The sequence below is a fragment of the Nomascus leucogenys genome, chromosome 8 (genome assembly GCF_006542625.1).
Source record: "Nomascus leucogenys isolate Asia chromosome 8, Asia_NLE_v1, whole genome shotgun sequence".
Lineage (NCBI taxonomy): Eukaryota > Metazoa > Chordata > Mammalia > Primates > Hylobatidae > Nomascus > Nomascus leucogenys.
The window spans coordinates 3317042-3430530 of NC_044388.1; the positions used below are offsets into that span (position 1 = coordinate 3317042).

A 113489-nucleotide genomic window follows, 5' to 3' on the forward strand; every position below is an offset into this window, starting at 1 on the left:
ACTCTGGGACAGATAGTATGACTGCTGTGTGCATTTGGAGGTTCCTCCTGGTACCCGGGAAGGAGGGGAAGGTGAGAGGGCTGAGGTGATTGGCTTCATGCTCTTGCTGCCCAGAATCCGGCTCAGCCCAGCACATAGTAGGTGCTTGATAATATGTTTCTTTTAGTCTTAGATCCCAGTTTCCCCTCCGGGTCTGCTGATGCACGTGATAGGTGATTCCAGTCTCACAGAATGGATTGCAGTGAGCAATGAGCCTGGAACATGAGTGGAACTCTAGGGCTGCCCCACATGGAGGAAGGGGTATTGATGGCAGGATCTCTAGGGTGGCCAGGGGAATGTGGGCGCTGGCCTAGAATTTACCACCTTCTCTCCTCACTAGAAGCAAGGAACTGCTCTCGCTAAATTCCTAAAGCTTTAGGACTCTGAATCACAGCACAGCCCAAGGGGTCAGTTCAAGTCCTTCCTCCACCCCCACACGTTTACAAGCTTTGTAAACATCAGAGGTTACTCAGGGAAGCTGGGCTGAAAAGAGATGGAGGTGGGGGTTAGGATCCTTGGAAGAGGTTCTGCGATGTTTGACTCAGATTACAGGCACATGTGGTGGGAGTTCTTTGGGGAAAGAGTTCCCCAAGTGGGGGCAGCTGAAACATGCCAGCTGGAGCAGAGAGGACTTGGGCCTTTAGGAGGGTGGGGCTGCTGACAAGAGGCTGAGGGTGGCCTTGAGAAGGTCAGAGCCATGAGGGAAGAGGCTGACCCTGGCATGTACAGCTGGAGGGAGTGGGAGTGAGGCAATGTGTTTGGATTCTTCCTCTCTGCCCCTCTAGCTCTTGGCAGTTTGCGTGTTCCTTTGTCTCACGGGATCCCTGCTCTGAGCCCACATCAGAGACCCTCTCTAAGAAAGAGGTTCCAGTGTCTGGCCTGCAGGCTGGGTACCTTTCTACTAGCTCCCACTAGCCTCTGCCCCACGCTTGACTCCCACCCTTCTCAGTTTAAGGATCTGAGCTGTGGTAGCCATCTCTAGCTCAGGGTGAGGGCATGGTGCCTGCAACCTCCCTGGGAATGAATTATTGAAGACAGCATTGTGCTAGCTGTTCACAGCTGCTGCCCCTTGGGCCCACCATTGCCTCTTACTGTGCTTCTCACTGCTGTAAGGGGTTATGAGTCCTGGGGCCTGGGAAGAGGGTACTGGGGAGAGGCAGGGACTGAATAAGGTTGAGGAAGTGGGCCTTGGAGAGAAGCCTCCTGGGGTGGAGGGAGGTGGGCTGGCAAAGACCTGTGGCCCCTCATCATGGATCAGGAGGGTAGTCATAGGACAGAGGGAGCTGGCAACCACTTGGTTGCAACCAGGTTGGAAAGTGAGACTGGACTTTTGACCAGAGTGGTTTCCCAGGGTTGGAGGTCTGGACTCTCATATGCTTCTGGGGTAACACAGAGCCAGAAGGAGTCTGGGTTTTTCCTTGAATGACCTGAAGTCAGCACCGGTAAGGGTCATTCAGGGATGCTCTGTGCAGACAGGTCTCTGTCCCTTCCCTGCAAATAAGGTCTTGCATGTGTGGTGTGAGGAGTGCAGTTAGTGTCACGGTCCTAGACAGGCCTCATCTGGCACCTTGGAAAGAATGCAGGATTTAGAGCCTGAAGACCAGAGGGCAAGTCCTAATTCTGTCATTTGCTGGTTGTGGGCAAGCCATTTATTATCTCAGAAATTCAGTTTCTTACTTTTATTTTTTACTTAAAAAAATTTTTTTAAGACTAGTTAATTGCAATAGTGAGAAGGGGGGTAGAGTAGAACTAGGAGTTTGATCTGTAACTGACTCTGAACAATCAATTCAGATTGCTTGCTACCTTTGGACTAGCCTCAGTTTCTTTTCTTTTTGTTTCTTGGAGTCTCACTGTGTCTCCCAGGCCGGAGTGCAGTGGCGTGATTTTGGCGCACTACAACCTCCACCTCCTGTGTGCAAGGGATCCTCCTGCCTCAGCCTCCCAAGTAGCTGGGACTACAGGTGCGTTTCACCAAACCTGGCTAATTTTGTGTATTTTTAGTAGAGATGGGGTTTCACCATGTTGGCTGGGCTTGTCTCAAACTCCTGACCTGATCTGCCTGCCTCGGCCTCCCAAAGTGTTGGGATTACAGGTGTGAGCCACCGTGCCCGGCCCCCACAACCTGTTTCTTCTTATTTATTTATTATTATTATTATTATTTTAGAAGGAGTCTTGCTCTGTTGCCCAGGCTGGAGTGTGATCTCAGCTCACCACTGCAAGCTCCGCTTCCCGGGTTCAAGCAATTCTCCTGCCTCAGCCTCCTGAGTAGCTGGGATTACAGGCGTGTGCCACCACGCCCAGCTAATTTTTTTGTATTTTAAGTAGAGATGGTGTTTCACCATGTTGGTCAAGCTGGTCTCGAACTCCTGACCTTGTGATCCGTCTGCCTTGGCCTCCCAAGTTCTTTTAAAACTGGAAAAGAACGATGGTGGCTTAACAAGAGTTTCTGTGAGAACTCGAGAGGAACACTTGCGCTTCATGAGATGTAAATTGCTGTACCAAAGTTAGTTGTTATTGTGGGTAAGAATATCATAAACAGGGAAGCAGCACATAGTGGAAAGAACCTGCACAGGGTCAGTGGCCTAGGTTTTGGCACCTGCCCTGTGACTAACCCATGGAAAGACCTCTTAGGTCCCTTCCACTTCTGAGATTAAATGACTTCTCAAAGGCCACAGTTAGTCAACACTTGGATCTGGATTCAGACCCAGATCTTCAGAATCTACCTCCTGGGTTTTTTTCCATTACAGCCCGTGGGCCGGGTACTCCAGTCCACCCTGACTTTCCATGGGCTCAGCACGCTGGGACCTCCCCTGAAAGTCCCCCACACCCAGATACCACAGTGGTTAGCATTTCATTCCTTTGTATTATGCATGGGAGGCGCATAATACAGGTGGATCCTCCCACCTAAACCTCCCTAGTAGCTAGGGACTATAGGCACATGCCACAATGCCTGGTTAGTTTTTTTTATTTGTTATTTTTTGTAGAGATGGGGTTTTACCATCTTGCCTGGGCAGGTCTCAAACCCCTGGGCTCAAGCAATCCTCCTGTCTCGGCCTCCCAAAGTGTTGGGATTACATTTGTAAGCCACTGTGCCCAGCCAATTTTCATTTCATCTAATCGTAGTCTATATTTAAATCTCCCTGGTTGGCCCCAAAATGTCTTTTTTTTTTTTTTTTTTTTTTGAGACGGAGTCTCGCTCTGTCTGTCACCCAGGCTTGAGTGCAGTGGCGTGATCTCGGCTCACTGCAAGCTCTGCCTCCCAGGTTCACGCCATTCTCCTGCCTCAGCCTCTCGGAGTAGCTGGGACTACAGGCGCCCGCCACCACGCCCGGCTAATTTTTTTTTTTGTATTTTTAGTAGAGATGGGGTTTCACCGTGGTCTCGATCTCCTGACCTCATGATCTGCCCGCCTCGGCCTCCCAAAGTGCGGGGATTACAAGTGTGAGCCACCGCACCCGGCCTAATTTTCATATTTTTAGTAGAGATGGGGTTTCGCCATGTTGGTCAGGCTGGTTTTCAACTCCTGACCTCAGCTGATCCACCCACCTTGGCCTCCCAAGATTTTGAGATTATAGGCATGAGCCACCATGCCGGGCTGGTGGCATTTTTCTTAATCAGGGAGGATGTTACCTTAGAAAGAGGGAGAGAAATGAGGATACCAAAGAGCAGAGGCAGATGTGGTGGCTCATACCTGTAATCCCATCACTTTAGGAGGCTGAGGTGGGAGGATTGCTTGAGCTCAGGGTTTGAGACTAGCCTAGGCAACAGAGCAAAACTCTGTCTCCACAAAAAATTTTAAAAAATTAACCAGGCGGGCTGGGCATGGTGGCTCACGCCTGTAATCCCATCACTTTGGGAGGCCGAGGCGGGTGGATCACGAGGTCAGGAGATCGTGACCATCTTGGCTAACGTGGTGAAACCCCGTCTCTACTAAAATACACACACACACACACACACACACACACACACACACAATTAGCCAGGCATGACGGCGGGCGCCTGTAGTCCCAGCTACTGGGGAGGCTGAGGCAGGAGAATGGTGAGAACCTGGGAGGCGGAGCTTGTAGTGAGCCGAGATCGTGCCACTGCACTCCAGCCTGGGCGACAGAGCGAGACTCCGTCTCAAAAATAAAAAATAGGCCGGGCACAGTGGCTCATGCCTGTAATCCCAGCACTTTGGGAGGCCAAGGCAGGTGGATCACCTGAGGTAGGGGGTTCGAGACCAGCCTGGCCAACATAGGGAAACCCCCTCTCTACTGAAAATACAAATATCAGCCAGGTGTAGTTGCGGGCACCTGTAATCCCAGCTACTTGGGAGGCCGAGTAACAAGAATCGCTTGAACCCAGAAGGCGGACATTGTCGTGAGCTGAGATCGCGCCACTGCACTCCTGCCTGGGCGACAAGAGCGAGAGTCCGTCTCAAAAAAAATAAAAAATAAAAATTAGCCAGGTGGCCAGGCACGGTGGCTCACGCCTGTAATTCCAGCACTTTGGGAGGCCGAGGCAGGCGGATCACCTCAGGTTGGGAGTTCGAGACCAGCCTGACCAACATGGAGAAACACCGTCTCTACTAAAAATACAAAAATTAGCTGGGCGTGGTGGCAAGCGCCTGTAATCCCAGCTACTCGGGAGGCTGAGGCAGAAGACTTGTTTGAATCCGGGAGGCGGAAGTCGCATTGAGCCGAGATCGCGCCATTGCATTCCAGCCTGGGCAACAAGAGGGAAACTCCATCTCAAAAAAAAAAAAAAAAAATTAGGCATGGTGGCACTTGCCTGTAGTTCCAGCTAATTGGGAAACTGAGAGGAGAAGATCGCTGGAGACCAGGAGCTCGAGGCACCTCTGCACTCCAGCCTGGGCAACAGCAATGATACTCTGTCTCTAAACAAACAAACAAACAAACAAACAAACAAACACAAACAAACAAAACAAAGAGGAGAGGCCCAGAAAGGAAAAGCTGTGATTGTTCAGTTTTTCCCGGGGACATGACTGCATGACCTGACTAGGCAATTCCTGCTCCTTGCTGCAAAGGCGGCGAGCCTTGGATCCAGTCTGAAGCAAGCCCAGTAGTAATTGAAAATCTTCCTCTTCTTCGCTTCTCTTTTCCCAAGCTCCGGTCCTAAACTAAGGACTGAGCTCCAACTGACTGAAAACGAAATTAAAAGAGGAGCCTTGCTCCCTTCCTCGTGCTGGGCGTTGAGCCCCTGCCACCGCCTCAGCGGTCGTCCCTGTCCTGTCAGCCCCGGGCTGCACCCCTCAAGGCTCCTGCTGTTGTCCCCGGAGCATGGGAAGCTGCTGGGCATGAGTGGCTTGGTCCTGCAGAAGCTGCGTGGCAGGGAGGGAGTCCATGGCTGCAGCCAACAAGGGCAGCAAGCCCTGAGTCCAGAGTATCCGCTTTGTGACAGTCCACGATGCAGAGGGCTGCCAAAGCCATGTCCACTTTGATGAGAATTTGCAGGACTCGGTGGTCATGGTCATCCAGGAGAGCGACAGCAGCTTTCTGGTCAAGGTTCCTGAAGATCCTGCACAGGTATGAGATTACCTTCGCTCCACCCCAGTGCACAGGCTGAGCAAGGACATCCACCAGGCATTTGTCCCAGCCTGTACCTTCTCAGCGTCCTACCCTTCCCTGAAGGTTATAGTGTCAAGCGCGAGTACTAGGCCCACAAAGAGGGGGTCCTCAAAGAGGGGATGCTGCTAGCCTGGGAAGGTGGCACCGGCACCTGCATGCGTGGGAGGTGCAAGCCTGCATCATGGGCTGACACCACGGCACGTGCATGCTGCTGGACGGTGTCAAATGCGTGGGTGCTGAGCTGGAATACCACTCGGAGCACAGTGACTGGCACGGCTTTGACTGAGGCCCGAGGCCCTGCCTGCCCTGGGCTGCTCAGCCTTAAACCCTGCCTTGTTCTTCCATACCCGACATGCTGCCTGATGGTGTGGCTTCCTTGCCCCTCTCCAGGGTGGGTGGGATGGAGTGGCCTTGCCCACGCCTGTCACCTCTGACTTCATTCGAGCCACCACCCTGCCTCTCCTGCATCCTCCTCTTCCGCTTCCTCCTCTCCGTGTGCCTCAGTCTCCTGCCAGAAGAAATGGCTTGAGCCCTCAAGGAGGCTGTCTGAGGAAGGGAGGGGAGGGCCTGGGGTGGGTACTTCCCCTCCCCACCGCAAGCCATAGGGGCTCCAGCCAGGGTCTGGGAGAGGACGGAGCTAGTTCTCTGAGGTCGTGGCCCGTTACCTCTGCAGCTGCCTTGCTTCAGCCACCTCTCCTGCCCCTCCCTCGTTTGCACTGCTGTCCTCCGTGAGTAGCAGGGAGGTGCAGTCCCCAGCTCGTACCCCTCAGGTCTTTGTTACTTGATTTTTAAGCGACTGGTTGGGATAGAATCCTAAAGAAATAAAACTTCCAGTGGGGGGGTGTGGGGGGGGGGGAGACGACCCTTGTCCCCAGTGTTACTCCCAAACATTTGTGTGATATGCTGGCAAGGATCAGGGAGATAACCGATTTCAGTTATCTGCACTCAGATACAGACCCTTTGAGGCTTGTGAGATGAGAAAGTTTGATATTGTTAATTTTTTCAGTCTCTCTCACCTCTTACACACATATACAGAGCTGGCTTCCTGGACCACTTCTGGAAAGAGCAAAATCTACTTTTTCCATGGCAATTGTTTAGCCAAGGAGACTGGGAGTGAAAGGGAGGATGTCCCTATGACCCCCTCTCCTTACTACTCTAAAATATCTTTTTTTTTTCTTTTGAGATGGAGTATTGCGCTGTTGCCCAGTCTGGAGTGCAGTGGCGTGATCTCGGCTCACTACATCTTCCGTCTCCTGGGTTCAAGCGATTCTCGTGCCTCAGCCTCCTGAGTAGCTGGAGTTACAGGTGTGTACCACCACACCCAGCTAATTTTTATATTTTTCGTAGAGACGGAGTTTCAACATGTTGGCCAGGCTGGTCTTGAACTCCTGCCCTCAAGCCATCCACCCACCTTGGCCTCCCAAAGTGCTGGGATTACAGGTGTGAGCCACCATGCCTGGCCTTTTTTTTTTTTTTCTTTTTTGAGTAAAATATCTTAAAGAAAAGTGTGGGCATCATGATAGTCCACCAAGAAATACTTCAGTAGTATCACTCAGAAAGAACATATTTCAACCACCATATGATCTGGCAATCCCACTATTGGGTATATATCTGAAGAAATAAAACCAGTATGTTGAAGAGATATCTGCACTCCCATATTTATTGCAGCTTTATTCACAATAGCCAAGATATAGTAACTGGGCACAGTAGTTCACATCTATAGTCCCAGCTACTCTGGAAAGCTGAGGCAGGAGGATTGCTTGAGTCCAGGAGTTGGAAGCTGCAGGGCACTATGATCATGCCTGTGAATAGCCACTGCCCTCCAGCCTGGGCAACAAAGCAAGATCTGTCCTTATTTAAAAAAAAAAAAAAAAAAAAAAGGCCAGGCGCAGTGGCTCATGCCTGTAATCTCAACACTTTGGGAGGCCAAGGCAGGCAGATCACAAGGCTAGGAGCTTAAGACCAGCTTGACCAATATGGTGAAACCTCGTCTCTACTAAAAATACAAAAATTAGCCTGGCATGGTGGCGAGCGCCTAGCTACTCGCGAGCCTGAGGCAGGAGAATTGCTTGAACCCAGGAGGCAGAGGTTGCAGTGAGCCAAGGTTGTGCCACTGCACTCCAGCCTGGGCGACAGAGCGAGACTCCATCTCAGAAAAAACAAAAACAAAAACAAAAAACAACACACATAATAGCCAAGATAAGGAATCACCTTGAGTGTCCATCAACAGATAAATGGATGAAGAAAATGCAGTATACAGTATATATACATTATGTAATAATATTCAGCCATAAAAAAAGAGAATGAAATTTTGCAATTTATGGCAACGTGGATGAACCTGGAGGATATTATGCTAAGTGAAATGAGCCCGGCACAGAGAGACAAATGCCACGTGATCTCTCTTTTTTTTTTTTTTTTTTTTTGAGACGGAATCTCTCTCTGTCACCCAGGCTGGAGTGCAATGGTGTGGTCTTGGCTCACTGCAACCTCCACTTCCTGGGTTCAAATGATTCTCCTGCCTCAGCCTCCCTAGTAGCTGGTACTACAGGTGCATGCCACCATACCCAGCTAATTTTTGTATTTTGAGTAGAGACGGGGTTTCACTATGTTGGCCAGGCTGGTCTTGAACTCCTGACCTCATGATCTGCCCGCCTCAGCCTCCCAAAGTGCCGGGATTACAGGCGTGAGCTATGGCACCTGGCCGTGATCTCTTTTATATGTGGAATCTTAGGAAGTTGAACTTGTAGAAAAAGTAGATGGCCGTTACCGGAGGCTGGGGAGTGGGAGGGTTGGGCCGAAATGAAGTTGGCCAAAGGATACAAAATCTGTTAGACAAGAGGAATAAGTTCAAGAGATCTATTGCACAATGTGGTGAATAGAGTTAACAGCAATGCATCTTATACTTGAAATTGCTAAAAGAGTAGATTTTAGGTGTTCTCACCACCAAAAAAAAAAAAAGATAAGCATGTGAAGTGATGCAATGTTAATTAGCTTGATTTAGCCATTTCACAATGTATACATACTTCAAAACATGTTGTACACAATTTATGTGTATATATATATATCATTTTTATTTGTCAATTTAAATAAATAAATAATTGTTAAGATTAGGGGGAATTTCTTAGTGTCAAAATAACATTACCCGGCCGGGCGTGGTGGCTCACGCCTGTAATCCCAGCACTTTGGGAGGCCGAGGTGGGCGGGTCCCGCAGTCAGGAGTTGGAGACCAGCCTGACTAACATAGTGAAACCCCGTCTCTACTAAAAATACAAAAATTAGCCAGTCGTGGTGGCGCACACTTGTAATCCCAGCTACTCAGGAGGCCAAGGCAGGAGAATCGCTTGAACCTGGGAGATGGAGGTTGCAGTGAACTGAGATCGTGCCACTGAACTCCAGCTGGGCGACAGTGTGAGACTCCATCTCAAAAAATATATATATATATTACCCTTCCCTAACACAATTAAATATAATTTCATCTAATATCCAATACACTTTCGAGTTTCATCATTTGTAAGAGGGGTTAACTTTGATGGGTTTGGGTGGGGGAAGAATTTAAAAAGCCCTCAAGAAGGAAGTGGCATTTTGAGGAGTCCTTGAAAGATGACTAACAGCTACCACATTGTGACAGGCAAACCTGAGATGGCCACAAATGATCCCCACCTCTTGGTATTCATGCCCTTGAGTAATCCCCTCCCCTTGACTGTGGGCTGGCCTAGAGACTTACTTCTGATCCATCAGAAAGTGATGGACAGCACTTCTGTAATGAGGCTATAAGAGACCATGACTTCTGTTTGCTAGCGGACTCTCTCCTTGCTGGCTTGGATGAAGACATGCTGCCATGTGGCAGAGGCCTAAGGGAAAGGTGCCTGAGGCCCTCAGTCTAGCAGCCCAGCCCATATGGAACTGAATCCTATCAACGACCACATGAGCTTGGAATTGGATCCTTCCTTATTGCAGCCATAGATGAGACTGAAGCCTCAGCTAACACCTTGCTTGTAGCTTTGTGAGACCTTGAAGTAGAGGACCTCACTGAGCTATGCTCAGTCTCCTGATAGGCAGAAACTATGAAACAGTAAACGTGTGTTGCTTTAAGTGGCTAAATAGGTGGTAATTTGTTATGCAGCAATAGAGAACTAATACCCTTGTTTAATAAAAATGGCCTTGCACGTGGAACTCATTGCTATCCTCCCTTTTTTACTAAGGGGGAAACTAAGGCCCAGAGAGGCTTGATGAATTGCCCAACATACCAGTCATCTTGATTGTAAAAACAGAAACAGACTCCAACTAATGTGAGCAGAAATGACATTTGTTGGAAGGATAGTGAATAACTTGCTCACAGAACTGATAGAAAGGCAAGAGTATCAGGTGTGAAAAACAGGCAGGAACAAAGAGAAATTAGGCAGCAGGAATGCTAGGAGGGTCAAGTTCGGGCTTCTGACACCGCTGCTGAAAGCAGAATGAATTCTAAACCGCTCTTGCTTCTTCACACCCCCCAGCTCCAGTCTCTGAGCTTTTGGTGGGAGTGGCCAGTCATCTGAGCTTGGGTCAGCTAAGCACATGTTAGTGACTGGGATCGGTTCACAGTAGGTGCTCAAACATGGTTAATTCAACTCATAAAAGACGAATCTGGCATTGCGTATAAAACTAGATAGAGGGTTAGCTCATCTCTCCAACACCCAGAGACCAGCGTTCCAGCCCTTCCCTGATTTCCAGAATTTCCCATACTGCCCCTAGGAGCTGTGAGCCAGAGAAGACTATAGATTGAGTAGTGAAAAGTTGGGGATTAACTATGGGCTGCAGTGCCATGATTGTGCCACCAGAGGGCATACAAGACCCAGACATTTACTAAGGTGGGGACGGGGGAATAGGTGCCGGCGGAATGGGATAGTGAAGACTGAGGAAGTCTGGGCTCTGGAAACCCAGAGAAGGACTAGCAGTGGTGTGGGCACCAAGAGTTGCCTCATCCTCATGGCCCTAGCTGTACTCCCTCTCCACTCTGGAAGCTTTGGGCTCTCCTGGTCTTTGCTCTGAGACCTTTAAGAGGACTTTGGACTCTTCTTTTTATGGCATCAATTCTCCAACTGTAAACACTGCCCCCACCCCATCAATTCCAGATCGGCATTGGAATAGAGTGCAGGGGTGGGTAGGGTGGGGTAACGGATGTGCCTCTGGCCCTGCAAATGGGGTGGGGTTGGGATGGGCAGTAGCTTCCTCAAACGATCGCTCCTATGGCAGTAGGGCAGAAGGAGGTGGAGTGGGCCTTCTCCTCTGGGCTGTAACTTCCAGGGCGTAGCACAGTGCCTGGGACGTGGTAGGAACTCAATAAATATTTGTCGATTGTTGATAATTATTTGATATGCATAAACCATGCAGAGAGAGCCAAGGCAGGTCATTAGGGTACTCCAACTCCAAAACATTTCCTGAGTCCTCCCACTTCTCAACAGCCCCGCCCTCTATCACCATCCTTGTCCAAGCCACTGTTTCCACCTGGACCACTATAATAGCTTTCTAAGTGGTTTCCCTTGCATCCCTTGATCCCACAATTTATTCTTCACTCAGCAGCTACCATGATCCTTTAAAACCATGAATCAGATCATGCCACTTCCGAGCTTAACACCTTCCAAAGTCTTCTCGTTACACTTTGAATGAAATCCAAACTCCTTTCACTGGCCTAAGAGCTTCTCCACTAGCTAGGGCATGCCTCCCTTTCTGACCTCATCTTATACTTTCTTCCTTCAACACATGGGCTTCAGCCTCACTGACTTTCTGTTTCTTAAGCACCGTGAGCTTTGCTATTGCCTTAGGGCTTTTGCATTAGCTGTTCCCTCTGACTGGAATGCTCTTTACCCAGATTCTTTGCATGGCTGACTCCTTGTCATTCAGGTCTGCATGTACATAGCACTTCCTTATAGGGACCTGTCTTGACAGCTGTACCTAGGTTTCTCCCGCAGTCACTTCCTATTGATCCTGGGTTCTACTTGTCATCATAGCACTTATCATCAACTATCTTCTCATCTATTCTTTTTTTTTTTTTCCCCGAGATGGAGTCTTGCTCTGTCACCCAGGCTGGAGTGCAGTGGCGGGATCTCAGCTCACTGCAACCTCTGCCTCCAGGGTTCAAGCAATTATCCTGCCTCAGCCTGCTGAGTAGCTGGGATTACACACACCAGGCTAATTTTCGTATTTTTAGTAGAGACGGGGTTTCACCATGTTGGCCAGGCTGGTCTTGAACTCCTGACCTTGCGATCCACCTGCCTCGGCCTCCCAAAGTGCTGGGATTACAGGCATGAGCCACCGTGCCCAGCTTATTCTTTTTTTTTTTTTTTTTTTTTTGAGGTAGTGTCTCGGTCTGTCACCCAGGCTGGAGTGCAGTGGTGCAATCACGGCTCACTGCAACCTTGCCCTCCTGGGCTCAAGTGATCCCCCTGCCTCAGCCTCCTGAGTAAGCTGGAACCACAGGTGCACAGCACCACACTTGGCTAATTTTTTAAATTTTTTAGTCAAGATGAGGTCTCGCTATGTTGACCAGGCTGGTCTCAAACTCCTGAGCTCAAGCAATCCTCCTGCCAAAGCGCTGGGATTATAGGCACGAGACACTGCACCTGGCTCATCATTTTTTCATAAGTTTTTAAATAATTTTTTTTTGTAGAGATGGGGTCTCACCATGTTGCCCAGGCTGGTCTCAAACTCTTGGGATCAAGTGATCTTTGTGCTTCAGCCTTCCAAACTGCTGGGATTACAGGTGTGAGCTGCCACGCCCAACCTCATCTATTCATTTATTTCTTGTTTCCTCCCACTAGAAGGTAAGCTTAATGAGACCAGGAACTCTGTCTGCTGAGTTCAATTACTGTATCCTCAGCACCTATTAATAGAAGAGTGCCTAACACACAGTAGCCAGCGTAGGTGACAGGGCGAGACTCCATCTCAAAAATAAATAAATATTTATGGGATGAATGAATAATGGATCTAAGGGGATGGGGAAGGGATTTTGTATCCCCCTGGAGTTGAGCCCATTCTCAAGAGTGGTGGTGGTGGTGGCGGTGGAAATGGAGTTGGCCAGAGCCTATTCCAACCCTGGGAGTAGAAGGGGTTGTGAATCTCTGGAATGGTGATGGTGATGGTGGTGGTGGTGGTGGTGGTAGCAGCAGTGATGTTAGGGGTAGTGAAATGGACAAGGCATATTTGCTAGATTGAATGAATGTGTTTTTTGGTTTTTTTTGAGACGGAGTCTCACTCTGTTCCCCAGGCTGGAGTGCAGTGGTGCAATCTCGGCTCACTGCAACCTCTGCCTCCCGAGTTCAAGCTATTCTCCTGCGTCAGCCTCCCGAGTAGCTGGGACTACAGGCATGTGTCACTATACCCGGCTAATTTTTGTATTTTTAGGAGAGACAGGGTTTCACCTTGTTGGGCAGGCTGGTCTCAAACTCCTGACTCAGGTGATCTGCCCGCCTTGGCCTCCCAAAGTGATGGGATTACAGGCACCAGCCACTGCACCCAGCCGTGAATTGTTTTTATATGTCTTTCTTACTTTCGGAAAATAAAATGTGCAGACTTTTTGGCGTTTTTTTTTATTTTTTTTTTTGAGATGGAGTTTCGCTCTCGTTGCCCAGGCTGGAGTGCAATGGCGCGATCTCGGCTCACCGCAACCTCCGCCTCCCAGGTTCAAGCAATTCTCCTGCCTCAGCCTCTGGAGTAGCTGGGACTACAGGCATGCACCACCACGCCCGGCTAATTTTGTATTTTTATAGTAGAGACAGGGTTTCTCCATGTTGAGGCTGGTCACGAACTCTTGACCTCAGGTGATCCGCCCGCCTCGGCCTCCCAAAGTGCTGGGATTACAGGCGTGAGCCACCATGCCTGGCCAAATTGTGCAGACTTTTGATCTTTAAGACAGAAAAGTTAGGGAATAGTTGTTTGCATTGTAAAAGGAATCTTTGCTTTGTAAAAGGGCGTAGGCAGAGGCTAGTTTAGCTGTAACCCAAACAACCCAAGGAAGGCTCAGGGCACTCAAGCCTATCCATTAGTTACATTGCAGGGTGTTTTCAACACTGCTTATTTATAGAGTGTTGTCCAGATACACTTTTGGCTATGTGAAGCTTGCATTTACGTATAATACATTCTGCTTGTAAGAGTTTCCTCTTCCTGAAAATGAGAGATTGAAAATACATCACTCTTGTGACTATGGTCTGTATTATTAAAAAAAAAAAAAAAAAGTCATTGAGATCAAGCAAGCTAGACGTGGAGAAATACAGTTCCTGTTGACTGCCTCTGTCTCTTTTTCTTCTCTTTGTCAGAGTTAAAACCTTCCAGTTGGCCAGGCGCGGTGGATCATGGCTGTAATCCCAACACGTTGGTAGGCCACAATGGGTGGACTGCTTGAGCTCAAGTTTGAGACCAGCCTGGACAACATGATGAAACCCTGTCTCTACTAAAAATACAAAAATTAGCCGGGCATGGTGGCACGCGCCTGTAGTCTCAGCTACTTGGGAGGCTGACGTAGAATCGCTTGAACTCAGGAGGCAGAGGTTACAGTGAGCCGAGATCGTGCCATTGCACTCCAGCCTGGGCAACAGAGCAAGACCCTGTCTCAAACAACAAAAAAAAAGTCCTAATATTCTGTAGTGCTAGAAATAGATTTGATGGTGGCCCCGCCCTCTCGGAACTTAAGACTCTAATATTCATGTCCGGCATGCACCTGTAATCCCAGATACTTGGGAGGCTAAGGCAGGAGAATCACTTGAACCCAGGTGGCAGAAGCTGCAGTGAGCAGAGATCGTGCCACTGCACTCTAGCCTGGGCAACAGAACGAAACTTGATCTCTAGAAAAAAAATGATTCTAAGGCCAGGCACAGTGGCTTCAAGCCTGTAATCCCAGCACTTTCGGAGGCTGAGGCAGGTAGATCACCTGAGGTCAGGAGTTTGAGACCAGCCTGGCCAACATGGAGAAACCCTCTCTCTACTACAAATACGAAAATTAGCCAGGTGTGGTGGTGGGCGCCTGTAATCCCAGCTACTTGGGAGGCTGACACAGGAGAATCACTTGAGCCTGGGAGGTGGAGGTCGCAGTGAGCCTGGGCAACAGAGCAAGACCTTGTCTCACAAAAAGAAAAAAGAAAAAAAGAAAAAGTCTTAATATTCTATAGTGCTAGAAATAGATTTGATGGTGGCCTGCCCTTTAGGAACTGAAAATGGAATGCAGGAGTCCAGACTAACACACCAATCACACGCTAGGGTAGAGACGGCCAGTGTGATTTACAGTGCCCAGAGAAGGACCCGCAGCATATTTCTCCAGCTTACTTGGATGGTGTCCAATTTTTTTTTTTTTTTTTGAGACGAAGTCTTGCTGTGTCACCCAGGCTGGAGTGCAGTGGCGCGATCTCGGCTCACTGCAAGCTCCGCCTCCCGGGTTCACGCCATTCTCCTGCCTCAGCCTCTCCGAGTAGCTGGGACTACAGGCACCCGCCACCACGCCCGGCTAATTTTTTGTATTTTTAGTGGAGACGGGGTTTCACTGTGGTCTCGATCTCCTGACTTCATGATCCGCCCGCCTCGGCCTCCCAAAGTGCTGGGATTACAAGCGTGAGCCACCGCGCCCGGCCGTGTCCAATTTTTTTTTCTCATTTTAAAATAAAATGAAGGACAAGGCCTTCCATTCCAAAATACAAAATTTCTTTGTTTTTGAGATGGAGTCTCGCTCTGTTGACCAGGCTGGAGTGCAGTGGCATGATCTCTGCTCACTGCAACCTCCGCCTCCCAGGTTCAAGCGATTCTCCTGCCTCAGCCTCCTGAGTAGCTGGGACTACAAACACGTATCATCACGCCCAGCTAATTTTTTTTTTTTGAGACAGAGTCTTGCTGTGTTGCCTAGGCTGGAGTGCAGTGGTGCAATCTCGGCTCACTGCAACTTCTGCCTCCCAGGTTCAAGCGATTCCCCTGCCTCAGCCTCCCTAGTAACTGGGATTACAGGCGCGCGCCACCACTCCCCGATAATTTTTGTATTTTTAGTAGAGATGGGGTTTCACCATGTTGGTCAGGCTGGTCTCGAACTCCTGACCTCGTGATCTGCCCGCCTTGGCCTTCCAAAGTGCTGGGATTACAGGCATGAGCCACCGCGCCCGGCATAAAATTTCATTTTTTTTTTTTTTTGAGATGGAGTCTCGCTCTGTCGCCCAGGCTGGAGTGCGGTGGTGCGATCTCGGCTCACTGCAAGCTCTGCCTCCTGGGTTCATGCCATTCTGCTGCCTCAGCCTCCAGAGTAGCTGGGACTGCAGGCGCCCGCCACCATGCCCAGCTAATTTTTTTTTGTATTTTTAGTAGAGACGGGGTTTCACTGTGTTAGCCAGGATGATCTCGATCTCCTGACCTCGTGATCTGCCCGCCTCGGCCTCCCAAAGTGCTGGGATTACAGGTATGAGCCACCGCGCCCAGCCAGCAAAAACAATTTTTAAGGAAATTTTGAAGTGAGAAGTCAGGCAAAGAGGCCCCAAAGATCGAATTACAGGCCAGGCCTGCACAACTGAGAAAATGAGAAAGTACCACTTTCCCATTTTCAAACATTATAACAAACATTTCTCTATCTGATTCTGAAAACCCTGTAAGGAAGACAAGGCAGATGGTTTTATTCCCATTTCAAGAGAGTGATGATTTTACCCAAGGTATATAGTTTGCAGGTACACGTGGCTGATAAATGTTGGAAACTGGCTTTCCCAACTCTTCTCTTCTCTTTTCCTTGCCTGAAGCTCTGTCCTGGACTTAGGAATCCCAGTCGTGATTTGGAGTGGACAAGACTTGAGCCTTGAAGGACAGGACTGCAGGGAGGGCTGGTCCTGAGGAGGAAGCATCTTCAGATATGTAGGTTTTGGGATCTTGGGTGGGGAATAGGCTGCTTGGGGAAGGGCAGAATTGGAAGGAGGAGCTAGAGGTCTGACTGAGGGAATGGAGAGGGGGCCTCAAAAGGAAGCCAGGCAGGCTGCCTTCTTCCCAGCTCCAGAATGGCACCCCCTCTAAAGTCAGACTCACCTACGTACATCCTGGGAGTGAAACCCCTTCTCCTTTCTGCTTCCACCATTATTCTAATCCTCAAAGGGTTAACCAGTTTTCACACGACTTTCCCATCTCCCAGGTAACTTGGGCAGCTGCTCCGTGCTGGAAATAAATAAAAGTCCCAGTTTCTCAGTTCGTGCACTTAGCAATGCACCCCAGCAGCCCCTCCAACCCCCAGCAGAGAAGCACAGCCCTTTGGGTAAAAGGTGCCTGGGGGTGAGGCTGCAAGTTGGCAGGTGCGGGGGAGGGGCTCCCAGAGAGTAGGGCGGGGGGTTGCGGGGACGGCAGGGACGTCGGCCCTCGGTCGCCGAGGACGGCCCTCGGTCCCTCCACTGGGCTCTGGGTCTAGCAGGTTCGCCTCGGGGCCGCTGCCCCAGAGGCTGGGGGGAAGAGGAAAGAAATGGTGTGCGGGCAAGCAGGCCGCACACACCTGGCGCCTTGTGGCATGAGAGCTTAATTAATTATTAAACTGAGTTCCCTCGGGAGGGCGCAGGGCCGTGACAGGCAGGGCAGGAATGGCTAGGTGGGGGCTAGGGCTGGGGCAGGGACAGGGAAGAAGTGGGGATGAAGAGTGGGCGCGGGGCGCCGGCCCAACCCCTGGGACCCTGACAGGAAGGAAGGCGACCCTCGGTGGGCGGGGCGGAGGATGTAGCCGTGAGGGGTGGGTTTGCGGGCGCGCTCGGGGACCCCCGGGGTGAGGGCGGGAGAGGAATGCCGGAGGAGGCGGCCGGGGTGAAGGGAAGGGGACCGGGCTGCCAGGTCCCCTCCCCCCGGGGTCTTGATCCCAGAACAGTAGCCGCTTGTCTTCCCAGGACTGGGGGAGGAAGCGGCTGGAGGAGAGGAGGGGGCGCGCGGAGGGAGGGGTCCCATTATTTGGCCTCCTCCGCCCCTACCCCGCTGCTAGGAAGGGGAGTGGGCGACTCGGCCCCCGCTTCTGGGGAGGGGGAGGGGGATGCCCAGACAAAAGGAGCTTGTGCCTTTAAGGCGGGGAGTCCGGGAGCCAGCGGGGAGGGGACTTCTGGATCCGGGGTAGAGGGCGGCTGCGCTGGACAGCTCGGGAGGGGGCGAGGGCCGGGCGGACGGCGGACGGCGGACGGCGGGCGGGACGGCCAGGACGCGCGGGCTCGGAGAAGGACCGCGGGACGGCCGGCTGGCCGGCCGGAGCCCGCGGGGGCGGCGGGGCGGGGGCCCAGGGCAGTCGCGGAGCCGGGCCGGCAGGTGAGCGCGCTGAGGGCTGGGGAAGTGGCCGCCCGGGCTCCCGGGGCGCCGGCATTGGAACGCACCCGAGCGGCTCTCGACGAGAGTTTGTGGGTGGGGACGCCGAAGCCTGGGACGGGTCGTCTTGGCAGTGTTGCCCCAGGGAGTTGGGGTTGGCAAAGGGAAGTCATGGAGGCAGTGGGATCGAGGACTCCTAGGTCCGGCGCTCGCCACCCGCGTCGCCCGCCGTCTGCCTCCCTCCACGGGGCGAGTTCCAGGCTGGCCCGGAGGCCAGGAGGATCTGGCACGTACTGGGGGAGGGGCTGGCCTGAGTTTTTTTGCTGCGGGGCTGTGGGGTGTCTCCAAGTTTGGGGGAGATTCCATTTAGGGGAGAGGAACCGGCCTGGGCAGAGGGAGGGATGCCCTCTGTCTGCGGGAGTCCCTCTCCTTCCCCTCACCCCAAACCTTGGGAATGAAAGGGATGGGGTCGGCTCCCCACATCCCCCAAGGCCTGCCGCAGGGTGGGCAGGGGAGCTGACTTTATTCAAAGCAGACTCTGGGATTCGACTGAAAGGCTAGAGGTGGAATCAGGTGTGGGAGCCTCTTTGCCCATATCCTCCCCTTACCAGATTACCCCTGTGAGCTGGAGGGACCTGGTGGGGGTTGCATAGTAAACGGTGATGTGGGAGCCCTCTGTAATCTTTAGGGAGAGTGAGGACTGGGGATGGGAGAAGGCGGCAGTGGGCACTGGACCGACAGATACAGGCCCTGGGTAGGCTCCTCTACATCTGGAAAGGCCCAGAATTGAAGAATTGAGGCCCACGTCCGAGTATGGTGGGTGGTGCTGGCACTGCTGGGCCCCGCCTGGGCAGTGCCTCTTGCCATGAACTTTCTGAAGTCGTTTTTAATCCCCTGGAGCCTCCTTTTGCCAAGGAGGGCAGGGGCAGATGGGCCCTGGGGATGGGATAGACAGGAGGTGGCCAGGAAGGCTTGGCAAGGCAGTGGGCAGAGCCATCCTCAGGGCTGGGCCTTGGCCTTGGCTGGTTCCAAACTCTGGTCTCAGCCTGATCAGGGTTTGGGAGGGACTTGAGGTCTGGGAGGCACTGAGCCTGGGCTTGCCAGGCTGAATGGGACATGGCTCTGGCTGTGGGAGCCGGTGGTATGAAGAACATTAGATCTGTGAGAGAGCAAATGGACCAACACTCAGGGGAGGAGGAGGTCAGAGGCACAAGGCTTAGGAGCCTGACTCTGGGGAGGAGGGAGGTGGTCTGTGCTCCCAGGGCTCATAGTGATGGGTTGCCGGACAAAGTGGGTTGGGGGACCATATAGAGAAGTTTTGTGGCCTGGAACAGTGTTCTCCCCTGTTCCCTGCCATACCAGTCTGGCATGGGGTGCCAGAAATGCTGGGAGGCCGGCAAGTTCTGCGGGATGGGCAGTGCCTGGAGTGGAGCCCAGGGTGGGATGGTTGCAGTTGGTTGGACAATTACACAGCTCTGAAGCTATCCCCTTGGGGGGTCAGAGTGTTCTGGGAGGGTCATGCATTCTCCTGGATAGTGTCTGCCCCTTTCTCTGTGAGCATGAGCCAGATGCTAGGATGTGTTTCCAGGGAGCTTGGAACATGGCCAGAAACTAGTCCTTTGGGAACAGGTCCGGGCCAGTGGTGGTGGTGGGGGGTGGCGTGGGGGGAGATAAGAGCAGGGAAGGGGACTGGTGAATGGAGGAGGCTGAAGCAAAATGTTGTGGGTGGTGGATGGTGGTGGGAAACCTGCTCACTCTGGGCTCTTGTCTCCAGCACCTCTGGGGACTGACAGCCAAGGACACGGGGACTGATAGAACCAGGCATCTGACTGGCTAGAAAGACGTGTGTTCTTGCTCATGATTTTCTCATCTTTCCATCTCTTGACGCTGACAGAGGTTTGGGTTTAAAGTGTTGTAGAGTGAGGAGAAGAACTAATGTTTTTCAAGTATCTACTTCTTGACAGGCATTATTAGATTCTTTCCTGAGGACCATTATCATTTCCATTTTACACATGAAGGTACTGACACAGAGAGGTTAAATAACTTGCCCAAGGCAGTGCGGCTAGCAAATAATCACGCTAAGGTTTGGAACCTGGTCTCATGCCAAAGATCATGGTTCTAATGAAGTATTTTGAAGAGCCAGGCTTTCTTTGGTGACCTTTTCCAAATGCCAGCCTGACCAAAAGTCTTGTATTCCTGATCTGTCCTTCCAGATGGTGCTGTTGGTGATGTTAAGAGGTTGAAGGGGCCAGGCATGGTGGCTCATGCCTATGTCCCCAGCACTTTGGGAGGCCGAGACAGGCGGATCACCTGAGGTTAGGAGTTCGAGACCAACCTGGCCAACATGGTGAAACCCTGTCTGTACTAAAAATACAAAAATTAGCTGGGCGTGGTGGTGGGTGCTTGTAATCCCAGCTATGGGGAGGCCGAGGCAGAATTGCTTGAACCCAGGAGGCAGAGGTTGCAGTGAGCTGAGATTACACCACTGCACTCCAGCCTAGGTGGGGCAGAGTGAGACTCCGTCTTAAACCAAAAAACAAAAGGAGGTTGAAGGACATGCTACTCTGTGGGATATAGGAGAAGGGGGGCCGACAGAACTTGGCTGAGGGTGACCCAGGGATGGGAGGTTTGGGGTATGCAGAGAATTCCCCAGCCTGCCTTCTGTTTGTGGGTCCCTGGGTGTCTGCTTCGAGTGCTGCCCATCTGGCTTGAGCTCTCATTCTGTGGTCACCTGGGGCAGGTGCTGAGTATTCCTCCATCCTGTCCCCTAGTGAGTACAAATGTCAGTGCTGCTAGCTCAGCAGGTTTAAGTACAAGGGACCCCTCAGGGTACTCTGTGGGCATAGAGGAGTGTGGCCCTGGTGGGGACATAGGCATGCATGGATGACAGTGCTTTCAGCCTCATCTTATTCTGACCTGGGCTCAGCCAGGAGTCACATTAAAGGTATCATCATGGAGACCTCCTACCTCAGTTAATGACATTTCCTCCAGGAAATGTGGGATCTGGGACTGATTTGGTTACCATGATCTCTATAACTTGGGCCAGCCATATAAAACTACCATGGACCTCAGTTTTTGTTTATATATATTTTTCCTTTCAAATTTGTCTTGTGCCCCAGGGGGCGACAGGACCAGTTTCTCAGGGTTTTGGTGAAGATCAGACGGAATTGGGGAAGTGAAAAGATCTTGAACAGTTTAAAGCATAGAGAGAGTGCATGGAGTATCATTCGTCCATCCATCCAGTCATCCATCTACTCAGTGAACATTTTTTATTATTATTTTATTTTTTGAGATGGAGTTTCGCTCTTATTGCCCAAGCTGGAGTGCAATGGCGTGATCTCAGCTCACTGCAACCTCTGCCTCCCGAATTCAAGCAATTCTCTTGCCTCAGCCTCCCGAGTAGCTGGGATTACAGGCATGCACCACCACGCCTGGCTAATTTTGTATTTTTAGTAGAGATGGGGTTTCACCATGTTGGTCAGGCTGGTCTCGAACTCCTGACCTCAGGTGATCCACTCGCCTCGGCTTCCCAAAGTGCTGGGATTACAAGTGTGAGCCACCATACCTGGCCTCAATGAACACTTGTTTAGGTCCTTCTAAGGGTTGTGGATACAGCAGTGAGCACAGCAGGTCAAAATCCTTGCCTTCGTTCCTTGCTGACATTCCAGTCAGGAGAGACAGAAAATGAACACATAAGACAAATATGTAGAATGGCAGTTGCTGATTAGAGCTATGGAGAAAAAGCATACAGCTGGGAAAAAGATAGACAGCTCCAGGAAAGGGGGTTGCTATTTTAGTAGGGTGGTCAGAGACAGCTTCACTGATAAGGGGACATTTGGGATGTGACCTGGAGGAGCTCTTGTTCCAGACAGAGGGAACAGCAGGCACTGAGGTCCCAGGCTGCCCTGTGCGGGGTGTGTTGGGAAACAGCAAAGAGGTTCTTGTGACTGGGGTGCAGTGAGGAAGCTGAAGAGCCTTAGGATTATCACTGTTAGCTGGTGGCAGATCACCAGGTCAGGAGATCGAGACCATCCTAGCTAACACGGTGAAACCCCGTCTCTACTAAAAAATAGAAAAAATTACCCGGGCGTGGTGGCAGGCACCTGTAGTCCCAGCTATTCGGGAGGCTGAATGGCGTGAACCCGGGAGGCGGAGCTTGCAGTGAGCCAAGATCGTGCCACTGCACTCCAGCCTGGGCGACAGAGCGAGACTCCGTCTCAAAAAAAAAAAAGCTCCAGATATTTTCTTCTGCTTCTGTTGAGAAAAATCAGATCGGGCCGCACTGGGACCCAGTGGCGACAGTCTACAGCTGCTGGGTGGTGCCTGCCCCATGCACAGGGTATGGACTCTTTTCCTCCCAGTTCTGAACCATAAGCTGCTTCACTCATTGACTTGGGCACTTGAGTTTGTGACCACCAACAGATCAGTGCCTTTTAGGGAAATTTTCAAGTATACTGGCTTTGGAGTCAGACAAATCTGGTTTAGAATCTTGGTTCTCTCACTTATGTGGCTGCTGGATCTTTGGGCAAGTCTTTCTTCTTTTCTTTCTATTTTATTTTATTTTCTTTCCCTCCCTTCCCTCTCTCCCTCCCTCCCTCCTTTTTCCCTTCCTTCATTTTTTTTTTTTTTCAGGCTATGGCTATTGCCCAGGCTAGAGTTCAGTGGCGCACAGTCCTGACTCACTGCAGCTTCCACCGCCTGGGCCCAAGCAATCCTCCCGCCTTAGCCTCCTGAATGGCCCGGTCTATAGGTGCATACCACCACACCAGGCTAATTTCTGTTTTTTTTTTGAGATGGAGTCTCACTCTGTCACCCAGGCTGGAGTGCAGTGGCGCGATCTCGGCTCACTGCAACCTCTGCCGCCCGGGTTCAAGCAATTCTCCTACCTCAGCTCCTGAGTAGCTGGGATTACAGGCGCCCACCACCACGCCCGGCTAATTTTTGTATTTTTAGTAGAGACGAGGTTTCACCATCTTGGCCAGGCTGGTCTTGAACTCCTGACCTTGTGATCTACCCACCGGGGCCTCCCAAAGTGCTGGGATTACGGACGTGAGCCACCATGCCTGGCCCAGGCTAATTTTTTAAAATTTTAATAGAGGCAAGGTCTTGCTGTATTGCCCAGGTTATTCTCACATTCCTAGCCTTAAGCCATGCTCCTATCTCGGCCTCATGAAGTGCTGGGATTACAGGTGTGAGCCGCTGTGCTTGGCTTTGGGCAAGTTTCTTGTCCTCACTGTGTCTTGGGTTCTCACCTGTTGATTGGGGATACCCTTGTTGCCTACCTCCAAGTAATTGTATGAGGATGAAACTCATAGCTTGTCAGTGGGAAGTGCTTAGGTAATGAGCTACTAGTGGTGGCAGTGGCTGTGATGGTGGTATTAATACCACTCCTGTTGGATGGTCTCTAATACTGTCTCCTTCCTTCCCTACCAGCAACATGTCATGGTTTAGTGGCCTCCTGGTCCCTAAAGTGGATGAACGGAAAACAGCCTGGGGTGAACGCAATGGGCAGAAGCGTTCGCGGCGCCGTGGCACTCGGGCAGGTGGCTTCTGCACGCCCCGCTATATGAGCTGCCTCCGGGATGCAGAGCCACCCAGCCCCACCCCTGCGGGCCCCCCTCGGTGCCCCTGGCAGGATGACGCCTTCATCCGGAGGGGCGGCCCAGGCAAGGGCAAGGAACTGGGGCTGCGGGCAGTGGCCCTGGGCTTCGAGGACACCGAGGTGACAACGACAGCGGGCGGCACGGCTGAGGTGGCGCCCGACACGGTGCCCAGGAGTGGGCGATCCTGCTGGCGCCGTCTGGTGCAGGTGTTCCAGTCGAAGCAGTTCCGTTCGGCCAAGCTGGAGCGCCTGTACCAGCGGTACTTCTTCCAGATGAACCAGAGCAGCCTGACGCTGCTGATGGCGGTGCTGGTGCTGCTCACGGCCGTGCTGCTGGCTTTCCACGCTGCACCCGCCCGCCCTCAGCCTGCCTATGTGGCGCTGTTGGCCTGCGCCGCCGCCCTGTTCGTGGGGCTCATGGTGGTGTGTAACCGGCAGAGCTTCCGCCAGGACTCCATGTGGGTGGTGAGCTACGTGTTGCTGGGCATCCTGGCGGCCGTGCAGGTCGGGGGCGCCCTCGCTGCAGACCCGCGCAGCCCCTCTGCGGGCATCTGGTGCCCTGTGTTCTTTGTCTACATCGCCTACACGCTCCTCCCCATCCGCATGCGGGCTGCCGTCCTCAGCGGCCTGGGCCTCTCCACCTTGCATTTGATCTTGGCCTGGCAGCTTAACCGTGGTGATGCCTTCCTCTGGAGGCAGGTAGGTGGCCAGGGAGGTAGGGATGGAGGGCAGCAGGTGGGGAATTTCTCACCTCATAAGCAGGTAGGGGCTTAGTGAGGAAGGGCGGGTGAGTCATGGGTGGAAGCTGGGTTGCAGGGATGTCTGGCTGTATCTGGGAGGAGGAGCAGGAGGTGGGAGGCTAGGGTTCAGGGGTCTGCCTCCATGTGGGATCTGGGGTGAGGGCACTGCTGAGGGGAGGGAGGGCCCCAGGACCCAAGCCTGAACTCTGTCACCGTGGGCCCCAGTCTCCGGCTCTTTAGCCCGCTGAAATAGTGCAGTCTGTAGAGACAGACTGTGGGGCTGGAGGCAGGGCTGTGGTATATAGCCCCAGGGCCGCCGTGAGGCTGAAAAGGCAGTGCAGGCTGTGACCAGGCCTTAGCATCTCAGCTGGCAAGTTGACACCAGAGACTCAGGCACTGGTGCCATCCCTGAAGAGCAGCTCTAGGTGGTGATCTGGAGGTATAGAGCAGGTTTTGGATGTTGTCAGCCAGAGACGAGTCCCCTCTTTCCTGGACCAAGGCCACTTCTGGGAGGACAGGGAAGGTGAAGAGCTGGGGTCACTTCTCTCTGGGCTGGATGTGGTTTGAATGGGGTTGGACTGTTGAAGAGAGGAGCGTTAACTCTGATCGTATCCCACCTTCCCCATGCTGGGCACCAGGGACCTGGGTGCCTTTTCCTTGAGGTTCTCTGTCCATGCCTGTTGCTGCCTCCAGGCTCCAAGTGTGTGTGAGGTGGGACTCCACGGCTCCGTGTGGAGTGGCTGTAGGCTGACCTGCTTATCCAGTGGGCTGTATTCTTTTCCGTGGGATCTTGGACAACTAGCCTCACCTCTCCCAGCCTTAGTTTCCCAGTCTGCAAAGCTGGAATAAAAATAGCATCTAGCTCATGTTGCTGTTGGGGCCCCACCCTTTCCTAGAGTGGAGTAGAACCCGACTGGGCAGTGTTGGCACCTGGGGGCAGGGAGGCGTGGGGAGTGCTGGAAGGCATGGTACCCAGTGAAGGGGTTTCTGGGAAGTCCCTTTCAGAGAGACGTTAGTTTGTGGATCTGCCATCTCATGTTACCCCCCTGCCCCGGGAGCAGAGGCCAGGGTCCTTCAGGCGCTGCTGTAGGCACAGCCCCGCCATCAGCACAGTGCCTTGGTCCTCCACTGGACCCTATCTAGAGAGTGCTATCTTGCTCAAGGTTTTGAAGGCTTGCGGCCTGTTGCCCACCCTGCCTCAGCCACAGAGAGGAAGTTGCCCGGGGATCCCAGGGTGAGAAGCTAGGTTCTCTGGCATGATGCCCTTCTCCACCCAGCCTGTGCTACAGAACAGAACGTACCTGTTTTTTTTGTGGGTTTTTTTTTTTTGAGACGGAGTCTTGCTCCGTCGTTAGGCTGGAGTGGTGCAGTGGCTTGATCTCAGCTCACTGCAACCTCCGCCTCCTGGGTTCAAGCGATTCTTCTGCCTCAGCCTCCTGAGTAGCTGGGACTATAGGAGCGCGCCACCATGCCCAGCTAATTTTTGTATTTTTAGTAGAGACAACTTTCACCATGTTGGCCAGGATGGTCTCGATCTCTTGACCCCGTGATCCACCCGCCTTGGCCTCCCAAAGTGCTGGGATTACAAGCGTGAGCCACCGCACCCAACCAGAATGCCAGAACGTACCTTTTTAAAAGTAACTTTATACCCGTTTGTTTGTGGAGCACGTGCCCTTAGGGCACTGTCAGACATCTTAAAGGGCCAGGTCCTTCCGCCTCAAAGCTTCTCTTCCAGGCTGGCTCTCAACCTGGGCTTTATGGCTGGACTGCCCTCCTGGGGAAGGAGCTTAGAGGTGGTGTCTCCTTTCCCCCTTCCTCTCTGGCCAGGCATGGGTTGGGTGGGCATCTCTTCCCTGTTCTCAACTGGCATGGTGCCCAGAGCCAGGCCTGGTGCCTGACTGGGGAGGTGCAGTCCCAGGGAGGCCAGGACTGTGCCCGTCTCCCCAGGAGTGCCCAGGAGTGTCTGGCTACAGCCTCACTTAGTGGATCTCGATAGGCACATTCTTGGGGCAGTGGCGAAAGTCACTGCTGCCCCATGCCAGTCCTTGGGGCCAGGGCTGCCCATACAACTTCCTCTGGGCTGAGAAACATTCCCTGTGCCCGTTTGGGTATGTAGGTTTCTAGACAGGTGGGGTTTGTGGCCTCCTTCCTCGTCTACTTGGGCAGTCCCTTCCCAGATCCACCCCTACTCACAATCGCAGGTAGGAGCCTTTGTCCCCTACCGACCCACTCATTTAGTCATACTGAACAGTGTCACCCAGTGACCTAGGCCCAGCTTGGAGTCTCCTCCAGTCCCCTGGCATCCATTTTTTCTCACAGTCAGATAGGGACATGTGTGTACAGAGTTATTTCAGTCTCGTCCCCCTTCCCCTTCCCTCCACCATGACTCACATTTTCCTCCTGGGCTCCTGGGGCCAGGAAGGGAAGTTGCCTGGTTTGCCCCCCTTCCCTTCTCCCCCACTGGGGGCTATTCTTAGAAACCCCCAAGGGAGATAGTGTGCCCCTCTCTTCACCCCTGCTGCTGGGGGGAGTGGAGCTCAGCCTAGTTGATCCTGGGCCTGTGAGCTGGACTGGGAAGGGAAGCTAGGAGGCCCATCCCAGAGGCTGGAGCTGGAAATGGCTAGGGGTGAGCCAGGCCTCCCCCTCAGTTTTACCCAAGAGAAAACGGAGGTCCCAAAGATTAAGTGACCTGCCCAATTTTGCAGGACTAGTTCTAGTTCAAGGCAGAGCCCAGAACCTCTGGCTTCCAGGAAGTGCTTCTGCTGTTTCCCTCCCTTCTCCTTAAACCAGAGCCCTGCCCCATCCAACTCTGGGGTGGGGCCGCAAGCTCCAGGTTAATTCCTGAGTTTCCGGAAGCACTGAGGCCAGCTTCCCTTAGACTTGCTCTCTAGCCAATGCCTCTGATGATGATTGGGGGCTGAACATTCCTAGGGTGGGGGCCCTAGGCCTAGGGCCTGGCAGGGCTGAGTGTCAGAGGGAGTTATACTTTGAGGGGTGGCCAGGCATGGTGGACCCCGTCTCCAATTAGGGGACATCCTTTGTATCAGTAGAACTGATGACTCTCAAGCCAGGGCTCTGAGGTTGGGCTTGAGAGCTTGACTCAGTAGAGTGAGTAGGAATCTTGGAAACCTGGAATGCACTACACAGTATGGAATGCACTAGATAGATAGTAGGATTAGGACACAGGATTTGGAATCTGATTGTCCTGGGTTCAAGTCACACACTAGCCACTAACAGCTGCGTGATCTTGGGGAAGTTACTTGGCCTCTCTATGCCTCAGTCCCTTACCTTTAAAATGGGATATTGTTACCTATTTCATAGAGTTTTAAGAAATGTGTTAGGGGCCAGGCGCGGTGGATCACGCCTGTAGTCCATGCCCATAAGCACTTTGGGAGGCTGAGGTGGGCAGATCACTTGAGGTCAGGAGTTCAAGACCAGCCTGACCAACATGGTGAAACCCCGTCTCTACTAAAAAAATATACAAAAATTAGCCAGTCATGGTGGCAGGTGGGTGTAATCCCAGCTACTCCGGAGGCTAAGGCAGGAGAATCGCTTGAACTGGGAGGCGGAGGTTGCAGTGAGCCAAGATCAGGCCACTGCACTCCAGTCTGGGTGACAGAGCAAGGCTCTGTCAAAAAAATAAAAAATAAAAAATAAAAATAAAAGAAATGTGTTAGTCAGTGTATAGAAGACACCTACAGAATCCTGGCACATGGTAGGCAGCCAACAAACTAGCTACCATAATAATAATGACAATGGTGATTATTGTTACTAAGTTATGTCAAGTCAGGGAGAGGCTTTAGAGATCTTCTCATTCTTCCTCTTTGGGTTATAGATGAGCAAACCCAAGAGAGAGGAGGTGACTTGTCCTGGGTCACTCACAGGAGGATGTAGAGCTCAGGTCTCCTGGGTGCTGTCCTTAAGGAGGAGCACCTGCAAAAGGAGCAGCGTTTGTCTTTCGTGTGGGGTGTTTGAGGAGCAGGAGACACAGGGTGCTGGGGCTGGGCCCCATGACTTACCTGGCCCTAGTTGGTCTTCTGCTCCCAGAAGCTGTGAAAAGATCTCATTTCTAGTCATGGAGGATTCAGGAGGTTGGCTGGGATCTGGGGTCCTGTGGGTAATGGTAGAGATATATTGCAGGGGTGGCAGTAGCTTGGGGACAGACAGGGTGCAGGACCCTGGCTCCCTTCCTCAGAGACCCTAGCCAGTTATGTGAATGTGTGTGTGTGTTTGCGGGGGCGGGCAGAGGAGATGGTCACCGTCTGCCTCTGCCACCTCCTGCAGCTTGGTGCCAATGTGCTGCTGTTCCTCTGCACCAACGTCATTGGCATCTGCACACACTATCCAGCAGAGGTGTCTCAGCGCCAGGCCTTTCAGGAGACCCGCGGTTACATCCAGGCCCGGCTCCACCTGCAGCATGAGAATCGGCAGCAGGTGGGGCTGCTCCCCGTGACCAGGGCCTGCCCCCACCTTACCCCCAAATAACTTGCAGACTGGATCTGCTGCCTTGTCCAGTTCCACACTGTGGAGCACAGTGTGATGGTTCCCCTGGGTTGTGCGTCACAGAGGCCCTGTGATACTGGGGTTTTGTCCTGTCCAAGGGAAGGAGGGCGTAGACAGGAGCACATCTGGGGGCTCAATGGAGGGTGGTCAGAGGGGGCTCTGATGGGGGAAGGTCAGGCCACAGTCCAGAAGGGAAGGTTAGGTCTTCAGAGAAGTCTAGGAGGGCTCTGGCGATGTGGAGAGACCAGGAGGGATTGAAATGTGAGGCCAAGAGTATAGTGATGCCCTATTGGAACCACTGGGCTAGGAGCGGCTGCTGCTGTCGGTATTGCCCCAGCACGTTGCCATGGAGATGAAAGAAGACATCAACACAAAAAAAGAAGACATGATGTTCCACAAGATCTACATACAGAAGCATGACAATGTCAGGTAGGGTGAGGGCAGGAGGATGCCAAGCAGGGCGGGGGGTCTGGAAGTCTTTGAGGGCTATGTGGTCTGTTCATCCTCTGCTGTCATCTACAGCATCCTGTTTGCAGACATTGAGGGCTTCACCAGCCTGGCATCCCAGTGCACTGCGCAGGAGCTGGTCATGACCCTGAATGAGCTCTTTGCCCGGTTTGACAAGCTGGCTGCGGTGAGGGTGCTGGGCCTTGGGATTGGGCCTGGGTGTTGACCGTGGTGAGAGCATAGCTTTGCTGGCAGCAGCTGGGGATTTGAGGGCAGATAGAGTGTGCGTCGAGGATGGTGGGCCATGCAGGCTGGGCGGGCAAGAGAGTAAAGGTTACCCTTCCCTCCAACTCTTTTCCGTTCAGGAGAATCACTGCCTGAGGATCAAGATCTTGGGGGACTGTTACTACTGTGTGTCAGGGCTGCCAGAGGCCCGGGCCGACCATGCCCACTGCTGTGTGGAGATGGGGGTAGACATGATCGAGGCCATCTCGTAAGCAGTGCCCCATTCCCAGGCTTCCTGGAATTGTGGGTGCCCCAGACTGCTCCTACTTTTGGATGAGACCTCAGGAGATTTCCTCAGTTTTGGCTTTCTCTGTCTTTGAGGTCTGTCTGTCACTGGGAAGGGGAATCTTTCTCCAACCTGTGCAAAGACCCATGTGGACCCTGAGACTCCCAGCCAGCCGAGATGGGGCTGGGAGAGCCTATGCGGTAGGGGAGTTGGGCTAGAGGGAATGCCATCTGTGCGGGCCAGAGGGGGTGACAGTGATTCCTCTTCTCCTAGCTCACTTCCACAAGATGCTGCTGGGCCCCTGCTGGTGAACACAGCCTTAGCATTTGTCCTTGAGCCCCATGCAGCCTTCTGCTCATGTCCAACCAAGGCTGTGCTCGCGTCCCCTGCATCTGGCTCTGTCCTTGCCTGCTGGGCCCTGAGGGGAGTGAAGGGCCTGGGTTGTGGGCTGGGGGAGGGGAAGACTGCCAAGAGCTGATCTGGGGCTGCATCCTCCCAGGCTGGTGCGTGAGGTGACAGGTGTGAATGTGAACATGCGCGTGGGCATCCACAGCGGACGCGTGCACTGCGGCGTCCTTGGCTTGCGGAAATGGCAGTTCGATGTGTGGTCCAATGATGTGACCCTGGCCAACCACATGGAGGCAGGAGGCCGGGCTGGGTGAGTAGGGGGGTCCAGGTGGGGGAGATGGGAGCAAGGTGGGAGAGCCAGGGTCTCACCCTCTTGGCCGCATACAGCCGCATCCACATCACTCGGGCAACACTGCAGTACCTGAATGGGGACTACGAGGTGGAGCCAGGCCGTGGTGGCGAGCGCAACGCATACCTCAAGGAGCAGCACATTGAGACTTTCCTGATCCTGGGCGCCAGCCAGAAACGGGTCAGGGCCAGGGCGGGGCTGGGGGCAGGGGAGCAAGAAGAGGGACAAATGGGGAGAAGCAGGCCAAGGCCTCCTCTGGGCCCCTCTTCTGAGCCTGTACCCATGCTGCCTGCACAGAAAGAGGAGAAGGCCATGCTGGCCAAGCTGCAGCGGACTCGGGCCAACTCCATGGAAGGGCTGATGCCGCGCTGGGTTCCTGATCGCGCCTTCTCCCGGACCAAGGACTCCAAGGCCTTCCGCCAGATGGTGAGGGGCCCTCAGCACCAGACCTAGGGCCTCATTTTCTTGGCTCCCTCAATACCCTGTCCCTGACCCTGTCCTTTCTTGTGACTGCCATTTCCATGTATGCTCTCTGGTACTGGGGCAGTGAGAAGATTTCATCTCAGGGGTCCCAGTGCCCCCAGAGGATATGGTAGGGACACCCTCAGCACAGTGTTGGGATGGGGGAAGGGGCTGCAGAGATGAAGGTTGTTGGCCCTTCACCTCACTCCACACTCTGTCCCTTTCTCCAGGGCATTGATGATTCCAGCAAAGACAAGTAAGTCAGGTTACTGAGGAGGGAGAAGGCACTTGCACCCTGGGATGGGGCTGGGGGGAGCCGAGGTCCTCCTTTTCCCTGACCTTAGGTGTGTTGTGTGGGAGAAGGAGCCACCCCCCGGCTCTCCCTCCCTCCCTCGGGTGCTGCCCATACCTTTCCTTTCATTGTTTCTCATGTGGCCATGCCCATGCATCTGGTGAAGCCATGTCTCCTGCCCTCAGCCGGGGCACCCAAGATGCCCTGAACCCTGAGGATGAGGTGGATGAGTTCCTGAGCCGTGCCATCGATGCCCGCAGCATTGATCAGCTGCGGAAGGACCATGTGCGCCGGTTTCTGCTCACCTTCCAGAGAGAGGATCTTGAGAAGAAGGTTTGAGGGATACAGGGCAGAAGGACAAGGGCTGGGGGAGGGGCAGGTCGCAGCAGGGAAGGCTGAGCACAGGTGAGGGCACAGGTGTTTCTGGGGGATGGAGAAGGGACCACAGAGCAGGGTGGGGATTTCGTCAGTTGGGCCAACTGCATCTCCTCCCTGTTGAGACCCCTGGTAGTGCCCTGTCCTTGCTGTCCCTGCCTTCCTTAGGGAGGGCCTGGCACTCAGCTCAGCCTCCTCTCCCTCAGTACTCCCGGAAGGTGGATCCCCGCTTCGGAGCCTACGTTGCCTGTGCCCTGTTGGTCTTCTGCTTCATCTGCTTCATCCAGCTTCTCATCTTCCCACAGTGAGAGCCCTGCCCTTCCTCTCTTAGCTTCTCTCTTCTCCACCACTTCCCAGAAGCTTCCTAAATACCCATACGAGCCCACAATCCCTGGAGCCTGCATCCCTGCTTGTTCCGGAGGGTGGGACAAGAATGCCCAGATCTTCCAGAATTAGATGATTTTTCTGGCCCTGTTCTGCCCCAGCTCCATCCTGATGCTTGGGATCTATGCCAGCATCTTCCTGCTGCTGCTGATCACCGTGCTGATCTGTGCCGTGTACTCCTGTGGTTCTGTACGTAGGGGGACTTCGGAGGCTGTTGGGGAGGGCAGGCTGGACTCTAGACAGGGAGGAGGTCACGTGGGGAGAGGGAGGAGAAGGCCATGCCTCTTCCACTGGGCCCCATCCCTGGTTGGCCTTCCTCCTTGGCTGATATAACCTTCAACTCTTGGTCTCTTGATGCCTCTAGCTGTTCCCTAAGGCCCTGCAACGTCTGTCCCGCAGCATTGTCCGCTCACGGGCACATAGCACCGCAGTTGGCATCTTTTCTGTCCTGCTTGTGTTTACTTCTGCCGTTGCCAACATGGTAAGGGTCCAGTGGGAATTCTCCCACCTCTGCTCTGTGCCAAGCACTATCCTGGACACTGGGGGTACAGAGGAGAAAAGGACATATTTTCTGCCCTCAGGGAGCCCCCTCCCAGAATAGGGGAAGGTTAACTCCAGTTCTCCTTCCTTGTTCTCCCAACCTCTTGTCATCCCTGAGTGAGTACTGAGGCCCATGGGGTAGAAGGTACCTGGGCATAGCCCAGGTTAGGGTACATGGCTTCACCAGGTACCTTGCAACCCTTTCCCTCCTTGGCTACCCTGATATACCCCTCCACTTTTGCAGTTCACCTGTAACCACACCCCCATACGGACCTGTGCAGCGCGGATGCTGAATTTAACACCTGCTGACATCACTGCCTGCCACCTGCAGCAGCTCAATTACTCTCTGGGCCTGGACGCTCCCCTGTGTGAGGGCGCCACGCCCACCTGCAGCTTCCCTGAGGTGTTTGAGCAGTGCTCAGGCGGTGGGGGGGCCGTCCTGGCACAGACATTGGCCCTTCTGTGCCAGGCCTGGTGTTGGGTGCTGGGGACCCAGGAACTCACCAAAGTCTCCCACACTAGGAGCAACCAGGGGCTCTGGTGTGTTGTAGGGGCTGGGCATGGAAGGTGGAGGATATGGGGGTTTGAGGGGTGTGGCGGGAAGGTTAGGTCAGGCAGGAGAGTGCAGGGCTCTCCCTGCCCAAGGGTGCTGTGGCCTCTGCCTTCACCCAACGCTGCCTCTGCCACCCCCGCAGTACTTCATCGGGAACATGCTGCTGAGTCTCTTGGCCAGCTCTGTCTTCCTGCACATCAGCAGCATCGGGAAGTTGGCCATGATCTTTGTCTTGGGGCTCATCTATTTGGTGCTGCTTCTGCTGGGTCCCCCAGCCACCATCTTTGACAACTATGACCTACTGCTTGGCGTCCATGGCTTGTGAGTTTATTCTCAGGTCCTTTAATGCCCCAGGAGCTTCCCTGACCTTGCTAGGTCACTGCGAGCCTCTCCGGTGCCCAGGCCCCTTGTGCCTTGGAATGCCACAACTCCCCTGTGGGGGAAAGGGAGGAGATGGAGGAGCTCCCAGCATGTGACCCCAAATAGTTACCCCCAAGAAAACCCTAGTCCTGGGAAATTCTTGTGTCTTTAGGCGAGACATTAAAAAAAAAATTCCCTCTTATATTTGCATGGTGCTTTCACATCCACCATCGTAACCACCCATAGGACATACAGCTGCTTGGTGGCAGGGCTCTGGTTAGGAACCAAAGCGTCTGACTCCTGCTTGGGGGCTTTGCCTGGGACACCACACTGGCTTTTCCTCTGCAAAACCCCATTCCTTTGATATGTGGCCATAGCTCGTTGTAGTAGAAAAAGCATCTGGTGTCTGCTGGGTTTGAATCCCTGCTATGCTGCTCATTAGCTGTGCGACTTTAGACAGGTGAGTTAGCTTCTCCGAGCCTCACTTTCTTCGTCTGTAAAATGGCAATGTCACCCAAATCACAGGGTAGTTGTAAAGATTATAGTAACTAACATTTATGGAAGGCTCACTATATGGCAGGCACTGTGCCAAGCCTTTTACATGCATTATTTAGATCTGATCCCTGTTGTACTGATGAGGAAGGAGGCTTAGAGAGTTAAGCGACTTGTCTCAGGTCACATAGCTGGTAAGTAGAGGAGTCTCTAAGAGCAGAGGTTTTCTTAACCTCTACTCTTAATGAGTTAATTAATGTAGGTAAAAGCCCTGGCCCAATGCCTGACTTACAGTATGTGCTCAGTAAATGCAGTCTCTGTCTCCCCTTCCATGTGCCCACCCAGCAATCCAGGAAGCACTGATGACTTTGTCTCTTCTATCTTCTTACCAGGGCTTCTTCCAATGAGACCTTTGATGGGCTGGACTGGTAAGTGAGGGCTCTGAGGCAGCAAAGGGTAGAGCCATTAGATGCCTCCTTCAGACACCAAGCATGTCTCTGCTTATCCTTAGTCCAGCTGCAGGGAGGGTGGCCCTCAAATATATGACCCCTGTGATTCTGCTGGTGTTTGCGCTGGCGCTGTATCTGCATGCTCAGCAGGTGGAGTCGACCGCCCGCCTAGACTTCCTCTGGAAACTACAGGTGACTGTGCGGGCCTTTGGGGGAAGAGGAGGAACCTAGGGGCGGAGCCTGGGCCAGGCCAGAAATGTGTCTCGTGCTAGCTGGCTAAGGCTCAGGCTGCACCTAGGCCCACCCTGGTTCCATTCCTTCTCTGTGCCCATCCCTTACTCCCTGCCCCATCCTGTACCTGCCCCCTTTACCCTTTTGCCTGTTCTTTAGGCCTCATCTGTCTGGGCCTTTCTTCCTCTATGTGATTCCCTCTGATCCCCACTTCCAAGCCTTGGCCACCACATCCACCCCTTGTGAATGTCGGGCAATGGGTGATGGCTGTGGTGTCCGCAGGCAACAGGGGAGAAGGAGGAGATGGAGGAGCTACAGGCATACAACCGGAGGCTGCTGCATAACATTCTGCCCAAGGACGTGGCGGCCCACTTCCTGGCCCGGGAGCGCCGCAATGATGAACTCTACTATCAGTCGTGTGAGTGTGTGGCTGTTATGTTTGCCTCCATTGCCAACTTCTCTGAGTTCTATGTGGAGCTGGAGGCAAACAATGAGGGTGTCGAGTGCCTGCGGCTGCTCAACGAGATCATCGCTGACTTTGATGAGGTACTTGTCCAGTTGGCTGGTGGTGGCAGAGAATGGGGGGGACTTGGAGACCAGGGATTGGAAGGGGTGAGTGGAACTGGGAAGAGAAAGAGAGATTTGATAGGACCCAGAGGCATCAGGGGTAAGGGTAGGCACAGTGGAGGCAGAGGCAAGAACCCATGAAGGTGTCAGAGGCAGCAAGGGGGTCAGCCCTAGTGGGGCAGAGTCATCACTGTTGGGGAGCAGGAGAGGACTTGATCTGTAGGGGGATAGGATAGGTACCAGGTGGATGTCACTGAAGAAGAAGGCAATAGTCTATGGACAGAACCTCATGAGACCAACAAAGCAAGACGGTCCTCTGAATAGAGAAAATGGAAGCAAAATGTGAGGTAGTGTCCTGAACATCCAGATCAGGAATGGGCTGTTCACTGTTCTGGAGGGAAGTCACTTGCTCACCCAGGGACTCAGTATCCCAAAAGGTAAGGATTGGAGAAATTGTGTAATATCGCACCTGTGGGTCTGTGTTCTGTGAGTGAGCTACTGGAGGGACCTTCTGAAGCTATATACCCAAGTCCTGCTTGGAGTCCTAGGCTGCCTGTTTTCCCAGCTCCTCAGTCTTACACTGATAGCAGCAGCTGGAAGGGGGCTCTTGAGACAGGGAAGTGGGGAAGGCAGCCAAGGCGTGGCAAGAAATGAGTGTTGGGGCAGGGCTGGGTCTGGGGTCTTTGCCTTGACAGCTGGGTCCCCTCGTGTTGTACAGATTATCAGCGAGGAGCGGTTCCGGCAGCTGGAAAAGATCAAGACGATCGGCAGCACCTACATGGCTGCCTCAGGGCTGAACGCCAGCACCTACGATCAGGTGGGCCGCTCCCACATCACTGCCCTGGCTGACTACGCCATGCGGCTCATGGAGCAGATGAAGCACATCAATGAGCACTCCTTCAACAATTTCCAGATGAAGATTGGTAAGAGGGCTTCATTGCTTGGCAGGTTTTCCCAGGACTTTTTCTGGGTGAAGCTGGGATTACAGGCTGGGGATGGGATCACAGATTTCCCATCAGGGCTTCTGTGGGGTTTTCTTCCCTCTGACCTCCTGTATCAAGTCTGATATTAAGAACAGAGATCATTAGGCACTGTCCTATAAATTTTTGAGCATATTTTAATCCTGATATTATCGCCTTTCACTGGATAGAGACTGACTCTCAGAGAGATTAAATAACTTGCCCAAGGTCAAACAACTAGTAAGTGGCAGAGCTGGGATTAAAAATCAGGTTTATCTAAACTTGAATACTTCTGTCCTTGTCTGTGACCAGTCCAATAAGAGGTATTTCCTCTCAAATGAACTGGTGGATGGGAGTGGTTAATAGCATGGCTACTAGAGATGGACTCTCTGGTTTGAATTCTGGCTGCTCCATTTACTGGCTTATTTGAGAAGTCTTCTAACTTCTCTAAGCTTCAGTTACCTTATCTGTAAAATGGGGATAATAATGCCTACCTTTTAGAGGTGTTGAAAGGATGAAGCCATGCCAGGCGCGGTGGATCACGCCCGTAATCCCAGCACTTTGGGAGGCCGAGGTGGGCAGATCATGAGGTGAGGAGTTCAAGACCAGCCTGACCAACATAGTGAAACCCCTTCTCTACTAAAAAAAAAAAAAAAAAAAAAAAAAAAAAATTAGGCCGGGCACAGTGGCTCACGCCTGTAATCCCAGCACTTTGGGAGGCTGAGGCAGGTGGATCACAAGGTCAGGAGATCGAGACCATCCTGATTAACACGGTGAAACCCCATCTCTACTAAAAATACAGAAAATTAGCTGGGTGTGGAGGCGGGCGCCTGTAGTCCCAGCTACTCGGGAGGCTGAGGCAGGAGAATGGTGTGAACCCGGGAGGCGGAGCTTGCAATGAGCCGAGATGGTGCCACTGCACTCCATCCTGGGCAACAGAGCAAGACTCCATCTCAAAAAAAAAAAAGAAAGAAAGGATGAAGCCAGGTAAAATGCTTACTAGAGTGGTTGACATGGAATAGGCATTCAGGAGATCACTGTTATAGCATGGCTGTCTTAACTCAGGGGAGCTCCTAAACTGAGGTGCTCAGGTTTTTGGGTATTTTTGTTTGCTTTTTGGGTTTTGTTTTTTTTTTTTGAGACGGGGATTTGCTCTGTACCAGGCTAGAGTGCCGTGGCACAATCACAGCTCACTGCAGCCTCAACTCCCAGGCTCAATCAATCAATCTATTCTCCCACCTCAGCCTCCCAAGTAGTGGGACTACAGGCATGTACCACCATTGCCCAGCTAATTTTTGTATTTTTTTTGTAGAGATAGGGTTTCACCATGTTGGCCAGGCTGGTCTTGAACTAGATCGTTCTTTACAACCAGGAGACTTGTCCTTTTTCCATTTTTTTCTCTGGGTCCTTCTACCGGTGTCAGGAGGTGGGATGACTCCTTGGGTTGACCCTGGAGCATCCACTAGTCTCTTGCTGTTCTCTCCACCTCAGGGCTGAACATGGGCCCAGTCGTGGCAGGTGTCATCGGGGCTCGGAAGCCACAGTATGACATCTGGGGGAACACAGTGAATGTCTCTAGTCGTATGGACAGCACGGGGGTCCCCGACCGAATCCAGGTGAGGGGGATATGAGCAGGGGCTGGGGGGAACCTGGGCCCAGAGGGCTTCCACAGGTATCTCTGCAGTCTGCTAGGACAGGGGTAGGGTGGCTAGTGTTCTGTGTATGGTGGGGCAGGGGTTGGGGGAAGGGAGCTAGCCTGACTAGAGAACCCCTGGGCTCCTGCAAATGCAGCAGGAAGGATTCCAGGCTAAGCGGGCTCCCCTCCCACTCCCCCAGGTGACCACGGACCTGTACCAGGTTCTAGCTGCCAAGGGCTACCAGCTGGAGTGTCGAGGGGTGGTCAAGGTGAAGGGCAAGGGGGAGATGACCACCTACTTCCTCAATGGGGGCCCCAGCAGTTAGCAGGGCCCAGCCACAAACTCAGCTGAAAGGACCAAGGTGGGCGTTGAGTGGACTCTGTGCTCACTGGGTGGAGCTGTGGCAGGGGGCACTGAGCCTCCAGACCCTGCTAACCACAAAAGGGAACAGCCCAGCAGGCTGTGCTTGGATCATGCTTGTCTGCCCTCAAGCTGGAAAACAAGGGGCTACCTACCAAGAGGATTATGCAAGTGACTTTCTTTCTTACTTGGGACAGGGCTGTTCCCTCTCCAATCTTCCAGCCTGTGGGAACAGGGGAGGGGTCAGTAGCAGAAGCAGAGGGAGGCCTCTTGCCTGAGGGATTAAAATGGCAGCTTGCCATGACTACCCTTCCCTGTCTGTCTGGGCAGCAGGTTCAGGGCTGAGCCCTTCTTTTCCCTCTTTTTTCCTGGGAATATTTTGTACAATATTTTGTACAAAGACAGGCATGAGGAGTGCCTATTCCATGCTTGCCTTTGCAATTCCTGCGTCCCCAGCACTGGGCCTGGGCACTTCCCCACCACAGCCAGGTGTCCCTCCTACGCACAGAGCAGAGGAGGGAGAAGCTCTGGGGAGCCAGCTTTGGCCATATTTCAGGAGAATGTTTCCATGTGCCAAATCCTAGTCCCGTGATCTGTCCCCAAAGGGGAACAAAGGGACCTCTGACAGCTTAGATTTAGCCCCAGTTCCTGCACGCTCCAGGGAACGGGGTGTCTGGCCTCACTGGTACTGTGAAAATGCTCAGAGAGCAAGCCTGTGTGTGGGGATGTCAGGTCAGGAGCTGGAAGTTCACCTGCAGGTGCCAAAGAGCAGGCTGGCCAGGGCTGGGGCGGTGCCAGACTCTGATCTGAGGACCCCGTCGGGGTCCGGATCAGGTCACTCCGCCCCAGTGCTCTCTCGCTGTCTGCTGGCAAGGGGGCATGGAGCATCTCTCCCTCTTCTGTTGCCAAATAGAAAAGGGTCAGGGCATGGAGAAAGATGACCCTGATCCCAAACCTGCCCTCCCAAGTCTCTGGCATTGGGGAGGGCCTGTGTGTTTGTGTAACTGTGTGTGCATGTTGGTCTTTGTGTGCGTATCTGTCTTCTAGGTCTGTGTGAGTCCTTGTGCTCCTGCTCCTCAGCTCTCCACCCCAGGTTGCCTCTCTCCTGTGGGCCTCTGTCTTCTGGGAATAAAGCAGGGTTTCCTATTTCAGGGGATGTAGAGAGATGCCCAGGTTGCACAGGAGTGGGATGGGGTGTGGTAGCAAAAGGAGGGAGAGGAGTCCTTTTTGTGCCAAACCCCTAAGTGCCATTTGGGGGCCATGTGTGCAGCACGACTCTCCCCGTCTGTGGCAGGGACCCGAGCGCTTGCTTGAGCCCCAGTGCTCCGTGCCAGCACTTGAACTGTCTGGGGTTTGATGGACAGAGGCTCAGGAATTTCCTGGCTTTCCCGGATAGTGTCCTGGGACATGGTATGCTTTGGGGCTGGGGTAGCATGGAATCCCTCTGAGGACCCGGATGCTGGTACTACGGGGTGGGGAAGAGGAACCTTAAACTTGGCTTTCCCCAGCCTTCAGCCTGAGTCTAGCATGTTTCTGACTCCCCAGCCCCTTGTGAAGCCTTGAGGGCTGGCAGAAGGGTTAGGAGGTTGAACTCTAGATTCCCTTCCTATCTTTGCCTTCCTTTTACCCCTTTCCCTGCAACCTCCTTGACTCTGGCCTGAATTTGTTGGTGCCTCAGTTTCTCTGTCTGTACCTATTTAAGCCAAAGGCACTAGCCTGAATTTTGCTTGAAGATCACTTTGTCTTGGAAATGACTAGAGATGCAGAAGAGAAGGGTTTCCAGAGTTGCTAGGTTTGGGAGTGGAATGGGCAGGCAGTGCATTTGCCCTTCCTCATGCCCCTTCTGACACCAGCTCCCTGTGGAGGCCTGGTTTCTGGGTACTGCCTCCCTTGGGCATCTTCATGCATCAACCAAATGGGCCATCAGGTACTTCATTAGTCATGGCAGAAGGAGGGGAAAAGACTTGTTTTTCCAGACAGAAAATCTACTCCCCTGCCCCCAGCCATATCCCTGGATAGGAAGGGACAGGAAGAGACTACTTGGTGCCATGGGGTAGGGGTGAGGGTGTAAGTAGATCAGAGTGGGAAGACCTCAGCCTTGGGTGGCTTGTCTCTGCTTCTTGCCAGGTGGGAGGGCCTGTCCATACCCTGGCTCCCCGTACCACAGTGCCAGCCATGCCCTTCCCCTGGGCTACCATTGCCCCTTTCCTCACCCAGTTGGTAGAGGAGTCAGGAGGTGGGAGGCCATGGGCTTTGGTTTTATAATGTAACCACTGTGGGGGTGGGGGAGGATGGTGAACCATGTATTTCAGTGAAATATTTAATATATTTAAATATCAATAAAATCAAGCTCTTTGTAAAATTCTCTGTTCTCTGTAGCTGTTCTGGGCCCTGGGTGGGTCAGAAGTGACAGAGCCTGGTGTAGGAGGCGACCTCTTGCCCCAGGGCTCCGTGGGCCTCTTGTCTGTGGTCAGAGGACTTCCTGTGGCTTTCTCCCTGCTAAGGAGAAGCTTCAGTATCTTCAGAGTGTGACTACTCAAGTCCTTTCAGCATCGTGAGCTCCAGTGTGTGCCTTCCCAGATTTGTGTGTGACCCCTGCCATGCATGAGGCCTGCGGTTCTTTCCAGTGCCTTGGCCCCTCACAGACCTCTCACTCCAAGGTCTGGCTTATTCAGGAATCTCCCACACACCAGCTCTCACAACAATCTGGACACTGGAATCACTCCCACCCTGACCCCACAGCTCCCCCCGTGCACACAAGCAACTTTTAGTCCAATCTGTTTACTCTGCTTTCTCCATCTCCTCCTCCCATTAGTCAGCCATCAGAACTGGGAAACTTCCTTCTTTCCCCCTCTGCACTCTTGCCACAATTCATCTTGTCTTTCTGCAGCCATATCTTCTTAATACAGACTGAAGGTTCTGTCATTGAGAACAGAGTGATCCATAAACCTAGAAAGAAGAGATTCAGAGAGAGATTCAGCCAGGCCAGGCTGGAGAGCAGGAGATCCTTAAAAATAGCTCCCAAGAGGCGGGGCGCGGTGGCTCACGCCTGTAATCCCAGCACTTTGGGAGGCCTTGGCAGGTGGATCACAAGGTTAGGAGTTCAAGACCAGCCTGGCCAAGATGGTGAAACCTCGTCTCTACTAAAAATACAAAAATTAGCTGGTCGCCGTGGCGGGTGCCTGCAATCCCAGCTACTCGGGAGCTAATAAAGGAGAATTGCTTGAACCTGGGTGGCAGAGGCTGCAGTGAGCTGGGTAGTGATGAAAAAGTAGGGCTACTGCCAATGGGTGGTGATTTGAGGGGTGGAGAGGTAGCGACGAAGGCAGCATTGGGCTGCCACAGGAATACTATGGACACTTGTTCTGCACTAGCTCAGAAGTCACACCCACAAAGAAGAACACAGAGACACAGACAAATCTCTAACTCCTTTGAATGCCATCACGGCCCAAATTCTGGGGCCAGTTTTCTCTGGTGAGACTCAAATCTCTCCTAATTCCCTAACTGACCGGAGATGAAATAATCTCTAAGAATTGAAGTGAAGGGAAGGGGTACTTCCCTTGACCTCCCCACCCTTACCCGTCCCAGCCTAACCTGGTCATCGCGCTTTTTATGAGACAGTGGCGTGGGCTCCGGATCCACGGCGTGGTTTCCTCTGGACGCACTCCTGGATCATGGGACCGCCAGAAGCTGAAGTTCTGAGCATCAGTCAAGGGGATTCTGAAGACCTGATTGGGAACTGAATGGGTAGGGGGAAGGGCAGGTTATCTAATTCCTTCAAGTTCTCTGCTCACTGTTCTGCCTCAGGGCAGCAATAGCCCAGCCCAGTCCAGCAACTGCTCAGCGGGACCAGGTGCTGAGAGGTCCTGGGAGTGTGGTCACCACACCCTGCATCACTTCTGGATTCCAGCATCTCACACCCTTCATGGTCAAATGAATCAGTCTTGGTTCTTCCTGCTGCTAGTAAGCCCATCTCCAAGAGAGCTTTCCCCAGTGCTAAGATGGTAGAAAAACAAGTGGTCAACCCACTTGGGAAATGTGTAGGATGGGGTCCACTGATCTATTATTTTTCTTTTTTCTTGGCTTAATCATCCTCATTCTCTTCCCTCCTCTTGGAAACAATGGCTTCCTTCGCTCACTCCAAGTAATTCTCTGAAACCCAACTGATACCGCCTCACATTTAGATGCTGTTAATAGGTGTCGTTTATCTAGTGCCTATTATGTTCTAAATGTGGTATTAAATATTCTTAAATTTTTGTAATAATATCAGACTTTGATGCTGTTTGAAAAAGTACTTTTGGGCTGGGCACGGTGGCTCATTCCTGTAATCCCAGCACTTTGGGAGGCCGAGGCAGGCAGATCACCTTAGGTCGGGAGTTCGAGACCAGCCTGATCAACATGGAGAAACCCCGTCTCTAATAAAAAAAAAAAAATACAAAAATTAGCTGGTCGTGGTGGTGCATGCCTGTAATCCCAGCTACTCAGGAGGCTGAGGCAGGAGAATCACTTGAACCCAGGAGGCAGAGGTTGCGGTGAGCCGAGATTGTGCCATTGCACTCCAGCTGGGGCAATAAGAGGGAAACTCCATCTCAAAAAAAAAAAAAAGTACCGAGTGAGGTGGCTCATGCCTGTAATCCCAGCACTTTTAGAGGCCGAGGCAGGTGGATCACTTGAGGTCAGAAGTTTGAGATCAGCCTGGCCAACATGGTGAAACCCATCTCTACTCAAAATACAAAAACTAGCAAGGCATCGTGGGGGGTGCCTGTAATCGCAGCTACTCGGGAGGCTGAGGCAGGAGAATTGCTTGAACCCGAGAGACGGAGGTTGTAGTGAGCTGAGATCGTGCCACTGCACTCCAGCCAGGGTGACAGAGCGAGACTGTCTCAAAAAAAAAAAAAAAAAAAAGTACTTTTACTATTTATTTGGATAAGTCTAATTCTAACAGTATAAAATTTGTATATTTTTAAAACTTAGAATTATAGCCTAATATTCTGGATTGCTATATAGGGTTTATAATAATTTGTTTTAATCCCTAATAATTCATTGAATAGATGTTACATTTTTGGCTTATTTTCCTATTAATTAATTATAAGCTATTAAAAAGTTTTGCTATTAGAGGCCGGGTGCAGTGGCTCACATCTGTAATCCCAGCACTTTAAGAGGCAGATGGATCACTCCAGCCCAGGACTTCCAGAACCAGCCCAGGCAACATGTTGAAACCCCAGTTCTACAAAAAATACAAAAATTAGCCCAGTGTGATTGTGCATGCCTGTAGTACCAGCTGCTCAGGAAGCTGAGGTGGGAAGGATCGTTTGAGCCTGGGAGGTTGTTGAGGCTGCAGTGAGCCATGATTGTGCCACTGCACTCCAGCCTGGGCAACAGAGCAAGATTCTGTCTCAAATAGATAAAAATTGAAAAATATTAAAGTTTTGCTATTAGAAATAACTTGCTACCCTTCTTTCCACATGTGCCTGTTTTGATTTCTGAAAGTATTTTAGGTTTTAAACTTTAATTTTGTTATAATTATAGGTTCATATACAGTTGTAACGAATAATACGGGGAAACCAGGTGCAGTGGCTCATGCCTGTAATCCCAGCACTTTGAGAGGATCACCTGAGCCCAGGAGTTCAAGACCAGCCTGGGCAACATAGCAAGACCCTGTCTCTATTAAAAACAAAAACAAAAGCAGGGAAATCATGTGTACCCTTTACTCTTCCCCACAATGGTTACAGCTTACAAAACTATGGTACACTACAGCAACATGATATTAATATATTGAATATATTGATACAGAACAGTTCCATCACCACCCATCCTGGAGCTGGCATTTTATAGCCACCCTCCCCCACCGCCCCGCTTTGGAAATCAGTGATCTGTTCTTCATTTCTGTAATCTTGTCATTTTAAGAATGTTATAAGAGCCGGATGTGGTGGCTCCTGCCTGTAATCCCAGCACTTTGGGAGGCTGAGGCAGGTGGATCACCTGAGGTCAGGAGTTCAAGACCAGCCTGACCAATATGGTGAAACCTCATCTCTACTAATAATACAAAAATTAGCCAGGCATGGTGGCGGGTGCCTATAATCCCAGCTACTGAGGAGGCTGAGACAGGAGAATCGCTTGAACCCGGGAGGCAGAGGTTGCAGTAAGCCAAGATCGCACCATTGCACTCCAGCCTGGGCAACAGAGCAAGATTCCATCTCAAAAAAAAAAAAAGGCTGGGCGGGGTGGCTCACGCCTGTAATCCCAGCACTTTGGGAGGCCAAGGCAGGCAGATCACGAGGTCAGGAGATCAAGACCATTCTGACTAACACGGTGAAACCCCATCTCTATTAAAAATACAAAAAATTAGCCGGGCGTGGTGGTGGGCACCTGTAGTCCCAGCTACTCGGAGATGCTGAGGCAGGAGAATGGCATGAACCTGGGAGGCAGAGCCTGCAGCGAACCAAGATCGCGCCACTGCACTCCAGCCTGGGCAACAGGTGAGACTCTGTCTCAAAAAAAAAAAAAAAAAAAAAAATGTTATAAGAGTGTTATATAAGAATGTTATATAAGAATGTCATATAAGAATGTTATAAGGCCTGGCGTTGTGGCTCACACCTGTAATTCCAGCTTTGTGGGGCTGAGGCGGGAGGATCGCTGTGTGGGAGATAGCCAGACCTTGTCTCTATAAAAAAAAAAAGAAAAAGCTGGGCATAGTGGCACATGCCTGTAGTCTCAGCTACTCGGGAGGCTGAGGTGGGAAGATCACTTGAGCCCAGGAGTTTGAGACTGTAGTGAGCTATAACTGCACCATTGTACTCAGCCTGGGCAACAGAGTGAGACCCTATCTAAAAAAAAAAAAAAAAAGAATGTTATATAAATGGCATCATACACTATGTGATGTTTATTTTTATTTTTATTTTTTATCAGCTTACATCATGCTTTGATGTCCTACATGCTTTTTAATTTTTTTTTTTTTTGAGACAGGGTCTTGCTCTGCTGCCCAGGCTGGAGTGCAGTAGCACCATCACAGCTCATGGCAGCCTTGACCTGCCAGGCTTAAGTGATTCTCCCACCTGAGCCTCCTGAATAGCTGGGACTGCAGGCGAGCACCACCACGCCCCGCGAATTTTTTTTTTTTTTTTTTTTTTTGAGACGGAGTCTCACTGTGTCCCCCAGGCTGGAGTGCAATGGCGCCATCTCAGCTCACTGCAACCTCTGCCTCCTGGGTTCAAGCATTCTCCTGCCTCAGCCTATCAAGTATCTGGGATTACAGGCGCCCGCCACTATGCCTGGCTAATATTTTTTTGTATTTTTACAAAGACGCCCGCCTCGTCTTCCTAAAGTCCTGGGATTATAGGCATGAGCCACCGTGCCCAACTGTATGTTTTATAGATGGGATTTCACCATGTTGCCCAGGCTGGCTACATGCTTTTTAAAAGGTACATGTTCTCTCTTGACAATAGTGCTAAAAAGTATTATTCCTATTTCCAGATGGTTCAGAGAGGTTGTGGTTAAAGGAACTTGCCTAAAGTCACAGAATTCGTTTGCAGTTTAAACCCAGTTCAATAAAATGCCAAAGCTGGTGCTTACTATTCCTCAAAGGGATAATGCATGATAATATACAATATACTTTTTTCTCTCAACAATTTTGAAAGATTAGTAAAACAATAGCTCAGGCATTTTCTCTCCCCAACATCCCGCCTTTAAACCAATGAGGGGCCCGGAGTGGCAGCTCATGCCTGTAATCCCAGCACTTTGGGAAGCCGAGGAGATGGATCACCTGAGATCAGGAGTTCGAGACCAGCCTGGCCAACATGGTGAAACCCTGTCTCTACTGAAAATACAAAAATTAGCCAGGCGTGGTGGCGCACTCCTGTAGTCCCACCTACTCAGGAGGCTGAGGCACAAGAATCACTTGAACAAGGGAGGCGGAGGTTGCAGTGAGCCAAGATCGTACGTAGCACTGCGCTACGGCCTGGGCGATAGGGTGAGAATCTGCCTCAAAACAACAACAACGAACAACAACAGCAAAACCAACGAGGGAGTAGGTTAATAAAGGGTAAATGGGCCGGGTGTGGTGGCTCACACCTGTAATCCCAGCACTGTGGGAGGCCAAGGTAGGAGGATCACTTGAGCCTGGGAGTTTGACACCAGCCTGGACAACATGGCATGACTTCCTCTCTACAAAAATGTTTTTAAAATATTAGCCAGGCTTGGTGGTGCATGCCTGTAGTCCCAGCTACTCAGGAGACTAAGGCAAGAAGATCACTTGAGCCCAGGAGTTCGAGGCTGCAGTGAGCTATGATTGCTGCACTGCACTCCAGCCTGGGTGACAAAATGAAATCCTGTTTCCAAGAAAAGAAAAGAAAAGGTGAAACATCAAAAAAGAGGCAGAACTAGGACTCAAACATGGATCTTCTGCTTCCAAGTCTAATTCAAATTTCATTTTATTGATGAGCATGGTGGCTTACGCCTGTAATCCCAGCACTTTGGGAGGCCCAAGTGGGTGGATCACCTGAGGTCAGGAGTTCAAGACCAACCTGGACAAACCAACCTCTACTAAAAATACAAAAATTAGCCAGGTATGGTGGCAGACACCTGTAATCTCAGCTACTCGGGAGGCTGAGGCAAGAGAATTGCTTGAACCTGGGAGGCAGAGGTTGCAGTGAGCTGGAGATGGCGCCATTGCAGTCCAGCCTGGGTGACAGAGCAAGACTCGTCTCAAAAAAAAAATTTTTTTTTTCATTTTATCATATCGTGCTTACCCCACCAAGTCTACTTTCTCCCTCTTCCTCTCAGTCTCTCCTCTTGGCTCTTTTTTTTTTTTTTTTCCTGCCGGATAACCATACCCAACCACATCCCAGCCATTCTTTTTTTTTTTTTTTTTTTTCTTTGAGATGAAGTGTCACTCTGTTGCCCAAGCTGGAGTGCAGTGGCATGATCTCGGCTCACCCAACCTCCAACTCCCGGCTTCAAGGCCTCTTGAGTAGCTGAGACTACAGGCACGCACCACCATGCCCAGCTGATTTTTGTATTTTTAGTAGAGACGGGGTTTCACGATGTTGGCCAGGCTGGTCTTGAACTCCTGACCTTGTGATCCACCTGTCTCGGCCTCCCAAAGTGCTAGGATTACAGACATGAGCCACTAAGCCTGGCCTCATCCCAGCCATTCTTTAGGAACTCAGACATATCTTTTTTTCTCCTAGCATGATGCCCACCCCAAGGTACTTACACGTCTTCAACAACACCTTCCGGACAGCTTCATGGTATCTTGTGTGGCTATTCTGGTGCACGGAATAATTCCCATCTTTTGATATAATGGGGGGAAGCCTAGTAGGCTCTGGTTCCTTCTGGTCTGAAATTAGAGTAGACTTGTTCTGAGTACTTGGCAAATGACTATTTGATTCTCTGATTCCCTGGTCTCCATGCTAACAAGGTGCATGGCAGGGATCTCTCCTAGCCACTCACATCCAATTTTCAGGACCTCAGGAATCCAATCACCATGGCTGTGACAGAGGGGAGGGAGAGAGAACGCAGTGATCACAAGACCTCCCTTACCACTCCCTTGCTTCTCCCTTGCTTCTCCCTGACTCCTGGATTTTTTTTTTTTTTTTTGAGATGGAGTCTCGCTCTGTCACCCAGGCTGTAGTGCAGTGGCACAATCTCGGCTCACTGCAAGCTCCGCCTCCCGGGTTCACGCCATTCTCCTGCCTCAGCCTCTCCGAGTAGCTGGGACTACAGGCGCCCGCCACCACGCCCGGCTACTTTTTTGTATTTTTAGTAGAGACGGGGTTGCACCGTGGTCTTGATCTCCTGACCTCGTGATCCGCCCGCCTCGGCCTCCCAAAGTGCTGGGATTACAAGCGTGAGCCACCGCGCCCGGCCGACTCCTGGATTTTAAGAGGCCAACTTCTGGAATCGGGATATTGGACACATACTTAGGGTTCGTGCAAGTGAAAAAGGCCCTTATCTGGGTAGACATTCCTTTCCTGGGATTGGCATATTTGCAGAACTTCAAATGGTCTAATAGTGGAAGTTATGTTTGAGTTAAGTCTTGGAGGAAAAGAAAGAGGTGGGTTACAGTAGAATCAGGAAGAGCATTTCAGACAGCAGAATGGCAAGTGTTTAGAAGCATTAGAAAGGCATCAGAGAGCTATTTGATTTGGAGCCTGGAGTGCTGGGTGAAGAGGAGAAGGACAGGAGATGGGGCTGGTAAGGTAGTGTAGCATATCGGCTACCTAGCATTCATTATGTTTGGGAATCACTCCCTATGAAGCAAAACCTGTATCTCACAATAGAGGCTGAATAGACTAGTTCTTCCTTATCCAACCTCTCTTTCAGCAAGGATATGGACAAAGAATTTTGGCTAGGCCAATCAAACACATCTGTTTCAGATTTTGAATCAAAGAAGGTTGCAAAGAAGCAGTGGCCATATAAAGTTATCCGCTAGCAACGGGAGGTGACAGCAGTGAAGCTGCATCCTGTTTCCAGCAGCAGTATTCAGGGCCCAGCATCCTCGGTGCCAGTAGTGCCCACCACAGCATTGAATGCAGTAGTGTCTGTGCCAGACCAGGTCTATGGCATAATTCTGAGCATTGTTTATGGTTACTATCCACCATGTGTAGTTTTCCATTCCTACTGCAGCTTTTACGTGCTTCCCAATATTTTCTTATTTTCTTTCTCTTTTTGTTTATTTATGTATTTTAAGAGGGTCTCCCTCTGCCACCCAGACTGGAGTACAGTGGTGCAATCGTAGCTCACTGAAGCCTTGAACTTATGGGCTCAAGCGATCTTCCCTCCTCAGCGTCCCAAAATGCTGGGACTACAGGTATGAGCCACTGCATCCAACCCCACATATATATAGTTTTTCTTTTTTTAAGATGGAGTCTTGCTATGTCACCCAGGCTGGAGTGCAGTGGCATGATCTTGACTCACTGCAACCTCTATCTCCTGGGTTCAAGCAATTCTCCTGCATCAGCCTGCCAAGTAGCTGGGATTACCAGCGTATGCACCATGCCCAGCTAATTTTCATATTTTTAGTAGAGATGGGGTTTCACCATGTTGGCCAGGCTGGTCTTGAATTCCTGGCCTCATGTGATCCTCCTGCCTCGGCCTCCCAAAGTGCTGGGATTACAGGCATGAGCCACTGCACCTGGTCCTATATATATATATATATATATATATATATTTTTTTTTTTTTTTTTTTTTTTTTTTTTGAGACAGAGTCTCACTCTGTCACCCAGGCTGGAGTGCAGTGGTGTGATCTTGGCTCACTGCAACCTCTGCCTCCTGGGTTCAGGCGATTCTTCTGCCTTATCCTCCCAAGTAGCTGGGACTACAGGCACTCACCACCACGCCTGACTCATTTTTGTATTTTTAGTAGAGACAGGATTTCACCATATTGGCCAGGCTGATCTCGAACTCCTGACCTCATGATCCACCTGCCTCCGCCTCCCAAAGGGCTGGGATTACAGGTGTGAGGCACTGCGCCCAGCCGATATATTTTTTAATACATTCATATTCTGCTTAAATAGGCTAGATTTGGCTTGCATCTCAGACTCCTGAACAAGGGAGGATGAGTTTGAAAAAAATTTAATTTTTTTTTAAGTCTTTCAGAAGAGCAAGACTTGGTGAGGGAGTGAGAAAAGGAAAGCTGTTTAGGGTGGCTTCAACATTTCTGTCTCTTGGCTGTTCCATCCATTCTGTCATGCAAGCCAAAAAGGCGCTAGGCCCCTTTCCCTACCTCCTCCAGCCAGTCTCAAATGCAGAGTAAAATCCAGCTCTTGGCTGGGCACGGTGGCTCATGCCTGTAATCCCAGCACTTTGGGAGGCCGAGGAAGATGGATCACCTGAGGTCAGAAGTTTGAGACCAACCTGGCCAACATGGTGAAACCCCATCTCTACAAAAAATACAAAAATTAGCCGGGAGTAGTGTGCATGCCTGTAGTCCCAGCTACCGGGGTGGCTGAGGGAAGAGAATCGCTTGAATCCGAGAGGTGGAGGTTCCAGTGAGCCAAGATGACACCACTGCACTCCAGCCTGGGAGACAAGAGTGAAACTCTGTCACAAAAAAAAAGAAAAAAAAAATCCACGTCTGCATCTGACATTTTCAGTGCCTCGATTCTGTATTCCTGGAGCAGAAGTCATCCTATTCCTCAAATTTTTTTTTTTCATGATTATGGATGCTTGTCAGGAACTGGATCAGTTTACCATTCTCTTTGGAAATTGCCGAGGATTGCTGACTAATCTCTGGTGGAGTGCGGCGATGCCACTTCTGTTCTGGAGTTCTTCCCCAGCTCCTGCTTTTTCCTTTTCTTCCTGGCTTGGCCTCACTCATTCATCATCTCTGTCCCTCATCTCTCTCGTTTGCCCTCCAATTAAATCTCTTTTAACATTTTCTATCTGAAATAATGGTACCACCAGAGTGGGGCACAGTTTGAATCCCCTCCCTGTACAGTTGAGGACTTGGAGAAGCAACAGTACTGAAGCCTTGGTTAGCATATAGAGTTCTGGAAGCCTGGACTGAACCACGGGGCTGATTTGTACTTCGTCACGGGTTATAGCAATGAGGCCATTTCCTGGAAGCAATATTATTGAGCTTGGTATTTGAATATGGGCAAGATAGGGGGGGTAGGATGTCCTTGGACAAATAGAAATAGACTGAGGAGGCCGGGCACAGTAGCTCACGCCTGTAATCCCAGCACTTTGGGAGGCTGAGGCAGGAGAATCACTTGAGTTTAGGAGTTTTAGACCAGCCTGGGCAACAGAGTGAGACCTCATCTCACTCCTGGGCTTAAGTGATCCTCCTGCCTCAGCCTCCTGAGTAGTTGAGACTACAGGCATGTGCCACCATGCCTGGCTAATTAAAAAAATTTTCAATTTTCTTTTTGTAGAGAAAGGGTCTTGCTATGTTGCCCAAGCTAGTCTAGAACTCCTGGGCTCAAATAATCTTCCCACCTTGGCCTCACACAGTGCCTGGATTACAGGCATGAGCCATCACACTCTGCCCCAAGGTACATTTCTCTAACTTCAGAAGGTTTATCCATTTGGGAAGGCAGAGGGGCTCAGTGGCTCTGGCCAATTCATTTTTGGCTGAATTGTGCCACTTATGCTCCTGTTTGAAAAGCCAGAATGGGCTGGGGACAGTGGCTCATGCCTGTAATCCCAGCACTTTGGGAGGCTGAGGCGGGTGGGATCACTTGAGGTCAGGAGTTCGAGACCAGCCTGCCCAACATGGCAAAACCCTGTCTCTACTAAAAATACAAAAATTAGCCGGGCATTGTGGCACATGCCTGTAGTCCCAGCTACTCCGGAGGCTGAGGCAGGAGAATCGCTTGAACCTGGGGGGGCAGAGGTTGCAGTGAGCCAAGATTGCGCCACTGCACTCCAGCCTGAGCAACAGAGTGAGACTGTCTCCAAAAAAAGAAAAAAAGAAAAAGAAAAAGTAAAGAAAAGCCAGAACAACAGTGCCCTCTGCTGGAGTCTAAGAATGGGATCTTCAGCTGTCTCCTAACAGGTGGTTCACCAAAGAGGCAGCTCAGAGAGGCAAGGAGACTAGGAGATTGAGCAGAAGACATTCCAGCCAGGCTTGGGAAGACTACCTTTTGTGTCCTCTAACAGGATCCAGGAAATGAGAACGTAAGTAAGACAAGTTCAGCTTTTATCAGAAACTCAAGGTTGAGCCTTTCTTTAAAGAAATTCATTTGGAATTGGAAATGGGAGCAACTCTGAGGACTCATTAGTGAATTCCTCAGGGAAGGGGAATGATAAGGACAGCAGTGGGATAAGCTGGAGTGAGGCTCTTCGGATGTGCACAGCTTGAAGCTCAGCGTGTCTGTGGCTAGAGGGCAGTCACCGGAGATTCTGGCAAGGAGAGGTCATTTGTCTCAATTGTCTCGAGACAAGAACAGGCATAATCTTTCCCTACCATCCAAATCTCGCAGAGATTTTCTCTGTGACTCCGGTCAATGAACAGTGTTCTGGGTGCCTGGACTTGTGTTATGGTGAGAGCTAGGCTGGCACAAGATTTTCATACAACAAGGCAAAGAGTTGTCTCGAAGAAGGGCCAGATTAGGGGGAATTTGTCTAGAATAAAGAACAAGGCCCTCCTGGACCAAGAGGAGTGTCAGGTATGAAGCTAAGAATAATAGGATGGCCGGGCACAGTGGCTCATGCCTGTGATCCCTGAACTTTGGGAGGCCAAGGCAGGTGGATCACCTGAAGTCGATAGTTCGAGACCAGCCTGGCCAACATGATGAAATCCCGTCTCTACTAAAATACAAAAAATTAGCTGAGTGTGGTCACATGTGCCTGTAATCCCAGCTAGTCAGGAGGCTGAGGCAGGAGAATCGCTTGAACCTGGGAGGCGGAGGTTGCAGTGAGCCGAGATCGCCCCACTGTACTCCAGCCTGGGCAACAAGAGCAAAACTCTGTCAAAAAAAAAAAAAAAAGAATAAATGGGAGAGCAGAGTTCAAAGCTGGTGTTGAGAGAGATTCAGCAAAGGACAGGACTGATACAGGATTGTGCTTCCCTGGGCAGGACAGAAGGGAAAGCTCGGGCACTCAAGACCCCAGAGTAGAAGGTGAACGAACCCTGGAAGCTGGACTGAATCTGCAGGAGCAACCAGTATTAGAAAGAGGAAGGGTGAGCCTAGGAGGGACAGGAATCTCCCAACTGGTAGACATAAGAGTTCTGGGCAGGCCGGGCGCGGTGGCTCACGCCTGTAATCCCAGCACTTTGGGAGGCCGAGGCGGGTGGATCACGAGGTCAGGAGATCGAGGCCATCCTGGCTAACATGGTGAAACCCCGTCTCTACTAAAAATACAAAAAATTAGCCGGGCAAGGTAGCGGGCGCCTGTAGTCCCAGCTACGCGGGAGGCTGAGGCAGGAGAATGGCGTGAACCCCGGGGGGCGGAGCCTGCAGTGAGCCGAGATCGCGCCACTGCACTCCAGCCTGGGCGACAGCGAGACTCCGTCCCCCCCCCAAAAAAAAAAGAGTTCTGGTCACTGGTTGGGGTGCTCTTCTGTGGGCAGTGAGTTGACCAGCCTCTTTCAGGGCCTAGATGAAATATCCTTTGAAGCCAGCCAGCGTTTTTTGTACCTCAAGGAATCTTATGGTTAAAAATATTGCTTTCCAGGTATCCTATCTTGGCAAGTATGTCTTGAGTAGTGGACAGGGATATTCTAGTCACAGGAAAGGTATATGTTCTATATGTAAATAGTGAACTTACATATGATTTATAACTTTTCCTCCATCATCTGTTGTAAAGTTTTATGTGCTAGGTCTCAGGTACGTTACATACATTATTTTATTTAATGTCCACAATACTTTTTTTTTTTTTTTGAGGCAGAGTCTCGCTCTGTTGCCCAGGCTGGAGTGCAGTGGCATGATCTCAGCTCACTGCAACCTCCGCCTCCCAGGTTCAAGAGATTCTCACGCCTCGGCCTCCCAAGTAGCTGGAATTACAGGCACCCGCTAACACATGCGGCTAATTTTTGTATTTTTAGTAGGGATGAAGTTTCACCATGTTGGCCAGGCTGGTCTTGAACTCCTGACCACAGGTGATCTTCCTGTCTCGGCCTCCCAAAGTGCTGGGATTACAGGTGTGAGCCACCGCGCCCGGCCTCTCCACAATAAGTCTATAAGGCAGACATTATTGTCTCCATTTATAGGTGAGGAAACTGAGGCACTATGAATTTGCTTAGTGTGTTAGCCCCCTGAATTTGAACATCTTTGGATCCTTGATAAACTGAGTTTCTTTTTGGTTTTGAGTCAGTCTCACTCTGTCACTAGGCTGGAATGCACTGGTGCAATCATGGCTCACTGCAGTCTCAACCTCCTGGGCTCAAGTGATCCTCCCACCTCAGCCTCCCAAGTACCTGGGACTACAGGCATGCACCAACGCACCTGACTAATTTTTATAGAGACAAGGTCCCACTGTGTTGCCCAGGCTGGTCTCAAACCCCTGGGCTCAAGTGATCCTTTTGCCTCAGCCTCCCAAAGTGCTGGGATTGCAGGTATGAGCCACTGCACCTGGCTTAAACTGAGTTACTGAAGTCAAGGATAGATCAAAGTATGTTCCCCACACCCATTTGCCTCCTTGATTTTTCTATTTTGATTCTTTATCAGGAGGAAAAGGTAGGAAGGAGGCAGGGACTGGCAGAATGTTTGATTACACGTGTTGACTCACCTCTGTGAGTTTTCATTATGACTCTAATAAGGAAAGCTTGAGTGGGCCCTTTTGAGTTGAACGTTAATACACTCACACCTACTAGGAGGGAAAAAAAGCGTGTCGTTCTTCAAGGAAAAATTGTGAATGACTTAAAAATATCATGATAGTAAGAGTGTTAAGAATGAAAAGTGTGACTATTAATAGGTTCATTTTTATAGTTGCTGTTAAAGGCCTAGCTAAGGGACCAGGCAAGGAATGTGGCTGATTTGAACCACAGAATGGTTGAAGTGCTAAAACCAGATGGACAGAAAGGTGTCAAGCAGTTTGAGTGAATGTATTAACAAGGTGAAATCAACCAGGAAGAAACTGGGACCAGGGAACCATTCTGGAGACAAATGAGAGTCTTCCAAGATTGTTTAGCTTGTGGAAAAGGGTGAGTAGAGATTCAGGAACTGTGGGTTCCCTGAATTAATGGACATAGAATTTGGGATGAGAAAGACCAGGGTAAGCAAGGTAGATGTGGGCTTGCTAGGAGACGAAGAGAATGCTGTATTTTACCCATAATCTCCCTGCCCCACGTTGTGAATTTCCCAAACCAGTTCTGAGGTAATAGAAAAGTATGAGGCATGTTCCCCATGGTGGTCCATAAGGTCAAACCCTTCCCAGCTAGCCATGTATTTCAAGCAACCTCAGCAGCACCAGGATTCAGAACCATCTGAGCTCTGTTGCACTTTTCTGCCCATATGTTAAATAAGATGAGAACTAAGAGTTTACCATTTAACTTAGCAATATGTGAGTCATTGGTAAATGGATACAGCAGGGTTTTGTTTTGTTTTGTTTTTTAGAGAGAGAGAGAGTCTCATTCTGTTGCTCAGGTTGGAGTGCAGTGGCATGATTATAGCTCAATGCATCCTCAATCTCCTGGGTTCAAGTAATCCTCTCTCCTCAGCCTCCCTAATGGCTTGGACTAAAGGTGCGTGCCACCATGCCCAGCTAATTTTTTTGATTTTTAGTAGAGATGAGGTCTCACTCTGTTGCCCAGGCTGGTCTAAAACTCCTAAACTCAAGCGATTTTCCTGCCTCGGCCTCCCAAAGTACTAGGATTACAGGCCTGGGCCACTGCACCCAGGCTGAAGCAGTTTTAATGGTGTGGTGATGGCAAGTGCCTGGGTTGGTGTGGGCTCAAGAGAGAATGGCAGATCCAGAGACAGGCTGGGCGTGGTTGCTCACGCCTGTAATCCCAGCACTTTGGGAGGCCGAGGCGGGCAGATCATGAGGTCAGGAGATCGAGACTATCCTGGCTAACACGGTGAAACCCCATCTCTACTAAATATACAAAAAATTAGCTGGGCATGGTGGCGGGTGCCTGTGGTCCCAGGCAGGAGAATGGTATGAACCTGGGAGGCAGAGCTTGCAGTGAGCTGAGGTCGCGCCACTGCACTCCAGCCTGGGCAACAGAGCAAGACTCCGTCTCGAAAAAAAAAAAAAAGAAGGAGAACCAGAGACAGAAAAAACAACTCTTTTTTTTTTTTTTTTTGACACCGAGTTTCACTCTTGTTGCCCAGGCTGGAGTGCAATGGCACGATCTTGGCTCACCGAAAGCTCTGCCTCCTGGGTTCAAGCAATTCTCCTGCCTCCTGCCTCAGCCTCCTGAGTAGCTGCGATTACAGGCATGTGCCACCATGCCCGGCTAATTTTTTATTTTTAGTACAGACAGGGTTTCCCTATTTTGGTCAGGTTGATCTTGAACTTCTGACCTCAGGTGATCCACCCGCCTCGGCCACCCAAAGTGCTGGGATTACAGGCATGAGCCACCACGCCTGGCCAAAACAGACAACTCTTATGTCTACGGGGAACAGGGAAATAGGAAATGAGGGGTTTTAAGATGGAAGAATAATTTTTTTTTTTTTTTTTTTGAGACTGAGTCTCACTCTGTCGCCTAGGCTGGAGTGCAGTGGCACGATCTCGGCCCACTGCAGCCTCCGCCTCCCAGGTTCAAGCAATTCTCCTGCCTCAGCCTCCCAAGTAGCTAGGACTACAGGTGTGCACCACCACACCCAGCTAATTCTTGTATTTTTAGTAGAGATGGGGTTTCACCGTGTTGGTCAGGTTGGTCTTGAACTCCTGGCCTCAAGTGATCCACCCGCCTTGGCCTCCCAAAGTGCTGGGATTACAGGTGTGAGCCACTGGGCTCAGCCAGAAGAGGAAATTATAGATGGACAAATTAATGCAAGAGTGAGAAGAATTATTGGAGTGGTGTTTTGGAGAAGGCAAAAAGAAATGGGATCTGGTCAAAAATGGAGGCGGTTTGTCTTAATAGGTGCGTGGGCCATTCATTCATGATAATAGGAGATATATGGGCACACATGCAGGTAGATGCATAGATGTGGTTTGTGATAGCTTATGGAAATTATCTACCAATTGCTTCTGTTTTCTCTGTGAAATAGAAGGCAACTCATTATATGAGAATGAGGATGGGACAGGAGGTGTTGGAGGTGTGAAGAAACAGGAGAAGGTAGGAAAAGGCCTTCAGGAGACTAGGAGAGTGAATGGAACAAGGAAATGTAGTTTGACTTCTGGGCAGCGATAATCACTAAACTCAAGTGGACAACAAGACCCACTTGAGTTTGGTGATCATGAATTTAAAGCAAGGGCAATTGGCATGTTTTTTTTTTTTTTTTCTAGACTGTGAATATAAACTTCTTTTTCCAGGAATTTTGATATAATCAGGATGGTAGTGGGGAGAAGAGGGTGGAGAAAGAAATGAGGGCAATAGCTTGAGGGGACCACGTGGCCAAGGGAGGTCTCTTCCCTTGCCCTTCCCCTGCCAGATGGAAGAGATTATATTATATTTGTATACTGATGGAAATGATCTGGGAAGAAGGAGAATCCTGAGGGAGAAGGTGATAGTTTTAGGAGCAAAATCCTTAAGTAGATGAGAAGGGATGGGCTCCAGTACACAAAAGGAATCAGTTTATTCATTGAACCTGAGGGAATGGAGGGAATGTTAGATGTGATGATGGAAAGTCTCTGATTCCTTCTAATTTTCTTAGTGAAATAAGGAGCAAGGAAGTTAGCTCAGAGTGAGAATGGGAGAGGGGCTTTAGAGATTCAAGGAGGGAGATGTGAAATAGTTGACTTGAGGATTGGGAGAGTGACTAGGGGAATATGATAGGATTGTCAGGCTGCCCTGAGTTCCCACTTGACATCTGTGGTTACGGTACTCATCACTCTAGGAAGACTAAACATCTTAGATAAAAGCCAAATACAGTCACCTTTGTCTCGACAGTTTTCTCTGGAGCACAACACTTTTCACGGCCTTATAATGAACTCCTAGAGGTCAGCCTATGTGTCTCACAGCTTGGCCATGTGGGCACAGACTTCAGCTCTGGGGCAGTTCAAGTGGCTTCAAGAAAATACTAGGAATAGAACAAAATTACCATTGAATGTAATTTTCAGGTGGAAGATTGAATGATATGGTTGAAGCCAAACTTGGCAGAGGGTAGCCAAGTTGCCTGAATGTCTTTGTGAAAAGGATAGTGGCATCAGAAATACTATTCTATGGTTCCTTTTGTTATGAGGTCATGGATGATGTGCACAGTGCATAGCTATGTTAGGGTTTGCACTATTAAAAAGGCTGTCAGAACTGAGAGATGAATTTCAAGGCTGGGATGCAATGAAAGCAGTCTGATCAAAGTGGGAGGTGGAGGTAACCTGCTACAGTTTTGGCTTTGAATTTTTTCTCAATTTTGAATCTGCTCTTATGAAGATGAAGCCCTAGCCTTAGCTCTACACATGACAAGCTCCTCATTCTTCAAGCTGTTGCTTAAACATTAATTCATTGAATTCTCTGTCTAAAGAGGGCCTCTTGTTGGGCATGGAGGCTCATGCCTGTAATCTCAGCATTTGGGGAGGCTGAGGCAGGAGGATTACTTGAGCCCAGTTTAAGACAAGCCTGGGCAACATAAGGAGACCCTGCCTCTCCAAAAAAATAATAATAATAATAAAAGTTAAAAAAAAAAACAAAATAAAGTGGGCCTCTCCAAGTTACTCTTCATTACAGCATCTTCAAACTCAGTTGTCCGTAAGGGCCAGGCAGATAATGCTTACGAGTAAAGCAAGCTGGGTAAGAAAACTGTACCATCTGAAGGGGAAGCTGCTACTTTTTTCTAGCTGTTTGTTGTCATTTACAGCCACAGTTTAGGGCCAGTGTGGCCAAATCTAATTTTTTTTTTTTTGAGACGGAGTCTCACTTTGTCGCCCAGGCTGGAGTGCAGTGGCACAATGTCGGCTCACTGCAACCTCCACCTCCCTGGTTCGAGTGATTCTCCTGCCTCAGCCTCCCGAGTAGCTGGGATTACGGCACGCACCACCATGCCCAGCTAATTTTTGTATTTTCAGTAGAGACAGTGTTTTGCCATGTTGGCCAGGCTGGTCTTAAACTCCTGACCTCGGATGATCCACCTGCCTTGGCCTTTCAAAGTGCTTGGATAGGCTGGGCATGGTGGCTCACGCCTGTAATCCCAGCACTTTGGGAGGCCAAGGCAGGTGGATCACGAGGTCAAGGGTTCAAGATCAGCCTGACCAACATGGTGAAACGCTGTCCCTACTAAAAATACAAAAATTAGCTGGGTGTGGTGGCAGGCTCCTGTAATCCCAGCTACTCAGGAGGCTGAGGCAGGAGAATTGCTTGAACCTCGGAGGCGGAGGTTGCAGTGAGCCGAGATCGTGCCACTGCACTCCAGCCTGGGCGACAGAGCGAGATGCCATCTCAAAAAAAAAAAAAAAAAGAATTATAAAGTGCGTGGATTACAGGTGTGGGCTATTGTGCCCGGCCCCCAAATCTAATTTTTAAAGAGAAGTCGGAAATGTTGGTTTTACATAAAATGTCTGGATTTTTAGATGTTGGTCTAAATTTTTTTTTAAAAAAGCACTCTGCAAGCTGAGCATGTCATCAGGCTACATCTGCCAGCAGTTTAGGACTTCTGTTCTATTGCATTGCCCCTTTATTTTCTCCCTAGCACTCGGCACAATTTGTATCTTGTTTATTTATTTACTAGTTTTATTGTCTATGTTAATCATTGTTGTATTTCCAGTGTCTTACAATCAATTCCCAATAAATAAATAATTGATGTTGGATTAGAGGGGGAGTCTGGCCTGGTGCTTTACTTAGAAGCTTTTTATGTATTCTTAATATTATCGCATACATGATTTATACATATGAATATATATGTATGGGTTTATATATGTGTGTATATGTGCATGTAGATATACACCCATCTATATATGGCAAATATTTTCACTCAGTCTCTCTCTTGATTTTAACTTTATGATGTCTTTTGATACACAATTAAATAATTTTTTAGTAAAAACTGTCAATATTTTCTTTTAGGCTTCTGGGCTTAATGTCTAATAAAGAAAGATTTGCAAAACCCTGCTAAGAATATGCAAATATTCTACATTTTCTTCTAATATTTCTGTAGTTTTATTTATTGAACTCTCTAATTCATCTGAAATTGATTGATTGAGACAAAGTCTTGCTCTGTCACCCAGGCTGGGAGGCGCGATCTCGGCTCACTGCAATATCCGCCTTCTGGGTTCAAGTGATTCTCCGGCCTCAGCCTCCCAAGTAGCTGGGCTATAGGCATGCACCACCAAGCCCAGCTAATTTTTTTGTATTTTTAGTAGAGATGGGGTTTCACCATGTTGGTCAGGCTGGTCTCGAACTCCTGACCTCAAATTAACTGCCTGCCTCAGCCTCTGGAATTTATTTTTGTGTATGATGTGAGGTGAGGTGGGAGGTGTTTATTATGCTAAGAAACATCTTTTTATTCTTTTTTTTTTTTTTTTGAGATGGAGTCTCACACTGTCCCCCAGGCTGGAGTGCAGTGGTGTGATCTCGGCCCACTGCAAGCTCGGCCTCCTGGGTTCAAGCCATTCTCCTGCCTCAACACCCCCAACCCCAAGTAGCTGGGACTACAGGCGCCCGCCACCAGGCCCGGCTAATTTTTTTGTATTTTTAGTAGAGATGGGGTTTCACCATGTTAGCCAGGATGGTCTCGATCTCCTGACCTTGTGATCCACCTGCCTCAGCCTCCCAAAGTGCTGGGATTACAGGTGTGAGCCACCACGCCCTGCCTCTTTAATATATTTTTAAATTTGGTCTGCCAGTGGGTTTGTTCATTTATATTTACATTGATCTATGGCTTCCTCTTTTGTACATTACCACTGCTGTTGCTGCTGCTGCTGCTGCTTCTTTCTTTTCTTCTTCTTTCTGCTTTCTTCTTTTTTTCTTCTTCTTTCTTCTTCTTCCTTTTTCTTCTTTCTTCTTCTTTCTCCTCCTCCTCCTCCTCCTCTTCCTCTTCCTCCTCCTCCCCCATCTTCTTCTTTATTATTATTATTTTGAGATGGAGTCTCACTCTTGTCACCCAGGCTGAAGTGCAGTGGCACAATCTTGGCTCACTGCAACCTCCGCCTCCTGGGCTCAAGCAATTCTCCTGAGTAGGTGGGATTACAGGTGTGTGCCATTATGCAGCTAAATTTTGTATTTTTAGTAGAGATGGGGTTTCATAATGTTGGCCAGGCTGGCCTCAAACTCCTGAGCTCAGGCAATCTGCCCACCTTGGCCCCTCAAAGTGCCAGGATTACAGGCGTGAGCCACTGCACCTGGCCAGCCCACAAGTGCCCACAAGTCTTTTGTTTGTTTGTTTATTTTTGGGAAACAGAGTCTCACTCTGTCACGCAGGCTGTAGGACAGTGGCGCGATCTCAGCTCACTGCAACCTCCACCTCCTGGGTTCAAGTGATTCTCATGCCTCAGCCTCCCAAGTAGCTGGGATTACAGGCGTGTGCCACCCTTTTTTTTTTTTTTTTTTTTTTGAGAGGGAGTTTCACTCTTGTTGCCCAGGCTGGAGTGCAATGGCACGATCTCGGCTCACCACCGTTTCCACCTTCCAGGTTCAAGCGATTCTCCTGCCTCAGCCTCCCGAGTAGCTGGTATTACAGGCATGCACCACCACGCCCGGCTAATTTTATATTTTTAGTAGAGATGGGGTTTCTCCATGTTGGTCAGGCTGGTCTAGAACTCCCAACCTCAAGTGATCAGCCCTGCCTCGGCATCCCAAAGTGCTAGGATTACAGGCATGAGCCACCGTGCCTGGCCAATTTTTTGTATTTTTTTTTTTTTTTTTTGAGATGATGTCTTGCTCTTGTCCCCCAGGCTGGAGTGCAAATGGCGCCGTCTCAGCTCACTGCAACCTCTACCTCCCGGGTTCAAGCGATTCTCCTGCCTCAGCCTCCTGAGTAGCTGGGATTACAGGCATCTGCCACCATGCCCAGCTAAGTTTTGTATTTTTAGTAGAGATGCAGTTTCACCATGTTGGCCAGGCTGGTCTCGAACTCCTGACCTCAGGCGATCCACCCTCCTTGGCCTCCCAAATTGCTGGGATTACAGGCGTGAGCCACAGCACCTGGCTATTTTTTGTATTTTTAATAGAGATGGGATTTCACAATGTTGCCCAGGCCGGTCTTGAACTCCTGAGCTCAGGCAATCTGCCCGCCTTGGCCTACCAAAGTGCCAGGATTATAGGTGTGAGCCACCATGGCCAGCCTCTCAAGTTTTAATTCATGCTTGCCAAAAGTCAGTTGTGATTCCCCTTCTCCCCGGACAATTTACGCTAGTTTTACCATGTACCTGCAATTTTGTAATTTAATGAAATAATATTTGATTGTTTGTTTTTAGTTTTAGGTTTTTTTGAGACAAGGTCTTGCTCTGCCACCCACGTTGGATGGGGTGCAGTGGTGCCATCACGGCTCACTGCAGCCTTAATCTTCCCACCTCAGCCTCCCAAGTAGCTAGAACTACAGGTGCTTGCCACCACGCCTTTTTTGTTTGTTTGTTTGTTTTGGTAGAGACGGGGTTTTGCCATGTTAGTCATGCTGGTCTTGAACTCCTGACCTCAAGTGATCTGCCCGCTGTGGCCTCCCAAAGTGTTGGGATTACAGGCATGAGCCACCACGCCCAGCCTTATTTTTGTATTTTTAGTAGAGAAAGGGTTTCTAGTAGAGACAGGCACTATGTTGCTCAGGCTGGTCTTGAACTCCTGGGCTCAAGCAATTGGCCCACCTCAGCCTCCAAAGCGCTGGGATTATAGGCATGAGCCACGACGCCCAGACAAATGAAATATTTGAACTGATGGAATATGTGTGGAGAAAAAGGGCCATGGCTTTTATTTATTTCATTTTTATTTATTTCATTTTTATTTATTTATTTTTTTTAGATGGAGTTTTGCTCTTGTTGCCCAGGCTGGAGTGCAACGGCATGATCTCAGCTCACCACAATCTGTGCCTCTCAGGTTCAAGCGATCCTCCTGCCTCAGCCTCCCGAGTAGCTGGGATTACAGGCATGCGCCACCACGCCCGGCTAATTTTGTATTTTTAGTAGAGATGGGGTTTCTCCATGTTGGTCCAGCGCTGGTCTTGAACTCCTGACCTCAGGTGATCCTCCTGCCTCAGCCTCCCGAGTAGCTGGGATTACAGTCATGTGCCACCACGCCTGGCTAATTTTTGTATTTTTAGTAGAGACGGGATTTCGCCATGTTGATCAGTGTCATTGCACTCTAGCCTGGGTGACAGAGCAAGACCCTGTCTCTAAACAAACAAAAAACACCCAAAATGGATAAATAAATATATATCACATAGGCTGGGGGGGGATGGCTCACGTCTGTAATCCCAGCACTTTGGGAGGCCGAGGTGGGCGGATCACTTGAGGCCAGGAGTTCGAGACCAGCCTGGCCAACATGGTGAAACCCCGTCTCTACTAAAAATTATAAAAATTAGACAGGTGTGGTGGCATGTGCCTGTAGTACCAGCTCCTCGGGAGACTGAGGCAGGAGAATCACTTGAACCTGGGAGGCGGAGGTTGCAGTGAGCGGATACTGAGCCACTGTACTCCAGCCTGGCGACAGAGTGAGACACTCCATCTCAAAAAAAAAAAAAAATCTGCATTTACACATACAGTAGTCCCCTCTTATCCTCGGTATACATTCCAGACATTCCAAGACTCCCAGAGGATACTTGAAACTTCAGATGGTACCAAACTCTATATACACTATATATTTTTTCCAAACAGTAACAGGTGGATAGTGAATATGCTAGACAAAGGGATGATTCTCTTCCCAAGTGGGATTTTCCCAAGTGCCAAATTTCATCACTCTACTCAGAAGGGCATACAATGTAAAATTTGTAAATTGTTTACTTTGGGAATTTTCCTTTTAATATTTTTGGATCACAGTCAACCATGAATAATGGAAACCTTGGAAGACAAAACCATGAATAAGGAGGGACTACTATATTAAGTCAAAGTAAAATTTAAAGTTCATTATGTGAGCTGGGCTTGGTGGCTCACACCTGTAACCCCAGCACTTTGGGAGGCCGAGGTGGGCGGACCACTTGAGGTCAGGATTTTGAGACCAGCCTGGCCAACATGGTGAAACCTCATCTCTACTAAAAATACAAAAATTAGCCAAGCGGCGTGGCAGGTGCCTGTAATACCAGCTACTCAGGAGGCTGAGGCAGGAGAATCATTTGAACCTGGGAGGCAGAGGTTGCAATGAGCCCAGATTGCACCACTGCACTCCAGCCTGGGTGAAAGAGTGAGATTCAGTCTCAAAAAAAATTAAAAAATAAAAAAAAAGATTAAATTGTGGATCAAGAAAAGACATACACTGAACTTTTCTTTTTTGAGATGGAGTTTTGCTCTTGTTGCCCAGGCTGGAGTGCAATGGCATGGTCTCGGCTCACCACAACCTCAGCCTCCCAGGTTCAAGCGATTCTCATGCCTCAGCCTCCTGAGTAGCTTTGGCCTCCCAAAGTGCTGGGATTACAGGAGTGAGCCACCGCTCCCAGCCACAATTTAATCTTTTAAAAAATTAACTCACAAACGATTAGACTGTGATGAGTCTACTGTAATTACATTCAAATTTCTTTTTTTTCTTTTTTTTTTATAGATGGAGTTTTTCTCTTGTTGCCCAGGCTGGAGTGCTATGGTGCAGTCTAGGCTCATTGCAACCTCCACCTCCCGGGTTCAAGTGATTCTCCTGCCTCAGCCTCCCGAGTAGCTGGGATTACAGGCATCCGTCACCACACCCAGCTAATTTTTGTATTTTTAGTAGAGACGGGGTTTCACCATGTTGGCCAGGCTGTTCTCGAACTCCTGACCTCAGGAGATCTGCCCGCCTTGGCCTCCCAAAGTGCTGGGATTACAGGTATGAGCCACCGTGCAGGCCTCAACTTTCATCATATAGTATTTGTTAATTGATTCAAACTTGCTAGCTTGATGCCTAGTAGCAAGATTATGCCAGGGGTGTGTAGTTGGTAGGAATTCGTAGGCGCTGATTAGGTGAGCCAGACCCCAGCAACAAATTGATCACATTTAGTTCAAGATGCCTCTCAGAAGGATGGGATTAGTGGTAACTGGTTGCCATGTCAAATGGTGATTTCACTAAATTCTTGTCCCAGAAGGAAAATTCCTATTTTCTTTGGAAGAATATGTTTGAACTCCTATATTGAGTTTTCAACAACAACACCAATGGAGTTTGAGGGGCTTTTTTTTTTTTTTTTAAGCAATCTTACTCTATCGCCCAGGCTGGAGTGCAGTGGTGCAATCTCAGCTCGTTGCAACCTCCATCTCCCGGGTTCAAGAGATTCTCGTGCCTCAGCCTCCAGAGTAGCTGGGATTACAGGTGTGTGCCACCACCCCTGGCTAATTTTTGTATTTTTAGTAGAGACGCGGTTTTGCCATATTGGCAAGGCTGGTCTTGAATTCCTGGCCTCTAGTGATCTGCCCGAATCAGCCTCCCAAAGTGGTGGGATGACAGTTGTGAGCCATTGCGCCTGGCCAAAGTTTGAGTTTTAAACACAGGAAACAAATCAAACTATTGTTTTGGTATTTGCATATAGTAGTTGGACTATATAATTATGATTCTCTGACGTGTGTGCAGATGTGTGTGTATGTAAGAGAGAGGGAGAGAGATGAGGGATCAGAAAGAACCCATCCAGTTACTCTTTCCCTTGCAGAACACTATTCTGAAGTTGTAGAATGTTGTTAACTCTCAGGAAGTTGCCCAGGGGTTATGGGAGGAGGCTGCAAGGTTTTGACTCTATACAGTAGTTAAGTCAACAATTCTGGCCGTTAGCAAAGTTACCATTTAGCTCCAGTGAATGGTGAGCTCCTAAGAACCACTTGCTGGGGAGAAGTGAATAATTCTTTTTTTTATTTTTATTTTTATTTTTTTTATATTTATTATTTTTTAAATTTCATTTAATACTCTAACATTCCTGTGAGTAGGTATTACTGTTCTCTTTTTATCAGTAAGAAAACTGAGGCTCAGGCCAGGCACGGTGGCTCACGCCTGTAATCCCAGCACTTTGGGAGGCCGAGGCGGGTGGATCACCTGAGGTCAGGAGTTCGAGACCAGCCTGGCCAACGTGGTGAAACTCCACCTCTACTAAAAATACAAAAATTAGCCAGGCGTGGTGGCACATGACTGTAACCCCAGCTACTTGGGAGGCCAAGGCAGGAGAATTGCTTGAACCCAGGAGGCAGAGGTTGCAGTGAGGCGTGATCGCACCATTGCACTCCAGCCTGGGCGACAAAAGCGAAACTCTGTCCCCGCCCCAACAAAAAAAGAAAAGAAAACTGAGGCTCAAAGAGGTTAACTTACTTATGCAAGACCACAGCAATAGAGCCAGAATTTGATTCCAAATTGTCTAACTTATCTGTCTGTGCTCTTAAACACTTTATTTATGAGGACAAATGATGCAGGTCTTTTTCCTGTAAGCATGCCACTGTACAAATGATTGATGGTCAGCCTTTCTAGGTGAATCTGTTAACCCCCAAACCCTGAATTCAAATGTCGGTTGGGCTTTCATAAAGAATTATTCATGGCCAGACGCGGTGGCTCACGCCTGTAATCCCAGCACTTTGGGAGGCCGAGGTGGGCAGATCATGAGATCAGGAGATCGATACCATCCTGGCTAACACAGAGAAACCCTGTCTCTGCTAAAAATACAAAAATTAGCCGGGCGTGGTGGCGTGCGCCTGTAGTCCCAGCTACTTGGAGAGGCTGAGCCAGGGGAATGGCGTGAACCCTGGAGGCGGAGCTTGCAGTGACCGAAGATCGGGCCACTGCACCACTCCAGCCTGGGTGACAGAGCGAGACTCCGTCTCAAAAAAAAAAAAAAAAAAAAAGAAATTAAGCATGTAGCGTGCTTAGTACAGTGCCTGGTATACTGCATAATAAGTAGTTGTTTATTATATAAAGTGCTTGAGCCAACAAAAGTATGGATTAATTAGAAACCGGCAAGTTGAAATCCTTTGTCCATATTTTGAGAGAGTAACTGGAGGGTGTAAAATTGGGGTGGAGGGGAAGTGAGCAGGGAGTAGGAGTGGCATATTTGATGTTCAATCTTCCCTCTAACCTTGCATTCCACAGGTTTCGCCAAGCCTCCTGCCTCTGATTTTCTGCCACCAGAATGAGAAAACTTAGATAGTAGATGATATCGGGATACTTCTCTGTCATCCCACAGAGGGCTCTTGTTTTTATAAAGTAAAATCTTCCACTTTGTCTAGCCTATAAAGAAATGATGCCCAGGCCTCTTTGGATCAGTATTAAGTCTTGTTCAACAGTGCTTAAGTAGCTAACTGGGTAGGACAACTGGTCGGCTGTATACTCAGTTTCTTCATGGTGAGGGAATTCTATCTAGTAGGGGTAGGTAGGATTGGAGCAGCCAAGAGAGGCTTAATCTTGGCCTGGAAAAAGGGAAATTTGTAGGTTTCCCAAAGAGTTTGTTTGTCTGAAAGAGAATAGAGAACAGCTCCTCTTTATTTGGAGATAAAAACAGTCCCATGGCATAATGCTGGGACCCAGCTGGGGTTGGGAGGGGAAGGGCTTATATAATGATATTAAGAAGTCTCTAAGGTCCATCAGGGGTACGCTTTGTACAAATCTTACCGGGAAGCTGGATAGTAAAAGAGAACTTCTTTGATGGAATTGCAGAGGACAGAGAGTGACCAATGGAGGCCTGTGTAAGATTGTTCTTTACAATCTTTTTTTTTTTTTTTTTTTTAGATGGAGTCTTGCTCTGTTGCCAGGCTGAAGTACAGTGGCACGATCTCAGCTCACTGCAACCTCCGCCTTGCGGGTTCAAGCGATTCTCCTGCCTCAGCCTCCTGGGTCACTGGGATTACAGGTATGCACCACCATGCCCAGCTAATTTTTTTTGTATTTTTAGTAGAGATGGGGTTTCACCACGTTGGCCAGGATGGTCTCGATCTCTTGACTTTAAGATCTGCCCACCTCAGCCTCTCAAAGTGCTGGGATTACAGGCGTGAGCCTCTGTGCCAGGCAACAATTCATCTTTTAAGATGTAAATCAATTGTCATAGCTCCTGTAAAGCCTCCCCTAGCTTCCTGTTTTACAGTTATTCAAACTTATTTATTCATCCATTCACCCTACAAATATTTATGCAACCTCTATTTTTTTTTTTTTTTTTTTTTTTTTTTTTTTGAGATGGAGTCTTGGCCTGTCGCCCAGGCTGGAGTGCAGTGGCGCGATTTCAGCTCACTGCAGGCTCCACCTCCCGGGTTCACGCCATTCTCTTGCCTCAGCCTCCCGAGTAGCTGGGAATACAGGCGCCCGCCACCACGCCCGGCTAATTTTTTGTATATTTAGTAGAGACAGGGTTTCACCGTGTTAGCCAGGATGGTCTCGATCTCCTGACCTCGTGATCCACCCACCTCGGCCTCCCAAAGTGCTGGGATTACAGGCGTGAGCCACCGCGCCCGGCCTATGCAACCTCTATTATGTGTGAGGCATGGCTAGGCATTTTGAATCTAATGTAGATCTGCTCACTGCCTACTAAAAATTCAATGGCTCTCTATAAAATTAAAATGCTTAGCATGGCTAACAGCATCTTCAACTATCTGGCCCCTTCCTAGTTTTCAACGTCTGCCTCCCACTTTACCCTTTATCTGTACCCACGAACTTGGAATTCACTTAATATGGTTCTCTCTTAGGTCTCTGTTCCTTTGTCTGTGCTATATCCCCTTCTTTTTTTTTTTTTTTTTTTTTTTTTTGAGACAGAGTCTCTCTCTGTCGCCCAGGCTGGAGTGCAGTGGCTCGATTTCGGCTCACTGCAAGCTCCGCCTCCCGGGTTCACACCATTCTCCTGCCTCAGCCTCCCAAGTAGCTGGGACTACAGGCGCCCGCCAGCACGCTCGGCTAATTTTTTGTATTTTTAGTAGAGACGGGGTTTCACCATGTTAGCCAGGATGGTCTTGATTTCCTGACCTCGTGATCTGCCTGCCTCGGCCTCCCAAAGTGTTGGGATTACAGGCGTAAGCCACCGCGCCCGGCCATCCCCTTCTTTTTAGTGAACGCCAATCATCCTTTAACACCCAGTTCTGGAAGCATTTCCTGTGTGAAGTCTTCTCTGAAGGATTCCCCCATCCTCCACCTCCCCGTTCTTATTCCAAATCCAATAGTATCAGGTACTTCCTTCTTAGTGACTCTAGAACATTCCATATTTAATGTAATCATACAATATATTGCAATTTTTGTTTGCACACTTGTCTTTCTCATCAGATAGTCGCTTTATAGCAGAGGTCTTAACCCTAGTCACCGACATAATGCCTGGCACATAAAGCCTGGTGCTTAACAAATGTTGGTTAAATGAGCAAATGAATGACTAAGAATACACTTATTTGGTTGAACAAATTGTGTGTCTTTTTTTTTTTTTTGAGATGGTTTCGCTCTGTCGCCCAGGCTGGAGTACAGTGGTGTGATCATGGCTCACTTCACCCTTGACCTCCTGGGCTCAAGTGATTCTCCCACTTCAGCCTCCCAAGTAGCTAGGACCACAGGCATGCACCACCACACCCAGCTAATTTGTGTAACTTTTCATAGAGATGTGGTCTCACTATGTTGCCCAGGCTGGTCTCGAACTCCTGGACTCAAGCAATCCTCCTGCCTTAGCCTCCCAAAGTGCTGGAATTGCATGTGAGCCACCGCACCTGGCCCAAATTGTGTCTCTTAGTAAGGATATTAAATGACAGGAGAGCAAAGCTGAAAGGATATTGTCCCTATTCCACAATTATAACTAGTGTAACTGTTGGTCTTGGAGGATAAACCTCTAACCCCAGGTAGGAAAATAAATAGCTAGGAAGTGGCTACGAAGCGTCTAGGTAAAGAAGTGGCCCTTCTAACCCTTTACCCTATATTCCCCTTACTTGTTTCTTCAGTTGCGTTCCTTTTCTTGTTCTGAAAGGAATTTTGATATCCCAATAGATACAAGTTGAAGAAGGCCATCTCAGATCCTCCCTGGCCTCTTCTGGAATGTCCAGGTTGGGGCACTGGACTCTGTGCCTGGTAACCATGGTAATGTCCTAAGAATTACCACAACTGACACTCCCTTTGTCTAATGAGGCACAGGATTTATAGGTTCACAGTGGAGCTGGAGTGGGAGTGGGCTAAATAACTTCAGGAAAATGGAGGAATCAATTGTCAGTACACCTTTTCTTGACCTAGTCTTCTAGTGTAAGCTTCAGAAGGCAGTGAGTAGAAAGAGCACTGACCTGGGCTCATATCTTAGTTATGCCATATTCTAGGTGTCTGACTTTGAATAGATTAACTAAGCCTCCATTTTTAAGTTTAAATTAAAAAAATGACAATGACAGTATGTGACAGTATGAGAATCAAATGAGATAATATATGCATATTTCCTTAGAACGGTGTTCAACACATAATGTAAACTTAAATTTTGTTTTTTGTTTTTTGTTTTTGTTTTTAGAGTCTCCCTCTGTTGCCCAGGCTGGAGTGCAATGGTGCCGTCTCAGCTCACTGCAACCTCTGCCTCCCAGGTTTCAAGAGATTCTCATGCCTCAGCCTTCCGAGTAGCTGGGATTACAGGGGCGTGCCACCACACCTGGCAAATTTTTGTATTTTTAGTAGAGACAGGGTTGACCAGCCTGGTCTTGAACTGCTGACCTCAAGTGATCTGCCCTCCTCGGCCTCCTGAAGTGCTGGGATTACAGGTGTGAGCCACCACGCCCCACCAGTATTTAAATGTTAACAGTTATCCAGCCTTATATTCAGGAAAAAAAAGAAATCTGAATAGGATACTTTCAATGAGTCTTTGTTTCAGCAGTGGTGTGCCAATCCATAGTGACTTTTGAAAGCTTGTTAAATTTTCATTAATTTTGTGAATTGGTTGTTAAACAAGGCATTATTAAAAATCAAATTAACCAAACTTACAATTGACTGTTATATCAAAAATAAAGGTAGCACACCAGGCATGGTGTCTCACACCTGTAATCCCACCACTTTGGGAGGCCGAGACTGATGGATCTCTTGAGCTCACAAGTTTGAAATCAGGCTGGGTAACATGGTGAAACCCCGTCTCTACAAAAAAATAAAACCCACAGAATTTAGCTAGGTGTGGTACATGACTGTAGTCTCAGCTACTTGGGAGGCTGAAGTGGGAGGATGGCTTGAGCCTGTGTGGTGGAGATTGCAGTGAGCCGAGATTGTGCCATTGCACTCCAGACTGGCAATAGAGCCAGATCTTGTCATAAAATAAAATAAAATAAAAGTAGTAAATACTAACAACTCATCTCTTCCTGATTATTTTACTCTTATCTATGCTCATGAGTTTATTTACTTCCATTGCATCTGGATATTCCACTCTTTTTTCATTCGTTTTTCTCTTTGCTTTTCACTTTGGGAAGTTTCCTATTGACATATTTTCAAGCTCACTGATTTTTCTCCTTTGTCATGTGCAGTCTACTGATGAACCCACCAAAAGCATTCTACATTTTGGTTACAGTGTTTTTTATTTCTAGCATTTCCTCTTGATTCTTTAGAGTTTTCATCTCTTTGCTTACATTACCCTTTGTTCTTGAATGTTGTCCTCTTTTTCCATTAGTGTCCTTAACATATTAATAGTTATTTTAAAATCTCAGTCTGGTAATTCCAAAATTTCTGCGATATGTGAGTCTGGTTCTGATGCTTGATTTGTCTTTTTTGAGATGGAGTCTCACTCTGTCGCCCAGGCTGGAGTGCAGGGTCACGATCTCAGCTCACTGCAACCTCTGCCTCCTGGGTTCAAGCAATTCTTCTGCCTCAGCCCTGAGTAGCTGGGATTACAGGTGTCCGCCACCTTGCCTAGCTAATTTTTATATTTTTAGTAGAGACGGGGTTTTGCCATGTTGGCCAGGCTGGTCTGGAACTTCTGACCTCAGGTGATCCGCCCACCTCAGCCTCCCAAAATGCTGGGATTACAAGCGTGAGCCATTGCTCCTGGCCTTGCTTTGTCTTTCTAGATTATATATATATACATATATATATATAGTTTGTTTACATTTTAGCATGCCATATAATTGTTTTAAGTTGGACACCATGTATTGGGTAAGGGTCAGGTTTTGTGTTTATATGGCTAGGAATTAGGTTGTGTTTACTGTTTGCTGCAGCTGTAAGTGTTAGATGCTAAAATTTCCTCTGGTGTCCTTGTTTTTGCCTCCCCTGCTCTTTGACTTTCCTTAGAGACTGTTCCTGAAATAGGGTCTGGGCCTTGCAGTTTTTTTCAGTTGTAATCCCATTATTATACAGGAGCCCTATTAAGGTGGACGGAGGGAAAGCATTCCGTAATTCTATTATTAGGTCTGTCTTTTATTGCACGTGCGTCCCTGGGCTGTGACCTTCACAACTGTCTCATTTTTTCCCTCCCTCACATGAAACAGGAAGACTGGAGGAGGCTTCTGTTGGGTATATCCTTTCTCCCATATTAGTTAGGCTCTGTTCAACAGTTTCCCTTGAAGGCAGGCCTTTGTTAAGGAGCACAGAATGCTCTGGGTGTATTTCAAAATGGCTAACTCCTCTCTCTCCCTGTTGGAAGCAAAACTCACAAAAATGTGGGGGACTGCTTAACACTGGGTCCCTAGGAGTTTACAAAAATATCTCAAGCTTGTCCATGTTCAGTCTCCAGCAATTAGTCAATTGCCCTATAAGTATTTCTACCAGTTGCTGGTTCCACCTATTTTGAGTCCAAATGTCTCTTCAGATTTTGGGGTGAATGTTTGCCCTGGGACCTTGATTCTCTGAAGGGTCTAAGAAGGGTTGTTAAGTTTCAGTTTGTTTGGCTTTTTCCTTCTTGTGAAAATGGGAGGGATGACTTCCAAGCTCTTTACCTGTCAGACTGGAAACTGGAACGCCCTCTCTATTTTATCTGTCTGCAGAAAATACTATGTGATGGTGTGTGCCTCTTTTCCCAATTTTATGATCAGTGATGTCATATGGGCATATTGAAATCAGGCATGGTGGGAGGATTTATATCACAGAGACTGGCAAATGTTACAAACAAAGCTTGATTTATTCATTTAGTTGATTGTCTGAACTTAAGAAAGTGATAGAGAAAATGTTAATAATTCAGATTAAGTTTTAAAGCCTGTATCATGTCTGGCTGGGCGTGGTCGCTTATGCCTGTAATCCCTGCACTTTGGGAGGCTGAGGTGGTTGGATCCCCTGAGGCCAGGAATTCAAGACCACCCTGGGCAACATGGTGAAACCCCATCTCTACTAAAAATACAAAAATTGGCCAGGTGTGTTGGTATAGGCCTGTAATCCCAGCTACTCAGAAGGCTGAGGCAGGAGAATTGCTTGAGTCTGGGAGGTGAGGTTGCAGGGAACCGAGATTGTGCCACTGCACTGCAGCCTGGGTGACAAAGCGAGAGTCTGTCTCAGAAAAAAAAAAAAGTATGTCATGTCTAAAGCCATTACATTGTTACATTGTTGCTAGCACAAAAATTTGACATATTGTTCCAGTATTTAAAAGCTATTATCTAATTGGATGTGGTGGCATGTGCCTGTTGTCTTAGATATTTGGCAGGCTGAGGTGGGAGGACCACTTGAGCCTAGGAGTTTGAATCCAGCCTGGGCAACATAGCAAGATCCCATCTCTAAAAACAAAAAGAGGGGCACACATTCTTAGGACCTTCTGAAGCTGTTTCACAGAAAAATAAAAATTTAAAAATAATAAAAACAAAACCTCGGCCAGGTGTGGTGGCTCACACCTGTAATCTAGCACTTTGGGAGGCTGAGGCGGGTGGATCACCTGAGGTCGGGAGTTCGAGACCAGCCTGACCAACATGGAGAAACCCCATCTCTACTAAAAATACAAAATTAGCTGAGCATGGTAGCACATGCCTGTAATCCCAACTACTTAGGAGGCTGAGGCAGGATAATTGCTTGACTCCAGGAAGTGGAGGTTGCAGTGAGCCAAGATCGCACCTTGCACTTCAGCCTGGGCAACAAGAGCGAAACTCCATCCAAAACAAAGCAAAACAAAACAAAAAAACAGACAAACCCAAAACACCATGAAATATGGTAGAATCCTATACCCAGAACAAGACTAGTCTCTAGTAAATAGGAGTAGCAGCCCTATAGGTATGGCTTATAAGAAATGGAGTAATATTTACATTTTTTAAAAAAGGAAAATTCCTCTGGTTTAAGATTTTGTCAATTGTTAAGAGTAATGTATCTAAAGGTTAACGTATGCCCCAAAGAGTGGCATACTTAACCAAGATAGCAAACTCAATATGGAGTCGTTAATCCAAGAGATTAAGTGGAGAACCAAGCACAGGTCAGAAAATCAGACAAGAGGAATCTGGAGTAAATGATCTTGGCTATTGATATGGTTTGGTTCTGTGCCCCTACCCAAATCTCATCTTGATTTGTAACTCCCACAATTCCCACGTCGTGGGAGGAACCTGGTGGGAGGTGATTGAATTATGGGGCAAGTCTTTCCTGCACTGTTATCATGATAGTTAATGAGTCTCACAAGATCTGATTGTTTTTAAAAAAATGGGAGTTTGCCTGCACAAGCTCTGTCTTTGCCTGCCACCATCCACTTAAGATGTGACTTGCTCCTCCTTGCCTTCAGCCACGTGGAATTGTGAGTTCTCCATTAAACCTCTTTCCTTTGTAAATTGCCCAGTCTTGGGTGTGTCTTCATCAGCAGTGTGAAAATGGACTAATACAATAAATTGGTACCAGGATTGGGGTGTTGCTGAAAAGATACCCAAAAATGTGGAAGTGACTTTGGAACTGGGTAACAGGCAGAAGTTGGAACAGTTTAGAGGGCTCAGAGAAAGAGAGGAAAATGTGGGAAACTTTCAAACTTCCTAGAGACTTGTTGAATGGCTTTGACCAAAAGCCTGTTAGTGATATAGACAATAAGGTCCAGGCTGAGGTGGTATCAGATGGATACAAGGAACTTGTTGGAAACTGGAGCAAAGGTGACTCTTGTTCTATTTTAGCAAACAGACTGGCAGCATCTTGCCCATCCTAGAGATATGTGGAATTCTGAACTTGAGAGAGATGATTTAGGGTGTCTGACGGAAGAAATTTCTAACCAGAAAAGCATTTGAGAGGTGACTTGGGTGCTGTTAAAAGCATTCAGTTTTATAAGGGAAGCAGAACATAAATGTTTGAAAAATTTGCAGCCTAATATGATAGAAAAGAAAAATGCATTTCCTGAGGAAATCTGCATAACTAAAGAGAAGCCGAATGTTAATACCCAAGACAATGGGGAAAATATCTCCAGGGCATGTCAGAGGCCTTCATGGCAGCCCCTCCCATCACAGGCCCAGAGGTCTAGGAGAAAATGGCTTCGTGGGCCAGGCCCAGGGTCCCCGTGTGTGCTGTGTGCTGCCTAGGGAGTTGGTGCCCTGCATCCCAGCCACTCCAGCCATGGCTGAAAGTGGCCAATGCAGAGTTTGGGCTGTGATTTCAGAGATGCAAGCCCCAATCCTTGGCAGCTTCCACATGGTGTTGAGCCTGTGAGTGCACAGAAGTCAAGAACTGGGCTTTGGGAACCTCTGCCTAGATTTCAGAAGATGTATGGAAACACCTGGATGCCCAGGCAGAAGTTTGTTGCAGGGGCAGGGCATTCATGGAGAATCTCTGCTAGGGCAGTGTGGAAGAGAAATGTGGGGTTGGAGCCCCCACACAGAATCCCTACTGGGCCACTGCCTCATGGAGCTGTGAGAAGAGGGCCATGGTCCTCCAGATCCCAGAATGGGGGCTCCATTGACAGCTTGCACCATTTACCTGGAAAAGCCACAAACAGTCAATGCCAGCCTGGAAAGGGAGATAGGAGGGAGGCCGTACCCTGCAAAGCCACAGGGGTGGAGATGCCCAAGACCATGGGAACCCACCTCTTGGATCAGTGTGACCTGGATATGAGACAAGGAGTCAAAGGAGATCTTGGAGTTTTAAGATTCGACTGCCCCGCTGGATTTCAGACTTGCATGGGGCCTGTAGCCCCTTCGTTTTGGCCAATTTCTCCCATTTGGAATGGTTGTATTTATCCAATGCCTGTACTGCCATTGTATCTATGAAGTAACTAACTTGCTTTTGATTTTACAGGCTCATAGGTGGAAGGAACTTGCTTGTCTGGGGTGAGACTTTGGACTGTGGACTTCTGAGTTAATGCTGAAATGAGTTGAGACTTTAGGGGACTGTGGGGAAGGCATGACTGTATTTTGAAATGTGAGGACATGAGATTTGGGGGGGGCCAGGGGCGGAATGATATGGTTTGGCACTGTGTCCCTACCCAAATCTCATCTTGAATTGTAACTCCCACAATTTCCACATATGGTAGGAGGAACCTGGTGGGAGGTGATTGAATTATGGGGGTGGGTCTTTCCTTTGCTGTTCTCATGATAGTGAATGAGTCTCATGAGATCTGATGGTTTTAAAAAAATGGGAGTTTGCCTGCACAAGCTCTCTCTTTACCTGCCGTCATCCATGTAATCATTGCTCCTCCTTGCCTTCCACCATGATTGTGAGGCTTCCCCAGCCACGTGGACTGTGAGTTCTCCATTAAACTTCTTTCCTTTGTAAATTGCCCAGTCTTGGGTATGTCTTTATCAGCAGCATGAAAATGGACTAATACAGCTGTTTAAAAGATAACATACATGACTACATAACTGAAAAAGTGCTTATTCTACTAAAAAATCTATTTTATAAGTGCTTATTCTCTTAATAGTAAAGAGTCTGTGAGGGAAGAAGTTTGAAATCCCAAGTTTTTTTACTTTATAACCAGAAGTAAGTCATTTAAATCTTCCTGAACCTCAATTTCTCCAGGGTAAGATGGAGCTAATACTAACTACAGGCAGTGTATGGCAGAGGTGACCTGAATGGAAAGAAATACTTCTGAGAATGAATGACAATCAAGCATAGTAAGATCATCCATGCCTAGAAATGACAAAACCCAAAATATTATCAAAGCAAGATGAAAGATTCTAATATTATCCAAATCTATCTAAAATTACCCATATTTAATCAAGGTAAACTGAATATGGTCCCAGAAAAGCAGGAATACAGCTTGCGTGAATGGAAAGATCAATGGAATTAGATTTAAGATCTACACTTATTAGTGGTGTAGTGAGGGCAAACTCCCAGAGCCTCAGTTTCTGTATTGTGGGTGTTTTGCACATTTATCTGACAAAGATTTATGGACTATTTACTAGGGCCAGGGCTTTACTAGGTAGGTGCCATACGAAAATGAAGGCATTGCTCTTGCCTTCAATTTCAATACAATGTAACAAATATTATAACAATAAGGGCTACTGAATATTTTCTAAGTACTAGGTACTATTATAAATACTTTTTACTCATTAAGTCTTTTTTTTTTTTTTTTTTTTTTTTTGTTGAGATGGAGTCTCGCTCTGTTGCCCAGGCTGGAGTGCAGTGGCGCGATCTTGGCTCACTGCAGGCTCTGCCCCCCGGGGTTCACGCCATTCTCCTGCCTCAGCCTCCTGCGTAGCTGGGACTACAGGCGCCCGCCACCTCGCCCGGCTAATTTTTTTTGTATTTTTTAATAGAGACGGGGTTTTACCGAGTTAGCCAGGATGGTCTCGATCTCCTGACCTCGTGATCCGCCCGTCTCGGCCTCCCAAAGTGCTGGGATTACAGGCGTGAGCCACCGCGCCCGGCCTACTCATTAAGTCTTTACTCCCTTTCACAATCTAAAACATAGGTATTATCACAGAAAGGAGGCATAGAGAGGTTAACTATCTTGCCCAGCACCAAACAGTTATCAGACGCTGGAGCTGGGATATATCTTTTTTTTTTTTTGAGAAGGAGTCTCACAATGTCGCCCAGGCTGGAGTGCAGTGGCCCGATTTCGGCTCACTGCAACTTCTGCCTCCCGGGTTCAGATGATTCTCCTGCCTCCGCCTCCCAAGTAGCTGGGAGTACAGGCGTGCGCCACCACGCCTGGCTAATTTTTGTATTTTCAGTAGAGATGAGGTTTCACCATGTTGCCCAGGCTGGTCTCGAACTCCTGACTTCAGGTGATCCGCCCGCCTTGGCCTTCCAAAGTGCTGGGATTACAGGCCTGAGCCACCGCGCCCGGCAAAGGAGCTGGGAAATATCTTGACAAAGGGCAAGAACTTGCTAATCTGTGCAAATGAGGGGTAGTGGTGGAGGCTTTCCACACTCAAGGGGCAGTTTTAGTTCACCCATTCGCAACCGTACTTAAAAATTACCTCTTAGAGTTGTGCTGAATAAATGGAACAGTATATTTAAGTCAGTATTGTGCCTGGGACATGTAAGCTCTTAATTAATGTTATTAATTTCATTTTATTCCTTTAAGTTGGATCACTGTGGCGAAACGTGAGAATGTTTCAATGCCTTTGGCTACACATTAAAGCGATCTCTCCAAATGGGTTGTCGCATTTTACATTGCTACCAACAATGTAACAGCCTTCTAGTTGCTTTATGTTCTGATACACGAAAGAGCCCCACCATTTGATTGTTTTTCAGTTTCTGACAGCCTCACCTACTTTCATCTGCCACATTTTTATTTATTTTATTTTATTTTTTTGAGACAGTCTCGCTTTGTCACCGAGGCTGGAGGCTGGGGTGCAGTGGCGTGATCTCGGCTCACTGCGAGCTGCGCCTCCCGGCTTCAAGCGATTCTCCTGCCTCAGCTTCCCGAGTAGCTGGGACTACAGGCGCGCGCCACCACGCCCCGCTAATTTTGTATTTTTAGTAGAGACGGGGGTTTCACCGTATTGGCCAAGCTGGTCTCGAACTCCTGACCTAGTGATCCGCCCGCTTCGGGCTCCCAAAAGTGCTGGGATTACAGGCGAGAACCACCGCGCCGGGCCCCTCTGCCCCATTTTATATCACCACTGCCGCCACAAACGAAGTTCTCGTAAGAACCGCCAAGCGGCGCGTGGGCGGGCGCCTCATCACACTACAATTGCGGCCTCGCAGCCTAACCCGAGGCGCCAACGCTCAATCCGGTTCTCGCGGGAAGATACACGGTTTTTAAGCGAGAACTTCTAACCTCACTCCACCTCCCAAGGGTCACGTGACGCGCCTGCGTCCTCGCCTCAAGGTTTTTTCTGGTCGCATATTGGCTGTTAATTCGGCTACGGGGTGTTGCGAGGTGCATTCCGGAAATAGGTCCTTTGACTTTTGCTTCCTCTACGGAAGCGAGTCACGACCCGGCGGTCGACGCTTAGCGGAAGTTCGTCAAGTCGCAGTTGCCCCCGCACAGCGGATGTGGGTCGCCTGTTAGGTGACGTTGGGAAGTGCCTGCAGCCTTCGCCGCTGCCTTCTGGTTGAAGCACTATGGAGGGAGAGAGGAAGAACAACAACAAACGGTGGTATTTCACTCGAGAACAGCTGGAAAATAGCCCATCCCGTCGTTTTGGCGTGGACCCAGATAAAGAACTTTCTTATCGCCAGCAGGCGGCCAATCTGCTCCAGGACATGGGGCAGCGTCTTAACGTGTATCCTTGCGGCCTAGGCCTTCGGCCTTGGAGTTGGTCCCGCCATAGCCTGGCGTCCAGGTCTCAGTCTCTGGTTGGGGACGAAAGTGGGGAAGAAGGTGGGCAGAAGCTGGATGTCTAGTTGGGAGAGCCCACGATGGGGCGGGCTTGAAACTCAGTTCGCGCTAGGGAAGCGAGGCGGAGTTGATTTCCCGCTCGCTCACCCGTGCCGCCAACTTTGCTGGGAATTCGTATCCTTCCCGGCTTTGTGTTTTAACCAGCCCTTCCAACTCTCTGTTCATTGTGTTCTGATCTGCTCTGGTGACGTTAAGATTCTCACTTTCCGCTGTGCCCTGGGGGTCTGGGTCTGGTAGAGGGTTTCTCTGTTGACGGCTGCCTCCCAAACCTAGTGTGTAAATTTCGAGAAATTCAGTACCTGAAAGTCTTACAAAGGGTGGACCAGAATTAATGCCTCAGCCTTGGTCCAAAATCCATTCCTCATCTACTAGCTGTTTAAGTGATCTCTCAAATTCTTGGTCGTCTTGTCTATAAAATGGGATCATACCTCTTGTGTTTGATTCTGTGTCCATCACAATGCTTTGCATTCAGATGCTCAATTAGTAGCTACTGTTTTATGGAATTTCAGAGGAAAGATGTTAGTTTACGTTTGTAGGGGATACCCACGAATCTAATGTTTTAAATAGTTTACAAAATACTGGGTCCTTAAGTTACTTAGAGTGATGGTATGTATTTCATTTTCTATTTTAAAAATGAGGTAACGGCTGGATGCGGTGGCTCACGCCTGTAATCTCTGCACTTTGGGAGGCCGAGGTGGGTGGATCACCTGAGGCCAGGAGTTCGAGATCAGCCTGGCCAACATGATGAAACCCCTGTCTCTACTAAAAATACAAAAAATTACCCCGGCGTAGTGGCGGGCAGCTGTAATCCCAGCTAGTCAGGAGGCCGACGCAGGAAAATCGCTTGAACCCGGGAGGCGGAGGTTGCAGTGAGCCGAGATCGCGCCACTGCATTCCAGCTTGGGCAACAATAGTGAAACTCCGTCTCAGAAAAACAAAATAAAAAAAAAAAAATGAGATAACCTCTCCCACATATTTTTGTTTGTCAGGAAATACACATTTTGTGGTGGAGAAAACTAGTATAGTTTTAAAGTTCTTTCCATTCTGCGTGTGAAAATTTGCTTGGGTGCAGCTTCTATTTAAATGTGTGGCTGAGAGTAATGTGTGTATCTTAAGGGCGTGTTCATCTCAAAATGGGTGTCTGTTTTATCGCCAGTTTGTTTCCTGCTGATGTCCAGGTTTGTTTCCTAAGCATCCTGTCAGTACGGAGTTAAATCTTTTTGTTCGAAATTCTGTTTCAGTGTATCCTTAAAATGCTTTCCTTTTTGTATGTGTGTTGTCATTAAGGTTGTCAGCCAGGCGCGGTGGCTCACGCCTGTAATACCAGCACTTTCGGAGGCCCAGGCAGGTCGATCACTTGAGGCCAGGAGTTCAAGACCAGCCTGGCCAACATGGTGAAACCCTGTCTCTACTAAAAATACAAAAAGTAGCCAGGTCAGTTGGTGGGCGCCTGTAATCTCAGCTAATGGGGAAGCTGAGGCAGGAGAATCGCTTGAATTTGGGAGGCAGAGGTTTCAGTGGGCCGAGATGGTGCCACTGCACTCCAGCGTGGGCGACAGAGCGAGACTCTGCCTCAAAAAAAAAAAAAAAAGGCTGTTGTAATTTGGGACTGCATCATCTCTCTACCTCATATTGTTTGTTGAAGTTTTTAGAAGTAAGGCATTGACAAGTTTTTTCTTCTTCTTCAGTGAGTGAATTATCAAATCATTTCAAATGTTTCCTGTCCCATGGATCACCACGTGAGAAGGCTTGGTTGCCAGAGAGAAGTGGAACTGAAAATAATTTAGGCCAGGTGTGGTGGCTCACGCCTGTAATTCCAGCACTTTGAGAGACTGAGGCAGATGGATCACTTGAGGTCAGGAGTTCGAGACCAGCCTGGCCAACATGGTGAAACCCCATCTCTACTAAAAATACAAAAATTAGCCAGGTGTGGTGGCGCAGCCTGTAGTCCCAGCTACTTGGGAGGCTGAGGCAGGAGAATCGCTTGAACCCGGGAGGTGAAGGTTGCAGTGAGCTGAGATTGTGCCACTGCACTCCAGCCTGGGTGACAGAATGAGACTCCGTCTCAAAAAAAAAAAAAAAAAAAAAAGAAAATAGTTGATGGTGTTTAGTAGGTGAGAGAGATAGTGGAGACATACCTATGGGCCAGATCAGGGTGGGTGCTGTAAATCACGTTAGATTACAGATTTCTACCACCACGCCCGGTTAATTTTTGTGTTTTTAGTCAAGGAGGGGTTTTGCTATGTTGCCCAAACCGGTCTTGAACTCCTGACCTCAAGTGATCCACCTGCCTCTGCCTCCACCCAAAGTCCTGGGATTACAGGCGTGAACCACCGTGCCCAGCCAGGCCTTATAAATTCTTTTTTTTTTTTTTTTTGAGATAGAGTTTTGTTCTTGTTGCCCAGGCTGGAGTGCAATGGGTGATCTTGGCTCTCTGCAACCTCTGCCTCCCAGTTCAAACGATTCTCCTGCCTCAGCCTCTCGAGTAGCTGGGATTACAGGCATGCCCCACCACGCCCAGCTAATTTTGTATTTTTAGTAGAGATGGGGTTTCTCCATGTTGGTCAGGCTGAACTCCAGACCTCAGGTGATCTGCCCTCTTTGGCCTCCCAAAGTGTTGGGATTACAGGCATGAGCCACCGCGCCTGGCCGCCTTATATAGTTTTTAAAAAAATCTGTCTAGATCCATACATCCTGAGATGTTTGTTTATTCATTCAGTACATTTATATTAAATATTTGTTATGTGTAAGGCATTGTGCTAAGTGTCAGTTGGCGATTAATAATTTGGTGAAAGAAAACAGACATATTCTTTGATTTGGAGAAATAAGTATGATTTTCATTTAGTAGCATCTACTTGCTTGGCCATTTCATCCTTTTGGGAGGGAGATAGAGGTTATCTTTTCCAGAATTATACCTGCCTGTTTTTGGATCTTAACTTGAACACTTCAGCTCACAATTGACTATCAACACTGCTATAGTATACATGCATCGATTCTACATGATTCAGTCCTTCACACAGTTCCCTGGAAATGTAAGTATAATTTTTTTTATATGGTGTAATCCTTTTGTGATTGATTCCAACTACCTATTCCATTTGTGGTTGGTCTTTGCTACTGAACTGTAACTTGAACTTTAGAATTTAGGGTTGATCACTTTCCTTATGTGCTGTGTTGCTGTTCTGAATCCAGCTTTTCAGTTTTCCTGTTAAGTGTCAACTTGTCTAGTGGATTTAGTACATCCATGTTGATTCTCTAAAGAAGTAGATTAGGCCGGGTGCAGTGGCTCACAACTGTAATCCCAGCACTTTAAGAGACTGAGATGGGAGGATCACTTGAGCCCAGGAGTTCAAAACCAGCCTGGGCAACATAATGAGACCTCATTTCTACAAAATATCAAAAACAAAAACAAAAAGCAAGTAGCTGGGTGTGGTGGTATGCATCTGTGGTCTCAGCTACTCCAGAGGCTGGCAAGAGGATTGCTTGAACTCAGGGAGTTGAGGATGCAGTGAGCCAAGATCAAGTCGCTTTACTCCAGTCTGGGCATCAGAGTGAGACCCTGTCTCCAAAAAAACCCCTAAAAAACAGATTATCAGACATCCAAAGTCAACATTTTGGGGTTGGAGGAATAACATTAAAGGGGAAATCATGTGTAATTTAGGTATAGCTTTCTTTTTCTTGTTGGGGTAGGGAGACAGGCAGGGTCTTGCCCTGTTTTCCATGGTGGACTGCAGTGGTTTGATTATGGCTCATTGCAGCCTTAACCATCTGGGCTCAAGCAGTCCTGCCGTAGCCTCCCAAGTAACTGGGACCACAGGCCTGCCAACATCCCTGGCAATTTTTAAAATTTTTTTTGTGGAGATGGGGTCTCCCTATGTTGCCCAGCCTGGTCTCAAACTCAGGGCTCAAGGGATCCTTCCGCCTCCGCCTTCTAAAATGTTGGGATTACAGGCATAAGCCGCCATTCCTGGCATTAATTTTGAAGTAGTTTATAAAATATGGTCACAGCAAAAGAAGTAAATGTAAGTTACTTAGATTTTCCAAAAGCCTTTGATAAAATTCCAGTCAGCAGTTGGAGGGGAAAGTACATTATGTAATAATAACTGGAAAAATGACTTTTAAGAACATGAAAAATAGGCTATGCATGGTGACTCATTCTTATGTAGAATCACAGCACTTTGGGAGGTTCAGGTGGGAGGATTGATTGAGCCCAGGAGTTGGAGACCAGCCTGGGCAACATGGTGAGACCCCGTTTCTACAAGAAAAAAAAAAACAAACGGAAAAAAAAAATTTTTAAAAGAACAGGAAGAATAAAATTATACTAATAAAGAAATTTTATTTTTTTGTACAGAATTATAAATAGTGATCTTTTCAGTGTTGCTATTTGAAATGGTCCTATTTAACATTATGATAAATGACTTGGAAGTGAATGCATAGTGATATCCCAGTTCTAGGAAGGACTGTATTTACTTAATAAAACGCCAAGGTAATAGGGATAAACTTGACGAGTACTTCATAGGGATTGATTTTTTTTTTTTTTTTTTTTTTTTTTTGAGATGAAGTTTTGCTCTTGTTGCCCAGGATGGAGTGCAATGGCATGATCTCGGCTCATTGCAACCTCTGCCTCGCAGATTCAAGCAATCCTGTTTCCTCAGCCTCCCAAGTAGCTGGGATTACACACATGTGCCACCACACCTGGCTAATTTTTATATTTTTAGTAGAGACGAGGTTTCATCATGTTGGCCAGGCTGGTTTTGAACTCCTGACCTTAGGTGATCTGCCCGCCTCAGCCTCCCAAAGTGTTGGGATTACAGATGTGAGCCACCACACCGGCTGTATACTTCAAATGGATTTGTGAGTCAAATATTTCACTGCTTTTTTTTTTTTTTTTTTTAAGAAAAAGGTTATCCTGCCGGGCACGGTGGCTTATGCCTATAATCCCACAACCTTGGGAGGCTGAGGCGGGCAGATCACCTGAGGTTGGGAGTTTGAGACCAACATGGAGAAACCCCATCTCTACTAATACAAAAATTAGCCAGGCGTGGTGTCTCATGCCTGTAATCCCAGCTACTCAGGAGGCTGAGGCAATCGCTTGAACTGGGGAGGCCGAGGTTGTGGTGAGCCGAGATCGCTATTGCACTTCAGCCTAGGCAACAAGAGTGAAACTGTCCCAAGAAGAAAAAGGTTATGCCTTTGAGGATGCTTATTTCATATTCTTAGAATGGTGGGTTTTCAGATTTATTATTACTTTTTAATGCTGTAGAAAGAGAGTTTATGAAGCTAGACATAGCTCCTGAAATGTAAGAAACTGGCAGAAGCAGTATTGGGAGTAACTGCACAGGAAACTTTTTGGATTTGTGAATTAAGATTTTTGTGGGCCGGGTGCGGTGGCTTACGCCTGTAATCCCAGCACTTTGGGAGTCCGAGACGGGCGGATCACGAGGTCAGCAGATCAAGACCATCCTGGCTAACATGGTGAAACCCCATCTCTACTAAAAATACAAAAAAAAAATTAGCCGGGCGTGGGGGCGGGCGGCTGTAGTCCCAGCTACTCGGGAGGCTGAGACAGGAGAATGGCATGAACCCTGGAGGCGGAGCTTGCAGTGAGCCGAGATCGCGTCACTGCACTCCAGCCTGGGCCACGGAGCAAGACTCCGTCTCAAAACAAAAATAAAAAGATTTTTGCTGATGATCCAACCAGGTTGGCTTTCTTCTGCCCTTAGGCCCTATACCTCTAGTCATGCCCTGGAGCCGTGCTGTGGCTCTGATTGCAAGGAGTATACCCTTCTTATTAAAAGAGAGAGAAGCCTGTTAGCATTTAACGAGGCTATCTGATAGCACCAGAATAGAAGAAGGTAGTGAGTAGTTAAAAAGTGAAATTTGAAGAGGAAATTCCTAGCAGTTTTGCCAGTTCTGAAGGTTTTCTATAATTCTTCCCTTTTATTATGATAAAGACTTGAAATCTGGGGTGAAGTAAATCTCAAATCAAAAAAAGAAAATCTCAAATCAGTTTGTCCACTCTTCATGTATAGGTTAATATATATTTTCCCCTGCTTTTAACTTTTATTTATTTATATATTTATTTATTTATTTTCGAGACGGAGTCTCACTCCTTCACCCAGGCTGGAGTGCAGTGGCGCCGTCTCAGCTCACTGCAACCTCCACCTCCCAGGTTCAAGTGATTCTCCTGTCTCAACCTCCCAAGTGGCTGGGACTACAGGCACCCGCCACCACACCCAGCTAATTTTTGTATTTTTAGTATAGACAGGGTTTCACTATGTTGGCCAGGCTTGTCTTCAACTGTTGACCTTATGATCTGCCTGCCTCATCCTTCCAGAGTGCTGGGATTACAGGTGTGAGCCACCGCGCCCAGCCTTATCTTTTAAATTATATCTTTTTTTATTTTTTTGAGACCTGGAATCTCGCTCTTTCCCCCATGCTGGAGTGCAGTGGCTGCGTGATCTCAGCTCACTGCAACCTCCGCCTCCTGAGTTCCAGCAGTTCTCCTGCTTCAGCCTCCTGAGTAGTTGTGATTACAGGCGCCTGCCACCACACCCAGCTGATTTTTGTATTTTTAGTAGAGACGGGCTTTCACCATCTTGGCCTGCCTGGTCTTGAATTCCTGACCTCACGATACACCCGCCTCAGCCTACCAAGTGCTGGAATTATAGCCATGAGCCACTGCACCAGGCCGTATCTTTTTATTTATCTGTTAAACTTAACAAGGACAGAGATTCCCTTTTCTGTATATTCTCTAAAGCAGTTTCAGTAAATTTATTGAATGAATGGATGATCTGGTAATTATCCAATATAGAGATATTCTTTCAAACATTTTTATATATGTTTATTTTTTAGAGACAGGAGATCTCGCTCTGTTGCCCAGGCTGGTCTCAAACTCCTGGCCTCAAGCTATCTTCCCACCTCAGTCTCCCAAAGTGCTGGGATTGCAGGCATGGGCCACTGCACCTGGCTAGTATAGGGATATTCTTTTGGATGTCATGACCTTTTTCAAAATCCATTGATTAATTTGAAGTTGTTGATCCTTTTTAGAGGATTGATTTTAGGCACATTTTGGAATCAACAGATTCCAGATTTAATATCACCTTTTAACATGCTAATTCTAAGTTTAGCTGTGATGAATCCAAATTTAAATGTGAGAGGACTTAATACGTTAAGTGTGGCCTAGTAATCAATGTGGCATTGATACGTTATATATCCTGTCAAGTCCTCAGGCATTTTTGTATGTGTGTGTGTGTTTTTCTTATTACAAAGGTATTAGAGGCTGGGCGTGGTGACTCAGACCTGTAATCCTAGCACTTTGGGAGGCCGAGTTGGGTGGATCATTTGAGGTCAGGAGTTCGAGACCATCCTGGCCAACATGGTGAAACCCCGTCTCTATTTAAAAACACAAAAATCAGCCGGGCATGGTGGCGTGCGCCTGTAGTACCAGCTACTCACTCGGGAGGCTGAGGCAGAATTGCTCGAACCCGGAAGGTGGAGGTTGCAGTGAGCTGAGATCGCACCGTTGCACTCCAGCTTGGGTGACAGAGTGAGAGTCCATCTCAAAAAAAAAAAAAAAAAAGAAAAGAAACCCAAAGGTATTATAATAAATTCCCATGGTAAAAATTAAGACAGTACAGAAATGTATGTGGAAAGTGAAAACTAGTCTGTAATCCCACCCAGAAATAACCATTGATAAATGTTTGGTATATAGTGGCCCAGACATTTTTCTGTGCACATAAACTAGCATTGATGTATTTTTATTTAAGAAATCGTATCTTGCGATGCTACTGTTGCATAGCTTGGCTTTATCATGTAACAGTATGTATCGGACATCTTTCCATATTTCCCATTATTTTTTGGATTTCTTATTATTTTAATTTGCCACATGGTATTTGTGTAGTTACTGTAGTTTATTTAACCAGCTTTTTATTGATAGCTATTTGGGTTGTTGTTCTAGTTTATTATATTGTACGTTATGTTTCATGGGATAGTCTTGTATATATATAGTGCACTTATATAAGCATTTTAATACAAGTTCCTATAGGTGGAATTGCTGTGCCCAAAGTATACAATATATAAAAATTTTTGTAGTGTCAGTTTGCCCTACTGAAAGATTATACATTGTTTCCAGCACTATAGGTGAGGGTCCTTTTCTTTCCACCCTAACAAACAATAAATATTCATTACTTCAAGAAACGTTTATTGTGTTCTTTTTTTTTTTTTTGAAATGGAGTCCCCTCTGTTGCCCAGGAGTGCAGTGGTGCCATAATTTAGTTTAGTTTTACTTTGGTTTTGTTAGTTTATGCCATACTTTTAGTTTCTAATAGGCTTAAAACCTTAGAGTAGTCTTTGACTTGTCCTTTTCCCCTTTGTTCAGTTAGTTATAGTCGCCCCACCCCAAGACAGGGTTTTACTCTGTCACCTAGGCCAGGCTGGAGTGCAGTGGTACAATCATAGTTCACTGCAGCCTCCGTGTCCTGAGCTCAAGTGATCCTCCCACCTTACCAGGACTACAGTGCCACCACGCCCAGTGAATTTTCCTTTTGATTTTTTGTAGAGATGAGGTCTTGCTATGTTGCTCAGGCTTGAGCTCAAGGAATCCTCCTGCCTTGGCCTCCCAAAGTGCTAGAATTATAGGCAAGAGTCTGCACCCAGCCTATAAAGTCTTGCTAATTTCATAATGTTACCATTTTTTTCCTCTCCTTATATATACTTTTTAAATTATTATAAAATTGGAAGAGGACAGGAAATAAAGAGATAATCCTGTTAACATTTTAGAGTATATCCCATTAGAATTTATTCTTTGTATGCAAGTACATGTACATATATTTAGTGCAGCCCTATTAGTTTTACAAAGTGATGCCTGTGTTTCTTTTTTCCTTTATTTCTACTGCTAGTGTCTAAACTTTTTTTGAGACAGAGTCTCGCTCTGTGGCCCAGGTTGGAGTGCAATGGTGTGATCTTGGCTCACTGCAACCCCCACCTCCTGGGTTCAAGCAGTTCTCCTGCCTCAGCCTCCCAAGTAGCTGGGACCGAAGGCATGCACCACCACTCCTGGCTAATTTTTGTATTTTTAGTAGAGATGGGGTTTTACCATGTTGGCCAGGCTATTCTTGAACTCCTGACCTCAGGTGATCTGCCTGCCTCAGCCTCCCAAAGTGCTGGGATTACAGGCGTGAGCCACCACACCCGGTCTACTCTAAACTTTTTAAAATTCTTTTTTCTATATTTTAAAATAATTTTTAAAAAACAGAGACAGGGTCTCACTGTGTTGCCCAGGCTGATCTTGAACTTTGGGCTCAAGTGATTCTCCTGCTTTGGCCTCCCAAAGTACTCTAAACTTTATGTCCTAATGCCTAAATTATGATTTAAGTTAACTTTTATTTTTTGAGACAGTATTGCTCTGTTGCCCAGGCTGGAGTACAGTGGCATGATCTTGGCTCACTTCAACCCCTGCCTCCTGGGTTCAGGCAATTCTCCCGAGTAGGTGGGACTACCCTACTACAAGACTCCCGAGTGGTGGTGTGCGCCACCATGTCTGGCTAATTTTTGTGTTTTTAGTAGAGGTGGGGTTTCACCATGTTGGCCGGGCTGGTCTTGAATTCCTGACTTCAAGTGATCCGCTGCCTCGGCCTCCCAAAGTGCTGGGATTACAGGCGTGAGCCATGACACCCAGCCTGAATTAACTTTTAATGTATCCCATCCTTTTCTCCTAGTTCTACCTACCACCAGATTACTCCTTCTAAATATTACTTTAAAAATTTATTTTTATTAATTATCATGGGTACATAATTATATACATTTATCATAAACATTTCTTAAACTCTATTTTTCAAAATCTTTAGTGTCACTCTTATTAAGAATCTTGGCTGGGTGAGGTGACTCACACCTGTACTCCTAGGACTTTGGGAGGCAGAGACAGGAGAATCACTTGAGCCCAGGAGTTGGAGCAGCCTGGACAATGTAGGGAGACCCCATCTCTATTAAAAATAAAAATAAATTAACTGGGTGTGGTGGCGTGTGCCTGGGATCCCAGCTGCTTCGAAGGCTGAGATGGGAATATCTCTTGAGCCCAGGAGGTTGAGTGGAACTGTGATTATGACGCCACTGAACTGCAGCTGGGTGACAGAGTGAGATGCTGTCTCAAAAAAAAAAAAAGAAAAAAGAATACTTAGTGTTCCACATCCGATTATCTAATTTATTTAACTACTCAGTTTAGTGTTGAAAATGTGCTTTACGCCTAGATCACCATACCTTCGTTCATATCCATTTTTCTCTGATCCTGTGTTTATCCTAAAGTCTGAGGAATATATATGTAGTATGCTTCATGTTCATCTGAAACAAATGTGAAGGAAAAGAATCACTATGTTTACTTAAAACAATTTTTTTTGTGTGTGTATGGAGATGGAGTCTCTCTCACTGTGTTGCCCAGGCTGGTCTCGGACTCCTGGGCTCAAGTGATCCCTGCCTTTGCTTCCCAAAGTGCTGAGATTATAGGCTTGAACCACTGTGTCTGGCCTAAAAAAATTTTGTTTTAAATTATTTTTGCCTCCTATGGTCTTGTCTGAAATGATTACTATGAGTTGAATTTGTGGAGAAAAACTTACTCTAGAAAAGTATAGCATAGGTGACATCAGGGTTACAAATAAGTATTAGAATATCGGTTCTAGTCAGTAAAATGAAATATATATTTAAATTCTGTAAAATTATTTATGTATTTCTTTGACTCCTGGTGAATTATAGCTGTTAGCATTACTATCTTTGAGTCATTGAAATGTTCTTAATATTCAAGAAAAGTTATATTTCCTGAAGTTTCCAAGATCACCAGGCTACATTTATGTCATATTGCTCTAATCTTTTATAAAGTCTGTTATCTACTTGTATATTGACTTCAATTTTTCCCTCTTAATGCTTTCTATAAATAATGTCTTACATATAATGCCATGCTTTGTATTTTTGAAAGGTTTGATATGTATAAGTAATTGAAATATAATTCACGTACAATGAAATTCATTTGTTTAAATTATATAGTTCACTGGTTTTTAGTATATGCACAGAATTGTGCAACCATCAACACAGTCTAATTGCAGAACATTTACATCACCCCAGAAAACTCCTCACCTATTAGCAGTTATTCTTATACTCCCCTCCCCCCAGCTCCTGGCAACCACTAAACTTTTTCTCTGTATGGACTTGCGTATTCTGGACATTTCAGTTTACTCCTTAAAAAATGTATTGAGTGATTTGATACAAACTTAATAAAGAATCTCATTTTAAATAGAAAACTGTCTGTTTACATCTAGTAGCTTCTCCCATAGACAGCTGTTAATGAGAGTTTGTCAAAGAATTGGTGTTTGGAAGTGGAGATGGATTAATGGATAGGAGAGGGGAAGATGGTAGAAGCTGGGGGGAAAGGGTAAAGAGGTGACAAAGTTGAGGCAAGCAAATAACTTGATTTGAGACTTAGCTCCTCTTTAGATCTACCTTACTCTATAAATGAATAAATTGATAATAAATATGATTTATTTTCTCTCCATTCAGTCTGTGGCTCCAGCAGCCTTGTTTCTAGCAGCTAAAGTGGAGGAGCAGCCCAAAAAATTGGAACATGTCATCAAGGTAGCACATACTTGTCTCCATCCTCAGGAATCCCTTCCTGATACTAGAAGTGAGGTAGGAGATTAATTACACATCTGTTTTTCTTAAATTTTTTTCTTTCTTTTTTTTTCCCTACTCCCAAGCATGCCTGGATCTTTATGTATTTCGATACAACTTAATTTTATAACTTCGATTTATTGAAGTTTAGATTGGGGTTGTTAAAAGAACATTTTAGTGTTTGTGTTTTTCTTAACAGTAAAAAAATTAGGCCAGGTATGGTGGCTCACACCTGTAATCCTAGCACTTTGGGAGGGTAAGGTGGGAGAATCACTTTAGGCCAGAAGTTCAAGACCAACCTGGACAGCATAGCAAGACCCTGTCTCTATATTTTAAAAAAAAGAAAAAAGCCAGATGTGGTGGCTCATGCTTGTAATCCCAGCACTTTGGGAGGCTGAGGCAGGAGAATTGCTTGAGTCCAGTTTGAGACAAGCTCTGGCAACCGAGACCCCATTTCTACAAAAAAAGAAAAACAACAACAACAACAACAAAAAACAACTGGGCATGCTGGCTCATATCTTTAGTCCCAGCTACTTGGGAGACTAAGGTGGGAGGGTTGCTTGAGCATGGGATGTTGAGGCTGCAGTGAGCCATGATCACACCACTGCAGGCAGCAGTGCCAGGACTCTGTCTGAAAAACAAAACAAAACATAAATTTTATGGCGAAAGTTTTGTATTTGTTGCAGTAAAATTTGAAAATAAAGAAAATTTCAAGAAGAAAATATCTCTCAGATATATTCTAGACCAATGGTCCCAGACCTTTTTTGGCACCCGGGACTGGTTTCATGGGAGACAGTTTTTACATGGACGGGGTGGGGTTGGAGATGGTTTTGGGATGATTCAAGCACATTACATTTATTGTTCACTTTATTTCTATTATTATTACATTGTTACACATAATGAAATAATTATATAACTCACCATAATGTAGAATCAGTGGGAGCCCTGAGTGTCTCTTTTTTTTTTTTTTGAGACGGAATCTCGCTCTTGTCACCAGGCTGGAGTGCAATGGCGCAATCTTGGCTCACTGCAACCTCCGCCTCCTGGGTTCAAGCAATTCTCCTGCCTCAGCCTCCTAAGTAGCTGGGACTACAGGCGTGCGCCACCAAGCCCAGCTAATTTTTTTATTTTTAGCAGAGACGGTTTTTCACCATGTCAGCCAGGATGATCTCGATCTTTTGACCTTGTGATCCGCCCGCCTTGGCCTCCCAAAGTGGTGGGATTACAGGCGTGAGCCACTGTGCCCAGCCTCCCTGAGCTTCTCTTCCTGCAACTAGATGGTCCCATCTGGGGGTGATGGGAGACAGTGACAGATCATCAGGCATTAGATTCTCATAAAGAGCAGGTGATCATTTCACCTCAGCCTCCCAAGTAGCTAGGACTGTAGCTGCATGCCACCACTCCCAGCTAATTTTTATTTTTTTGTAGAGTTGGGGTCTTACCATGTTGCCCAGGCTGGTCTTGAACTCTTGGCCTTTAAAGAATCCTCCCACACTGGCCTCCCAAAGTGTTAGAATTCTGGATGTGAGCAACCATGCCTAGCTACATTTTTTTTTTTTTTTTCTTTTTTTTGAGGTGGAGTCTCGCTCTGTCACCCTGGCTGGAGTGCAGTGGCACGATCTCAGCTCACTGCAACCTCCTCCTCCCAGGTTCAAGCAATTCTCTGCCTCAGCCTCCTGAATAGCTGGGATTACTACCTGCATTCACTTTATGGAACAAGCCAAGGTTCATGCCCACCATCACGCCCAGCTAATTTTTTGGTATTTTTAATAGAGACAGGGTTTCACCATACTGGCCAGGCTGATCTTGAACTCCTGACCTCGTGATACACCCACTTTGGCCTCCCTAAGTGCTGGAATTACCAGCATGAGCCACCACACCTGGCCCGTTCTTTATTTTTTAGCTGTCTAAAAAATCCAGTGTATTTTATGGTCATAGCACGTTTCAGTTTAGACTAGCTACATTTCAAGTGATGAATGGCTACATGTGGCTAGTGGCTATAGCTTTGGCTGGCACAAATCTGAGCGAATTTTCTTACTACCTTTTCCTTTGAACTCTTCTGTTACTTTTTAGAAACCTAGCATGGCCCCAAACGGGAAGTTCTGATAGGAGCCAAATGTTTGGTATCAATTAAATGCTTACAGTACTGTAGGAAGGTTCTGCAAATGTGTTTTGGTGATGTTGAAAAACATATACTTTGTGGCCAGGCACGGTGGCTCATGCCTGTAATCCTAGCACTTTGGGAGGCCGAGGCAGGCGGATCACCTGAGGTCAGGGGTTCGAGACCAGCTTTGCCAGTATGGTGAAACCCCGTCTCTACTAAATATACAAAAATTAGCCAGGCGTGGTGGTGGGCTCCTATAATCCCACCTACTCGGGAGGCTGAGGCAGGAGAATTGCTTGAACCTGGGAGGCAGAGGTTGTAGTGAGGCGAGGTCACGCCACTGCACTCCAGCCTGAGCAGCAGAGCGAGACTCCCTCTCAAAAAAAAAGGCCAGGTGCGGTGGCTCACGCCTGTAATCCCAGCACTTTGGGAGGCCGAGGTGGGCCGATCATCTGAGGTTGGGAGTTTGAGACCAGCCTGACCAACATGGAGAAACCCCATCTCTACTAAAAATACAAAATTAGCTGGGTGTGGTGGTGCATGCCTGTAATCCCAGCTACTCGGGAGGCTGAGGCAGGAGAATTGTTTGAACTGGGAGGCGAGGTTGCGGTGAGCCGAGATTATGCCATTGCACTCCAGCCTGGGCAACAAGAGCGAAACTCCAACTCTCAAAAAAAAAAAAAAAAAAAAAGCAAAAAATATATACTTTTAATTTTCTTATGTCTAAATCACATGAACCATAAAACCTTAAATATTAGCCTGAAAATGAACCAAATACATGGAGCTTTTTCTGTAGCCATATATAAAGTGTTACCTCTCAGCATACTACTTATTTATTTATTTTTTAAAGAAAATGTGTACTGAATGGGCATAAGGGATAAAGATTGTATTTCACAAAAATATTAGCCGGGCGTGGTGGCGTGCGCCTGGAATCTCAGCTACTTGGGAGGCTGAGGCAGGGGAATTGCTTGAACCAGGGAGGTGGAGGTTGCAGTGAGCCGAGATCACACCACTGCACTCCAGCCTGGGTGACAGAGGGAGACTCTGTCTCAAAAAAAAAAAAAAGATTGTATTTCAGTTCTTAACTCTACCTCCTAACTCCACTCATGCCTTTTATTGTTTGGTTTCCCTGGAAGGGATTGTTAGAATTGTTTATACTTTATATATTGTGCCTTGGTAGGGAATAATTTCTGTCTTCTCACTTTTAGGCTTATTTGCAACAAGTTCAAGATCTGGTCATTTTAGAAAGCATCATTTTGCAGACTTTAGGTAAGTTTATTTTCTTTTGAAACCTTTTTTTAAATTATGCAATAAAATGATTTGATTTTAAAAATTTGCTAAATAGGAATAATATTTCTTGGGAAAGTTTTTGTAGTGTTCCTCTGTTTCCAGATGATAGAGGTTGTAGACCTGAGTTTAACCATGGCCTGTTCCATAGAGTGAATGCAGGTAGTACAGCTGACCTTTGAAACAGCAGCCAGTGGGTTATTATTTTCTTCATTCTAGGGTTCATTATTTGCTTTTTAAGTTTTGGTGATTTTTACCCTCAAAAATTATAAAAACTATCTAAAGAATGTTTTTCCTTCCGTGGATTGTTATGGTCTGTAACAGCATTTCTTTTTAAAATTGGTAACTAGTGTTTAGAACAGCCGAGTGAAAGTGGGGGAACTTAAGCTTTAGTGGTTGCATGGGCAACTCTGATGATATTGTGTTATTATCTGTTATTTTCATCACATAGGCTGCCTTTAAAAGTTTAGAAAATATGAAAATACAGATTTTTTTTTTCCTGGTTCTTTTGGGCTATCATTTTTCTCTTCTAGGTAGGGTAAGATTTCATGAGTTGTATGTCAAAGTTATTGGTGTAGACACAATTTTTTTTGCACATATATATATATATATATATATATGATGAGTTCTTCAAAGTTTATCTCTCAAGTTAATGTATTCCAGTTAACTTTTTTCTTTTTCTTTTTTTTTTTTTGAGACGGAGTCTTGCTCTGTCACCCAGGCTGGAGTGCAGTGGCACAATCTTGGCTCACTGCAACCTCCGCCTCCTGGGTGCACGTCATTCTCCTGCCTCAGCCTCCAGAGTAGCTGGGACTACAGGCGCCTGCCACCACGCCTGGCTAAATTTTTGTATTTTTAGTAGAGACGGGGTTTCACCGTGTGAGGCAGGATGGTCTGGATCTCCTGACCTTGTGATCCGCCCGCCTCGGCCTCCCAAAGTGCTGGGATTACAGGCGTGAGCCACTGTGCCCAGCCTCTAGTTAACTTTTTTCTTAAAATGTCTTCAAATTATATTTCATGGGACAATGATATTTTTCTGGTGGAATACATTTCTATTAATATTTTAATGTGGAAACCAGTAAGGTGTAATTCACAATCAGTTATCCTTTTAGAATAATTTGTAAAATGTAAACTTTTTAATAGTTTTTTAACCAATTACTTTTTCTTTTAAGGCTTTGAACTAACAATTGATCACCCACATACTCATGTAGTAAAGTGCACTCAACTTGTTCGAGGTAAGGAATCCCAGCTTATGAAGACTATCTCAAATTATTTTCCCTTTTAGAGGTTGTGGTTTGTGGTCGACAATACGTAACAGTTCTGCTTTGGCCAAATTTAAAGGCCTACTTGGCTTAAATCAAAATGAGTTGTTCTGACTTGATGTTTTTCTGTTGGGTTCTTACAAGTAATGTTTTTAGATGATCTCTAGTTAAAGAGAGCTAACCTCTTGAGAAAGTTTGTCAAAGTTTGGGCAGGTTGTGAAGTTATTTAACAGAAATTTTATGAAAGTTGTGAGGAGTAGGTGATTTTATTTTAATTCTGGGGTTGATTAAAGACTACCTAGAGGATCATATAGAATTTATTTGGACTTTCCATGATACACAATCCCTTGGCAGAACTTTTCTTTTTAATTCTATTTTAACAATATTAGATATAATTGAATGAAACTCTCTTATTTAGTTTAAGTAGTGTTAAGAATATGTGAACACTATTGTGCCTTTAAGTGCCTTTTATGATTTTGTAGGCCAAACTGATAATTGGTCTTATTTTACATTTTGCTAATATGTGTTTCATGCGAAAATTCCCAAATTTTCCCGAGTTCTTTATATTTGAAAGTATTAAAATGTTATATTGAACAAGGATAAGACTAGAGATGGATGTATGTTAATATTGAGAAGACTATGTCCTGAGGAAGATAAAAATTTGCTTTGTCACCCAGAACAGTTTGTTTTGGAAGAAGTTAAATTTTTTCATTGTAAGATATTACATCATTTGATGATTTGGGGATTAATTAATTAAATCTTAAGGCTACTTATTAAAAACTTTTTTTTTTTTTTTTTTTGAGACGGAGTTTTGCTCTTGTTGCCCAAGGTAGAGTGCAGTAGCACGATCTCAGCTCATCACAATCTCTGCCTCCCGGGTTCAAGCGATTCTCCTGCCTTAGCCTCCCGAGTAGGTGGGATTACAGGCATGTGCCACCACCCCAGCTAATTTTTTATTTTTAATAGAGACGGGGTTTCTCCATGTTGGTCAGGCTGGTCTTGAACTCTGGACCTCAGGTGATCTGCCCGCCTCGGCCTCCCAAAGTGCTGGGATTACAGGCGCGAGCCACGGCGCTTGGCCTTAATTAAAAACTTTCTTAACAGCAAAAGTCACTTTTCCCAAATATGTGAAAGTCTTCCAGATTCTGATCTTGCTTCTAGATCATCTTAGTTCATCCTGTAGTTTAGTGTTTCTCAGTGAATCCTTACATCAGAATCTCTGGGTTACTTGTTAAAAAATGCTTGCACCCTTCTCCAAACATTTAATTAAATTTTAGGGAGCAGGTCCAAGAATTGCATTTAAACAAGTACCTCAGATATGTAGTGTGCAGAATAAAGCTTGAGTACCTAGATCTGGAAGCAGCATAGTTATTAATGTTAAAATTAAAAATCATTGATCTGTCTACTTTGGCAGAATGTAAACGTCAGGTTTACAGGGACCATGTGTGTCTCATTTGCCACTATATTCACAGTACCTTGCAAATATTAAATGCTTACTAAATATTTGTTGAGAATGAATGGAACTAATAACTTTTTTCCTCCCCCACCCGACTTTTTTTTTCTTTAGCAAGCAAGGACTTAGCACAGACTTCTTACTTCATGGCAACCAACAGGTTTATATTTTAATTTTTTTTCTCTTTGATTTTTGATATAGGACTTTACTTGGGTTTGATACAGTGTGCTATAGATAATTCTCTGGTGAATATTGATTTTTCTGCACAGTTTTCATGTTGTACTTTTTAATTTTCTAAGGTTATGTAATTATTTAGTACTGTTTTTTTGATAACCTACTCAATTCTGCATGATAGTGACTGAAAATCTAATTTGGAGGATTCTGCAATAATTTTATATATATATTTTTTTTTTTTAATTTTTTTTTTTTTATGAGACAGAGTCTTGCTCTGTTGCCCAGGCTGGAGTGCAGTGGCACGATACCAGCTCACTGCAAGCTCCATCTCCCAGGTTTATGCCATTCTCCTGCCTCAGCCTCCCGAGTAGTTGGGACTACAGGTACCTGCCACCACGCCTGGCTAATTTTTGTGTTTTTAGTAGAGATGGGGTTTTACCCTGTTAGCCAGGATGGTCTTGATCTCCTGACCTCATGATCTGCCCACCTCGGCCTCCCAAAGTGCTGGGATTACAGGCATATATATATATATATGTGTGTGTGTGTGTATTTTTTTTTTTTTTTTTTTTTTAAAGACAGAGTCTCACTCTGTCTACCAGGCTGGACTGCAGTGGTGCGATCTTGGCTCACTGCAGCCTCTGCCTCCCGGGTTCAAGTGATTCTCCGGCCTCAGCCTCTTGAGTAAGCTGGGATTATGGATTGGCGCCACCATGCCCGGCTAATTTTTTTGTATTTTTAGTAGAGATGGGGTTTCGCTATGTTGACTAGGTTGGTCTCAAACTCCTGGCCTCAAGTGATCCACCTGCCTCGGCTTCCCAAAGTGCTGGGATTGCAGGTGTAAACCACTGCGCCTGGCCAATAATTGTATTTTAAAGTATTCCTTTTTCTTCCCCCTCTATCAATCAGTGGGCACTTACGGATGTAAAGAGTTTCAGTCTTTTTCCTTCTTCCCTTTTTGAAAAAAGTAAATGAGACTGGGCACAGTGGCTCATACCTGTAATCCCAGGCTGAGGCTGGTGGATCACTTGAGGCTAGGAGTTCGAGACCAGCCTGGCCAACGTGGTGAAACCACATTTTTACTAAAAGATACGAAAATTGGCAGGGCTTGGTGGCACACGCATATAGTACCAGCTACTCAGGAGGCTGAGGCATGAGAATTGCTTGAACCCAGGAGGCAGAGATTGCTGTGAGCCGAGATTGCCCCACTGCACTGCAGCCTGGGTAACAGAGAGAGAGACTCTGTCTAAAAAAAGTAAATGATTAGTACATAACTTGTATTACCAAGTGACTTGCCCAACATTGTTAGTTAATGGAAACCAATGATATCCCTAGTAACTGTCAGGGCTAAGAAGTTCATTTTTATAGCCTGTTGTGAAAAAGTTTTGATCAAATTAACCAACATATTTATACTTGAGAGAGTAGTTGTCTATTATTTTAAATAGACCAGAACTATGATTGGTGAGAGACAAATTATTTTTAAGATATTTCCTGAAGTATTTGATTTACAGATTACACAGACCAAAAAGCTTACAATTTTCCTTAGGATCTGAGCTTAGTCTCAGGATAATAGGTAATAAATATTGACTTCTAGGCTTGAATACTGGACCAGAAGTCAATGTTTTAAAGAACTTGAATTCCCAGCCTTTTTCCTTTTTTCCTTTTTTTTTTTTTTTGGCTCTGGTCAGTGTGTGGATTAAGTGATGTGTATTCAAGAGTTTTTAAAATGTTACCTGAACAGGTGGGTTAATAGGAAATTATATTATCTATTACCTATTTTCCTGAGACTAAGCTCAGATCGTAAGGAAAATTGTAAGCTTTTTGGTCTGTGTAATCCGTAAATCAAATACTTAAGGAAATATCTTAAAAATAATTTGTCTCTCACCAATCATAGTTCTGGTCTATTTAAAATAATAGACAACTACTCTCTCAAGTATAAATATGTTGGTTAATTTCAAAACTTTTTCATAACAGTGCTAGATCAGAGCATTGCATATTTCTTACCCTTCTTACTCTCCTGTGTATTTTTAAGCCTTTTTTTTTTTTTTTTTTTTTTTTTTTTTAATAATGGAGAGTTTTAGCTTTGGGTTGAGAATTGAGAGCTCATGACACTCTCTGTTTTCTTCCCTCTGATGTCAGCCTGCATTTGACCACATTTAGCCTGCAGTACACACCTCCTGTGGTGGCCTGTGTCTGCATTCATCTGGCTTGCAAGTGGTCCAATTGGGAGATCCCAGTCTCAACTGACGGGAAGCACTGGTGGGAGTATGTTGACGCCACTGTGACCTTGGAACTTTTAGATGGTAAGTTTTAGAGTAAGGGACCTTGAAAAGCACTTGCTGTTGATCTGTCACGTAGCTGGCCAAAGGTGACTTGATTCAGATGAAAATAGTTAGTTAGTAGTTGAGGTTATTCTTGTTTCATTACTTCTGTTTCTCTCAGTCTTTCTTGAATGTTCTGTTTTACTTGTAGAACTGACACATGAGTTTCTACAGATTTTGGAGAAAACTCCCAACAGGCTCAAACGCATTTGGAATTGGAGGGTAAGAATCATTACTGTCAGCTTGTGGAACAAAATCAATTTCTTTTGACTGCACCAGTGAATATAACAGTATTGAATATGTACCTTAGGTTTGGAATTGCCGTTTCTATAGTTACACAGTAATCATGACTTCCACTTCATACCTTGGATACTGTTGTAAAAGTCAGTGCCTCTATGAGATAGCAGGATTTGCTTTTCATTGTGTAACTCCTGTGATATGATCATTTGAGCAGTAACACTGGTTCAGTATTTTCTGTGTGGAAACTGGTAGGGAAAAAACATGGCTTCTCTGAGTCAGAGTATTGGCTTCTGGTAGAGGCAAGATAGAGAATTACAAGGTTAGAGCTGGTATCATAGTTTTGTGTTTGACATTACCTACTTTTAAAATGGATTTTAGAATTTTGTTTTTATATAGGTTGTAGTCTGAAGTTGTATTTCAAATACTTGTCAAAGACTTACTCAGGAATAATTGAATCATTCCCTTTTTTTCTATCAGATATAAAACTTGTTTTAAAATGTTTCCATTGTTTTCTCGTAAATCCAGACAGATAAAGTTAATTTCATTCTCCTGAGTTGAGTGAGTGGCAGAGAGTGAGTTTGCCTCTTAGAAGCCTGAGATTAGAAGTAGGCTTGAGAGGCCGGGCATGGTGGCTCGCGCCTGTAGTCCCAGCACTTTGGGAGGCCAAGGCAGGCGGATCAATTGAGGTCAGGAGTTCGAGACCAGCCTGGCCAACATGGTGAAACCTCGTCTGTACTAAAAATATAAAAATTAGCCAGGAATGGTGATGCACACCTGTAGTTCCAGCTACTCGGGAGGCTGAGACAGGAGAATCGCTTGAACTCGGGACGTTAGGTTGCAGTGAGCCGAGATCGTGCCACTGCACTCCAGCCTGGATGACAAAGTGAGACTCTGTCTCAAACAAACAAACAAAAAAACAAACAACAGCAACAACAAAAAAGAAGTAGCCTTGAGAGCACATAGTTCATCTTTTACTTTAGCATAAAACCTCACCAAAATTTCTAGAATTCAGTTGTGGACTAACGATAATCATAAGCAGAAGGCATGGATGATGGATGTTCATGTATGAATTTTAGATAAGCATAGATTCTTTGTTGTTATTATTGTTTTGTAACATTTGGATAGATTGCTGTGACTCTTAATTGAAGGTTTTAAAATCTTCTCTTGATGGTAATATTTATTGGATTTCATGTTAGGATAGCCTCCTGCCTGTGGCCTGTCTAGAACTTCCAGTGTTGCTGCAAGTACAATCTACTCATCTCAGTGTTTTTTTATTTAGTAAATTACCTAAGTAAAGAGATGCTATTTGCTTCATTCCAGGCATGCGAGGCTGCCAAGAAAACAAAAGCAGATGACCGAGGAACAGATGAAAAGACTTCAGAGCAGACGATCCTCAATATGATTTCCCAGAGCTCTTCAGACACAACCATTGCAGGTTTAATGAGCATGTCAACTTCTACCACAAGTGCAGTGCCTTCCCTCCCAGTCTCCGAAGAGTCATCCGGCAACTTAACCAGTGTGGAGATGTTGCCGGGCAAGCGTTGGCTGTCCTCCCAACCTTCTTTCAAACTAGAACCTACTCAGGGTCATCGGACTAGTGAGAATTTAGCACTTACAGGAGTTGATCATTCCTTACCACAGGATGGTTCAAATGCATTTATTTCCCAGAAGCAGAGTACTAAGAGTGTGCCGGCAGCTAAAGTGTCACTGAAAGAATACCGCGCGAAGCATGCAGAAGAGTTGGCTGCCCAGAAAAGGCAATTGGAGAACATGGAAGCCAATGTGAAGTCACAATATGCATATGCTGCCCAGAATCTCCTTTCTCATCATGATAGCCATTCTTCAGTCATTCTAAAAATGCCCATAGAGGGTTCAGAAAACCCCGAGCGGCCTTTTCTGGAAAAGGCTGACAAAACAGCTCTCAAAATGAGAATCCCAGTGGCAGGTGGAGATAAAGCTGCCTCTTCAAAACCAGAGGAGATAAAAATGCGCATAAAAGTCCATGCTGCAGCTGATAAGCACAATTCTGTAGAGGACAGTGTTACAAAGAGCCGAGAGCACAAAGAAAAGCACAAGACTCACCCATCTAATCATCATCATCATCATAATCACCACTCACACAAGCACTCCCATTCCCAACTTCCAGTTGGTACTGGGAACAAACGTCCAGGTGATCCAAAACATAGTAGCCAGACAAGTAACTTAGCACATAAAACCTATAGCTTGTCTAGTTCTTTTTCCTCTTCCAGTTCTACTCGTAAAAGGGGACCCTCTGAAGAGACTGGAGGGGCCGTGTTTGATCATCCAGCCAAGATTGCCAAGAGTACTAAATCCTCTTCCCTAAATTTCTCCTTCCCTTCACTTCCTACAATGGCTCAGATGCCTGGGCATAGCTCAGACACAAGTGGCCTTTCCTTTTCACAGCCCAGCTGTAAAACTCGTGTCCCTCATTCGAAACTGGATAAAGGGCCCACTGGGGCCAATGGTCACAATACGACCCAGACAATAGACTATCAAGACACTGTGAATATGCTTCACTCCCTGCTCAGTGCCCAGGGTGTTCAGCCCACTCAGCCCACTGCATTTGAATTTGTTCGTCCTTATAGTGAATATCTGAATCCTCGGGCTGGTGGAATCTCCTCGAGATCCGGCAATACAGACAAACCCCGGCCACCACCTCTGCCATCAGAACCTCCTCCACCACTTCCACCCCTTCCTAAGTAAAAAAAAGAGAAAGAAGAGGAGAAAAAAACTTCTTTAAAAAAACACATACTTTTTCTTTTTTTTTTTTTTGGACTAAGAAAATTACTTATGAAATATGTCATCCTTCTTGGACTAGGGAATAAATTGATATTGAGACATAGTTAGGAGGGTGGTAGAAGGCCTTGGCTATTATATCTGCTGTCTCATGCATTTAACTGTTTTCTTACAGTTTTTACTGGTATTAGAGAGGTGTTGAAGCTGTGAAGGATTAAGGACACATTCTGAATTCTTGGCCTCTCCACCATCTAATTAGATTGATTGGAGTTGATATCTTCCCTCTTCTTGCCAGAGCCGAAAAATGGAGGGTTTGTTGTATCAGATAATTGTGGATCCTTTTGGTGTTTAATATATCAGAAGAGAGGAAGTATTTAAACGTCAAATCTTTTAATAGACTTAAATAATTTAAAGAAAGTAAGTTATCTGTTTAGTTTTTTTATATAATTGGGAAGGGGATAGGGATTTTGCTGTGTGTATGACACAGCAGTGACTCCTGGTGGGTGGGATTGGAGGGTGGGAATGTGTGAGGGTGGGTGGGAGGGTAGGTTTTTGGCTAGGAGTTCTGAAATGGGCTCAGGCCACTTTTTTCAGACTTTTAAGTGTTTATATAAGTGTGGGTATGTGTGTTTTTAAGTGTGTGTGTTTAAAAATCATGTTTTATCTTTCCCTCCCTGTTCCTTACCATTTTCATTTTCCAACAGTCTACTAGAGAAAAACATGGTTGGTCTTGAGAACATAAAGGAAGAGGCATGTATTTGACATGGTATTTTTCCCTTTCTTTATGTTATAATTGAGTCGTAGCCCTCTAATTTGTAGTTTGGGCAAGTACAGCCAACACCCTGACTCTTAACTTCATTATAAGAACTTCCTTTTTACCCCTTTTTTTGTTTTTGTGCAAAACAGAGATGGGGTTGAGGAAGGAGGGTTGGTGAGCAAGGCCAGCTTCTGCCCTACAGAATTGGGTGTGTGTTTTTTTCAAGTGAGGCTTTGGGAAAGTGTTCAAATGAGAGCAGTCTCAAGGTCTCTAAGAGATGGGGAATTTGCTATGTATATCCTGCCTGTGAAAGCCCAAACCATATGGGAGAAGCTAGAGGATACTAAAAACAATGAAGTTGTGATTTGGAAGTTTTAAAACATTGTTTTAAAAATTACATTATGAATGTAAGACATGCTTTTTATCTGTATATCCGAAGGGAAACAGCTGCATCCTCAAGTTTTAGCAGCCTATATGACTTGAGATTGGAGCTTGTGAATTTAACAGTACTGGTGCCATGAGAATGAGCAAAGCCTAGCCAATGGATACTATTATGTTTAGATTGTTCATCTTTGGTAGCTTTAGGTTCTTGATCGAGGTTCTTAAGATTTCTAAGTCCTTTATAAAAATAGGTCAAGAGTCCTGTTGTTATGGAGGCTTAATTATCCCAGATATTAGGAGTGAACATTTTTGATAAATCTTTCAGAAAATCTTGGCTAGAAAGAATTCTAAGTTAGTTGTCTAACCACTGAAAACTACCTAGCCAGAGATCATTTAATGGGATATTCTTTGATCTTCATTGCATTTTTTTGCTCTGGAAAAGATGGTGCAATTTGAGTTTGTTTTCATGATTTGATTGCAGCTTACATCATGCCAAGTATTTTTTAGGGAGAGGTTGAATTATTTTTCATTTGGAAGTCATAGGGAGACAGGAGTTGTACTTAATGCTGCTACTTGCCAGGAACAGGTTGGGAAGAAAATTGTGGCTGTTGGAATTGATGATGTACTGGCTTAATATAGAAAGGAATTTGTAGGCAGGAGTAAACCTTAACTGACGGTGGGTTAGTGCCCTGCATCTTGCATATTTGAACTGTCTAGAGTTCCTGCCATTGCTGGGTATAAAACGAGGAGCTCTCTGTTGACCTGTAAATCATTAATACTTCTTGACTTGGAGTGTCCCTTCACTTTATAGATGACATTTTCCTCTTTCCCCTTGATATTTTCTGTGTTGTGTTAGATAATTGGTGGATATATAGTTGTGGTTTAGTACATTTAGGGCTTCTATTTATTTAGATTTTGTTTGGTGGAGTCTGTTTCCAAAACGGAATGTGCCATTTAGTCTGCATCTGTATCTTTGTGGAATTGATGATCACTGGTTTGATTTTGAAAAATGTCTTTTCCAGCTTTTAGTTACTCTCATCAAATGTCACATATTTTCTAATCATATGCACTCCTTTACCACAGAGGCACATAATCATTTGGCCTCATAGCAGTTATCCATGGCCATACTGTAGTAAAGTTCCTTAGAACTTTGTCAGGAGTGAACTAGAAAAAAGTGCTTACTAGAGCCTAAGAGTCGCTTTGTGCTGTGTAGTCTGGCCTTTGCACTAGTAGATCATTGCTGACATAGGTCAGTTTAGAGACCTTTCTGTGTTAGTGCCTCCTGGTACTGTCTTAAGATACATACAGTGTTTGTTTTTAGATCTATGCATATGTCATGAAGCTCCTTGTGGGCTCTGCATGAAGCTGCTGCTTTGTTTTGGGGTTAACAGATGTGCCTGTCAACTAGCATGTGTGTTGTCCAAATTCCATAAACTTAAGGTTTTTAAGGGCTGTGTGGTTTCTGAGCTCTATGTGTCTTTCCTATCCTTGCACCTTCAAAGGGTGAGAAATGAGATTTATACATCCAAAGTTAGTCTGGTAAACATGGCTTTTTGTTTCTTCATTTAACCTAGACTGTCAAAAATAAGTGATGATGATAAGTAGGCCCGGAGCCTCAGCTTCTGTAAATCTCATTCCTAAAATTTTGCTAGACTCATGTTGGCAAAAACAAATACCTGTGGATTGTCCTTAAGGCTTTTAATCAGATAACCTGTGTTGCTGTTAGCTGAACTGTAGTGAAGCATCGATCCAAATCGGTCTTCTGAAGTATCAGTTATGCTTTTGAGTTTAGAAAATACTTACATGTTAGTCTAGTCTTCTCATTCATGAATCAGTGTATGTCCATATCAGAGAGCCTCAACTTCTTGTATCTTCCTTTTTAAAAATGATTTGTGTTTTGATTTAGTGTATACTACATAGTTCAGTATTATTGGCTCTACCAGTATTGACAGAAAAATTTTAAATCTCCAGTTGCAAACAGCAATGGATTAGGATATGGAAATAAAATCATGGTGACATCACTGCTGAGTTATCTTAAACCTCTGCTACTTAATTCTCCATATTGAAATGCATACTCCTCCACATACATGGCTTCTAGGTGAAGGCAATTGTAGAGGGGCCCTGTCTATCCCAGTATGGTTGGATTTTAAACATATCTGTGTTTCCGTTATTTTGGGAACTGATTATTTACAATTTTTTTGTTTATGAGTTATTTTGATACTAAGAAAAGAGAGAATCTAGAACATCTTGAAGTTGAAATACAAATTTTATTCTTTTGGTCTTGGGAGATTTTAAGCAGTCTATGCAACTCATCAAATGGTGAGAAATAGCCCTCCGAGGTTCCAGTAAGCTTTCAGTGACTTTGATACCTCCCCAAGTTTCTTGAGTTGCTGCTTGTTAACACCCAGCTTTTAACTGAGTGTTTGCTCCTGATGGTTTAGGAGATTTTCATGTTGTATCACACTGTCAAGTTTTATTTTGTCTTTTTATCCCTCCGTGGATGTGAGTTTGAAACAAGCACGGTACAGTAATACTGCCTGATAGTCTGGAATGAGAATTACTTTTTGGGTGGGAGAGTTCTCCATTTTAATGTTTCTATAAAGTTTTTCGTATGAACTTGGCATTGGAAAAGGGAGGTAAAGAAAAAGGACATTTACTAAAAGCAGTGTCTACTCTTCCCCTTTGTGAGTGTGTATTCATGGCTAATGAAAAAAAGAGAAGGATGGAGAGGGATGCTTGACAGCATGCTAATTGAAGCCAGAGCAAGTATGTCCTTCATCAGGTAATCAGGAACTCTTCAGTTGAAGCTGAGGAAATAACTGATTAGTTGTTGATCATAATGTAATTGGTTACAAAGTGGAAGTGCTGGGCTGGCTTAAGTACCCAAAGAAAAGAATGCAGCAGCCTAAGTTAGTGTTACCATATGTTACTGAATTTGAAACTGACCTTTTTTCCCACCCTACTTCACACAACTAAAACTGTTTTCTTGTCAGACCAAAGAGCAAAAAGAAAAAAAAAAAGTAAAACACTTTACCAATCTATGTCACTCAGGTACAATTTTGTGGTGAGATTTTTGTCTGTTCTCTTTGTATTGCTCTTAAGAGTCCTTTCTCAGCATATTATTCTGCCATTGCCTCTGTCTTCCTTGGGGCACCTCAGCCCTGGATGCTACCCCTGGGATATCTACTGCTGTTATATGAATGATAGGAGGTAACTGACCATTATAGTAAGGGCTCTTTGTAAAAAAATTCAAAAAATTTAAAAAGGATGTATGCATTTTATAGTCTGGCTATCAGTTTGATATCTTGCTGTCAAGTATGTTTCTCAATCTGTATTTATCCATCCCATCAATAAATGTTAATGGTAAAACACTCATTTGATTGTTGTTTATGTGTGCTGTCCTCAAATTGGTCCTTAGTCTTTTTTTTTTTTTTTTTTTTTTTTTTTGAGACGGAGTCTAGCTCTGTCGCCCAGGCTGGAGAGTACAGTGGCATGATCTCGGCTCACTGCAACCTCTGCTTCCCGGGTTCAAGCGATTCTCCTGTCTCAGCCTCCTGAGTTGCTGGGATTACAAGCGCCCACCACTACGCCCAGCTAATTTTTGTATTTTTAGTAGAGACGGGGTTTCACTGTGTTGGCCAGGCTGGTCTTGAACTCTTGACCTCAGGTGATCTACCCACCTCGGCCTCCCAAAGTGCTGAGATTACAGGCGTGAGCCACCACGTCCAGCCTGGTCCTTAGTCTTTAACTGTAATTTTATTGATACGTTTACAATTTTGTTTCAATTTTGGCATTAGTATGTTTTTTTATTATGCAAGATCCTGTGGGAATTGAGTCCATTGGAAAGACTCAAGATTTGTCGATCAATAAACCCAGTAGTATAAAGTATGTTGTAGTCAAAGGGAAGAAAAAAACCCCTCACTCTATATTGTTACATGAATACCTGGAAGAATAATGTACAAAAAAAAATTATAGCACCAACAGATGATGGCAGCATGTACTGCCTATCTAGCAAGCATTATCAACATGATTCATAATTGTATACGTGGTTCTTTGAAAAGCCTGACATGTTAGTACAGACATAGCATTGTATCTGGAAGAAAATACACTTTGAAGAAAAAAACATTCTTGGTAGTGCCTGGAAAAATTGATAGTGAATACTCATCCTGAGACATAATAAAACCACATTTACAAGGTAACTCTTGTAAATTACACACTGAAAATAAAGAACTTTTATGCTAAAGTACTCCATACTTATTACACAAAGTAATACAGTTTGAAAGCTTTAAAAGGAAAAAAATAAATAATGATACTTATGAAAAGTCACTTGAGTCGTTTCTTCTATTTTCTAAAATAAGGTAGCTAATTTTACAAACTGTATACCACTCCTGAAAAAAATATGAAATCGGAAATCTTTGCAGAAGTTGCTGACAGAATATGAAGATGCCAACAGTTTAGGAATTCTGGTGTGGTTTGAAGCACTCCCCTGCTTTTCATTCATTCCTTCTTTAGAAAATAATACCTACTTCCCAACACTTCGGGAGGCTGAGGTGGGAGGATTACTTGAGGCCAGGAGTTCAAGACCAAGCTGAGCAACAAAGTGAGAACCCATCTCTGCACACAGACACACAAATTAGCGAGGCACAGTAGTCCCAGCTACTAGGGAGGCTGAGGAGGGAGGATTGTTTGAGCCCAGCAGTTGGAGGCTGCAGTGAGCTATGATCGCACCACTGCACTCCTGCTGGGCTATAGATCTATACCCAGTCTCTGGGAAAAAAAAAAGTTAAAAAAAAAAACTTCCTACTAAGTGCTGTGGACTGTACTAATGGGAATATGGCAGTAAACAAACATTCTGCCTTCAAAGAATTTACAAATAAGTAAAACATAGTATGTTAGGTGGTGATAAGCACTTTAAAAAAAAATTTTTGAGACAAAGTCTCATTGTCTCCCAGGCCAGAGTGCAGTGGTGAGATAACGGCTCACTGCATCCTTGACCTCCCTAGGCTCAAGTGATCCTCCCATCTCAGCCTCCTTGAGTAACTGGGACTACAGGTGTGCACCACCATGCCTGGCTAATTTTAGAGATGGGGTCACCCTATGTTGCTCAGGCTGGTCTTGAACTCCTGGGCTTAAGCGATCTGCCCGCCTGGGCCTCCTTCGCTCTTGGGATTATAGGTGTGAGCCACCACACCTGGCCATAATAAGCACTTTGGAGACTAAAACAGGGAATAGGGGATAGGGATGTGTGTGTGTGAGCACGAGTGTGTGCGTGTAGGTAAATAGGGCTGTTGGAATTGGAAAAAAGGTGGCCGGGGAAGGCTTCATGACCAGAAGCCTCATGACCTTTAGGGAAGACCTGAAGGAGGTGACAGCAAGTCATGGGAATAACTAGGATAAGATCATTCCAGGAAACCTGAGACATCAAAGGTTTTGAGGTGAGAATATGCTGGTATCTTTGAGAAATAGCAAGGAAACCAGTGTAGCTGGTATAGGAATGATTGGGGAGGGGGTATTGGAGAGGGGAGAGTAGCAGGATATGAGGTTAGAGAGGCAATAGCCAGTTGCAAGAGGACCTTGTATAAAGACAGTGAATGGAACAGATGCTATTGGAAAGTTTTGAGAAGGGAAATGACATCCAACTTAGGTATTAAAATGTTCATTTGGGCTGCTGTGTTGAAAATAGATTATAGGAGTCAAGGACAAGGAGCGCTCACAATTCAGGTAAGAGATGAGGGTGGCTTGGACAGGTTGGAAGTACCCAAGGTAATGAGAAGTGATGTATCTTTTTTTTTTTTTTCTTTGAGATGGAGTTTTGCTCTTGTTGCCCAGCCTGGAATGGAATGGTGCGATCTCAGCTCACTGCAACCTCCGCCTCTCAGGTTCAAGCGATTCTCCTGCCTCAGCCTCCCAAGTAGCTGGGATTACAGGCATGCACCACCACACCCGGCTAATTTTGTATTTTTAGTAGACACAGGGTTTCACCCTGTTGGCCAGGCTGATCTTGAGCTCCTGACCTCAGGTGATCCACCCGCCTCAGCCTCCCAAAGTGCTGGGATTACAGGTGTGAACCACCTTGCTCGGCCGAGAAGTGATATAGCTTGAAGATGGAGCTAATAGATTTGCTATTAGGTAGAAGAGAAAGAAGTGAAGGATAACTCTCAGTGTTTGTCCTGACCAACTGGAAGGTTGAGGTTGTCATATACTGAGGTAGAGATGACTACGGGAGTAGCGGGAGGTTGGCTTTAACATTAATAGACATCCAAGTGGAGATGCCTACTGGACAGATGACTAGAGAGTCAAGTTCAAAGGAGGGGTCCAGGCTGGATATACACATTTGGGAGATAACAGCTTATGAATGGGATGAAACAGAGTGAGATAACCAAGGAAGTAGTAGTAGAAAATAGAAATGTTCAGTATTTAGAATTGGGGAAAAGAGAAACAAGACAGAGTGGGTGACTGATGTAGATGGGAAACTAGGAAGAGTATGGAGATCTAGAAAGAGTATGGAGTTCTCTTTTTTTTTTTTTTGAGACGGAGTCTCGCTCTGTCGCCCAGGCTGGAGTGCAGTGGCGCAATCTCGGCTCACTGCAAGCTCTGCCTCCCGGGTTCACGCCATTCTCCTGCCTCAGCCTCTCCGAGTAGCTGGGACTACGGGCGCCCGCCACCACGCCCGGCTAATTTTTTTGTATTTTTTGGTAGAGACGGGGTTTCACCGTGGTCTTGATCTCCTGACCTCGTGATCCGCCCGCCTCGGCCTCCCAAAGTGCTGGGATTACAAGCGTGAGCCACCGCGCCCGGCGAAAGAGTATGGAGTTCTAAGGAGGAGGGTTGGCCAAGTGTGTTAGACATTGCAAAGTGGTCTAAGAAGATGAGGCCTGAAAACTTCATTAGAATTAGCAAGGTGAAGGCCGGGCGCGGTGGCTCACGCTTGTAATCCCAGCACTTTGGGAGGCCGAGGCGGGTGGATCACGAGGTCAGGAGATCGAGACCACGGTGAAACCCCGTCTCTACTAAAAATACAAAAAAAAATTAGCCGGGCGTGGTGGCGGGCGCCTGTAGTCCCAGCTACTCGGAGAGGCTGAGGCAGGAGAATGGCGTGAACCCGGGAGGCGGAGCTTGCAGTGAGCCGAGATTGCGCCACTGCACTCCAGCCTGGGTGACAGAGCGAGACTCCGTCTCAAAAAAAAAAAAAAAAAAAAAAAAAAAAAAAAAAAAAAAAAGAATTAGCAAGGTGAAGTTCTTTGATAACTTTTTTTTTTTGAGACAGTCTTGCTCTGTCACCCAGGCTGGAGTGCAGTGGCACAATCTTGGCTCACTGCACCCTCTGCCTCCTGGGTTCAAGTGATTCTTCTGCTCAGCCTCCCAAGTAGCTGGGATTAAGGCATGTGCCACCACACCTGGCTAGTTTTTGTACTTTTAGTAGAGATGGGGTTTTACCATGTTGGCCAGGCTGGTCTTGAACTCCTCGCCTCAAGTGATCCACCTGCCTCGGCCTCTCAAAGTGCTGTGATTATAGGTGTGAGCCACCGCGCCCAGCCGTTTTCATCTTTTTTCTCACTTTTCTCTAGGATTAGCCGCCCCCAAACTCCAGTTTCCTAATCCCTATTTACAAATAGCTTCTGGTCTACTTTAACCTCTTCAATAGCTACAAAGTGTTCAGTGAATTAAAAATAGCCATCTACCTCCAGCCTGGGCGACAGAGCAAGACTCCATCTCAAAAAAAAAAAAAAAAAAAAAAGCCATCTACTTTGTTAAACAGAACAAAGAATTTGTTGACATCTTGAGCTTTTAATATCTGCTCCCTCCTTTCACTTAGAAGTGGTTCTAGGCCGGGCACGGTGGCTCACGCCTGTAATCCCAGCACTTTGGGAGCCCGAGGCGGGCAGATCACGAGGTCAGGAGTTGGAGACCAGCCTGGTCAGTATGGTGAAACCCTGTCTCTATTAAAAATATAAAAAAATTAGCCGAGCACGGTGGCTCACACCTGTTGTCCCAGTTACTTGGGGGGAGGCTGAGGAAGAAGAATCCCTTGAACCCGCGAGGCGGAGGTTGCAGTGAGCCGAGATCGCGCCACTGCACTCCAGCCAGCCGGGGTGACAGAGCAAGACTCCGTCTCAAAAAAACAACAAAAAAAAGAAAGTGGTTCTAAATAGTAATGTTTTGTCTGTCTTGGACTTACGAGAAGGATTCTTTTTTCAACTACGACCTTCAGTAAATTCATTGAAAGAAAGTCTTGTTTCTTCCCCATCTATTCCTGTGTCTCTTCATATTGTTCACTACAGTAGTTTTAATGTTGCTTTTTGATATTACTACATTTGGTTGCAGATTCGGATTCCCAAATTTTCTGTGGCATGACTGCCTCTGGCTGTTTTTTAATTATAGGGTGTTTATAACAAAACATCTTTCTTTGTACTCCTGAGGGTCTGTTTGCTTATGTATATAAATCATTGTTATTAATATTATGTTTGTATTGCATCCATAATCCCAAACTATCCTAGAATGTTCACTCCAAGAGAGCAGGGTTATCTTCCTTGTTCTCTCCTGGCACTTAGGTGCTCAATAAATATTTGTTGAATGAATGAATTTCAGGCCTTCTTCTAGGGCTGCTCTGGTCTCTGGAAACGGCACAACCCCCAAGGTTTTTTTTTTTTTTTAAATAATTTATCGGTCCTATAGTGTTTTTCTTTCTTTCATTGTTATTTATTTATTTATTTATTTAAGATGAGGTGTCTCCATATTGCCCAGGCTGGGATCGAACTCCTGAGCTCAGGCGATCTTCCCACCTCAGCTTTTCAAAGTGCTGGGATTACAGGGGTGAACCATGATGCCCAGCCTTAGTGTTTTTCTTGAGGGCTGTAGAATCTTTATGTTCACTTCCACTGTGACTCATGCTCACTTGCTCGTTAGGCATGGATAAAACATCTTTCTTAAACTGACAGCAGATAAGGGATGCTGGAAAGCAAAAAAGGTCTAGAAGAGTTATGGGAAGAAAGCGAGGAATCATTTCTACAAGTGGTGGAGATATCAGGAAGATGCTTTTAAACTAAAAATCCTTAAAGGATGGTATGATTGGTATTATGTCTGTCATTTTTATGATACCTGCATTATTTAGCATGGAATTTTAAAGACAAGGTACACAGTTATGAGAAGCAGCCCTAAACTAGAACAAATATTTCCTTATTCTCAGTCCAATGCTCTTTACTATATAAGAGGCAATAAGGGATAAAGAATGCGGGCTGGGTTCAAATTCGTCTTCCTTTCCCATTTACTAGCTATGGTCCCATTCTGTTCCTCAGTCCTCTTATCTGTAAAATGGACATAATATTAACCTCTACCTCTTAGGGTTGCTTTGAAAAATTCAATGAATTTATACATGTAATTCCCAGAATCAGTAAACACCCAAAAAATGTTTCTCAGTGTTCTCTACACCAAATGTTCAGTACATGTATTGAACTGTTCACAAAAGAAAGCTAAAGACTTTTTATGTGTAAACAGTGATCCTCCAGCGTCTGTCTGATTTATTTTTTTATTTTTATTTTTATTTTTGAGACGGAGTTGCGCTCTTGTTGCCCAGGCAGGAGGGCAATGGCGCGATCTCGGCTTACCGCAATCTCCGCCTCCCAGGTTCAAGGGATTCTCCTGTCTCAGCCTCCAGAGTAGCTGGGATTACAGGCGTGCACCACCACGCCCGGCTAATTTTGTATTTTTAGTGGAGACGGCGTTTCTCCATGTTGGTCAGGCTGGTCTCGAGCTCCCGACCTCAGGTGATCCGCCCGCCTCAGCCTCCCAAAGTGTTGGGATTACAGGCGTGAGCCACCGCGCCCGGCCTGTCTGTCTGATTTTATACTAGCTGTGTTCAGTGGTGAGGGAACAGCAGCCTAGGACCACAGACTGAGGGTCCAAAAGTAGCCGGAAAATGAGCCACGCTGCAAGGTGGAAAAATA

The 113489-nt window shown here is 47.0% G+C and overlaps 3 protein-coding genes and 1 pseudogene across 5 annotated transcripts; 3 read left to right on the forward strand and 1 right to left on the reverse strand.

Moving 5' to 3' along the window:
• Nucleotides 1–4859: 4859 nt before the first annotated feature.
• On the forward strand, nucleotides 4860–6064 carry LOC100582507 (annotated as a pseudogene).
• A 10640-nt stretch (nucleotides 6065–16704) lies between these two features.
• Nucleotides 16705–40383, forward strand: ADCY6 (adenylate cyclase 6). Of its 2 annotated transcripts, none has more exons than XM_030816662.1 (22): nucleotides 16705–16888; nucleotides 23301–24168; nucleotides 28494–28643; nucleotides 29020–29141; nucleotides 29235–29346; nucleotides 29525–29652; nucleotides 30170–30328; nucleotides 30406–30547; nucleotides 30665–30793; nucleotides 31060–31085; nucleotides 31307–31454; nucleotides 31703–31800; nucleotides 31982–32069; nucleotides 32245–32361; nucleotides 32665–32823; nucleotides 33116–33294; nucleotides 34218–34253; nucleotides 34337–34466; nucleotides 34788–35051; nucleotides 35791–35995; nucleotides 37523–37647; nucleotides 37868–37993. In XM_030816662.1, the coding sequence occupies exons 2-22, from the start codon at nucleotides 23305–23307 to the stop codon at nucleotides 37991–37993; spliced, it is 3507 nt and encodes a 1168-aa protein (XP_030672522.1). In that variant the 5' UTR covers nucleotides 16705–16888; nucleotides 23301–23304. The 2 variants fall into 2 exon arrangements, with proteins under 2 accessions (XP_030672522.1, XP_030672521.1); XM_030816661.1 differs by lacking the exon at nucleotides 16705–16888 and adding an exon at nucleotides 17690–17870 and having other exon boundaries at nucleotides 37868–40383.
• A 410-nt stretch (nucleotides 40384–40793) lies between these two features.
• TEX49 (testis expressed 49) lies at nucleotides 40794–69590 on the reverse strand. Its single transcript, XM_030816435.1, has 4 exons — nucleotides 69472–69590; nucleotides 47243–47365; nucleotides 41623–41767; nucleotides 40794–40977 (listed from the first exon to the last, which is right to left on the reverse strand). Exons 1-4 carry the CDS (start codon nucleotides 69548–69550, stop codon nucleotides 40929–40931), a joined length of 396 nt encoding a protein of 131 aa, XP_030672295.1. The 5' UTR covers nucleotides 69551–69590; the 3' UTR covers nucleotides 40794–40928.
• A 9070-nt stretch (nucleotides 69591–78660) lies between these two features.
• On the forward strand, nucleotides 78661–102900 carry CCNT1 (cyclin T1). 2 transcript variants are annotated; one of them, XM_003252210.4, is made up of 9 exons: nucleotides 78661–79044; nucleotides 82111–82192; nucleotides 90702–90830; nucleotides 94125–94185; nucleotides 95376–95438; nucleotides 97033–97078; nucleotides 99229–99392; nucleotides 99562–99632; nucleotides 100971–102900. In XM_003252210.4, exons 1-9 carry the CDS (start codon nucleotides 78884–78886, stop codon nucleotides 102372–102374), a joined length of 2181 nt encoding a protein of 726 aa, XP_003252258.1. In that variant the 5' UTR covers nucleotides 78661–78883; the 3' UTR covers nucleotides 102375–102900. The 2 variants fall into 2 exon arrangements, 1 of the variants encoding a protein (XP_003252258.1); XR_004031257.1 differs by lacking the exon at nucleotides 99229–99392 and having other exon boundaries at nucleotides 78787–79044; nucleotides 100971–101477.
• Nucleotides 102901–113489: the final 10589 nt, after the last annotated feature.

What these genes read in the sequence shown, in the direction of transcription:
- ADCY6 (XM_030816662.1), top strand. Translation starts at nt 23,305, where the DNA reads ATGTCATGGTTTAGTGGCCTCCTGGTCCCTAAAGTGGATGAACGGAAA. An exon ending in GGTTTGACAAGCTGGCTGCG is followed by an intron (nt 29,347 to 29,524) that starts GTGAGGGTGCTG and finishes TTTTCCGTTCAG; the next exon opens with GAGAATCACTGCCTGAGGAT. An exon ending in GGGTCCCCGACCGAATCCAG is followed by an intron (nt 37,648 to 37,867) that starts GTGAGGGGGATA and finishes CCACTCCCCCAG; the next exon opens with GTGACCACGGACCTGTACCA.
- CCNT1 (XM_003252210.4), top strand. Translation starts at nt 78,884, where the DNA reads ATGGAGGGAGAGAGGAAGAACAACAACAAACGGTGGTATTTCACTCGA. An exon ending in TCACACAGTTCCCTGGAAAT is followed by an intron (nt 82,193 to 90,701) that starts GTAAGTATAATT and finishes CTCTCCATTCAG; the next exon opens with TCTGTGGCTCCAGCAGCCTT. An exon ending in GTGCACTCAACTTGTTCGAG is followed by an intron (nt 95,439 to 97,032) that starts GTAAGGAATCCC and finishes TTTTTTCTTTAG; the next exon opens with CAAGCAAGGACTTAGCACAG.
- TEX49 (XM_030816435.1), bottom strand. Translation starts at nt 69,550, where the DNA reads ATGGCCTTCTTCAACTTGTATCTATTGGGATATCAAAATTCCTTTCAG. An exon ending in GAACGCAACTGAAGAAACAA is followed by an intron (nt 47,366 to 69,471) that starts GTAAGGGGAATA and finishes CTCTAATTTCAG; the next exon opens with ACCAGAAGGAACCAGAGCCT. An exon ending in GAAGGTGTTGTTGAAGACGT is followed by an intron (nt 41,768 to 47,242) that starts GTAAGTACCTTG and finishes CTACCCATTCAG; the next exon opens with TTCCCAATCAGGTCTTCAGA.